General features: G+C 51.2%; 1 protein-coding gene and 1 long non-coding RNA gene across 2 annotated transcripts; both read right to left on the bottom strand.

Annotated features, from left to right (window-relative positions):
* Positions 1 to 59157: 59157 nt before the first annotated feature.
* Positions 59158 to 64593, bottom strand: LOC114815648. Its single transcript, XR_003763446.1, has 3 exons — positions 64157 to 64593; positions 62337 to 62424; positions 59158 to 59202 (listed from the first exon to the last, which is right to left on the bottom strand). It is a non-coding gene; the product is annotated as an uncharacterized LOC114815648 (long non-coding RNA).
* Positions 64594 to 67171: 2578 nt separating this feature from the next.
* Positions 67172 to 127981, bottom strand: DDIT4L (DNA damage inducible transcript 4 like). Its single transcript, XM_029076541.2, has 6 exons — positions 127717 to 127981; positions 127540 to 127600; positions 77113 to 77296; positions 76304 to 76370; positions 74666 to 74974; positions 67172 to 69780 (listed from the first exon to the last, which is right to left on the bottom strand). The coding sequence occupies exons 1-6, from the start codon at positions 127979 to 127981 to the stop codon at positions 69311 to 69313; spliced, it is 1356 nt and encodes a 451-aa protein (XP_028932374.1). The 3' UTR covers positions 67172 to 69310.
* Between the last annotated feature and the right edge of the window lie 774 nt (positions 127982 to 128755).

The raw sequence follows: 128755 nt of genomic DNA, 5'->3' as shown, positions 1-128755 counted from the left end.
CCGTGCCCGCTGGGGAAATCTCTCTGTTGCCGAATTGTCCGTTCCAAGCGCTTAGTCCAGTGCTCTGCACGTAGTAAGCGCTCAATAAATACTATTGAACGAATGAAAATCGACAGCCACCTCTCGCTTGCTTCGCAGGGGCGACGGTGAGGTTATTCGGGGGAAACGTATCCAATTGCACCCGCGGTTAAGTTGCCTGATTTTTCAAAGAGAGTCACTTAAACAATAAACAAAGTTGAAACTGAGTTTTGTGGCGTTTGTGAAAGCGGATGGGGTTGGACACAGTCCCCGCCCCACGTGGGGCTCACAGTCTCCATCCCCATTTTATAGATGAGGTCACCGAGGCCCAGAGAAGCGACGTGACTTGCTCCAGGTCACGCGGCAGACGAGATGAGAACTCACGACGTTGTGACTCCCGGGCCCGGGCTCGATCCGCTACGCCACGCCGCTTCTCTCCCCAAGAAGACGGAAGCCATCGCTTCAGAAGATCTCTTGCCTTTGTGACTACCCATCTCCTGGGTTGGACCGCCTTTCGAAAGTAATCGCAGCGCACTGATAATTGTGCTAGTTGCCGGGTGCTCACTGTGTGTCAAGCACTGTGTTCAATTCCCGGGCCCATACGATGATGATGATGATGATGATGATGGTGTCCGTTAAGCGCTTACTACGTGCCAAGCACCGTTCTTAGCGCTGGGGTAGATGCAAGGCGATCAGGTCCTCCCACCTGGGGCTCGGACTTTTAATGCCCATTTTACAGATGAGGTAACTGAGGCCCGGAGAAGTGAAGTGACCCGTCCGAGGTTACGCGGGAGGGATTCGAAGCCAGGTCCTCTGGCTCCCGGCGCTGGGCTCTTTCCGTCGGCTAAGGACATCCCGAGCCATCCTACGTACAAACCTGCCACCTGTCCTTAGTAGGCCACGTCCTCCCGCGGTCCCGGAACGCCCTCCCTCCTCACCTCCGCCAAACTCATTCTCTTCCCCTCTTCAAAACCCTACTTAAAGGTCACCTCCTCCAGGAGGCCTTCCCAGACTGAGCTCCCCTTTTCCCTCTGCTCCCGCTACCCCCCCCCCTTCGCCTCTCCGCAGCTAAACCCCCTTCTCCCCCCTCTCCCTCCGCTCCTCCCCCTCTCCCGTCCCGTCCCCTCGGCGCGGTACCCGCCCGCTCGACTGTCTGTATCTTCATCACCCTATTTATTCTGTTAATGAGATGTACGTCGCCCTGATTCGATTTATCTGCTACCGTTTTAATGAGACGTCCTTCCCCTCGACTCTATTCACCGCCGTCGTTCTCGTCCGTCCGTCTCCCCCGATTAGACCGTGAGCCCGTCGAAGGGCAGGGACCGTCTCTATCTGTCGCCGATCTGTCCGTTCCGAGCGCTTAGTACGGTGCTCTGCCCCTAGTAAGCGCTCGATAGATACTATCGAATGAATGAAAAAGACCAAGACCAAGCCAAATCCAAACCCAACAAGCCAAGCACGTGTTCCCCCCTTTTTTTATGGCATCTGTTAAGCGCCTACTATGTGCCAGGCACTGTATTAAGTGCCGGGGTAGGTCCGAGCTAATCAGGTTGGACACGGTCCACGTTCCCACATGGGGCTCACGCTCTTAATCCACATTTTATGAAGTAACCGAGTAACAACAATAATTGGCAGACACTGTTCTAAGCGCTGGGGTAGATATAAGCTAATCGGGTCGGACACGGTCCCCGTCCCCCACGGGGCTCGCGGTCTTAATCCCCATTTTCCAGGTGAGGAAAATGAGGCCCAGAGGAAGTGAAGTGACTTACCCAAGGTCACTCAGCAGGCAATAATAATTGTGAGATTCTGTTAAGCGCTTACTATGTGCCGGGCACCGTACTGAGCGCTGGGGTGGATACAAGAGAAGCAGCGTGGTTCAGTGGAAAGAGCCCGGGCTTGGGAGTCAGAGGTCGTGGGTTCTAATCCCGCTCTGCCGCTGGCCTGCTGGGTGGCCTTGGGCCAGTCACTTCACTTCCCTGTGCCTCAGTTGCCTCATCTGGAAAATGGGGCTGAAGACTGTGAGCCCCACGTTGGGACACCCTGCTGACCTTGCATCTACCCCGGCGCTTAGAACAGCGCTTGGCATATAGTAAGCGCTTAACACATACCCTCATTATTACTGCAAGCCGAGGGGATTGGACACACGAGGGGCTCCCGGCCTCCACCCCCACTTTCCAGGTGAGGGAACGGAGGCCCGGAGGAGTGAAGTGACTTGACCGAGGTCACACAGCAGACAAGCGGCGGAGCCGGGATTAGAACCCGTGACCTTCCGCCTCCCAGGCCTGTGGTCTAACCACTAGGCCACGCTGCTTCCCTTTTCCTCGGTCGGGCCACTGCCACTAACTGCCTCCCCTCAGCCCTGTGTTCCTTTGTATATATTTTTTTATTACCTTATTTATTTCGTTAATGAGCTGTCCATCCCCTTGATTCTATTTATCGGGATTATGTCGTCTTGCTTTTCTTTCGTTCTGCTTTGCTCTGCCTTCTGTCTCCCCCGATTGGACTGTGAGCCCGTCCTGGGGCAGGGTTCGTCTCTGCTGTCGAACCGCACGTCCCAAGCGCTTAGCACGGTGCTCTGCACACAGTAAGCGCTCAATAAATACTATTGAATGAATGAACTATTACAGCAAGCCTCTTCCGGTTGGGGCCGGGAGGCCGCGGGAGAAGGGAAGCTAACGTTAAAGCGAATGGCCTTTGTTAGAATTTAATAGGCAAACTTCCTGGAAAACCTTACCCTTGGGAACTCTCAATTTCTGAATCTTTTTTAAAAAATTTTATTTATTTTTTTTTATTAGACCCCCGCAGGCCGACTAGCCCGGGCAGTTTAGCAACTCGATCCATCTCCCCGCAAGATGCCAGATTACGGGTTTGGGGTCCCCTTTCCCTTACGCCTTCCCCGGTCGCTGGGCTGGTTCCCCTCTCCCGAAAAAAGACATCCCCTACCTTTCTCCACCCCGCCGCCAAAGTCAGCCACGCCATCGGGTCTAGGCAAAGAGCACCGGCGATCGTCTCGAAGAATTCTTTCTCCTTCAACGATTCCAATTTGTCTGTCACGATCCAGTGGCGTGGATCCACTTACTTTGCGTTTCGTCACTTTGCCTTTCGCCGCTCACTAAATGAGAAATTCCGCTCTGGCAGCGGCGTCCACGGAATCCAGCCCCCAAAACCAATCGTTAGGATCGAACGCGACCGCGGATCGCCGGCCGCCGGAGGGCCCGGCCCAAGCCGTCACTCCCAAACACTCTGCCGTGAGGCAGCCGTTGACAAGGAGAAACCGTCGGCACGGCGGTTTCGCCACAGCCGAGAGGCAAATATTTTGTTCGTCGGGACAGTCGGGGGCAGATAGAGCACAGCGGAGACAGCGCCGGGGCGCGGTAGAGCTCGGGGGCAAAAGTAACGAGAGACGATCCGTCTTCGGTGATTTCGATTTGTCTTTTAGCATCGGGAGAGGGTGGGGGGAATGATCGTTTAAAGGCGTACGACGGTAGGCGACTTTTTGTCCACCGAACTCTACCCTCAGTCGGCCGGGGTCCAAACCCATGACAAATTACAGTGGCTTGGTTTGGATTCCGAAGGCCCCAGAGCGCATGTTATCGGTCCGAAATCCCAGGATTTGAGTCTTTGAATCCCGGCGGCTGGCCAGAGCACTTCCCCTACCTACCCCGGCCAAGGAGCGTTGCTAATAACGATGGCGTTCGTTCGGCGCTTACCACAGGCCGGGCACGGCTCTAAGCGCCGAGCACCGTCCGACGCGCGGCAGGCAGAGGGGGAGACCCTCTTCGCGAAACGAGGGATGGAACCATCTTCTCCCAGCCTCCTGACTTGGAAGTGACGGGCCCTCACGGCGGCGGCGCGGCCACAGAAAAAATTCAGCCCGCGTTTTTCAAAAATTTCCGTCGGGACCCCGAGCTACGTAGAGTTTCGGCAATTCGTCCACCTTTTTTACATTCTGTACCCATCTGGAGGCCTCCAGATAAAATAGGACAAGGAGAAGTCCCTGACTTCGGAAACTCCATCGTGAAAAAAAAATCACTGGAAGCGCCTTTAAGAGAGGAGACGAGAGATTAAACCTCTAGACAGGTGACGGATATTATTCTTAGATGCAATTCCACTAGGGTGTCTTCCCCACGTTACGAGCTGGAGTTTTGCTCTTTTGAGGAGCACAGAGTACACTTTTCGGCGATACGTTCTTCGAAAAAGAATAACGTACTAGAACGTTTAGTGATTCAGCAGACATTTTAACCCGCGAGCAGTTTTAGATTTCACCAGAAAGTCACTCTTTTGATTGGTTATTCAGAGCCAGGCCCACAGCATTATTATGGACATAGCTGTAATTTTTTTTAATATATTAACGTCTCCCTCTAGACTGAAGCTCATCCTGGGCAGGGAATGTATCTGTTTATTGTTATATTAATATCCTTCTCCCCCTCTAGACTTTATTTCCCTATTTATTTTGTTAATGACACGTACGTCCCCTTGATTCTATTTATCGCTATCGTTTTTGTCCGTCTGTCTCCCCCCATTAGACTGGAAACCCGTCGATGGGCAGGGATCGTCTCTATCTGTTCCCGAATTGTACATTCCAAGCGCTTAGTACAGTGCTCTGCGCATAGTAAGCGCTCAATAAATACTATTGAATGAATGGACTGTGAGCTTCTTGGGGACAGGGAATGTGTCTGTCTGTTGTTACATTGTCCTCTCCCAAGCGCTTAGTACAGTGCTCTGCACACAGTAAGCGCTCAATAAGCACGATCGAATAAAAGCATGAATGAATGAATGTTGTCCTCTCCCAAGCGCTTAGTACAGTGCTCTGCACACACAGTGAGAGCTCTGTAAATGCGATTGAATGAACTGGGGGAAGCAGAAGTCCCAAGCGGAAAAGCACATTCATTCATTCAATCGTATTTATTGAGCGCTTACTATGTGCAGAGCACTGTACTAAGCGCTTAGAATGGACAATTGGGCGACAGTTAGAGACAATCCCTGCCCAGTGGCGGGCTCACGGTCTAAACGTTACTGGGCGTCCGGAGATCTGGACCGGCTCCACCATTTCATAATAATAATGTTGGTATTTGTTAAGTGCTTACTATGTGCCGAGCACTGTTCTAAGCGCTGGGGTAGACACAGGGGAATCAGGTTGTCCCACGTGGGGCTCACAGTCTTCATCCCCATTTTACAGAGGAGGTAACTGAGGCACCGAGAAGTGAAGTGACTTGCCCACAGTCACACAGCTGGCAAGTGGCCGAGCCGGGATTCGAACCCATGACCTCTGACTCCAAAGCCCGTGCTCTTTCCACTGAGCCGCGCTGCTTCTCTCATCATCATCATCATCAATGGTACCGATAGAGCCCTCACCATGCGCAGAGCACTGTACTAAGCGCTTGGGAGACTAATAATAATAATAATAATGTTGGTATTTGTTAAGCGCTTACTAGGTGCCGAGCACCGTTCTAAACGTTGGGGGAGATACAGGGGAATCAGGTTGTCCCACGTGGGGCTCACACACTTTTAATCCCCATTTTACAGATGAGGGAACTGAGGCACAGAGAAGTGAAGTGACTTGCCCACAGTCACACAGCTGACAGCTCACAGTCCAGAGGGTCTTTCGCCTCTATTTTCTCATCTGCAAAATGGGGAGAGGGATTACATCCCTGCCCATCCTCCCTCGTAGACCGGGCACCTGTGGGGGACGGGGGCTGAGTCTGACCCGACTGGCACGTAGTAAGTGCTTAACAAACAGCACCGTTATTATTATTATCATCGGTTGCTTCCGCGTTTATTTACGCGGAAGAACTTGTGCCGAAAAATGCTCTCGGTGGTTCGTTTCAGCCCTGACACTTCCAACCCACATTCGGCGGGCAGATGGGTGTGTGTTTTGGGGGGCAGGGGTGTGGGGTTACCCGGGGTCTGAGAGGGAACGAAAGAGGAAGAGGGAGGAAGGGAGAGGAGGAGAAGGGTGTGACCAGAGACTATTAATAATATTAATCATAATTATTATTATGGCATTTGTTAAGCAGTTACTCTCAGGCACCGTTCTAAGCCCTGGGATGGACGCAAGCAGATCGGGTTGGACACAGTCCCTGTCCCGCATGGAGCTTCCAGTCTCAATCCCCGTTTTACCGATGAGGTAACTGAGGCCCAGAGAAGTGAAGTGACTTGCCCAAGGCCACGCAGCCGACGCGTGGCAGAGCCGGGATTAGAATCCCCGACCTTCTGGCTCCTCGGCCCGGGCTCTACCCACTAGGGTTGGACACAGTCCCCGTCCCACGTGGGGCCCGCCGTCTCAATCCCCGTTTTACAGATGAGGCAACTGAGGCCCAGAGAAGGGAAGCGACTTGCTCAGGGTCACGCAGCGGGCAAGCGGCAAAGCCCGGATTAGAACCCATGACCTTCTGACGCCCAGACCCGGGGTCTAGCCACTACGGCGGCTGCTTAGCTCTAGATTGTAAGGTTTTTGTGGGCGGGGAATGCGTCTGTGGTATTTCCTTCATGCCGTCGTATTTATTGAGCGCTTACTGGGCGCAGAGCGCTGTACTGAGCGCTTGGAAAGTACGATCCGTTCACATTACACTCGCCCAAGTTCTTAGTAAAGTGCTCTGCGTCCAGGAAGTGCTCAATAAATATAGTTGACTGCCTGTCTCCTGGAGGGTAGAGTTCATCTTGACTCCCAGATAGAGAAGCAGGGTGGCCTAACGGAAGGAGCCCGGGCCCGGGAGTCAGGGGCCCTGACTTCTAGTCCCGGCTCCGCCACTCGTCTGTTGTGTGACCTTGGGCGAGTCACTTCACTTCCCGGTGCCTCATTTACCTCGTGATAATGTTGGTATTTGTTAAGCGCTTACTATGTGCAGAGCACTGTTCTAAGCGCTGGGGTAGATACGGGGGAATCAGGTTGTCCCACTTGAGGCTCACAGTTAATCCCCATTTTACAGATGAGGTCACTGAGGCACCGAGAAGTGAAGCGACTCGCCCACGGTCACACAGCTGACAAGTGGCAGAGCCGGGAGTCGAACCCACGACCTCTGACTCCCAAGCCCGGGCTCTTTCCACTGAGCCACGTGCCCGGCACATAGCGAGCACTTAGCAAATACCGTAAAAAAGTTGCACTTGACGGTCTTGTGTAACGGTCTTATTATCTGGAGACGATAATGCTTGCGGGTAGAAAGCTCTGAAGATCTGATCCTGCTACCGCCTCCCAGTCAACAACAACAACAACAACAACAAAAGACCCAGCAGAGTAATGAGGGGAGAAATGGGAGCGTCGAAAGTGCCGGAGCGTCAATTAGGGATAACGCGCGCGCGTTTTAGAAGTCCGCGATTGTCCCATCGCTGGCACATTAGGTGACGCGCCGGTCCTTCATCTGACTGATCGATTTGAGTTTGCGTTTGGCGGAGTAGATAGGAGCGGCAGCAGTGAGCCACGGAAGAGGAGTTCCACACTTGCTCTCCACTTCCTATTTATCCACTACCCTGCAGAAACTCCATTTAGCGGGGCGTCTTTTAAACCGGACTTATCTCTCTTCGACGTGGGGGCTGGGGACAGCGAGGAAAGGGAAGCGGGCAGAAACGACTGCCTCGCGACGATTACTGTCATTCTTTGCTTATCGGCACGTGTTTGTTTCTCCTTCATAACATTCCCCCAGGATAAGGGTGACGTATAATCAATACCTCCGGCGGCCCGGCGAACGAGAGCCGCCCCTCCGTCATCCGGACGGGGATTATCCGTTGTTCGATACCGGCGGGGGACCTCTCCGTGGCAGTTGATGTACTTCCACCCGGGAAAAAGGATTAAGGGCTCAATAATTGCCATTGATTGAGTGGCTGATTAATCGGCTCTCACAGCCGCTTCACTCCATCCGCCGACAACTGGAGCCCACTGGGGAATTCCTCACATAGTTGCGTGAGGAAACGTCTTCACCACTAACGTTTCATTCATTCGATCGTATCTACTGAGCGCTTACAGGGTGGACTAAGCGCCAGGGAGAGGACGACACACATTCCCTGCCCACCACGGCCCTACAGTCTAGCGTGGGGGAGACAGACGTCAATACAAAGATATGAAGGGACGGATATGGACACCAGCGGTGTGGGCTGGGAAGGGGGGAGGGGGGGGGATGAGCAAAGGGAGCGAGTCGGGGTGACGCAGAAGGGAGGGGGAGACGAGGAAAAGTGGGGCTTAGTCTGGGAAGGCCTCTCGGAGGAGGCGGGCCTTCATTTAGGGTTTGAAGCAGGGTGGGGAGAGTCGCCGTCTGTCGGATTTGAGGAGGGAGCTGTCATCTGCCACTTGCCGGTCTGTTTCCGAAAGGCCGGAGAAAACTGTTTTCTCGTTAGCGCCGTCCAGAGCAGCCAGCCTGAAGCAAATGTCTCCCCCCGGCTGGTCTTGAAGACACCATCCGTAAAAGCATCACGGCTTCTCCCTCGGGTGACTTTCACCAGACGCTTATTAATAAATCAAGGATCAGAGTGCGACGTGCTTGGCTGAATATCTGATGCTTGTCTTTGGGATACATACTGAATCAGGTCAGTCTTCGAGGACGAGGTAGGCTTTTCTTTTCAGGGCTCCTCTGAGTGGGCTTGGAGGAACAGAAAATTCCAAACAGAGGGAGCCACGGAAAAGAAGACGCAGAGCAAAAGGAACAAAGATAGATGAGGAGAGCAGTCAGTGGGTGAAAATGAGAGAAAGAGGGGAGGCAGAGGAGCCAAGCAGAAATACTAAGGGCATTTATTCAGCCGTCGTCATGGCTATTATGACGACGATGTTTATTATTATTGTTTTAAATAATAATAATAATAATGACGGCATTTGTTAAACGCTTACTCTGTGCCGGGCACTGTACTGAGCTCCGGGGTGGACGCAAGTAAATCGGGTTGGACACAGCCCCTGTCTCACATGGGGCACACAGTCTCAATCTCCATTTTCCAGAGGAGGGAACTGAGGCCCAGAGAAGTCAAGTGACTCGCCCAAGGTGACACAGCGGACAAGTGGCGGGGCCGGGATTAGAACCCATGGCCTTCTGACTCCCAGGCCCGCGCTCATCCATTCCGCCTTATTTGCCAAGCCCCGGGTTTTATACGAGATGATGGGATCAGACACAGTCCCTTTCCCATCCAGGGCTCAGAGTCCGGAGGGAAGGAGAAGAAGCGTTCTTGAGCACTTACAGTGTGCAGAACACTGTGCCAGGCTCTTGGGAGGGGACAGTACAACAGGGTCGGTAGACATGTTCATTGCCCACAGGGAGCTTAAAGACTGGAAGGGGAAACAGACAAATAAATTACAGATAGGGGAGATGGTAGAGGAGAAGGATGTGGACATAATGGCGTAGAGCTGGCAGAAGGGTGACTATCACAGTGCCTGAGCGCTGCTGGAGCAGTGTGGCCTAGTGGAAAGAGCCCAGGCCTGGAAGTCAGAAGATCTGGGTCCTACACCCGGCTCCGCCGCTTCTTTAACGTGTGACCTTGGTCAAGTCACTTCGCTTCTCTGTGCCTCAGTTACCTCATTTGTAAAATGGGGATTAAATCCCCCTCCCTTTACTTAGACCGTGAGCCCCACGTGAGACAGGGACTGTAGTTGACTTGTATCCATCCCAGCGCTCAGAACAGTGCTTGATGCACCGCGCTTCACAGGTACCAAATCATTATTAGCTATCACGACAATACCACGGAGCTGGTGGACGCGTTCCCGGCCCACAGGGAGTTTACCGTCTAGAGAAGGAGACAGATGCTAAAATAGGGATAGAATTTAATATAAATATAGGTGTCAGAGTCAGGACTAGACTCTGTTGACTCTCTGTCCTGTGCTCTTTCACGTAACCTGTGGCCGAATGTTTCCGTGACAGTTCTGAAGCTGAGGATGAGGAGCTAAAACTTGAGAGATAGTACGGTCGAGGGGAAAGAGCACAGGCCTGGGAATCAGGAGAGCTGGACTTTTATCCCAGCTCTGCCACCGGCTTGCTGGGTGTCCTTGGGCAAGCCGCTTAACTTCTCTGGGTCTCTGTTTCCTCCTCCTTGAAACGGAGATTCGGTATTTCTTAATAACCGTGGTATCTGTTAGCAGTTACTATGTGTCTTGCACTGGCTTAGATTCAAGATGATCAGGTTGGGCACAATCCCTGTCCCGCAGGGGGCTCGCAGGCTAAAAAGGAGGGAGACCAGGTATTTCACTCCCATTTTGCAGATGAGGAAACTCAGGCATGGAGCAGCGAAACGACTTGCCCCAGGCCACCTAGCAGGAGAGTGACAGAGTTAGGATTAGACGCCGGGTCTTCCCACTCCCAGGCCCGGCGTCTTTCCACTGGGTGACATGGCTTCTCTCGTTTTTGTCCTTCCTCTCTCTTAAGCTGTGGGCCCCATGTGGGACAGGGGCTCTGACTAGCATCCTCAGCCCTCCAGCTCTTACGTCTCTGCCCTTCTACGCTTCCGTTTCCTCTACCTGTAATTTATTTTAATGTTCACTTCCCCCTCTGGGCTGCAAACTCTCTGAGGCCAGGGATCATATCTACCTTCTCTGCTCTAGCGTCCTCTCCCAAGCACTTAGAACAGTACTCTGCACACAGAAGCCCTCAATAAATAGCATCTGTCGAGTGGCTATATTGTATCTTAACACGTAGCGAGCACTTAATGAATACCATTTGCCTTGCCTTGTCTTACGCCGTCGATTCGTTTCCGATCCACTGCGACTCCACAGACACGTCTCTCCCGGAACGCCCCACCTCCATCTGCAATCGTTCCGGTAGTGGATCCAGAGAGTTTTCTCGGGAAAAACCCGGCAGGGGTTTGCCATCGCCTCCTTCCGCGCGGTAAACCTGGGTCTCCTCCCTCGATTCTCTCCCGGGCCGCCGCTGCCCAGCGCGGGGGAGATTTGACCCGTAGCGGACGGCCTTCCACTCGCTAGCCACTGACCAAGCTAGGAATGGAACGGACAGGCCTCGCCTTGACTCTCCATTCCCGTAGTCGAGACTGGTAGAGTATTGGAAACTCTCCAGGTGTGACCCCGATAGGGGGATAAATACTACGGTTCTTATTATATTACTATTATTACACGGACTTTTCAGGAACCATCGAAGAACGTTACGGATATGGGAAAAGCAGGCGCTTTACAAGAATCCAGAGTAATTTCTCTTTGGGTGAAAAAAAAGCCTAAATCTTTCAAATACACCGTTTCTGGGATAAGAATGAAAATAATGAGTTTTAATGAATTGACTTGCAGATTGGATTCGTTCATTTCTTTGATTTCCTCCCCATCCCTATTCATACCCACCCCATGAGGCTCGGGGAATAGTTTCTAGGGGAAATTTCACTCTGAAAAACGGTCGTCCTTTGGATCCGATTCAATGCGCCAAGTGCTGCTACCTGACCTAATCCATCTTCCAACCGGTTCTAAAGGACAACGAGAGAGCCGTGTGGGAGGGTGGAGTCGGATGCCATGTACAGATATCAGGATATACCGGACGACGACGAGACCAAAGGGAATCGTTTTTTGCGGCCGGCCTGAGGGAACACAGGTCCGGCGGCCCCGGGCCGATGTGGAGGCCAGGCCAGGGGTTGCTCGGGATGTCACGGGGCCCAGATACGTCCGTTCCAAACTGGTGTGGCTCTGTCCATTCTCACCTAATGCTCACCTTCTCACTGCACCTCGAGCTCGTCTGCCTCGCCGCCAAACTCTCGCCCACATCCTACCTCTGGCCCGGAACGCCCTCCCTCTTCATATCCGCCAGACAATGACTCTCCCCCGCTTCAAAGCCTTATCCAAGGCCCATCTCCTCCAAGAAGCCTTCCCTGACTAAGCCCTCCTCTCCTCTTCTCCCACTCCCTTCTGCCTGGTCCTGACCTGCCCCTTCATTCATCCTCCCTCCCGTCCCCACAGCACATATGTATACATCTGTAATTTGTTTATTTATATAGTGATTAATAATAATCATAGTATCGGTTCGGTGCTTACTATGTGCTAGGCACCGTACTAAGCGCTGGGGTGGATACAGGCGAAACGGGTTGAACCCAGCCCCTGTCCCACGAGGGGCTCACAGTCTCAATCTCCATTTTAGAGATGAGGGAACAGAGGCCCAGAGAAGTGAAGTGACTTGCCCAAGGTCGCACAACAGGCAAAAGGGATCAGACCCCGTGACCTCCCGACTCTCGGGCTTGTGCTCTGTCCACTACGCCGTGCGGCTTCCTGTTAATGCTCCCCCCCTCGACTGTGAGCTCGCTGTGGGCAGGGGATATATCTGTTTGTTCTTATATTGTACTCTCCCAAGCGCTTAGTACGGTGCTTTTTGCACATAGTAAGCACTCAATAAGTATGATTGAATGAATGAATGGATGATTTGGGGTTTGCCGGGTGAAGGGGGTGTTCAACCTTAGGACCCTGGGTCCACTCTGGGGGTCCTCCAGGCGGGCAGCCCTGACCCCTGGGCCCAGCCTGAGCCCAGGGCCCTGAGGTGAGGGGAGTAGCGATAGTAGATGGACGCCCGGTCAGTCAGTCAATCCTATTTATTGAGCGCTCACTGTCCTAAACACTGTACTAAGTGCTTGGGAAGAGGACGAGAGAAGCAGCGTGGCGTAGTGGATCGAGCACGGGCCTGGGAGTCAGAAGGTCGTGGGTTCTAATCCGGGCTCTTGTCACTTGTCTGCTGTGTGATCTTGGGCAAGTCGCTTAACTTCTCTGGGCCTCAGTTTCCTCATCTGTATAATGGGGATTGAGACTGTGAGCCCCTACGTGGGTCAGGGACTGTGTCCAACCCAGTTTGCTTATAACCTCTCCAGCGCTTAGTACAGTGCCTGGCACATGGTAAGCGCTTAACAAAAACCACAGTTATTATTATTATCACCTATGCTTTTGACTTCTTAACCCCTCGGCACTCAGGAACTCACTCCCACCCCCATATGAACTTATGTCCTTACCTTTATATTCAGTCGCAGCCCCTATTCATTCTTTCACTCATTCAGTCGTATTTATTGAGCGCTTACTGTGTGCAAAGTACTGTACTAAGCGCTTGGGAGAGGACAGTATAACAACAAAGAGACACATTTCTGCCCACGGGCGAGCTCACAGACCAGAGGGCGAGACAGACATTAATACAAATAAACGGTCTGTCTCCCAGTGGATTGTCAGCTCCTCGAAAGCAGGGATCGGGTCTACTTAATCTTTTGTAAATTCCCAAGTGCTCTGACCGAGTGAGTGCTCAGTAAATATCACTGATTGATTGATTCTTTACGCGCCGACTGATGTCAATATGTAAATTTACCGATTGAATTGCTCACGCATGTGGCAGTGGAGACAATATTCTAATTAAAGTAGATGGTTCTAGGCAAATCATCGGAATAGCCCTTACTTTGTGCAAGTACTGTGTTAAGCACTAGCCAAAACCACACAGATGAGAATTAGACACGGTCCTTGGGCCTCCAGGGCTCCCAATCTAAGAGGAAAGAGGGAGAGGAAATTGGCTACAGACACCTAAGACAAGATAAAAAGAAAAACACAAAAGCGACACAAGGGACAGCGAAAGGGATGAACACCAAAAAGAATAAGGAAAAGAAAGAGGAGAGAAGGAAAGAAAAGAAAAGAAAGGAAAGCGGAGAGAAGGAAGGAAAAGAAAAAAGGGAAAGGAAAAGGAAAAGAAAAGGAAGGAAAAGAAAAGAAGAGAAAAGGAAAAGAAGGAAAAGAAAAGGAAAAAGAAAACAGTAAGGTACTGCGGCTAGAACAGCAGAGTTTTGGTCTTCTCAAGGATTGGAGCTTAACAGAGCCGCAACCTCGATATCCGCGACGATTAGCCTCAAGAAGACACTCACTCTTGGCATAGAGTGTTGGCCATTTTAAAATACCCCTTAATCTGGGAAAGAACTGTCTATTAATTTACGGCTCCGAATATCTGAAGTCTTTGCGGGCGAGAGTCTGCCCGTAGTTATCACAGGATTCGTTAAGCACATAAACTAAGAGCTGAGGTAGCTACCGGATTATGAGATGGGGCACAGTCCCCGTCCCATGGTCAATCCTAGCCACCATTTTACCAATGAGGAAACTGAGGCCCAGAGAGGTTAAGAAACTTAAGGTCACCCAGCAGGCCTGGGGCAGAACTAAGACTCCAAATCCAGTTCTGTGCTCTTTCCGCCAAAGCAGATTTGCTTGTCATAACAACAAAATAAAACAAATAAGTTCACTGAATTTAGGGCAGAGAAGCAGCGTGGCTCAGTGGAAAGAGCCCGGGCTTGGGAGCCAGATGTCAGGGGTTCGAATCCCAGCTCTGCCACCTGTCAGCTGTGTGACTGTGGGCAAGTCACTTCACTTCTCTGTGCCTCAGTTACCTCATCTGTAAAATGAGGATGAAGACTGTGAGCCTCACGTGGGGCAACCTGATTACCCTGTGTCTACCCCAGAGCTTAGAACAGTGCTCTGCACGTAGTAAGCGCTTAACAAATATCAACATTATTATTATTATTATTATTATTACATGAGAAGCAGCGTGGCGCAGTGGAAAGAGCACGGGCTTTGGAGTCGGGGCTCATGAGTTCGAATCCCAGCTCTGCCACTTGTCAGCTGTGTGACTGTGGGCAAGTCACTTAACTTCTCTGTGCCTCAGTTCCCTCATCTGTAAAATGGGGATGAAGACTTTGAGCCCCACGTGGGACAACCTGATTCCCCTATGTCTACCCCAGCGCTTAGAACAGTGCTCTGCACATAGTAAGCGCTCAACAAATACCAACATTATTATTATTATTATTCTATATGTATTCCTGGACAATTCTATCTTCCACCTCTACTGTAGAGTATCTCAAACGGGTATAAAATAACACCTAAAAGGAACTCTGAAACTTTGTAATTCCGTACCACTGGGTGTGGACTACAGTATCAACCTCCGGTTTCGCTTCGGGATGTTTTTACTCAAACCGGTTCATTCATTCATTCAATCAATCGTATTTATGGAGCACTTACGGTATGCGGAGCACTGTACTAAGCGCTTGGGGGAGTACAGTTCAGCGACAAATAGAGACGATCCCCGCCCACAACCGGCTCACAGTCTAGAAGGAGGGAGACGGACATCAAAACAAGTAAACAGGCATCAGTAGCATCATTATAAATAAATAGAATTATAGATATATACACATCATTCAGAAAAGTAGGATTAGAATCATAAATATGTACATATATACAAATGTGCTGTGGGGAGGGGAGGGGGTAGAGCCAAGTGAGCAGGTCGGGGCGATGGGGAGCGGAGGGACGGTAGAGGAAAAGGGGGGCTTAGTCTGGGAAGGCCTCCTGGAGGAGGTGAGCTTTCCTCACCTTTCGCATTCACCTGTTCATGACAACCAGAGTCTTTGTTTTTTATTTCCATTTTGAACCTGGACTTCTATAGCTCACCCCTTTTGGATGTCAGCATTTTCTCGCTGATTTTTTTCAGTGTTTATTTGATAATCCTTTAACTTTTATAGCCATCGCAGTCCACCTTTCGGTAATTTAGCATTAGTGTAATTTTTGGTCATAATGAGCAGAGCTACTTATTTTGCTCACCTCCAGTTCTGTGGCGCTTTTCCATACCTAGTAAAGCTCTTTCCTGAATAGATCTCAAATCCTTCTTTTTTTTTTTTTTGCAGTCAGAGAGTCAAAGGCAAAGCTTTCTGCTCTCTGCAGTTATTGACAGGGTTTCAGGCAACATACTAGACTAAAAATAGATTGTACTGCTGAAGAGCATCTGTTGTTTCCTTGCCAACTGGAGTGAACCTGGAAGGAAAAAAACTGATAGGTCACTATGCCATTATTAAAATCAAGGTAAGAGTCGTAATAATCAGGTGACTTGCATTTCCCCAATTCACAGCACAAGGAGAAGCTCACGAAGAACACCCCAAACATCATTTGCAATCAGACAAACCGACATTAAACGTTTGACTTCAACCCACCCCCAGTTACACATTGCACCAAATATTTGCAGGGAGAAAAACCATACAACTTCTGCTTATTTGCTGTGCTTTCCGCTTGCTCACTCGTCCAATTAAGCGACAGAGGTTAAGTCAAAATACAAAACCCTTAATCCCTCGGGCCAAGAAAAGGAAAAATAAGGAGGTGTAATGAGCTCAGATTCTAGGAAATGAACGGATAGAGCATGTTTCTATTTAAAGGTAATTTTTACTTGCGGAGACAGTGGAGTTCCGACGATGGGATTCTCGATTTCCGAATACGCCGACTGAATTTCTTCTAGCCACTGTTCCGGTTACTCAGATTAGTCGAGACTCCCGAGTCTGTCTTGATCTCGCTTTCACCCCACTTGCTCTTGCCAGCCTGTGCCAGGTTGGTCTCAACTGTCCCCCGTTGGCACCCGTCGAGAAAAAAAGCAGACAGCTAGGTGTCCTGACAGCGATGAGCTTGCCACGCTGCAACTCACCTCAACTTCCCATTTCAGCCCCACAGCACTTATGTCCATATCTGTAATTTATTTCTTCATTTCTATTAATGTCTGTCTCCCCCCCTAGACTGTCAGCTTGCTGCGGGCAGGGGATGTGTCCATTTATTGCTATATTGGACTCTCCCAAGCCCGTAGTACGGTGCTTTGCACACAGTAAGCACTCAATCAAATGAACGAATAAATGAATGAATGAATGAATGGATCCAGTCAGCCCATGAGGAAGAGGAGAAGCGGTATGGCTTAATGGGTAGAGCCCGGGCCCGGGAGTCAGAAGGAACGGGGTTCTAATCTCCGCTCCGCCACTTGTCTGCCGTGTGTGACTTTGGGTAAGTCACTTCACCTCTCTGTGCCTCAGCTCCCTCATGTATAAATAATAATAATAATGTCGGTATTTGTTAAGGGCTTACTACGTGCAAAGCACTGTTCTAAGAGCTGGGGGGGGGGAGGGATACAAGGTGATCAGATTGTCCCCCGTGGGGCTCACAGTCTTCATCCCCATTTTACAGTTGAGGTAACTGAGGCCCAGAGAAGTTAAGCGACTTGCCCAAAGTCATACTGCTGACAAGTGGCGGAGCCGGGATTAGAACCCGTGATCTCTGACTCCAGTGAACCACGTTGCTTCTGATTGGGGCTTAAGATTGGGAGCTCCATGTGGGACAGGGACTGTGCCCAACCTGATTGGCGTGTATCAACCCCAGAGCTTAGTACAGAGCGTGGCACAGAGTAAGAGCTTAGCAAATACGATAAAAGAAAGAAAAGAGGTAGGCCCCGACAAACTCGAGCCTGGAGTTTCTCCGGTCTGACGTCATCCCTCTGGACTGCGAGCTTGCTGCGGGCAGGGGACGATTCTGTTTATTGTTATACTGCACGCTCCCATTGGCTTGACAGGGTGCCGTGCACACAGTAAGCGCTCGATAAATACGATGGATCGATCGATCCATCGGTCCGGGGGAAGCTCGGGTTGGCTTCGGAGTCGGGTCCCTGGTTCCGATGAGCCCCCGAGACCCGAGTGGGCCCAGAAAGCCGACCGAGCCGGACTGCGTTGGCCCGACCAACGATTCACCTGCTCAGATCCAGAGCCACCTGAGTGCGGAGGTTGGGGGCAGGGAGTGCCGTTCTCCATCCAGATCCCCTGCTAACGGCGTCCCGAAGATGTGGAGGGAGACAGGGATCACCGCCTCCTGCCTCAGATATCTGGCTTGGCCAGGGACCGTGGCAATGCCCTGTGGCATTTACCAGTGGTTTTCCTTCTCAGAAAAGCAGAAGGTGATGGGTATTTGTTATTGTAACCCATTAAATGATACAGTTTACCTACCTCACAGTGGGGGTGAGTGGATAGAACGACTGTAAGCTCGTTGTGGGCAGGGAATATGTCTGGTTATTGTTGTAGTGAGATAATGATAATGTTATTGGTTCACTGGAGTCAGAGATCATGGGTTCTAATCCCGGCTCCGCCGCTTGGCAGCTCTATGACTTTGGGCAAGTCGCTTAACTTCTCTGGGCCTCAGTTACCTCAACTGTAAAATGGGGATGAAGACTGTGAGCCCCACGGGGGACAATCTGATCACCTTGTATCTCCCCGCCAGCGCCTAGAACAGAGGTTTGCACATAGTAAGCGCTTAACAAATGCCAACATTATTATTATTATTTACAGATGAGAGAGCTGAGGCCCAGAGAGGTGAAGTGACTTGCCCCAAGTGACACACAGCAGACAAGGGGCGGAGCGGAGATTAGAACCCCGTTCCTTCTGACTCCCGGGCCCGCGAGTCTGGAATAGGTGCCAGAGTGGATAAGTGCTGAGGTGGATACAAGCAGATCAGGTTGGATGCAGTCCCTGTTCCACTTGGGGCTCACAGTCTCAATCCCCATTTTCCAGATGAGGTAACTGAGGCACAGAGAAGTGAAGTAACTTACCTAAAGTCACACGGCGGACGAGTGGCGGAACCGGCATTAGAACCCACGAACTTCTGATTCCCAGGCCTGGGCTCTTTCCACGACGCCTTGGATTCTCCCAAGCGCTTAATACAGTGCTCCGCACATGGTCAGCGCTCATTAAATGCGACTGAATGAATGAATAAATGAACGAATAACGTTATAACCAGCTCTACTCCCTCAGCGAAGGGCGGAATAGGAGGATAGAAGCAGGCTGCCGTCCGGGGTTTCTCCCGAGAAATTGTGACAACTCGAACCGGAAGAGTGGAAAAGAGCCAGATGTCCCAGAAAAGGAAAGTTAACAATAATAATGTTGGTATTTGTTGAGCGCTTACTACGTGCAGAGCACTGTTCTAGGCGCTGGGGTTGTCCAGCGCTAGGATAGTTTCCTGCAATTTTATTTATTCATTTTCATCTCCGCCTCCCCCTCTAGACTGTAAGCTCGTCGTAGGCAGGAAATGTTCTATTTTTCTTTATTTTTGTCCTATTGCAGTCTCCCGGCGCTCAGTACATCGCTCTGCACACGGTAAGTGCTCAGTGAAGATGACTGGCTGACTGGTTAGGGAAGCAGCGTGGCCTAGGGGAAGAAGCACAGGTCTGAAAGTCAGAGGAGCTGGGTTCTAATCCGCGCTCCGCCACTTACCTACTGTGTGACAGGATCAATAGCTCGCCACGGACCCCTTTTCTACTTCCTCCCCCAGCCCGGAACGAACTCCCTGCCCCTTCATATCCGCCAGACCACCGCTCTTCCCACCTTCAAAGCCTTATTAAGGTCACATCTCCTCGTAGCGGATAGAGCACGGGCCTGGGCGTCAGAAGGTCACGGGTTCTAATCCTAGCTCTGCCACTCGTCTGCCGTGTGACCTCGGCAAGTCGCTTCACTTCTCCGGGCCTCAGTTCCCTCCTCTGTAAAATGGGGATTAAGACTGTGAGCCCCGCGTAGAACATGGACTGTGTCCAACGTGGTTAGTTTGGATCTAAACCAGTGCTTAGTACAGTGCCTGGCACGGAGTAAGAGCTTAGCAAATGCCATCAAAACCAAATCAGAAGAAAACAAAACGAAAAGCTGTATCTCTTTATCTTCCCTCTGCTCTATCCCTTTATCTCCCCCTGCAGATTATACATTCTGTATGGCAGGGGATATGTCTGCTAATTCTGCTGTATTGTACCCTCCCAAGCGCTCAGTACAGTGCTCTGCACGTAGTTGGTGCCCAGGAAATACATCGGTCGACTGATTGATTGATATGTAAATAATCGATGTCATTCCCATTAGTTCAAAAGTTTCCTGAGGGTAGGGATCGGATCTTCTGACTCTCCGGTGACGTTCTTCCCCAAGAACACAACAGACCCCGGAGAAATGGAAAGCGTTATGACCTCGCGGAAAGAGCACGGCCCTGGGAGTCAGAGGACCCGGGTTCGAATTCCGGCTCGGCCACTGTGTGACTGTGGGCGAGTCACTTCACTCCTCCGTGGCTCAGTGACCTCATCTGGAAAATGGGGATTAAAAAACTGTGAGCCCCCCGTGGGACGACCTGATCACCCTGTATCTACCCCAGGGCATAGAACGGTGCTCTGCGCATAGTAAGCGCTTAACGAATACCAACATTATTATTATTATGACTCTGGGTAATTGACCAAACTTCTCCTTGTCTCAGTTCCCTCGTCCGCAAAATGGGGATTCAATACCTGTGCTCCTCCTTACTCTGATACATGAGCCCCCTGTGGAACCAGATTATCTAATATCTACCTCAGCGCTTAGTACAATGCTTACTACAATTTCCCCCAGACTACAGACTGTAAGGTGGCTGTGGGCAGGGAACCCGTCGACCAACTCCGTTATCCCGCGCTTAGTACAGTGTTCTTCACACAGTAAGCCAATACGACTGACTGATTGGTGGGCACATAGTAAGTAATACCGCAATTAGCATTCACGGCTTCAAATCCCGGCCCCATCGCATGTCTGTTGTGTGACCTTGGGCAAGTCACTCTGCTTCTCCGTGCCTCAGTTGCCGCATCTGTCAAATGAGGATCGAGACTGTGAGCCCCACGTTTCCTCAAGGGTCAGTTCTCGGCCCTCTTCTGTTCTCCATTTACACTCACTCCCTCGGTGAACTCATCCGCTCTCACGGCTTCGACTACCATCTCTACGCGGATGACACGCAGATCTCCATCTCCGCCCCTGTCCTCTCCCCCTCCCTTCGGGCTCGCATCTCCTCCCGCCTCCGGGACGTCTCCACCTGGATGTCGGCCCGCCACCTAAAACTCAACATGAGCGAGACTGAGCTCCTCATCTTCCCTCCCGAGCCCGGTCCGCTCCCAGACTTCTCCGTCACCGTGGATGGCACGACCATCCTTCCCGTCCCGCGGGCCCGCGATCTCGGTGTCATCCTTGACTCGTCCCTCTCGTTCACCCCACACATCCTATCCGTTACCGAGACCTGCCGGTCTCACCTCTACGATATCGCCAAGATCCGCCCTTTCCTCTCCACCCAGACGGCTACCTTACTATTACGGGCTCTCGTTCTATCCCGGCTAGACTACCGTGTCGGCCTTCTCTCTGACCTCCCTTCCTCCTCTCTCGCCCCGCTCCGGTCTATTCTTCACTCCGCCGCCCGGCTCATCTTCCCGCAGAAACGATCTGGGCATGTCACTCCCCTTCTTAAACAACTCCAGTGGTTGCCTATCGACCTCCGCTCCAAACAAAAACTCCTCACTCTAGGCTTCGAGGCTCTCCGTCACCTCGCCCCTTCCTACCTCTCCTCCCTTCTCTCTTTCTACCGCCCACCCCGCACGCTCCGCTCCTCCGCCGCCCACCTCCTCGCCGTCCCTCGGTCTCGCCCATCCCGCCGTCGACCCCCGGGTCGCGTCCTCCCGCGGTCCCGGAACGCCCTCCCTCCTCACCTCCGCCAAACCGATTCTCTTTCCCTCTTCAAAACCTTACTTAAAAATCACCTCCTCCAAGAGGCCTTCCCAGACTGAGCTCCTCTTCCCCCTCTACTCCCTCTGCCATCCCCCCTTTACCTCTCCGCAGCTAAAGCCTCATTTTCCCCTTTTCCCTCTGCTCCTCCACCTCTCCCTTCCCATCCCCACGGCACCGTACTCGTCCGCTCGACTGTATATATTTTCGTTACCCTATTTATTTTGTTAATGAATTGTACATCGCCTCGATTCTATTTAGTCGCCATCGGTTTTTACGAGATGTTCTTCCCCTTGACGCTGTTTAGTGCCATCGTTCTCGTCCGTCCGTCTCCCCCGATTAGACCGTAAGCCCGTCAAACGGCAGGGACCGTCTCTATCTGTTGCCGACTTGTTCATCCCAAGCGCTTAGTACAGTGCTCTGCACATAGTAAGCGCTCAATAAATACTATTGAATGAATGAATGAAAGGGACAGGGACTGCGTCCAACCTGATTACCTTGTTTCTTCCCCAGTGCTTAGTACGATGCCTGGCACAGAATAAGCGCCTAGCAAATATCGCCCACAAAAAACATAAACGGAAGCCCACAGAGAGCTTAGGTCATTATGTTCCACCTTGCCCACGAGCCACATTTCTTGGGGCATAAAGACATCGGGCCGTGGGTGTCCCTCCATGGGAACACCCGGTCCTGAAGCTCGTTGAAATAATAATGGCAATAATAATAATAATAATTGTGGTTTTTGTTAAGGGCTTACTATGTGCCAAGCACTATACTGAGCACCGCTTGGGACTTGCCTGCAAAGTGAGGCTCTAATTAGTCCAAAAAAAGGGTGGGATAAATCACGATTCTTTTGCATTTTCAAATATAGCTATAATTGGATGTATCTATATTTATAATTCTATTTATTTATATCTGTAATTCTACTTACTTATATTGATGCCAGTTTACTAGAGAAGCAGCGTGGCTCAGTGGAAGGAGCCCGGGCTTGGGAGTCAGAGGTCATGAGTTCGAATCCCGACTCTGCCACTTGTCAACTGTGTGACTGTGGGCAAGTCACTCCACTTCTCTGGGCCTCAGTTCCCTCATCTGTAAAATGGGGATTAAGACTGTGAGCCCCACGTGGGCCAACCTGATGACCCTGTCTCTACCCAGCGCTTAGAACAGTGCTTGGCACACAGTAAGCGCTTAACGAACACCAACATTATTATTGTTTTGATGTCTGTCTCTCCCCTTCTAGACTGTAAGCCACGTGTGGGCAGGGTTCGTCTCTCTTTATCGCCGGCTTGTACTTTCCAGGCGCTCGGTACGGTTCTCTGCGCACGTTAAGCGCTCATTAAATACGACTGGGTGTCTGAATGAAAAAATGATGAATGGTATTATTTAAAATAATGATCAGGCTATGCAAAATGAGTCGATGGTCACAAACTGGACGGGTTTGGAGCTTTTATAGATTGAAGAGACTTGGCCACATGATGGCAGCAGATTAAAAGATTTCAAAATTGCCCCCCAAAAGTACTTTTGTTTTTAAAAAATAGAAGCCACATGGCCTACAGACCTGGTGGAGGCATTCCCTACGCCCCAAATGGGGATTCAATACCTCTCCTTCCTCCTACTCAGACCGTGAGCCAACCCGGTTAACTTGGGTTTGCCCCGGTGCTTAGTACCGTCCTTGACACATAGTAAGCGCTTAACAAATACCTAAATGATAACACAGAACGGTCACGGTTATAATAATAACAACGTTGGTATTTGTTAAGCGCTTACTACGTGCAGAGCACCGGGGGAGATACAGCGTAATCAGATTGTCCCACATGAGGCTCACAGCTAATCCCCCTTTTACAGATGAGGTCACTGAGGCACAGAGAAGTGAAGTGACTTGCCCACAGTCACACAGCTGACGAGTGGCAGAGCCGGGAATCGGGTTATGATTGTACCATCCCAAGTGCTTAGCAGTGCGTTGGGCACATGCTCAGTAAACCCCGATCGACCGATTGGTAGATCCGGATTTGAAACGGGGCTAAGTATTCCGGTGGGTATCGGCTTAGCTCGGCTAAGAAATGCCATTAAATATTAAATCAGCAGGTGATTCACCCGGTTCCAGATTCGGTCTCCGTATAGTCGCATGAAGGTGCTTGAAATGATAACGATGACGACGACAGTATTATTAATGAAAACGGTAATGATAATGCTATTGTCATCAGCGTTATTATTCCAAGCATCTTCACGCAACCCATCGCTGATAATAATGATACGCCCGAAGCACTTACTATGCGCTAAGCTCTGGGTTAGAGGATACGATACGGTCTGATCAAACACAGTCCCTGTCCCACATGCGGCTCACGGCCGAAACGGGGGTGGGGAGAAAAGGTAGCTGATCCCCATTCATAAATGAGGAGACTGAGGCACAGAGAAATTGAGGTCACGCAGCAGACAAGAGGCAGGACCTGGATGGGAACCCAGTTCTAAACAGCGTGACCGGGGTGTTTTTTGTTTGTTTTTTCTCATTTTGCTCTCCCTAGAAACTAAGTTCATCACCCCTCTTCCCACCATTTAGGTTTTTAAATTTGACATTTAATATTATTTTAAGATTGCTATTTCCCGCACACCTGTGTTTATCCCGTTGGGAGCTTGGCAACGAAGCAGGCTTCTCCCGGCTCCGAAGAGCCACGACCTTCTCAGTGTTCTGGTGGGGGGGTGGGGGGTGGCGGAGGGTCTCTGCCCCTGTAGTTCGGACAATCACCCCAGAGATGTTGGGGGGGGTAAGGGAAGCCCAGTGTCCACCTGGGTATCCACAGCTCAGCTTCTACTTGGTCCCCCTCCTCCTATTTCTTTTTTTACGCCGCTGCATCTCGCTCAACCCCAAGCAGATCCGTTGCCCCTTCAAGGGTCAGGAGTGTGGCCTAATAATAATAATCATGTTGGTATTTGTTTAGAGCTTACTGTGTGCTGAGCACTGTTCTAAGCGCCGGGGGAGATACAGGGTAATCAGGTTGTCCCACGTGAGGCTCACAGTTAATTCCCATTTTACAGATGAGGGAACTGAGGCCCAGAGAAGTGAAGTGACTCGCCCACAGTCACACGGCTGACGAGTGGCGGAGCCGGGAGTCGAACCCATGACCCCTGACTCCCAAGCCCGGACTCTTTCCGCTAGTGGCTACAGCACGAGCCTGGGAGTCGGAAGGGCCTGGGTCCTAATTCCGGCTCCGCCACTTGTCTGCTGTGTGACCTTGGGCGAGTCACTTCACTTCTCTGGGCTTCAGTTACCTCATCAGGAAAATGGGGATGAAGACTGTGATCACCCATGCGGGAGCAGGGACTGTGTCCGACCCGATTGGCTCGCATCTACCCCAGCGCTTAGAACAGTGCCTAGCACATATATCTTCATCACCCTATTTATTTTGTTTAATGAGATGTACATCACCCTGATTCTATTTATTTGCTATTGTTTTAATGAGCCGTTCTTCCCCTAGACTCTATCTATTTATTGCCATCGTTCTTGTCTGTCTGTCTTCCCCGATTAGACCGTAAGCCCGTCAAAGGGCAGAGACCGTCTCTATCTGTTGCCGATTTGTCCATTCCAAGCGCTTAGTACAGTGCTCTGCACGTAGTAAGTGCTCAATAAATACTATTGAATGAATGAATGAACATAGTAGGGGCTTAAAAGATATCGTTTTTTAAAAAAAGATAGTTTTCGAGCACATATTGTATACGAAGCACCTGGGAGAGTATGATAGAGGAAGCAGCCATAATCCCTGCCTTCAAGGAGTTTACAATCTCACAGAGGAGACACAGAAATATAAAGAGATTTATTCCTGGAGGGCAGGGATCATTTATCTGTTGCGTTATTCTCTCCCAGGCCTCTAATGCCACGGTCACACTTTTAATCAATCGGTAGTATTTATTGAGTGCTTACTGGGTGCAGAGCACTCTACTAAGAGCTTGGGAGAGTGCAAAATAACAGAGTTGGTAGGGACGTTCCCTGCCCACAAGAGCTTACTGTCTAGAGGGGAAGACAGACATTAATAGAAATAAATTATGGATTGGTCCAGGAGTGCTATGGGGCCGAGGGAGCGGTGAATAAAGGGTGAATCCATTCATCTTTTATGGAAATGTTGACCTTAGAGCGGAGTAGAGTAGAGTAGGGAATTCAGAGTAGAGTGGAGTAGCTCTTACAGCTGAAATATGGTTTTAAACATGCATTATTAAAACTCATTAAAATCAGCCCCAGTTATATTCAGATTGTGTGTATGCGTGTTTTACTGAGGTCTGTTTCAGTATTCTCATTCCTCCACGTTGAACTTCTTCACCTAAAATGATCTTACCTTCTTTTTACCGTAAAGAAGCTTCATTTGAGGCACACTGTCCCTTTCCACAATTCCCCCAGATGAATACGGCGTGATTTTCCTCACAACACCCCGCTCCTTCAAGGGGCACATCCCTGCAGCTCCATCCAAATGGCCACATGCTAACCCGAGATCTTGTCACATTCCGTCACCACTACTGCACCGGCCTCCTCGCCGACCTCGCTGCCTCCTGTCTCTCCCCTCTCCGGGCCGTACTTCACTCCGCTGGCCGGATCCTTTTTCCGAAAAAATCACCGTGTGCAAATCTCCCCGCTCCTCAAGTACCTCCGATGGCTAGTCGGCCGGTCAGACAATTGTTATCTATTGAGCGTTTACTGTGTGCGGAGCCTGCTAAGCGCTTGGGAGAGTTCGCTATAACCGTATAACAGACACATTCCCTGCCCACAGTGAGCTTACAGTCCAGAGAGGTCTCCCTCTCTACATCAGACATCTGACAGCGGACATCAGTATAAATAAATAAATAAATGTCAGATACGAACATAAATGCTGTGGGCCTGGGACGGGGGGATGGATAAAGGGAGCAAGTCAGGGCGACGCAGAAGGAAGAGGGAGTAGAAGAAAGGAGGGCTCAGTCGGGGAAGGCTTCTTGGAAGAGATGTCCCTTCATTAAGGTTTTGAAGGTGGGGAGAGTCACTGTCTGTTGGATAGGAGGAGGGAGGGCGTTCCAAGAGAGAGGCAGGATGTGGGAGAGAGGTTGGTGCGAGAGAGACGAGGTGGAGATCTAGGTTCGGATGCATATAACCATATATATTTGTAATTTATTTATCTATTTATATTAGTATCTGTCTCCCTCTCTAGACCGTGGGCAGGAATGCGTCAGTTTGTTACGCTGTACTCTCCCAAACGCTCGGTACGGTGCTTGGCACCCAGTAAGCGCTCAGTAAATACGATCGAACGAATGAACAAATGAGAAGGTTAGCATTAGAGGAGCCAAGGTTGGCCATTCCTCCCCACGTCGAGCAGAAACTCCCCGCCGTCGGCAGGGCAGGATCACATCTACGGACTCTCCCTAAGCGGTTTGGCCAGAGCTGGGCACCCAGCAGTTGCTCAGATAACGGTCGATCGACTGACCGATCATCTTTCCGCGGGCAGGAATATCTGGAAAGCCGGACTGGTGACTGATGTTTCCTCCCACACGGTTGACTCTCACTACGCCCCCGGCTCAGCCCCATTCGGGATCTAGCTCTGGTTCCAAGGCTGCCTCTTGGTATCCTAAACTTCGGGGAGTCTTTACTCCAGGGATTGCCGATTCCCAGGCTGGTCCCAGGCTGCTGGAGGGGTCTTCCAGCAGTCTACAGCTTACTGTGCTCCTTGTGGGCAGGAATACCTCTGTTTGTTGTTATATTGAACGCTCCCAAATGCTTAGTTTACTGCTTTGCACACAGTAAGCGCTCATTAAGTAGGATTGAATGAATATGCTGCATTGTCCTAGTCTGGGTTCCTCTTTAAACAGCTTTTACATAACTTATTCCGTCCTCCCAGCTTGTGCATCCGTCCCTTCAGTTCACGTCAGCTCATTCAAGCAATCATATTCATTGAGCGCTTCCTGTGTGCAGGACACACTACTAAGCGTTTGGGAGATCACAGAACAATAATACAACAGGCACATTCCCAGCCCATAATGAGCGGAAAGTCTAGAGGGGAGGTCAGAGGCAGAGAGAGCTGCCACAACGAGCCCAGGCCTAAGAAAGAACTGGGTTTTAATTTCAGTTCCACCATTTGCCAGCTGTCTCACCTTGGGCGAGTCACTTCACTTCTCTAGGCCTCAGTTTCCTCATCAGTAAATTGGGCAGCCAATTCCTGTTCTCCCTTCCCCTTTGACTGTGAGCCCTACATGATCTGATTATCTTGTGTCTAGCACAGTATCTGACACATAGTAAATGCTCAGTACGCCGCCTTCTTCTTCCTCTTTCTCCTCCTTCTTCTTGTTTTTCTCCTTCTCCTCTTCCTCCTTCTTCTACTTCCTCCTCCTCTTCTTTTTCTCCTTCTCCTCTTCCTTTTATTCTCCTCCTTGTCCTCCTCTTCTTCTTTTGCTCCTCTTCTTCCTCTTATTCTTCTCCTCCTCCTTCTTCTCTTCCTTCTTCCTCCTCTTCCCTTTATTCTCCTCCTCCGCCTCCTACTTCCTCCTCTTTTTCTCCTCTTCCTCTCCTCCTCCTCCTCCTCCTTCTCCTCCCCCTTCTTCTTCTTCCTCCTCTTCCTCTTTTATTCTCCTCCTCTTCTCCTCCTTCTATCCGGCAAGGCTGTGGTGTGATAGCATTGGCTCAGTGCTGTGGAGCTGACTGCCTTTCAGGGTCCCCATGTTGGTGATCCTGCCATCTGATGGGTGATCTTACCTTGCTATTTGCTTTGAAGGCGACTCTTGGGCAGTACTGGCAGTGTGGCCTAAATGATAGAGCCCAGGCCTGGGACTCAGAGGCCCCACCACTTGTCTGCTGTGTGATCTTGGGCAAGTCACTTCATTTCTCTGGGCCTCAGTTCTCTTATCTGCAAAATGGGGAATTCAATATTGCCTCTTCCTCCTACTTGGACTGTGAGCTCCACGTGGAACCTGATGAACCTGTATCTACCCCGGCGCTTAGTGCTGTTCTTGGCCCATTGTAAGCGCTTAACAAGAATTCCATCTCTTGGCACTATGGCTCTGAGAACCCATCTAGCTTCGAGCTGAGTTTCCTCCTGCGGAGCTTCCTAGATTTGAAGACAGCTATCAGCTTTCTCACCTCCCAGCAGGCCTTATTTCACACCCCTTGCATCACTTCTACTGCTCCTACCTACATCCTCCTCAGATTCTACAAATGCTGACTTTCCCTCCCTCACCTCTTCCCTCTCCCTGCTCTTCCTTTCCCTGTTCCCTGTCCCCCACCTAAAAAAAAACCACACACATCAATTCTCTTCCTTTTCTTTTTTTTTCCCTGGATGGCTAATGGGCCCGCCAATCCAGATTCTTTATCTGAGAGAGGCAGCTGTTTAATCTCAGTCATAAATCAGAACGGGGCAGGGTACCAGATGGGCAAGAGGGGGCTGAATCTGGGATTTGACAGCGGGTGAGCTTTGAGGGGGTGCCGGAGGGGGTTCGGTGAGAGGGAGGGGGACAGGAGGAGGAGGGAGGCAGCGTTTAAGGGTTATTCCCAGTCTGTTTGGGACCAGAGGGAGGAGGCGGAAGGAAAGAAGGCCATGGAGCGCCTAGTGCTGAGGAAACCCCAAGGAAGAACCCAGCTGGGGAGGGCTGAACGCCAAGGGGCAAACCTGCCCGAAGAGGACGCGGAACGCCGAGAACGCGGCAGCCTCAACTGGAGGAAATGGGAGGTGAGATCGCCAGCCCAGCGCGCCCTGTGGGGAGGGAAGGGTTAGGAGCCAGATGCTGAGGGAAAGGGGAAACAGACTCTTCCCGATTGTGAAATAGGCCGATATTCATAATTACAGGCTGTCCGTGTTTACCGTATCCTCATCTGACCGCACGGCTAATTCCTCCTGCGCAGACTGTTGTTCCCACCCTTCTCCAAAAGGCAGCACCTCGAAGAAGGGATACCGAGGGGTTTTGAGAAAAATCCAGTGGGATCATTTTAGCTTAAGGATTCGGATTCCCAGCAACAGCTCTTCTGAGTCGTGACAAACTTTCCGGGAATGTTTTGGGCTTCCGAGTCCCAGTCATTTTGATCTCTTTCCTTTCTTGAGTTGGATTCGATTTTGGCATTTCTGCAGCCGGGTTTAGTTTTTAAAAAGCAGAGTGGGTGGCTCGGCGTAGTGGATAGAGCCCGGGCCTGGGAATCGGAAGGTCATGGGTCCTAATCCAGGCTCCGCCACTTATATGCTGGGTTACCTTGGTCGAGTCATTTCACTTCTCCGGGCCTCAGTTATCTCATCTGTGAAATGGGGATTGAGACTGTGAGCCCCACCTGGGACAGGGAACTGTGTCCAACCCTATTTGCTTGTATTCACCCCAGTGCTTAGTACAGTGCCTGGGACATGGTAAGCGCTTAACAGCTACCATCACCATCGTTATTATTATTATTAGCATCTCACCAGGGCCTAGGAAAACGTGATTCGTATTTCTGCTAGCTACTCGTATTTTCACTAACTGCTCCTCGATCGATCAATCGATCGTATTTATTGAGCGCTGTGTGCAGAGCACTGTACTAAGCCCTTGGGAGAGTACGACACCGCAACAGAACAGACACGTTCCCTGCCCGGGACAATGACGGTATAGAGACACGCTTACCTGAGAAGCGGCATGGCATAGTGGATAGAGGTCTGGCCTGGCAATCAGAAGGTCATGGGTTCTAATCCCAGCTCTGCCACTTGTCTGCTGCATGACCTTGGGCGAGTCACTTAACTTCTCTATGCCTCTGTTACCGCATCTGTAAAATGGGGATTGAGACTGTGAGCCCTATGCGGGACAGGGACTGTGTCCAACCTGATTTGCTTGTACCCACCTCAGCGCTTAGTATTCATTCAATAGTATTTACTGAGCGCTTACTATGTGCAGAGCACTGTACTAAGCGCTTGGAATGAACAAGTGGGCAACAGATAGAGACGGTCCCTGCCGTTTGACGGGCTTACGGTCTAATCGGGGGAGACGGACAGACGAGAACGATGGCGATAAATAGAGTCAAGGGGAGCCTGCCACATAGTAAGTGCTTAATAAATATCATGATCACTATTATCATTATCACAGACCCCCTCTAGACTGTCAGCTTCTTGTGGGCAGGGATCCGAAGCACTCGGTCCAGTCTTCCGCGCGCAGGAAGCGCTCAATAGGTACCACTGTCAGACTGATCGGCGGATACCGTGTGTCTTCCCGGCGGAGTGGGGAGTGGGCTGGGCCCCGGGGCTGGGTCTTCGGGCCCTGGTGACACGATCGATCCCCGTTGGCAGCTGCTGTCCGTGATGGCGTCCTCTCTCCTGCGGCTCTTCATCTGGCGGTGGCCCCAGACCTTCCATTTCCACGTGGCCCACGTGTACGCGCACCTCGGCTACCCCAGCGCTCAGCACATCGTGGGACAGAGATACCTGAAAGGTGACCCTCTGTGCCGCCCTGGGCTCTGCCCACCCGGGACAAAAATAGCCCATCCCAGAGATGCACCACTCTGGAGGGGCCACCCACGTGAGTCCCCTCGTACCCAGTACCCAGGACCCATGTCGGGGACCCACGCCCACCCAGGACACACCCACTGGGGGGGGTCCAGCCCACCCAGGACACGTCCCAACCAGGACCACCTACCCGAGGCCCGCCCGGCCTACCTTGGTCTGGGCCTCCCCAGAACCCACCCACTCATTCATTCGGGCGTTCAGTCGTGTTCATCGAGCGCTTATTGTGTGCAAAGCGCTGTACTAAGTCTGGGGGGAGGACGGTAGATCGAGAAACAGACTTTCCTTCCCACAGGGACCTCACAGGGTTGGATTCAGATGGGGATCCCGCCTGAGTACAACCCAACAGTAAACAGTGGCATTCCCCGCCCACAGCGAGCTCACAGTCTACAGGGCAAAGAGATAAATAAAATGACAGAAATGCACGTAAGTGCTTTGAGGCGGGTAGAGCAAAGGGAACAAGTCAGGACGATGCAGAGGGGCGTGGGAGAGGAGGAAAAGTGGGGCTTAGTCTGGGAAGGCCTCTTGGAGGAGATGGGCCTTCAATAAACAAGTGCTTAGTGAGACTGTGAGCCCTATGTGGGGCAGGGACCGTGTCTAACCCAGTTTTCTTGTCTCTCCCCCAGCGCTTAGTAGAGTGCCTGGTACAAAATAAGCACTTAAAAAACACCAGAATTATTATTATTACTGCAGTGCTCTGCACACGGTAAGCACTCAGTTAATACGACTGACCAACTCTGTCCAGACCTGGAACAGTTGAGCATGTTGCATTAAGAAGTGTTCAGCCATCACGTAGAGGGCTGGGTGGGGAGCTTGACTTCCAGACGAGGCACGCGCTGGGATGGGCCTTTATCTCTGGGCTGCCTCTGTTTCCCCAGGAGCTGGCGTAGAGAAGAACGAGGAGATGGCAATGCGCTGGTTTGGGTAAGAGAGAAGATTGCTCCGGGAAAGGCAGGAGTAGCAGAGCAGAGATGTCCGGAAGATGAGGCGACGCTCCGGGGAAGTGGGAGGAAGGGCAGGGAATGTGTCTGTTTATTGTTCCACTGCAGTCTCCCAAGCGCTTAGTAAGTGCTCGATACTTGCCCCAGACATTTAACTCCCTCCTCGGGCTCCCGGTTCCCCCCGCTTCCCTCGTTTCTTGCCCACGGTGAGCTGCCCACCTACTTACTTCAGAAAATTGAAACTATAATGTGTGATCTCCCTAAAATCTCCCCTGCCCCTCCTCAGTCTCTCCTCCTTCCGGCCCCCTCTTCAACTCTTCCATCTTTCCCGGCACTATCTCTAGAGGAGATCTCCTGCCTCCTCTCAAACCGCCCCCCCCATCTGCACCTCTGACCCCATTCCGTCCTACCTCATCAAGACTCTCACCCGCTTCCTTCTTCCCTTCTTAACTGCCGTCTTCAACCGTTCGCTCTCCGATGGCTTCTTCCCCGCTGCTTTCAAATACACCCATGTCTCCCCTATGCTGAAAAAACCCTCCCTGGACCCCACGGCTCCCTCCAGTCATCGCCCCTTCTCCCCTTCCCTTCCAAACTCCTTGGGAGAGTTGTCTAGACCTGCTGTCTCAAGTCCCTCTTATCCAATTCTCTCTTTGACCCCCCTCCAATCTGGCTTCCGTCCCCTTAGCTCCACAGAAATTGCCCTCTCAGCGATCTTCTTCTCGCCAGATCCAACGGCCTCTACTCCGTCCTAATCCCATTCTACCTCTCGGCTGCTTTCTACACTGTCGACCACCCCCATCTCCTGGAAACCTTCTCCCACCTCAGCTTCACCGATACTTTCCTCTGCTTGCTTCTCCTATCTCTCTCGCTGTTCGTTCTCGGTCTCCGTCACGGACTCCTCCTCTGCCTTCCACCTCTAACTGTGGGGGTCTCTCAAGGTTCAGTTCAGTTCTGTTCTCCATTTACACTCACTCCCTTGAAGAGCTCATTCGCTCCCGTGGCTTCGAGTGTCCCCTCTATGCGTGTGACAGTCAAATCTCCATCTCCAGCCCTGATCTCTCTCCCTCTCTGCGGTCTCGCAATTTCTCCGGCCTTCAAAACATCTCTACTTGGGGGTCTTCCTGTCACCTCAAGCTTAACATGCCCAAAACGGAAGTCTTTATCTTCCCACCCTCCCCCTAACTTTTCCATCACTGTAGACGGCACCACCATCCGTCCCGGATGATGACTGTGGTATTAGTTAAGCGGCGGCTATCTGTCAAGCACTGGGTTAGATACGAGATAATCGGGTCAGAGTCCCCGGCCCCCCGACCCGGGGATCCCCGTATTAGGGGAAGTTTCTTCAAATCTTCAAATGCCGTCGAGTCGTCACCGACCCACAGGGACCCCGTGGACACCACCTCTTCGGACTTCCCCATCTTCTGCCGTAAAATCATTCCGGTGTGCGTATCCAAGAGAGTTTTCTCGGTAAAGCGAGGGAAGTGGTTTACCACTGCCTGCTTCCACGCAGTAAAAACTCGAGGCCTCTGCCGTTGTCTTTGCTCAACGTTTTGATCACTTGATCATCCGCCTTTGACTCTTTGCCCAGCGCAGGGGAGTCGACTCTGTCCGACCCTTCGGCTTAGACCTTTCCATTCTGAGTAACCCCGATGCGAGAATGTCTCTCAGGGGCACAGCTCTAAGCTTCGTCAGCGTTTGCAGACTCTCTGCCGCCATAAGGCGTCGATCCCTAGCAGAGAGGGAGAGGTCGGACGACGTCATCTGTCACGTCGATGATTGTCCGCTGAGGGTTTCCCTTGACCGCTACTCCTCTCTTCCTCCACCCCCTCTCACCCCGTCCCCTGGCCGCCGATTCCCGCCTCTTTCAGACAAGCCTCTCGGAGGGGTCATCCTCACGCCTCCTTCCACCCGGCCGTCGGGAAGCTGAAGAACGGGACAGTGGCTCTGGAAGAAGGGTAATCCGTTCACGCTTCCTGCCTCCATCCTCCGACCCCTGCCTCACCCCCGCCCTGGCTTCCCGTTCCGGATGCTTCCACCCATCCCGGGGAGGGGCAGCCGGGGAGCCTCTCATTCAGTCATTCATTCAATCCTATTTATGAAGCGCTTATTGTGTGTAGATCACTGTACTAGGCGCTTGGGAAAGCACAATACATCAATAAAGAGTGACGTTCCCCCGCCCGCAATGAGCTCACGGTCTTCTAAGCGCTGGGGTGGATACGAGGTCATCAGTCCCTGTCCCACGTGGGGCTCAGAGTCTCTATCTGGGCAAGTCACTTAACTTCTCTGTGCCTCAGTTACCTCATCTGTAAAATGGGGATTAAGAGTGTGAGCCCCACGTGGGACAACCTGATTCCCTTGTGTCTACCCCAGCGCTTAGAACAGTGCTCGGCACATAGTAAGCGCATAACAAATACCAACATTATTATTTTACAGATGAGGTACCTGAGGCCCGGAGAAGTGAAGTGACTTGCCCAGGGTCCCACAGCAGACAAGGGGTAGATATCAGAGCCCGAAGCCTCAGTGCCAAGGAGGGGCTGAGAGTCGGGACGGAAGCCTGGCTCGGGCGATGCCCTGCCCTCACGTGGGCCACTACAAGTTTTGCCCCTCTTTCCAGGCTGGATGATAATAATAATTATGAGAATCATGGTATTTGTTAAAGCACTTAAAGTGCCAGCCACCGGGTTGGATACAAGCGAATCAGGTTGGACACAGTTCCCGTCCCATGTGAGGCTCAGTATCTCAATCCCCCTTTTACAAGAGAGGGAACTGAGGCCCTGAGAAGTGAAATGACTTGGCCGAGGTCACCCAGCAGACAAATGGCAGAGCTGGGATTAGAACCCACGACCTTCTGACTCCCAGCCCACCCTCTAGCCACTAGGCCACGCCGGACGCCGGTGGACCGCCGAGAGCCCCGCCGGAACCGGCCCCGGTCTCCCGCCACACTCTTCGCCTGAACCCCCCGACTAAGAGTAATAATTGATAATTATGGAATTCACTGAGGGCTTTGTAGGTGCCAAGCACTGTCCTAAGCCCTGGGGTAGATACAAGTTAATCAGGTTGGGCACAGTCCCTGTCCCACCTGGGGCTCACAGTGAGCCCCAGTATACGGATGAGCTCTCATTTTACAGATGAGGAAACTGAGGCACGGAAAAGTGAAATGACTTGCCCAAAGGGGCACAGCAGATGAGTGGTGGAGCCGAGATTAGAACCCACATCCTCTGGCTCCCTAGCCCGGGCTGTTGCCGCCAGCGTTCCCTGTTCGGTCCTGGCCCTCTGACCTTGAGAAGCGGCACGATGGTCCGGACAGAGCCCGGGCCTGAGAGTCAGGAGGTCCTGAGTTCTAATCCCGGCTCTGCCGCTTGCCTGCTGTGTGACCTTGAGCAAATCACTTCACCGGGCCTCAGTTCCCTCAACTGTAAAATGGGGATTGAGAATGTGAGCCCCCCCCCCCCCCCCCCGCCATGGGACAGGGACCGTGTCCAACCCGATTGACTCGAATCCACCCCAGCTCTTAAAACAGGGCCTGGCACATAGAGAAGCAGCGTGGCTCAGTGGAAAAGAGCCCGGGCTTGGGAGTCAGAGGTCATGGGTTCGAATCCCCGCCCTGCCACTTAGCTGGGTGACTGTGGGCAAGTCACTTCACTTCTCTGTGCCTCACTGACCTCATCTGTAAAATGGGGATCAAGACTGTGAGCTTCATGTGGGACAACCTGATTACCCTGTATCAGAACAGTTCTCGGCACACAGTAAGCGCTTAACAGATACCAAAATACCGATATAGTAAGCGCCTAACAAATACCGCAGTAATCATAATTTGGGTCTTCCCGCTTAGGGAGGTGAAGGGGCTCCTTCAACCGGCTGCTGGCGAGGGGCTGTGGGAGGCCCAGGCTCTGCTGGAGAACCTGAGGCGGACCGCAAACCCACCGCCTCAACCTCGGCCCAGCCGGAAGCCTCCAGCCGCTTGACCCGATCCCCCGCGTGCTCCCGCGTCTTACTCCGGGTTTCTCGCGTGCCAGCGTTCTAGCCTATCTCTAGTAGATGCCCTTCCCCCTTCCCACTTTGGCCGCGGGCAGTGACTGCGTGTTTCTTGTTGCGCTGTACTCTCCCAAGCGCTTAGTATAGTGCTCTGCCCACAGTATACGCTCGATAAATACGATTACCGACGGTTTCAGCTGCTGCTGTGTCTTTCCTATCGGGGGGCGGGGGGGTGGGTCGGGGTCGCTCTGAACCTGATGGACAGTGAAGAACTGTATTTACTCGCATCATCACCCCACTTCGGGGCACCATTTGGGCCACCCCCAAACTAAGGGATGGGGCTACTTCAAGGGAAATTAAGCCTAGCAATAAGGGGAGTGGGGGAAAAATGGGGAGAGGAAAAAAGAGGAGAGGATAATGACGGCATTTTTAAGCATTTACTATATGCCAAGTACCGTACTAAGTGCCGGGGTAGATACGAACCAATCAGGTCAGACAGAGACTTTGTCTCGGTGAGGTCTCACCCCTTAAGCGGGAGGGAGAACGAGTCTTTAACTCCCATTTCACAGATGAGGAAACTGAGGCGCGGAGATGTGAAGTGACTTCCCCCAAGTCCCACAGCAGGTAAGTGTCTCACCTGAAGAAGCCGGGGCCGGCTCCGCCACTCGTCTGCTGTGTGACCTTGGGCAAATCGCTTCACTTCTCTGGGCCCCGGTTCCCTCCTATGGGGATTGAGAGCGTGAACCCCACCCAGAATTTGAGAACGTGTCTTCTCTCTACTGTACTCTCCCTAGTGCAGAAGGAGCAGCGTGGGCTAGTAGTTAGAGCCCGGGCCTGGGAGTCAGAAGGACCTGGGTTCTAATTGCGACTCTGCCGCTTGTCTGCTGTGTGACCTCGGGCAAGTCACTTCACCCTCTGTGCCTCAGCTCCCTCAGCTGTAAAATTGGGATTAAGAACGTGGGACACGGACTGTGTCCAATCTTGTGTCGACCCCGGCGCTTAATATGGTGCCTGGCACATAGTAAGTGCTTAACAAATTCCATAAAAAATTAGGCAATCATTGAATCACTGTAACTCCCTCCCCCCTCTCCTCTTAATACTCCAGAGTTCGTAGGTCCCAATGAAGAAACTCCGGGGGTGATCCCGTATCCCTGAATTTTGCAACTTTGGATCTTCTCCCCTTGCTTCCCAAAATACCACTTTATTTCCTCCTCAAAAATCAGGGCGGGGTTGCGGGGAGAGAGGAATTATACGGTGGATAGAATTATAGGGGGAAATACAGTATTTCTCCAGTTGGATGCTTTTAAATCATATTTTCTTAATGGCATTTGTTAGACCCTTACTATGAGCCAGCCACCGCGCTAAGCGCTGGGGTAGATATGAGATATTTGGGTTGGACACGGTCTCTGGCCCACATAGGGCTCAAAGTCTTAAATCCCTATTTTACGGATGGTGTAACTGAGGCCTAGAGAGGTGAAGCGACTTGCCCAAGATCACACAGTTCTCGATCAGACTTTCCAAGTCAAGGGTCTTAGTCCAGGGAGAGAAATGGATGACGACCGGATCATGTATCTTGGCCAGAATAATAATGATAATGATGTTGGTATTTGTTAAGCGCTTACTATGTGCAGAGCACTGCTCTGAGCCCTTCGGGTTGTCCCACGTGAGGCTCAGAGTCTTCATCCCCATTTTACAGATGAGGTCACCGAGGCACAGAGAAGTGAAGTGACTTGCCCACAGTCACAGAGCTGACGACTGGCAGAGCCGGAATTCGAACCCATGACCTCTGACTCCCAAGCCCGGGCTCTTTCCACAGAGACACGCTGTGACATCTCAGAGTACTATCAAGATGTGCAGAAAATGAAGCACGACATACAAACGGTGTGAGAGAGAAATCAGGGGAATTTGGACCCGAGCTTCTCTGCTGGTGATTTTCTCCTTATCTCTACTCGTTTTGTAATAATGTTGGTATTTGTTAAGCGCTTACTACGTGCACAGCACTGTTCTGAGCGCTGGGGTAGATACAGGGTCATCGGGTTGTCCCACATGAGGCTCACAGTTAATCCCCATTTTACAGATGAGGCAACTGAGGCACCGAGAAGTGAAGCGACTCGCCCACCGTCACACAGCTGTCAAGTGGCAGAGCCGGCATTCGAACCCATGACCTCTGACTCCCAAGGCCGGGCTCCTTCCACTGAGCCACGCTGTACTTTGCACACCGTGAGCACTCAGTAAATACAACTGAATGAATGAACGTGACTCCATTCCCACCTGAACCCAAGTCCCCCCCCATCAATCAATCGATCGGGGGTATTTATTGAGAGCTTACTACGTGCAGAGCTCTGTACTGAACTCTCGGGAGAGTACAATACACCAACAGTGGGTGGACACGTTCCCCGCCCATAATGAACCACCCCGGTCCAAGACTTTTTGGAAAAATAATAATAATAGTGGTATTTGTTAAGCATTTGCTATGTGCCAAGCATTGTACTAAGCAGTGGGGTAGAAGGTTCTAATCCCGGCTCTGCCGCTTGTCTGCTGTGTGACCTTGGGCAAATCGCTTCACTTCTCTGGGCCTCAGTTCCCTCATCTGTCGAATGGGGATTAGGACTGTGAGCCTCACGTGGGACGGGGACTGCGTCCAACCTGATTGGCTTATGTCCACCCCAGTGCTTAGTACAGTGCCTGGCACATAGTAAGTGCTTAACAAACACCGTATGAGGGGAAGCAGCGTGGCTCAGTGGAAAGAGGCCGGGCTTCGGAGTCAGAGGTCACGGGTTCGACTCCCGGCTCTGCCACTTGTCAGCTGTGTGACCGTGGGCGAGTCACTTCACTTCTCTGTGCCTCGGTTACCTCATCTGTAAAATGGGGATTATCTGTGAGCCGCTCGTGGGACAACCTGATGACCCCGTATCTGCCCCAGCGCTTAGAACAGTGCTCTGCACATAGTAAGCGCTTAACAAATCCCACCGTTAGTATTATTATTAATCAGGTCCCACATGGGCTTCGCTGTCAAAGTAGTAGGGAGAACAGGTCCTTAATCCCCATTTTCCAGATGAGGCACCCGGGGCCCAGACAAGTGAAGTGACTTGCACAAGGTCACACAGCAGGTAAGTGGAGGAGCCAGGATTAGAACCCAGGTTCTCGGACTCCCGGGCTCTTTCTAGTAGGCCACAGAGCTTCTCAGGAGGCAGGGAACTCCAAGGACGGCGACCCTCCAGCATGTCTTTGGCAGGACGTCTAGTGGCGTGCACACGTGCGCTTGTGTGTGTCTGCGTGTTGTTTGCGTGTATCTGCACATAGAGATGAAGGAGCACTGTCCAGTCCAATCTGTGACCTTCCGCTGCCATCCTGTGGCCAGTGCTCCCTTTTATCTTCCCCAATCACTGATATTTCTGCCCTAATAATAACCTTAATGATAGTCACGGTATTGGTTAAGCGCTTACTATGTTCCAGACACTGCTCTAAGCGCTGGGATGGATAGAAGCAAATCGGCTTGGACACAGTCCCCGTCCCACGAGGGGCTCCCGGCCTCCATCCCCATTTTACAGAAGAGGGAACTGAAGCGCAGAGAAGTAAAGTGACTTTCATTCATTCATTCGCATGTACCGAGCGCTTACTGAGCTCAGAGCACTGTACTGAACGCTTGGAAAATACAATTAATAATAATAATGATAAAGTTGGTATTTTTTAAGTGCTTACTATGTGCCGAGCACTGTTCCGAGCGCTGGGGGAGATACAGGGTAATCAGGTTGTCCCACGTGAGGCTCACGGTCTTCATCCCCATTTTAATAATAGCGTTGGTATTCGTTAAGCGCTTACTACGTGCCGAGCACTGGGGTAGATACAGGGGAATCAGGTCGTCCCACGTGGGGCTCACAGTTAATCCCCATTTTACAGATGAGGTCCCTGAGGCACAGAGAAGTGAAGTGACTTGCCCACGGTCACACAGCTGACACGTGGCAGAGGCGGGATTCGAACTCATGACCTCTGACTCCCAAGCCCGCGCTCTTTCCACTGAGCCACGCTGCTTCTCTGAAGCAATAAAGAGGGACAATCCCCGCCCACGGCGGGTTTACCGTCCAGTCTGGTCATGCAGCAGACAGGTGGCAGAGCCGGGATCAGAACCCACGACCTGCCTCGGACAAGTAGCGGAGCCGGGATTAGAACCCGTGACCGCCTGCCTTCCCGGCCGGGGCTTTATCCATTACTCTGAGTTGCTTCTCCCAGTGCAACGAGCTACGTGCACTGGACATCTTAAAAAATCAGGGACTGGATTCCCACCCCCTCTTAAATCCCCCCCCCCCGCCCCGTCCTCTCCCAACCCCCCTCTCGATCCCCCTCGGCCGCCTTGGACCATTCGAGCTTCTCGGGCATTAAAAGGCAGGATCAGAAGCTTCTTCGTCACTTAAACGCCCCACAGAGAAACGCTTCCTCCTTCCTCGAGGTTAGCCTCCTGAACGTCAACAGTGACAACTGCGGAATCCGTTCAGGACCCTGTGTGTGCCAAACATTAGACTGAGCACTGGGAAGAGAGGCCGCACCTGGAGAGGAGATCTCCTGACCTCTTCATCCATTCCTTCGATTCTCTCCCGATTAGACTGGGAGCCCGTCAGTGGGCAGGGACGGCCTCTATCTGTGGCCGATTTGTCCACTGCAAGCGCTTAGTACGGTGCTCCGCACGCAGTAAGCGCTCAGTAAATACTGTTGAATGAATGAACGGAGCACTTACGGGGCGCGGGGCCGTACCTTCGGAGACTATGACGTGACAGTAAACTGGCTCACTCCCGGACCCGTACGAGCTTACGGTCTAGAGGGGGAGGCAGACAATATAAATAGGTAAATTACAGACAGGTACATAAGTGCCGTGGGGCTGGGAGGGGGCCGTCTCTCAAATTTTCTACTCCCTACACCCGGGCTTTTGACCCCAACCCATCTCAACTCATCAAAGCAATCGGTCCCTTCCTTGCTTCCTCCCTGGCCGCCATCTTTAGCCCCTCACCTTCCAGTGGCTCCATCTTGACAGCTTTCAGGCCTGTCCTTGTATCCCCTCTCCTTAAAAAAACCACCCCGGAATCCTTTTCACCCCCTCAGCTCCCTCCAATTATCGCCCCTTCTTCCTCCTATCATTGCTCTTCAGATTCCTGGAGTTGGTTGTCTACGCTCACTGCTTCCATTGCCCTCCTTCCAGTTCTCTCCTCGACCCCCTGGAATCTGACTTCGGCCCTCTCCGCTCCGTGGAAATGGGCCTCTCTGTACCTCAGTTTCCTCACTCGCAAAATGAGGATTCGACGTCTGCTCTCCCTCCTATCACTCCATGGAAATGGGCCTCTCTGCACCTCAGTTTCCTCACCTGCAAAATGAGGATTCGACGTCTACTCTCCCTCCTACTCGGACCGTGAGCCCTCCGCGGGACGGGGACGGGGTCCGAACTGATTAACTTGTATTTATCCCGGCGCTTAGAACAGTTTTAATCGTAGACTAAGTGCTTAACAAGCATGTTATTATTAATAATAATAATGACGATAACTCTAATGTGCTTCTTCCCAAGTGCTGTATACCGAATAGGTGCTTGATAAATACTAGTGAATAGTTGATTGATTGATTGACCAATGAGACTTTGAAAGTACGTGACAATAAAGTCAATCCAACCCTTGGAATCATGGAGTGGTGAAGATGAAGAAGCAGCGTGGCTCAGTGGAAAGAGCCCGGGCTTGGGGGTCTGAGGTCGTGGGTTCTAATCCCGGCTCCACCACGTATCAGCTGTGTGACTTTGGGCAAGTCACTTCACTTCTCTGTGCCTCAGTTCCCTCGTCTGTAAAATGGGGATGAAGCCTGTGTGATGAAACCTTGTATCTACCCCAGGGCTTGAAACAGTGCTTCGCCCATAGTAAGCGCTTAACAAATGCCGTCGTTATTATTACTATAGAGGGACATTTAGCATCGGAGAAGCAGTGTGACCTAATGGAAAGAGCACAGACCTGGGAGTCAGAGGACCCGGGTTCGAATCCCGGCTCCACCACTTGTCTGCTAGGTGACCTCGGGCAAGGCGTTTCACTTCTCTGGGCCTCAGTTACTTCATCTGTAAAATGAGGATTAAATCATCTTCCCTTTGACTTAAACTGTGAGTCCTCTGTGGGACGGGGACCGTGTCCAACCTGATTATCTTGTATCTACCCCAGCACCTAGTACGTAGTATGCAGTGGAGACCGAATAAATACCATTAAAAAACAAAAACAAAAAACCCTCAGAGCTCACTTTGAATTGGGCCATTTCTCGGCAGGCTGGTGAGCTTACGTGCTGAATTTTAAAAATGATGCTCTGTGCATAGACTATTAGCGGAAGCATTTCTGGGCTTGTCAAAGTGCCTGAATCGAGTTCAGTGGAAATAGGGAGCCTGCTATCATCTCGGCAATTGCTTTTCAGGAATATCGAAAAAAAAATTTTCGATGATAAGTGTGTGCGTTTTTGCAAACATCCGCTCCTGAAAGAAAAAGTACAGGGATTCGATTTGGGCAAATGGATACCTAAGGAGGGACTTGGGATTCGGGATCTGAATATCGACGCTGCGCTGAGAAGGCTCATAAACTCACCACTGTTAGAACGCTCCCTTTCACCCCTCTACAGGCTTCCGAATTATTTCCCATCGGAGACGTCGGAAGACAGTTCCAATTCCGGCCGTTCTTTCCGTCGAATCGACGTTATCGCCATCCATCTCGTGGGGCAACGTCATCTGTTTCTCGATGAGGGGAACGCGAGGGGTTGGGCTTTGTCTCTTTCAAAGTTCATTACTATAATAAAGTGCTTATGATATTTTTATGATAACAGCTTTATGAATTGAGACATCAAGGGAAGAGGCAAGGTCTAGCGGATTGAGCACGGAGTGGGAGTTAGGAGGCCTGGGTTCTGATCCTGGCTCCACCATTTGCCCCCCGCGTGACCTATTGCAGGTCACTTCGCTTCCCTGTGCCTCAGTTTTCTTGGCTGTAAAATGGGGATATGGGGATATTATAATGACGGTCTCTGTGAAGCGCTTACTATGTGCCAAGCACTGTTCTAAGCGCTGGGGCAGATATAAGGTAACCAGGTTGTCCCGCGTGGAGGTCACCGTCTCAATCTCCATTTTCCAGATGAGGGAACTGAGGCACAGAGAAGCCAAGTGGCTTGCCCGAGGTCAAACAGCAGACGAGTGGCGGAACAGGATTCGAACCCACGTCCCCCCGGCTCCCCAGCCTGTGCTCCTGCCACTGAGCCTCACTCTTTCTCTATTTTTATTATTAGAAAACCTATAATCAATCAACCAAACGATCCCTTGCTCCTGTAATGGATCGGTGGATGGGAGAACGAGGTGAATACACGGTGAACGTGAAAACGAGAAGTGTGAAATGTGAAAACCCGGGAGGAGAGGGAATTATTTTAGATTTATCCAGGATGCCCTGGGTTGAGCCAAAACACTGAAGTCAGTTTTCTGGCTTTTGTGGCAGCCAAAGTGCTCTCTCTCCGCTGAGCTGTTTAGGCACTTCTCTGGGCCTCAGTGACCTCATCTGTAAAACGGGGAGACTGGGAAGCCCCACGTGGGACAGGGACTGCGTCCAACCCTCTTTACTTGTATCCATCCCAACGCTGAGTACGGCGCCTGGCACAAAGTAAGCGCTTAATCAATACCATAATTATTGTATTGTGTCCGACCTGGTTATCTTGACTCTGCCCCAGCGCTTAGTCAGTGCTTGGCACATAGTAAGAGCTTAACCAACTCCCCAGTTATACCGTGGCCCTCCCCAGGACTTCAAGAGCGAAACAGCTAGCTCGTTACGGACAGGTAAAGTGTCTGCTAATTCTGCTGTATCGTACTCTCCTAAGCACTTAGCATGGTGCTCGGCACATAGTAAACGCTCAATGAATTCCATTGATTGACTGATTGGATGTTTTTTCCCCAAAGAACACAGAAGGTCATTTCCTCCCCCGTTCCCCAGTCTATTAAAACCCCCCTCAAGCTGATCTCCCTTTGGATTTCAGTATTGTCTGTAGCACAAATGATTACAGGGGATAATAATAGTAGTAATTGTGGTATTTTTAGCCATTTACCATGTGCCAGGCACTGTACTAAGCGCTAGAGTGGATATAAGCAAATGGGGTTGGACACTGCCCCTGTCCCATGTGGGACTCACAGTCTCAATCCTCATTTTACGGATGAGGGAACTGAGAAGTGAAGTGATTTGCCCAAGGTCACACAGCAGCCAAATGGCAGAGGCGGAATTAGAACCCAGGTCCTTCTGACTCCTAGGCCCGTGCTCTATCCACTAGGCCTGGCTCAGTGGAAAGAGCCCGGGCTTTGGAGTCGGAGGTCATGGGTTCGAATCCCGACGCTGCCATTTGTCAGCTGTGTGACTGTGGGCAAGTCACTTCACTTTTCTGTGCCTCATCTGTAAAATGGGAGTTGAGACCGTGAGCCTCACGTGGGACGACCCGATTCCCCCGTGTCTACCCCGGCGCTTAGAGCAGTGCTCTGCACATAGTAAGCGCTTAACAGATACCAACATTATTATTATTATTCGGCCATGCTGCTTGTCGGAAGCTACCCATTTCCCAAATCCAACAAAGGAGAGAAGCAATGTGACCTACCGACCCGGGAGGCTTTGCATATTTTATTCACCCCTTCTTCGGCCCCACGGCACTTATTTAGATACCTGTAATCTATTGATTTGTATTAATATCTGTCTCACCTCCTCTAGACTGTAAACTCTATCCGTTGCCGAATTGTACATTCCAAGCGCTTAGTACAGTGCTCTGCAAATAGTAAGCTTTCAATTAATACTACAGAATGAATGAACTCACTGTATCCGGGAATATATCTACCAACTCTGCTATATTGTACTCTCCCAAGTGCTTAGTACAGTGCTCAGCACACGGTAAGCACTCAATAAATACCACTGCTTAGTCGACTGAGTCAGAGGACTTGGGTTTTAATTCCTGCTCGGCCACTCGCCTGCTGTGTGACCTTGAGCCAGTCACTTTAGTTCTCTGTGCCCCAGTTCCCTCATCAGCAAGAGGGGAATTCCATACTTGTTCTCCCTCTTATTTAATAATGCTGGTATCTGTGAAGCGCTTACTATGTGCAGAGCACTGTTCTAAGCGCTGAGGTAGATACAGGGTATCAACTCGTCTCTCTCGTTCACCCCACGCATCCTATCCGTTACCGAGACCTGCCGGTCTCACCTCTACAATATCGCCAAGATCCGCCCTTTCCTCTCCACCCAAACGGCTACCTTACCGCTACGGGCCCTCGTTCTATCCCGGCTAGACTACCGTGTCGGCCTTCTCTCCGACCTCCCTTCCTCCTCTCTCGCCCCGCTCCGGTCTATTCTTCGCTCCGCCGCCCGGCTCATCTTCCCGCAGAAACGCTCTGGGCCTGGCACTCCCCTTCTTAAACACCTCCAGTGGTCGCCTATCGACCTCCGCTCCAAACAAAAACTCCTCGCTCTAGGCTTCGAGGCTCCCCGTCACCTCGCCCCTTCCCACCTCTCCTCCCTTCTCTCTTTCCACCGGCCACCCCGCACGCTCCGCTCCTCCGCCGCCCACCTCCTCGCCGTCCCCCGGTCTCGCCCGTCCCGCCGTCGACCGCCGGGCCGCGTCCTCCCGCGGTCCCGGAACGCCCTCCCTCCTCGCCTCCGACAGTCTAATTCTCTTCCCCTCTTCAAATCCCTACTTAAAGCTCACCTCCTCCAAGAGGCCTTCCCAGACTGAGCTCCCCCCTTGGTCCCTCTGCTCCCTCTACCCCCCCTTCACCTCTCCGCAGCTATACCCTCTTCTCCCCCTTTTCCCTCTCCCGTCCCACCCCCTCGGCGCTGTACTCCTCCGTTCGACTGTATGTATCTTCATCACCCTATTTATTTTGTTCATTTTGTTTAATGAGATGTACATCACCCTGATTCTATTCAGTTGCCATCGGTTTTTACGAGACGTTCTTCCCCTCGACTCTATTTATCGCCATCGTTCTCGTCCGCCCGTCTCCCCCGATTAGACCGAGAGCCCCTCAAACGGCAGGGACCGTCTCTATCTGTTGCCGACTTGTACATTCCAAGCGCTTAGTACAGTGCTCTGCACATAGTAAGCCCTCAATAAATACTATTGAATGAATGAATGAAAGTTGTCCCACGTGAGGCTCACAGTCTTAATCCCCATTTTCCAGATGAGGGAATTTAGGCCCAGAGAAGTTGTGACTTGTCCACAGTCACCCAGCTGACAAGTGGCGGAGCTGGGATTCGAACCCATGGCCTCTGACTCCCAAGCTCGGGCTCTTTCCACTGAGCCACGCTGCTGTGGGTTAGGGACCGCGTCCAACTTGATGATCTTTTTTCAACCCCAGCATTTAGAACGGCGTTTGACACACAGTATGGGTTTAACAAATACCATAAAAAAAGTACACCAGTAATTAGTCGGGCTTCCTTTTCCAGGGAACCCGTGTCATTATACTCCAACTCGGTCCGTTTCAAGCTTACTTTGGTGATAGCGCCATTATGCAAAGCTAATTTATTAAGCAAACATTATATTTTGACTACACCCCTTCTGCAAATTGGAAGCAATTGAAATGTTTTTAATGTTTTCCTGAGAAGTGCACTCGTGTAAACTTGTAACGTGTGCAGTGTGCACCTGAAGAATATCGTTGAAAGCGCTCTAATTATCATCCTCATTTGGATCGTGTTAATTGGGTTTGATTCCCCCAAAAACCTGTTAGTAAAGATTTTATTCCAACTCATTCCTGCTTCAAACATGAATACCATTTCTACAGGCAGAAGGAGTCACAATTCGGTCCCAAATCCTAGGAAAATAAGGTCTTTGGATTGTATCTTTTGACCCCATCCAGTTTTCTCCAGACATTTCGCCCCATTTAATCTCCATCCCCAAACTACCTTCCTCTGGTGACCAAATCGACGCTCTCAACACCACCCTCTCTACTCGGCTCAATTCCCTCGCTCCCCTATCCTCTCGTCTATCTCGTACCACTAACCCACAGCCCCGCATCACCTCCACGCTCCGCTCTCTTCGCCCTCGTTCTCAGGCTGCAGAGCGCCGCTGGTGAAAATCTACATTTCAGGCCGACCTCGTCACTTCGAGTTTATCCTCGTGTGCTTTAACTCCGCTCTCCGGTCTGCCCAACAACATTATTTCTCCATCCTTACTGACAGGCATGCCTACTGCCCTTGCCAGCTGTTTCAGATGACTCCCTGTCCCCTGACCCTCTGCCTCCCCTGTCTCTTGCCCCCAGTCACCCGGCCACCTACTTTATAGAGAAAATTGAAATTATCAGATGTGAGCTCCCTAAAATCTTCCCTGGTCCTCCCTAGTCTCTCCCTCCTCCTGCCCCTTCTTCAACTCTCCCATCTTTCCCCAGAGTATCTCGAGAGGGAAGCTCCTGCCTCTCCTCAAAAGCCACCCCCTCCACCTGCGCACCCGACCCCATTCCTTCACACCTCATCAAACCACTCGCCCCCTCTCTTCTTCCCTCCCTAACAGGCATCTTCTACTGTTCACTTTCCAATGGCTTCTTTCCCACTGCTTTCAAATATATCCATGTCTCCCTTATCCTAAAAAATCCCACCCTGGTCCCTAGAGCTACCGCCAGTTATCGCCCCATCTCCCCCCTTCCATTCCTCTCCAAACTCCTTGAGCCACCCCCTGCCTCCTCCGATTCCTCTCCTCCAATTCTCTGGCTTCCGTCCCTTTCGCTCCACAGAAATTGCCCTCTCAGTGATCTGCTCGCCCAGTCCAACGGCCTCTACTCCATCCTAATCCTCCTCGACCTTTCAGCTGCCTTCAGCCCTGTCGATCACCTCCTTCTCCTGGAAGCATTATCCAATCTTGGCTTCACTGACTCTGTCTTCTCCCGGTTCTCCTCCTATCTCTCTGGTCACTCATTCTCAGTCTCCGCAGTCTCCTCCTCTGCCTCCCGTCCCCTAACTGTGGGCGTCCTTCAAGGTTCAGGTCTGAGTCTCCTATTCTCCATCTAAACCCACTCCCTTGGGGAACTCATTTGCTCCCATGCCTTCAACTAACTACCCCTATGCGGGTGACCCCCAAAACTACATCTCCAGCCCTGATCTCTCTCCCTCTCTCCAGTCTCGCACTTCTTCCTGCCTTTTTGGATGTCCCGCCAACACCTTAAACTTAACATGTCTAAAACATTACTCCTTCTCTCCCCACTACTACTTCCACGGTATTTGTTAAACTACGATGTGCAAAGCACTGTTCTAAGAGCTGGGAAGCCCGGGGGGATCTAGGAAAGCAGGGTTCTCAGTGCTGGCTCACCGGGGGTCAAGAAGCAGGTTTCGGGGGAGAGCTTGGGGTCTTGTTTTGGGGATTCAGGGTTCGGTTTTTTTGTTCCTTTTCTTGGCAGTAATGTAAGCGCCGGCTAGAGTCCTTAGGGGGCCTCGGTGGACCGTCTGGCAAGCTGATACTAATAAAATAATAATAATTGCGCTATCTGTGAAGCACTTACTATGTGCCAGGCGCTGTACTAAGTGCTGGGGTAGATACAGGGCAGTTGGGTTGGACACGGTCCCCGTCAAACACAGGGCTCGCCGTCTTAATCCCCATTTCACTAATGAGGTAACTGAGGCCCGGGGAAGTGAAGTGACTCTCCCAAGGTCATGCAGCAGACAAGAGGGAGTTAATAATAATAATGATGTTGGTATTTGTTAAGCGCTCACTATGTGCCGAGCACTGTTCCAAGCGCTGGGGTAGACACAGGGGAATCAGGTTGTCCCACGTGGGGCTCGCAGTCTTAATCCCCATTTTACAGATGAGGGAACTGAGGCACAGAGAAGTTAAGTGACTTGTTCAGATCCTTCTGAGTGCCAGGCCCGTGGTCTAGCCACCAGGCCCGTGATTCTCAGGGTGGTACCGCGGAACGGAGGTCAAGCCTGGCCTGCCGATGGAGTGGCTTCTCCCAGCCTAGGGGACAGACGGGGTGGCCAAGCAGACGGAGGGGTTTCAAGCCCTGAATATGCTCAACGTGAAGAGATGCTGAGGAAAGGGACGGCGCATTCCGGATGCTCCCTTGAAGAATCAGAGAAGCAGTGGGGCCCAACAGGAAGAGCATCATAACCTCCAGCGGTTGCCCATCCACCTCCACATCAAGCAGAAACTCCTCACCATTAGCTGTAAAACTCTCCCTCATCTTGCCCCTTCCTTCCTCGCCTCGCTTCTCTCCTACTACGACCCAGTCCTCTGGTAAGGAGCAGCGTGGCTCAGTGGAAAGAGCACGGGCTCTGGAGTCAGAGGTCACGGGTTCGAACCCCGGCTCGGCCACTTGTCGGCTGTGTGACTTGGGGCGAGTCGCTTAGCTTCTGGGTGCCTCAGTGACCTCATCTGTAAAATGAGGATTAAGACCGTGAGCCCCACGTGGGACAACCCGATTCCCCCGTGTCCACCCCAGCGCTTAGAACGGTGCTCGGCACGTAGTGAGCGCTTAACAAATACCAACATTATTATTATTTATTATTATTAACCTTCTCGCTGGGCCTCCTGCTCGCCTATCTCACCTCGCCCGCGTCCCGCCTCCGGCCTGGAACGCCCTCCCGCCTCAGATCCGACGGACGATTACTCTCCCCCGCTGCAAAGCCTTCACTGAAGGCTCACCTCTTCCAAGAGGCCCTCCCTGACTAAATCTTTCTTCTCCCACGCCCTTCTGCGTCACCCTGACTCGCTCCCTTTATTCACCTCCCCGTCCCAGCCACACGGCGCTTATGATCAGATCCGTCATTTATCTATTTTTTTATTAATGTCTGTCTCCCCCGCTTTAGACTGCAAGCTCTTTGTGGGTAGGGAATGTGTCTGTTTATTGTTGTACTTTAGTGCAGTGCTCTGCACACAGTAAGTGCTCATTTTATACAATTGAATGAATGTGGGCAGGGAATGGGTTTCTTTACGGTTAGATTGTACTCTCCCAAGGGCTTAGTACAGTGCTCTGCGCACGGTGAGCGCTCAATAAATACGATCGACTGATATCGCGACAAACAGACCACAGAGAGACATCTCAGCCCAGACGGACGGACTCTGCTCACCGAATCTGTCCTCCAGAGGGAAAGAATGACTGAAGATATTCCGCCCCCATCTAACGTCTTTCCTCAGCAGCCACAAAGAAATCAGCGGAACAGTCGCTAAAAATAGGTTTACCCCCCCAAATGCACAGCTTGCAGTTCTTAGAGGAGCTGTTCTATTTCTTCCTGAATCGAGTACAGAGAGCTCTCAACTGTTAGGAAGAAACCGGGGAAGCCGCATGGCCCAGTGCAAAGAGCCACTTGGAATCCGAGGACCTGGGTTCTAATCCCAGCTCCACTAACTGCCCGCTGCGTGACCTTGGGAAAGTTTCTCAACCTCTCTGGGCCTCAGTTCCCTCATCTGAAAAACGGGAATTCAATTTCTGTTCTCCCCCCGCTTGGAACGGGAGCGCCACGGGGGACTTTATGATCTTATATCTACTCCAGTGCCGGGTACAAAGTAAGTGCTTAACAAGTACCACGGTTATTGTTGTTGTTAAAGAAATCTGAACAATTTTGCTACAGTAAGTGGATCCCGACGGCCCGTCCCCGCGAATTCCTTTCAACCAACCCTCTGCCGCATGGCGTAGTGGATAGAGCCCGGGCCTGGGAGTCAGAAGGTCATGGGTTCTAATCCCGGCTCTGCCACTCGTCTGCTCCGTGACCTTGGGCAAGTCACTTCACTTCTCTGGGCTTCAGTGATCTCATTCCCATGCAATCCCAGCGTTTAGGACAGTGCCTGGCACACAGTAAGTGCTTAACAAATACCACCATTATTGTGATTATCACAGCTGAGTTTATTGCCTGGGTCCCCGCAGATCCCCGTCTGCCGGCCGAGAGCCCCTCTGAGCTCAAAGACCCCGCATCGAAGAGACCCAGGCGTCCAGACTCCGGCCCGCAAGAGCCCCTTTCCCGCTTTCAGATGCACGTTTTCTGTTGCCGACTCGTCCGTTCCAAGCGCTCAGTACAGTGCTGTGCACATAGTAAGCGCTCAATAAATACTACTGAATGACTGAACGTACACTGTATCCCTCGCGATTCACGTGAGCACCACAATGAGGTCACCATCTTTGAGGGACCGTAAGGTTCTTGACAGCAGGGATCGTGTCCACTGACTCTAATTTACTCTCCCAAGCGTTTGGCACAGTGCTCCGCACATATTAGATCTTCAACTCCTTCAGGGCAGCGATGATGATTTTTAACTGTTGTACTCTCCCAAGCGCCTCCATGCAGCGCTCTGCAGGTAGCGGATCAGAAACCCTGTGAGGGCAGGGATTACATCGACTCTCAGTGGAAAGAGCCCGGGCTCGGGAGTCAGAGGTCATGAGTTCGACTCCCGCTCTGCCACTTCTCAGCTGGGTGACCGTGGGCAAGTCACTTCACTTCTCTGTGCCTCAGTTACCTCACCTGTAAAATGGGGATTGACTGTGAGCCGCACGTGGGACAACCTGATGACCCTGTGTGTCCCCCAGCGCTTAGAACAGTGCTCTGCACATAGTAAGCGCTTAACAAATACCCACATTATTATTATTATTATTGTCCCAAGCGCTTCGTACTGTGTGCTGCAAAGAGTAAGCAGCCAATCGATCAAAGAGAGGCAGCAGTAACTCCTTGGGATAGGGTTTTCCATCCGGTCTGCTGTGTGACTTTGGGCAAGTCATTTCATGTCTCTGGGCCTCAGTTCCCTCATCTGTAAAATGGGGATCGAGACTGTGAGCCCCACGTGGGGCAGGGTCTGTGTCTAACTCGATCTGCTTCGATCCACCCCAGTGCTTAGTAACCACTTAAATATCATTACTATTATTGTTCTCAAGGTGATTAAACTCCAGTGAAATGCAGGGCAGGGGGGCCAGATCAGATCAAGGGAGTAGCTTTATCTTATTCTCAGGTACTCCTTTCTGAAGACCTGAGAACAAAGGGAAGATATGTTGTCGATGATGATGACGGCATTTGTTAAGCACTTACTAAGTGCCAGGCACTGTACTAAGCGGCTGGGGTCGTGGCTCAGTGGAAAGAGCCCGGGCTTGGGAGTCGGAGCTCATGGGTTCGACTCCTGGGCTCTGCCACTTGTCAGCTGTGGGACTGTGGGCGAGTCACTTCACTTCTCTGCGCCTCAGTTCCCTCCTCTGTAAAATGGGGATAAGACTGTGAGCCTCACGTGGGACAACCTGATGACCCTGTATCTACCCCAGCGCTTAGAACAGTGCTCTGCACGTCGTAAGCCGTTCAAAAATAACAACATTATTATTATATTGTACTCTCCCAAGCAGCGTGGCTCAGCGGAAAGAGCCCGGGCTTGGGAGTCAGAGGTCGTGGGTTCGACTCCTGGGCTCTGCCACTTGTCAGCTGTGTGACTGTGGGCGAGTCACTTCACTTCTCTGGGCCTCAGTGACCTCATCTGGAAAATGGGGATTAACTGTGAGCCTCACGTGGGACAACCTGATTCCCCTGTGTCTACCCCGGCGCTTAGAACAATGCTCTGCACATCGTAAGCGCTTAACAAATACCAACATTATTACAAGGTAATCAGGTTGTCCTCCATGGGGCTCACAGTCTTCGTCCCCATTTTACAGATGAGGTCACTGAAGCATAGAGAAGTGCAGTCGATTCTATTTATTTGCTATCGTTTTAATGAGATGTTCATCCCCTCGATTCTATTTATCGCTATCGTTCTTGTCCGTCCGTCTCCCCCGATTAGACCGTGAGCCCGTCGAAGGGCAGGGACCGTCTCTATCTGTTATCGATTTGTACATTCCAAGTGCTCAGTACAGTGCTCTGCACATAGTAAGCGCTCCATAGATACTACTGAATGAATGAAAGTGACTTGCCCAAGGTCACACGGCTGATAAGTGGCGGAGCCGGGATTGGAACCCATGACCTCTGGCTCCCAAGCCGGGGCTCTTCCTACTAAGCCACGCTGCTTCTCAGAAGCGCTTGCCTCGGCAAGCGCATCCAGGGGCCATCAAGCAGGCCTTGAGCTGAAAAGCTAGGAGAGAAGGAGGGAAAAAGCAGAACCCTGACCCTAGTTCTTCCAAAGTAGCCACCTGCTCTCCCTCTCTGTCTACGTCCACTCGATCGTACTTACTGAGCGCTTACGGCGTGCAGAACCCTGTACTGAGCACTTGGGAGGGGACAATCGACAATAAAGAGAGACATTCCCTGCCCACAGAGAGTTGACAGTCTCGAGCGGGGAAGACAGACATTAGGAGGAGCAGCGTGGCTCGGTGGAAAGAGCACGGGCTCGGGAGTCAGAGGTCATGGGTTCTAATCCCGACCCTGCCACCTGTCAGCTGTGTGACTTTGGGCAAGTCTCAACTTCTCTGTGCCTCACTTCCCTCATCTGTAAAAGGGGGATGAAGAAGGTGAGCCCCACGGGGGACAACCTGATCACCTTGTATCCCCCCCCAGCGCTTAGAACAGTGCTCTGCACGTAGTAAGCGCTTAACAAAGACCATCATTATTATTGAGAAAGAAAGAAATTAGTCTGGGTGTCTTATTTATTGCTATTGTTCTTGCCTGTCGTTAGACCGTAAGCCCGTCAAAGGGCAGGGACCGCCTCTATCTGTTACCGATTTGTCCATTCCAAGCGCTCAGTACAGTGCTCTGCACATAGTAAGCGCTCAATAAATATTATTGAATGAATGAATGGGCCTACCTACCTTTCAGTAGGTGGGCCAGCTCAAGACATCTCGAAGTTGAGGGGTCAAAAGAGGGGCGATCAGCCAGTAGAGGAGGGTTTGACCTTATGTTCCCTGTTCCATCCCATTCGGGCTGCGGGTCTTCAGACAAGTGGCCGAGAGCCTCGATGCTGCAGTTTCTGCCTTCGGAAACTGGGGAAAACGTTCGCTAACCACAGCCTCGGGCTGTTTCGGGGCAGTGTGTCTCTTCCAGGTATTGCCAGGGCACTCTGCCAATATCAAGCCTGTTTTCGATGCATTTATTTTGTTAATGAATTGTACATCGCCTTGATTCTATTTAGTTGCCATTGTTTTTACGAGATGTTCTTCCCCTTGACGCTGTTTAGTGCCATTGTTCTCGTCTGTCCGTCTCCCCCGATTAGACCGTAAGCCCGTCAAACGGCAGGGACCGTCTCTATCTGTTGCCGACTTGTTCATCCCAAGCGCTTAGTACAGTGCTCTGCACATAGTAAGCGCTCAATAAATACTATTGAATGAATGAATGAAATAGTAAATAACGGCTTTGTTCCTGAGCCGAGTAGGGCTAACGTGCAAGGGAGCGCGTTTCATTCATTCGATCGTATTTATTGAGCGCTTACTAAGCACTTGGGAGAGGACGATACAACGACAAACGGACACATTCCCAGGTCGTAAAGAGCTTACAGTCTAGATGGGGAGATGGATATTAATAGAAATAAATAAATGACAGATATGTACATAAATGCTACGGGGCTGGGAGGGGGGGATGAACAGAGGGAGCAAGTCGGGGTGACGAAGAAGGGAGTGGGAGAAGAGGAAAGGGGAGAGGGGTTTAGTCAGGGAAGGCCTTTTGGAGGAGATGTGCCTTCAATAAGGGTAGGAAGTCGGGAGAGTAACGGTCGGATTTGAGGATTTTGTGTGTGTGGTCTTTGAGCGCTTGCCGTACGTCCCCCTTTCCCTCTGCTCCTCCCCCTCTCCCTTCCCCTCCCCTCCCAACTGTGCTCGTCCGCTCATTGGTATATATTTTTATTACCCTATTTATTTTGTTAATGAGATGTCCATCCCCTTGATTCTATTTATCGCTATTGTTTTCGTCGGTCCGTCTCCCCCGATTCGACCGTAAGCCCGTCAAAGGGCAGGGACCGTCTCTATCCGTTGCCGAACTGCACATTCCAAGTGCTTGGCACACTGCTCTGCACTTAGTAAGTGCTCAATAAATACTGTTGAATGAATGAATGTCAGGCACCATACTAAGCCCTGGGGCAGAGACAAGGTTGGACCCAGTCCAGGTTCCACAAGGGGCTTACGGCCTTACTGGCCATTTTACAGATGAGGGCACTGAGGCTCGGAGACGTGAAGTGACTTGCCCAAGGTCATGCCGCACACAAGGGGTTGAGCTGGGGTTAGAAGCCGGATCCTCTGACTCCTAGGTCCGGGCTCTTGCCACTGGGCCACCCTACTTCTTGTTGCAATATTGGGGTGCCTGGGGAGTAACCCACACTGCAGCCTCAACTGCGCCAAATCTGGAGAGAGGAAGGTTATTCCGTGTGAGGAGCATTTCTGTTTTCCAAATATGCCCTGCTGTAGATCTGGTGGAGAGAAGCAGCGTGGCCTGGTGGACACAGCCCGGGCCTGGGAGTCTGAGGACCTGGGTTCTAGTCCCAACTCTGCCATTTGTCTGCTGTGTGACCTTGGGCAAGTCGCTTCACTTCTCTGGGCCTCGGTTACCTCCATCTGTAAAATGGCTGTGACCCTCAGGTGGGACAGGGACCGTTATCAAGCCTGATTAGCTTGTATCTACTCCGGTACTTGGGTGCCTGGAACATAGTCAGTGCTTAACAATACCATAAAATATAGAAAAGCTCTGGGAATTAGGAGACCTGGATTCTAATAATAATAATGTTGGTATTTGTTAAGCGCTCACTATGTGCCGAGCACTCTTGTAAGCGCTGGGGTAGACACAGGGGAATCAGGATGTCCCCCGTGGGGCTCACAGTCTTAATCCCCATTTTACAGATGAGGTTAACTGAGGCACAGAGAAGTGAAGTGACTTGCCCACAGTCACACAGCTGACAAGTGGCAGAGCTGGGATTCGAACTCATGACCTCTGACTCCAAAGCCCGTGCTCTTTCCACTGAGCCACACTGCTTCTCAGCTCTAGCTGATTCTAGTCTCAGCTCTGGAAGGAGGGGGAATATCTACTGGGGCTATATCAATATAAATATTTATCGAGTGCTTGCTGCGTGCAGAGCTCTGGGCTAAGCGCTTAGGAGAGGACGTTACAGTTAGGATTGCCCTCAAGGAGAGATTGTTTAATCAGTGATATTTCTTGAGTACTTACTGAGTGTCAGAGCTCCGTACTAATCGCTTGGTGAAGTACGGTACAAGAGAATTGGCCGACGGGTTCCCCGCCCACAACGAGCTCTCAGTCCGGAGGTGAAGGTTTCCTACCTAAGAAACAGCTAAAAGAGAAGCAGCGTGGCTCAGTGGAAAGAGCACGGGCTTTGGAGTCAGAGATCATGGGTTCGAATCCCGGCTCGGCCACTTGTCAGCTGTGTGACTTTGGGCAAGTCACAACTTCTCGGCGCCTCAGTTCCCTCATCTGTAAAATGAGGATTAAGACTGTGAGCCCCACGTGGGACAACCTGATTCCCCTGTGTCTACCCCAGCGCTTAAAGAACGGTGCTCGGCACATAGTGAGCGCTTAACAAATACCAACATTATTATTATTATTACACAGACCCAGAGAGAAAGAAATCCCTGGCTACCGTGGCCAGTGAAATCCCCGGTTACCAGGCAACCGCCCCCTGTGTTCATTCATTCATTCAACCCGTATTTATTAAACGCAAGATACGGGCAGAACACTGTACTAAGCGTTTGGGAGAGTACAATTAGTGTTTAGCGTAGTGCTTTGTACACAGTAAGTGCTCGATAAATACAATTAAACGAATATAACAATAAACAGACACAGCTCTGAGGTGCATTTTAACCACGAACAACCCTCTAGACTGTAATCCCGTTATGGGCAGGGAACGTGTCTGCTAATTATGCTGTGTTGTACTCTCCCAAGCGTTCAGTACGGTGCTCTACACATGGTAAGTGCTCAATAAATAGCAACTATTGATTGATAAACATGTGCTGCAAATAAAGCACTGCGATCGTACTTATTGAGCACTTACCTCGTGCAGAGCCCTGTACGAAGCGGTTGGGAGAGTCCACTACGTCCCCGCCTGTCTTGCTGGCACCGCGGGTGCCAGCGGGAACACGTCCGGCAAAAGGCGGCAGTCCTCTCACCTCAAGACGGGGACTTTTCCGTCGTTCTTGACGGGACGCTCTAGATCTACGCGATCTGTCTCCCCCACTGGACTGTAAACTCCTAGAAAGCAGCGATCACGTCTATCTACTCTCCTCTCCTCTCCCAAGTGCTTGGTACAGTGTTCTGCACGAAATAAACCACGAATAAAATACTAATGATGGATGGGCCGACTGATTAAGGGAAAGCTGTGGTCACTTGAGCCCCAGACCTTGTTCTGCCAATCCCGTATTTTCCCGCTGTGCTCATTATTAACGGAAACAGCCGCCAGACGAACCGGAGCCCAAACCACTTCTATGTTTTTCTCATTTGAGATATTTTGGCGGTTTCCAAAATCCAACCGATCGGCCGTCTGACGCAGATACGCCACCCCGGCCAAGAGCTCCGCGTTAGCTCGCGCGAAGTTGACGAGGCGGGCCTAGAAGCGGACGAGGAACGGGCCGGGGCAGCTGTGTTAGCCCGGAGATTCCACCAGTCCACCGGCCACCGGTAAAATCACCGTTCCAGTAGCCCGGGGGCCGTTAATCCAGCCGGCCCGGCGCCAGCCCACGGAAGACTTACTTGACCGGAGCAGCTGCGGGAGTCTTCCAAGGTTCCTTCCTCCTAGTGGGTGGGAGAGAGGCTTCCCTCATCCCCATCCCAGGCCCCCATCAGCCTCCTCTCCGGCCCAGGAAGGGCTCAATCAGAGGCAGCTGGTCGAGCCACCCGCCTCCCCTTACAGCTGAGCTTCAGGGTCCAATCACACGGGAGAGAGTCTGCCCCATCCCCAAGCCACCCGGACTCTTGTCGGCCCCTGATCCAGCCCAGGAAGGACTCAATCGTGGCAGCCACGGGAGCCATCCACCTCCCCTTACAGCTGATCTCCGGGGTCCAGTGACATGAGACATTTGTTCTATCCCGGCTAGACTACCGTGTCGGCCTTCTCTCCGACCTCCCTTCCTCCTCTCTCGTCCCGCTCCGGTCTATTCTTCGCTCCGCCGCCCGGCTCATCTTCCCGCAGAAACGCTCTGGGCCTGGCACTCCCCTTCTTAAACACCTCCAGTGGTCGCCTATCGACCTCCGCTCCAAACAAAAACTCCTCGCTCTAGGCTTCGAGGCTCCCCGTCACCTCGCCCCTTCCCACCTCTCCTCCCTTCTCTCTTTCCACCGGCCACCCCGCACGCTCCGCTCCTCCGCCGCCCACCTCCTCGCCGTCCCCCGGTCTCGCCCGTCCCGCCGTCGACCCCCGGGCCGCGTCCTCCCGCGGTCCCGGAACGCCCTCCCTCCTCGCCTCCGACAGTCTAATTCTCTTCCCCTCTTCAAATCCCTACTTAAAGCTCACCTCCTCCAAGAGGCCTTCCCAGACTGAGCTCCCCCCTTTGTCCCTCTGCTCCCTCTACCCCCCCTTCACCTCTCCGCAGCTATACCCTCTTCTCCCCCTTTTCCCTCTCCCGTCCCACCCCCTCGGCGCTGTACTCCTCCGTTCGACTGTATGTATCTTCATCACCCTATTTATTTTGTTCATTTTGTTTAATGAGATGTACATCACCCTGATTCTATTCAGTTGCCATCGGTTTTTACGAGACGTTCTTCCCCTCGACTCTATTTATCGCCATCGTTCTCGTCCGCCCGTCTCCCCCGATTAGACCGAGAGCCCGTCAAACGGCAGGGACCGTCTCTATCTGTTGCCGACTTGTACATTCCAAGCGCTTAGTACAGTGCTCTGCACATAGTAAGCGCTCAATAAATACTATCGAATGAATGAGACATGGGAGAGAGGTTACGCCATCTCCATGCCATCCAGACTCCCACAACCTGGAGCAGCCACGCGAGCCATCCACCTCCCCTTACGGCTGATTTCGGGGTCCCGTCACACGGGAGAGGGTCCGCCCCGTCCCCGTGCCACCCGGCCGCCCGTCAGTCGCTGCTTCCAGCCCGGGAGGGATTCGAACAGCAGCGGAGGCGGGAGCAGGAGGCCTGCTCAACCTCCGGCCGGCCGCACGGATTCCCTCCGTAACTCAGCTAGGAATCCCGGGGCCGTAGGGCTGAGCTGCGGGGGGCTGTTCATCGTCGTTCTTGTCTTCTTCGTCTTGGTTCACCTTTCCTGTCGTTTCTGTCCCCAACCCTTTCCTCGCTTCTCCTTAGACTGTCAACCCCTAACTATATCTCATCCATCAACTTCTTTTCTAGGCCTCGGTACATGCTTTGCACATTGGAAGTGCTTAATAAATGCTACTCCTATGCAGTCGATCGTATTTATCGAGCGCTTACTGTGTGCAGAGCACTCTACTGAGCGCTTGGGAAAGCACGGTACAACGATAAACAGTGACATTCCCTGCCCATAGTGAGCTCACAGTGCAGAGGGGGAGACGGACGTTGGTTCGATCGTATTTATTGAGCCCTTACGGTTTGCAAAGCGCTGTACTAAGTGCTTGACATCAATATCTGTTCTTCCTTCTACTTAAACTGGGAGCCCTCCGTGGGACCCGATGATCTGGGAGTCAGAGGTCGTGGGTTCTAATCCCGGCTCCGCCATTTGTCAGCTGTGTGGCTTCGGGCAAGTCGCTTCATTTCTCTGTGCCTCAGTTACCTCATCTGTAAAATGGAGATGAAGACTGTGAGCCCTATGTGGGACAGCCCGATGACCTTGTATCCCCCCAGCGCCTAGAATATTGCTTTGCACATAGTAAGCACTTAAAATACCATCATCATCATCATCATCATCATCATCATCATGATGTATCTACCCCAGGAATTGGTGCAGTGCTTAGCACATAGTAAGCGCTTAAATTCCACAATTACTATTGCTAACACTATTCTACTATTACTTGTTTTTCTATTACTACTAGTATTGTTAATTATAATAATGATAATGATTACGGTATTTGGTAAGGGCTTACTATTTGTCAGACACTGTTCTAAGCTCTGGGGTAGATGCGAGTTAATCAGATTGGACACAGTCCCTGACCCACATGGGGTTCACACTCTTAATCCCCATTTTACAGATGAGGTAACCGAGGCCCAGCGAAGGTAAGCGCTTTGCCCAAGGTCACACAGCCGACACGTGGCAGAGTCAAGATTAGAACCCCTTCTGACTCCCAGGCCCGTGCTCGATCCACTAAGCTACGTTAGTACTACTATTACACACCCCAGAATCTACAGGGGATGTTGTGAGGAAATTATAACGATAATAATAATAATCGTGTTATTTGTTAAGCGCTTACTCTGTGCCAGGCATTGTACTAAGCGCTGGGATGGACACAAGTAAATCGGGTTGGACACAGTCTCTGTCCCACATGGGGTTCACAGTCTCAATCCTCACTTTCCAGATGAGGTAACTGAGGCCCAGAGGAAGTGAAACGACTTGCCCAAGGTCACACAGCAGACAAGTGGCAGAGCCGGGATTCGAACCCAGGGCCTCTGACTCCCAGGCCCAGGCTCTATCTACTAGGCCACAGACACACCCCACCCGTGACTCCCCGGGTACTCCAGCGGGCGATGAGAAGCGGCATGGCCTAGTGGACAGAGCACGGGCCTGGGAGTCAGAAGGTCAGGCAGCTTCCCTAAGGCAACTTGTTTTTTTATTTTCATTATTATTATTAAGCACTTACTCTGTGTTAAGCGCTGTTCTAGGCGCTGGGATAGACTCAGGTCAATCAGGACAGACCCAGTCCCCGTCCCACGTGGGACTCACAGTCTAAGAAGGAGGGAGAGCTGGTACCGAATCCCCGTTTCACGGCCAAGAAAACCGAGATACCGACAATTTCAGTGGCTTGCCCAAGATCACGCAGAGGCAGGTGGCGGAGGGAATTAGAACTCGGCTCCTCTGACTCTCAGGCCTTTGCTCTTTCCACGCTCATTCACTCACTACAGTTAAATCGCTGCTCTCCTTCCCTCTCGGACTCTGAGGTCCGTGAGAGACAGGGAGTTTATCCGATTATCTTGTGTCTACCCTGCGCTTAGTACGTAGCAGGTGCTTAACAAACATTACAGCATTTATTAATATTAAGGTCCTGCTGGCAGACCGTGAAAGAGAGGGCAAATTTAAAAAATGTGGGTGGAGGAGAGCAGGAGGGCAACAGAGGGCCTTAAGTGGGTTGCAGAAGGAAAGCAGGTGAGAATTCTGATTCACGCACACTTGGCTATGGGCTGGTTGCTATAGAGAGCATTTTATTGCCATTGTTCTCGTCCGCCCGTCTCCCCCGATTAGACCGTAAGCCCGTCAAAGGGCAGGGACTGTATCTGTTGCCGATTTGTACATTCCAAGCGTTCAGTACAGTGCTCTGCACATAGTAAGCGCTCAATAAATGCTATTGAATGAATGAATGAGAGAAAAAAAACAAACCACGTTTTCAATAGAGGTAGAGTATTATCACCGGGCAAGCCTTTCTAATTTGAGATCCTTCGGCAGACATCTTTAGCTCAGAACCGGACTGGCCATTTCCCAAGACCGAGTACTTGGGCGACGAATATCGCCCCTTCCTATCCGCCCCCGGCAATGACCGGGAGGTGCCACAAACCGTCTAGGACCCGGTCCATTTTAAAGACCTCTCATCCGTGCCGGTGCTAGGAAATGGCGCCCGACCCCACACGAAGTTTAGCGGATCTGTCCGTTTCGGGCCCAGCTGGGAGGAGAGGAGGGAGAATTGCCATTCAGCTGATCTCCTTCGGATGGAGAGTCGGGAACCATCTTCAGAGCGGAGGAAAGCTGGAAGGGAGGGGTCGGGGGGAAGGGAGGGCCTTCAGCATCCCCAGAGGTCATGAGCACTCTCGGCCAGTCAGGCCAAAATCCTACGGAAGCTCAGTCCATAGACCATTCACTTCCCCGCCCCGACAGATCCAACTGGCCTCACCTCAACAGTCAATCAATTGCATTTATTAAGTGCTACGTGGAGAGAACTGTAGTAAGCGCTTGGGAGAGTTCAGTACAACACAGTTAGCAGGCACGTTCCCCGCCCACAGGCTTACGGTCTAGAGACAGTCTGCCTTTCGCTTAGGGTAAAGACGACACTGTTCCAACCACTGACTAGCCCGCAGCAGTCCCCGCTCGATGCTTTCTATTTTGCTTTTCCCACCGCTATGCTGTGGTCACACGTGACGGACCACGATCTCCTCAGTCCTTTTCCTGGGTGAAATAGTCCCGGAAGCCACAGTGGGAGAGCGAGGATGTCTGATCGTATCCGCAGGCCTCACAGCCATCTTGTTTCTCCCCTCCAGCAAGAAGCAAGAATAGGGGCCTCCCCTGAACGAACTCCAATCCCTCCACCTTTTAGGGCACTGTCCCACCCCTTTGTTCATTCAGGAGTATTTATTGAGCGCTTACTGTGTGCAGAGCACTGTACTGAGCGTTTGGGAAGGTCCTCCGTCTCTCGGAGAAGCATCCCGAGCAGCAAGGGGAGCATTCGCGCCATGGTCAACCGCCACCCTCCTTCTCAAGACTGACTGCGGGAAGCTCGGAGTCTTATCTGAGCAGCATCGCCTAGTGGATAGAGCACTGGGACTCAGAAGGACTCAGCTCTACCGCTCGTCTCCTCGTGACTTTGGGCAAGTCACTTCATTTCTCTGGGCCTTAGTTACCTCATCTGTAAAATGGGGATGAAGACCGTGAGCCCCACACGGGACAGGGACGGTGTCCGACCCAATCAGCGAGTAACTACCCCAGCTCTCGGAACAACGCATGACACATAGTAAGCACTTAAGAAATATTTCTCTTCTTATTATCATCTCACCTCCCCTCCTGCAGGCGAACTCATCCTTCTGGTCCCCAGAGGTCACGTGAGCTCCTTCCGGAAGCAGACACAGAAGCAAGACCGCAACCTGAGGTTTTAAACACGTGAATTGAATTTTTTAATGAGTCATTTAGGGAACAGTTACAAAAGAATTCCCATCCCAAAACGCCTTTCCTTTTTCTCTAACATGTTCTCCTCCCCAGGCTCCTTTCTAGAGGAGAGGCGAAAGGCGAGGGCGGAGGCTCAAGTTGACCGCGTGGAAGGAGGGAATGGTAAACCATTTCGGCATTTTCTTTAGAAAACTCTAAGGATCCACCACCAGAGCGATTGCAGATGGAGGTGGGGCGTTCTGGGAGAGATGCGTCCATGGAGTCGCTGAGGGTCGGAGGCGACTCGACAGCATAAGACAAGACAAGGAGCGAATTTCTACCTGTTCTGTAAGCTCACTGTGGGCAAGGAACTTGTCTACCAACTCTCTTGTACTGTAATAATAATAATAATAATGTTGGTATTTGTTAAGCGCTTACTATGTGCAGAGCACTGTTCTAAGTGCTGGGGTAGATTCAGGGTAATCAGGTTGTCCCACGTGAGGCTCCCAGTTAATCTGTACACTCGCAGGCGCTGAGTACCCTGTTCTTGCACATAATAAGATCTCACTAAAAACCATTGATCGATACCTCAAGCTTGAGTAACCGACAGAGCCGGCTACAGCCTTCACTTCAGCATGCACCTCGAAACGAAGCTAGAGATGAAGAAACCACAGAAACGGGACGGGGGCTCTGAATGCGTTTTGGAGTCGGAAGACCATAAGCTGGGACACTGTCGCTGCCGACCTGTCGTCCACATCCTGCCTCTGATCTGGAACGCCCTCCCTCCTCAAATCTGACAGACGATGACTCTCCCCGTCTTTAAAGCCTTTACTGAAGGCCCATCTCCTCCAAGAGGCCTTCCCTGCCTAAGCCCTCCCGTCCTTCTGCGCCGACCGGACTTGCTCCCTTGGTTCATCCCGCTCCTCCCGGCCCCACGGCACTTACGGCCATAGCTGTTATTTATTTATTTCTATTACTTTTTATCTCCCCCTCTAGACTGTAAGCTCTTTCTGGGTAGAGAACGTGTCTGTTACATTGTTCGGTTGTCTTCTCCCGAGTCCTTAGTACAGTGCTCTGCATAAAGTAAGCGCACAATAAATATGAATGTGACTGACAGATGGTGCCTGCTCTAACCTAATGGAATTGAAGTTTGGCCAACATTTCCACGGACCCTCCCACCCGCCTTCTTCATGACTTTATGAATTTCGGTCCTGTTTTTTTCGGTTTCAGCTCTGTTTCTTCAGTTTGCTTGCAACTATATTTCTGAATTTTAACCGCTTAGTGCACTGCTCTGCACACAGGAAGTGCTCGATGCCACTGATTTCACCTAATCTCGGCTTCTCCTCATCCTTCAGGCAGAGTCGATCGCTGAATTGGTTTGGAGAGATGGTAGAGGGGAAAAGAAAAGAAGTTTAAAAGAGAAGCAGCACGTCCTAGTGGATCAAGCCCGGGCCTGGGAGTCAGAAGGACCTGGGTTCTAATCCCGGCTCTGCCACTCGTCTGTTGCATGACCTTGGGTAAGTCGCTTCACTTCTCTGGGCCTCAGTTCCCTCATCTGTAAAATGGGGATGAAGATTGTGAGCCCCCCTCCGTAGGTCAGGGACTGTGTTCAACCTGATTAACTGTACCTACCCCAACACTTAGAACAGTGCCTGGTACCCAGTAAGCGCTTAACATGTACCGTAATTATCATCATCACAACATTCAAGGGAGACCAAAGGAGAATTTTACCTTAAACTGGCCTGAAACCAGCCCGTCTCTGAATGACCGTGTGCGTAAGGCCAACCACTCTCCACATCTGGAAGTGAACTTCAGACCAAGACAAAAACACCTGGGCTTTTTTCTCTTGAAGGGGAGTTGCTCTGTCAATGCTCGTTTATAAGATCGCCCTGTTTGATTTCCCCAACAATCTCCCAGGCATCAACCCCTCTCGCCTTATCCATCCATTCAATCTAGGGAGTAAATCAGAGTCAGTCAATCTAGAAGACTATTTTGACATGTGTCTTCCCCCAACACCATGGAAACGGAGAGACATTTTACTGAGTGATTAGTGCTCTCGATAGGCACCAGAGTAATAAAACGCCATCAGACATTGAAAATGGAAAATACATACGTTTTGTCCAAAGTAGACAAACTCTAGTTTCCCTTAATGGGACTAAAACAATGAATGATAGTAACGATAATAACAATAACTGTGGCATTTGTAAAGGGCTTACTCTGTACCAAGCACTGTACTGATCGCTCGTATAGATATTATTAGGTCGGACCCAGTCCTCATCCCACATGGGACTCGCAGTTCAAGTAGGAGGGAGAAGAGGTATTAACCCCCCATTTTATTTATTTTTATTTTATTGAGGCACAGAGAAGCGATCTGTCCAAGGTCACATGGCAGACAAGTGGTGGAGCTGGCATCAGTTAGAACCCAGGTGCTCTGACTCCCAGGTCCGTGCGCTCTCACTGGGCCACACTGCTTCTCTGCTTCTCATAAGCCGTCGCTGTCTAAAATAGTGAGCGCTTACAAAGAGAGTTCCCTCAACGCCCCCGGCCCTCCCCAGACCAATGGGATTCCAGTGGTTGAACCAGTTTCAGTACAGATTGGGTTCCCTAATAACAATAATAATGATTGTGGGATATTTTTAAGCACTCACTACGGGCTAAACAGTGCAATCAGATCAGACCCGGTTTCTGTCCCACCCGGGGGTCACCTGACACGGGTGTGATGGTTAAGTACTTAGTTCAGCGCTCTGTACACGGAAAGTGTTTAGTAAATGCCATTGACCGATTGATTGATTGACCGGTTGTTAAGGGCCCCTGTTGGATCGATAGGATCAGTCCCTCCTTTTTTCCAGATATCCCCGGTCCTCTGACCTAGCAGGGCACGGAACGGGCATCGCGGCTGGGACCGAGCCAGGAAAAACCTGCGCTGAACCGGATTTGGCCAGAGCCCCGTCCCTCTCTCCGTGGACGCTGGGCAGTGCGATGATAATAATCCCACGTCCTACCTCCGGCCTGGAATGCCCTCCCTCCTCACATCCGCCAAACTAGCTCTCTTCCCCCTTCAGAGCCCTACTGAGAGCTCGCCTCCTCCAGGAGGCCTTCCCAGACTAAGCTCCCCTTTTCCTCTGCTCCTCCTCCCCTCCCTCTGCTCTACTCCTCCCGGCCCCAAAGCACTTGTGCATATATGTATATATTTATTCTTCCATTTTTTTAAAATGATGCCTATATCTATAATTCTATTTATTTATTTCGATGCTATTGATGCCTGTCTACTCGTTTTGTTTTGTTGTCTATCTCCCCACTGTAAGCCCGGTGTAGGGTAGGGATTGTCTCTATCTGTTGCCGAATTGTACTATCCAAGTGCTTAATACAGCGCTCTGCACACAGTAAGCGTTCAGTTAATACGATTGCATGACGAATGAACAAATGAATGAACCCAGGAGGTGTTTGCCTCAAATAAGATAATAGTCATCTTGGGAATCTGTTCAATACTCGTGTTTATTGTTATTTTGTACTCTCCCGAGTGCTTAATACAGTGCTCCGCACAGAGTAAGCTCACAATAAATACGATCGAAGGAATGAACGCAAGCGTTGGGGTAGGTACGAGGTCATCAGGTCGGGCTCATTCTCCGACCCGGCTTCACGGTCTCGGTTCTCCGCTTCGTCGGTCCGGATTCCCTAGCTCGGGAGTGACCGTCTTCTTGGGGCTAGTGGCTGGGATTGGGGGCCGGGATGGGTTTCCGGGAAAGATGAAGTAAGTGCACTCGTAAGTACTGCCCCTGTCGCTAGAACAAACCTTCCAGATGGTTCTCCGGTCCAGCGTCTTAGCCTCCGTCTTAAAGGGAACGGCTCCGAAGCCCAGATAATTAAAGTGCCTGCACCAATGGTATTTCTGAGTGCTTACTGTGTGCAGGGCACTGTAATAAACGCTGGTGAGAATATGATATGGCAGAGTCGCCCCCGAGCTTACTTTTACCATCTGAGGATGTGGAAGAGAGAGACAGAGACAGACAGAGAGAAGTGTCAGACACAGACAGGCGTTCTCTTGCAAGGAAGGTGGAGGTTCGGGACAGGAAGAGGTCAAGAAGAGACTTTGCTACTGGTAATAGTCATATTCATTGCAGCATCTAAGTGTTTACTACGTGTTAAGCACTGGGGCAGAAACATTTACCTGCTTGGGCAAGTCACCAAACTTCTCTGTGCCTCGGTTTCCTCTTCTGTAAAATGGAGGCGAAATGCCCGTTTTCCCTCCTCCTTACATTGGGAGCCCCATGAAGGACATGGAACATGTCTGACCTGATTATCTTGGCACACAGTAAGCATGTAACAAATACCACAATTATTATTACTACTATATGAGGTTCTAAAATCTGAGACAGTCTCTGTCCTACGGGACATTTTACAGATGAGGAAACCGAAGGCAGAGCTAAGACTCAAATCTAGGTCTCTCGATTTCCGGGCCCACGCTCTTTCCATTAGGAAGTAGCGTGGTCTAGTGGGAAAAGGACGGGCCTGGGAATCCGAGGGCCTGGGTTCTAATCCTGCCTCCGCCGCTCGCTTGCTATGGGGCCTTGGGCAAATCACTTGAATTCTGTACCTCAGTTCCCTCAGCTGTATGATGGGCTTTCGATACCCGTTGTCCCTCCTACTCAGACTGTGAACCCCATGTGGGAAACTCTGTCTTACCTAACTCACATCTACCCCAGCAGTTGAAACAGAGCTTGACCTATAGTAAGCGATGAACAAAAACCATTTTTACATTTTTAAGTGCTTCACAAATACCTTAAAAAAAAAAGAAACGGGTCACTGCTTCCCGCTAAAAACTCAGATGGAAAGTGTACACGTGAGAAGTTCCATGGCCAAGCCACGGCCCAATCCCTCTCCTACCTCCCGGTCAAGGAGACCCGGCTATCCTTGTGGAAGAGGTCACTGTCAGGGTCGGACCCACAGCTTGGCCATCGAGAGGGTTTAGGTGGGACCAGAGGGCAAAACCTCCTCCCCGCCCACAAAAGGCAAACGGGAACGGGTTACCTCGGTTCCTCAAACAAGCGAGGAGCGAGCGGGCTTTAATCCTCACCTTTCCAGCCCGGGCGCGTAATTCCTCACTTTGACGGCCAGGATTCCATCGAGGATCGGGATAAGCTCCTCCAAGGCAGGGATCGTGTTTACCGACGGCATCGCGCTCTCCCAAGCGCTTGGCACGGTGCCCTGCACCGTGTGAGCGCTCAATAAATACCACTGATTGATCGGGATTCCCTTCCCGAAGCCGTGAGCCCCACGTGGGACAGCGACTGTGTCTGGTCTGATTTTACCGGACGTACCCCTTCGCACAATGCTGGGACCCCAGTAAGCGCTTAAATGCCACATCTATTATCGAGGACGGAACAGGTCGCTTTCTTCCTGTTCGAAAGCCAGTATGAAAGCTCCCGGGCTGCTTCTCGTATGGTATTCGTTGAGCGCTTGCAGTGCGTCCAACACCGTTCTAAGCGCTGGGATGAGTACAGGTCTATTAGGGCAGACTCTGACTCACAATCTAAGATCGGAGCTCACAATCAAAGTAGGAGAGAGAATGGGTCTTGAGTCCCCATTTTACAGTTGAGGCAACTGAGGCCCGGAGAAGACAAGCGACTGGCTCAAGGCCACACGCCGAGCAACTGGCAGAGCCGGGATCAGGCCCCAAAGTTGAGCTGAACCCTGGCACCCAAAGGTCACTACGAATGATGCCGTATTCACCGATTTTGCGGGGCAGCTGGCGGGCAGGGATGGTCCAGGGCGAGAGAGTGGCTGATTTCACTGAGTCCCCTCTCCCTGACCCCATTTCACGAAGAGCCCGTCTCCGCACTGGCCTTGTAATAAACTCCGGATTGTAAACTCCTTGTGGGCAGGGAACGTGTCGACCAACTCAGGTCTACTGTACTCTCCCCAAGCGCTTAGTCCAGCGCTCGGCACACGGTAAATGTTCAATAAATTCAATCGACCGACCGATCCTCCCTCGTGGTGGTAGGGACATCGGCGCTCGGCATTCTCTGAGCTCTTCTGCTTGGCCGAAAGCGCTTTCGTGCTGCTTTTAAAAAATATACTCGAGGCGGTTATAAAGCTGCCACGTGAAGCTCCTAAAAGCGGCCGCTTTTGCCTTAAGTCACCTGTCTCGCCCATGAGCAGTCAAGCCTCAAGGCCGGGAACCGGGTTCAACTATCAGAATGAAGGCTGGCGTTGGGCTCAGCGTCGTCTTTGTCCTATCCTGCAGCAGACTGACCTTAAGACCCCAGGGTCTTCCCCTTTGAGAGCCCCTTGCCCACCCCTCCCAACCAGGGGAAGGGGACCCTGTCTATTTCCCACCTGGGCATCATTTCCCAGTGGTCTGTACAGTGCTCTGCACATGGGAAACGCTTAATAACATTTCTACTGCATCATGGCGGCTTGGGGCGGGAGGAGGGGAGGAGGGGGAGGATCGCAGGGGTAAAGAGGGTTAAACTACATCGGACGCTTCTTGAGAAAGCCGGTCAAGTTACCAGGGCCCTGTTTATCTTTACATTTCTCTCCCCCGTTAGGGTGTGCGTCATTCTGGAATTCCCAGCGACCAGTACAGCGCATCGCATCAAGTGAGCGTTCGATAAATGCTACTGCCGTTTCTCCTCCTCGACGACTACTGCTGCCAGGGTTCGGTTCGGAGTCGTCTTCGTCCTATCCCGCGGCAGATGACGCCGGATTTGAGACGGTTATAAAGCTATCAGAATGGGCCACTTCTGCCCCAAGTCACCTGTCTCGCCGAAGAGCGCTCAAGCCTTAAGGCTGGGAACGGGGACCAACTACAAAAATGAAGGCTGGCGTTCAGTTCGGTGTCGTCCTCTGTCCTACGGATGTAAAGCGAGGGGCCAGAGCGTCTCCCTAGCACTCTTCGACGACCGTTCCGATCACGGAGTAGAGTTTCCTCTTCACCAGCCGGAAGCCGGGGCCGAGGACGAGGGTCCGCCGGGCCCCGGGCCGGAAGAAGTCCCCGAGGCTCGACCCCGAGCGGCCCTCCTGCTTGAACACCAGGGTCAGCTCGAAGGTGGGCACGATGTCCGCGTCCCAGACGATGCTGTCCAGCCGCTTCCAGGCCCTGTCCGCCTCCAGGTGGACGTGGAGGAGGCAGCCCCTCAGGCCGCAGGGCTCGGCGGCCGAGAGGCGCAGGACGTCTCGGGCCACCCTGTGGGTCAGCTTCTCGGGCAGGAGCAGTCGGGAGCAGCCCAGCTTGGTTCGCTTGGAGCCGGACAGGCAGCTCTCCAGCACCCGCACCAGACTCTGGTGGGGGGTCTCTTCGACAGCCGCCTCGTGGAGGGCGGGATCCGGCGGGCCGTGATCCCCGGAGTCCGCGTCTGGGGAGGGGGAGGAGAGAGAGGGTGGTCGAGCGAACCGTCAATCCGGGGGATTTACTGAGCGCTCCCTGGGGGGGCGGAGCACTGTGCTGAGCACTTGCGACAGAGGTGGACATTCGATTCTATCGTATTTATTGGGCGCTTACTGCGTGCACAGCTTGGTGGTCGTGATACCTGCCCTCAAGGAATTTACAGTCTACTGGGGGAGAGAGAGAGACATTAAAATCTATTACAGAGGAGGGAAATAGTAGTGTACGAAGATATTTACGTAACTGCTGTGGGGCTGGGGTATCATATTATCAGTATTATTATAAAAATTACACAGTACTATATAGTATAGTATATATATATATAGAGCATACTATATATATTCCACAGTATACTATAGTAGTAGAATTATTATGATAATTATATAGTAATACCAATCATTCACAGCGACACATTATCATCAATAATAACGGAATTTGGTAAACGCTCACTATGTGCCAGGCGCCGGGGCAGATACAAGCCAATCGGGTTGAACACAGTCCCCGTCCCACGTGGGGCTCACAGTCTCCGCCCCCATTTTCCAGCTGAGGGAACCGAGGCATCGAGAAGTGAAGCGACTTGCCCAAGGTCACGCAGCTGACAAGCGGTGGAGGCGGCATCAGAACCCGTGACCTTCTGACTTCCAGGCCCGGGCTCTATCCGCCGGGCCGTGCTGCGTAAAGTCGACTCAGAGGGAAGGACGGATAGATAGGTAGGGGAAATGAGGGCTCGATCAGGGAAGGCCTCTTGGAGGAAATGTGGTCAAAGGGGGATCTGGAAGGCGAGGAGAGCGGGGCGCCGTCAGATACGATGGGGGAGGGACACCAGGCCAGAGGCAGGATGTGGGTGAGGGCTCGGTGGCGAGGAAGACGAGATTGAGGTGCAGTGGATGGGTTGGCATCAGAGGAGCAGAGTCTGTAGCTGGGGTGATAGCAGGAGATCAGCGGGGTAAATTAGGAAGGGGAGAGCCGACTGAGTGGCTGAAAGCCGACGGTAAGGACTTCCTGTTTGATGCCGAGGCGGACGGGCAACTACTGGGAGGTTCTTGAGGAGGAGCGGTGGCGTAAACTCGTTTTTAGAAAACCAACCCGGGCAGCAGAGCGAAATACGGTCTGGAGTGGGGAGAGACAGGAGGCAGGGAGGTCAGCGAGGAGGCAGATGCCATACTCGAGGTGGGAGAGGATAAGCGCTAGGATCAAGGCGGTGGCATTTTGGATGGAGAGGAAAGCGTGGAATTTAGCGATGGCGCGAAGATGGAGACGGCAGGATTTGGTGACGGACCGAAAGCGTGGCTTGGATGAGAGAGACGAGAGATGCCAAGGTTAAGAGGTTGTGAGGCGGGGAGGACGGCGGCGTTGTCTGCGGTGAAGGGAAAGTCTCGAAGGGGAAAGGGGAGAAGGTCTTTTTCGGACCTGCGAGACCGCAGAGGAGAGAGGTCAGGGCTGGAGCGGTTTGGGAAAACATCGTTCGGCGACGGTAGGTGAAGCTGGGGGAGCAGACACGTCAAACCCCAACGGTAGGATGGCCTAACGGAAAGAGTCCCAGGGTTGAGAATTAGGAGACTTGGGTCCTAATCCCAACCCCGCCACTCGCCCGCCTCGGGGCATCGGACTAGTCGCCTAACTTCCCTGTGCCTCAGTTTTCCTCATCTGTAAAACAGGGCCTAAATACCAGTTCTCCCTTCCCCTTTGAAATTCTCCCCCTTCGAGAGTGAGCCCCATGTTGGATAGCGCTCAGCATCTGATCTGACTGTGTTGATCCCGGGGCTTGGCACAGAATAACAAATATATTATTATGATTACCCTTTAGGGCAAGAGAATCACGTAAAATATAAAAACCGTAGTAATTTCCCTCTTAAGAGGGCTGGTTAGAGAGACAAAGCCTCAGGGAATTTAAAAAGAGGGATGGGAAGCTAGATGACTCTGAAGTTCCCAGCTTAGAATTCGGCCTTCGATTCCTTTGTTTAAAAAAACGCTTCTAGGTGCGAGATGAGGCACCCGGTGAGGAAGATGACATTGGTCTTTCTCGGTGCCAGATAAATCCAGAAAAACCCAAGGAGCCACTGAAATCTCCCATCTCCGCGCTGTCAGCCGCCTGCGGATCCACGGGCTGAGAGCCACCTGCCAGTCAACAGCCTGCCTACCTAGCACACGCCCCGACTCCTTCCTAATTGAAGTCCTCGGCTCCCTCAGTTGGTTGCTTCTCTTGGCGAAGGGTGATTTGGGGATGGGGAGGACTGTACGGGCCGAACCCTGAACTCCCAGAAAGGGGCCCGGGAGCCAGAAGGTCCCGGGTCCTAACCCCGGCTCCGCCGCTCGTCTGCCGCGTGACCTCGGGCGAGTCGCTTGACTTCCCCGGGGCCTCAGCGACCTCATCTGCAAAATGGGGAGTGAGACTGGGAGCCCACAGGGACCGTGACCAACCCGGTTGGCTCGTATCGACTCCAGCGCTCGATGCGGTGCCTGGCACGTAGTGAGCGCCTAACAGAGACCATCATCAACAAGTCTAGTCAGCAGTGAGTAACTGGGAACGAAGGGGAAGAGGATCACCCAGTCCTGCCCTGGATTGGCATCGCCCGACACCACTAGACGCCGTCCGGCTGGGGATGGCCACTGGCTGGGTCGAACCCCGGACTTTGGCTCCGTTTTTTTTTAACCCCTGCAACCCAGTTAGGGGGAGTTTGGGTTTGGAGCATCGAGTCCCTCTGCCCCGGACCAGCTAATAACAGTCGTCGCGGTACTCGTCAGATGGGCGAAGCGTCGCGCCGGATGCAGTATAATCAGATCGGACAGAGTCCTTGCCAAGAGGGAAGTGAGAAGAGGCATTTCATCCCCCTTTCACAGTCTGAGGAAACTAAAACTCGGAGACGTTAGGCCATCTGCCCAAGTTCACACAGCGGGCAAGTGGCGGAGCCGGAATTCAAACCCAGGACTCCAGATTCCCGGTTCTGGAGGTTTTCATTCTCCCCTTCCCCCGACCAGCACTCACGTACGTACCTAGGGCCCAGGCCTGGGAGTCGGAGGATGTGGCTTCTAATCCCAGCCCCGCTGCGTGTCTGCCGCGCGACCTCGGGCAAGTCGCTTCGCTTCCCTGCGCCTCGGCTCCCTCATCTGCAAAATGGGGATCGAGACCGTGAACGCCTCGAGGGACGGGGACCGTGTCCAACCCGATCACCTCGTATCTAGCGGGCGCTCAGAACAGTGCGCGGCACAGGGTAAGCGCTTCAAAAATACCGCAATCGTCATTCATTTATATTAGTGTCCGTCTCCCCCTCTAGACCGTAAGCTCCTTGAGGGTGGGGATCCCGTCTGCCGATCCTGTTGCGTCGTAACAGTAACCGCGGCGATGGTTAAGCGCCCGCTACGTGCCAAGCACTGTTCTAAGCGCTGGGGTGGATCAAGCAGACGGGGTTGGACCCAGTCCCTGTCCCACGTGGGGTTCGCAGTCTCCATCCCCCTCTGACAGGTGAGGAGACCGAGTCACGGGGAAGCGAAGCGACTCGCCCATTCGAAGCAGACAACCGGCGGAGCCGGGATAAGAACCCACGACCCCTCGGCTCCCGGGCCCGTGCGCTCTTCAGTCATCCATTCGATGGTATTTATTGAGCGCTTCCTGCGTGCGGAGCACCGTGCCGAACGCCCGGAAGGTATAATCCGGCAACGAAGGGAGACCATCGCTGCCCACAGCGGGCTCCCGGTCTAGAAGGGGTGAGGGGGAGACAGACATCGATGGGGGAAAGGGGCATCGCTCTAGGCTGCTTCCCGGGCACCGGGCCCAGCGGCCGGTACGGCGGTCCGGGGGCCGGGAAGCGCTCGGTACGCGGCACGGACGGATCGGCCGAGGCCTCCCGCCGGAGGCCCCCGGGCCCGTGCCACCCCCGGCTTGCGCCCCCCCCCGGGGTCTGCGCTCCTCCCGGCCCGTGCCCTCCGGGTCTGCGATTCCCCCGGCCCGTGGCCCCCGGACTGTGCCCCCCGGGCTGTGCCCCCCGGGCCTGTGCCCCCCGGCCTACGGCTCCCGCCAGCCTGTGCCCCCCGGACCCTGGCCCCCGGGCCTGTGCTTCCCCTGGCTTGTGCCTCCCGGGTCTGTGTTTCCCTTAGCCTGAGCCCCTCGGGTCTGTGCTTCCCTCGCGTCTGAGCTTCCCTCGCGTCTGTGCTTGCCCGCGTCCCCCGGGTATGCGCTTCCCAAAGCCCGGGCCCCCCGTGTCCGTGCTTCTTTCGCCCGTGCCCACCGGCTCTGTGCTTCCCATAGCCCGTGCCCCTTGGGTCTGTGCTTCCCTTAGCCCTTGCCCCCCGGGTCTGTGCTTCTCTTACCTGTGCCCACCGGGTCTGTGCTTCTCTTACCTGTGCCCACCGGGTCTTGTGCTTCCCCAAACCCGTGCCCCCCCGGTCTGTGCTTCCCCTAGCCCGTGCCCCCCGGGTCTGTGCTTCTCTTACCTGTGCCCACCGGGTCTTGTGCTTCCCAATACCCGTGCCCACCGGGTCTTGTGCTTCCCAATAGCCGTGCCCACCGGGTCTTGTGCTTCCCCAAACCCGTGCCCCCCCGGTCTGTGCTTCCCCTAGCCCGTGCCCCCCGGGTCTGTCCTTCCCTGGCCTATGCTTCCCCTAGCCCGTGCCCCCCGGGTCTGTGCTTCCCCTAGCCTGCGCCCCCCGGACTGCGGCCCCCGGGCGTGTGCTTCCCCTAGCCTGTGCCCCCCGGGGCTGTGCTTCCCCTGGTCTGTGCCCCCCGGGGCTGTGCCTCCCTTAAGCCCGTGCCCCTCGGGTCTTTCTCTGCTTCCCCTTGAGCCCGTGCCCCCCCGGCCCCGTGCCCCTCCGTCCCTCCGTCCCTCCCCGCCCCCGGGCCCGCGGCGCCCATCACTCACCGGCGCCGGCGCGGGCCCCGTCCCGCACGGCCCGGGCGGGGGGCTGACAACCCCCCGGCCCCTTCTGCCCGAGGACCCCGCCGGGGGCCACCGTGGGACCCTCCCCCCCCCGCGCACCCCCACGGCCCCACACGGGACAGCGGCCGGGGAGGCCGGCGGAAGGGCGGAGCGTTGGGCGCAGGGTGTCTGCGGCACAGCGGCGTCCGGCCGGGAGGCGGGGGACAAGCCGCAGGCCCAAGGGAGGCAGGGAGGGAGGGAAGGAGGGAGGCCGCCGCGGGGTCCCACACCGCGCCCCTCCTGCCCATATAACTGCCCCCCCCCCCACGTGACAGTCCCCGCCCACCGACACGCCCCGCTCACATCACGAGAAGCAGCGGGGCTCGGGGGCAAGAGCCCGGGCTGGGGAGGCAGAGGTCGTGGGTTCGAATCCCGGCCCTCCCCCCCCCCCGGTCAGCGGGGTGACCGCGGGCCAGTCACTTCGCCTCTCCGGGCCTCGGGTTCCTCACCTGGAAAAGGGGGATGAAGACCGGGAGCCCCACGTGGGACGATCCGATGACCCCCCCCCCCCCGTATCTCCCCCAGCGCTTAGGACAGTGCTCTGCACGTAGTAGGCGCTTAACGGATCCCGACGTCATTACTACAGGACATGCCTCGCCCCCAACCCCCCCCCCCCCCAGCTACGACAGACCGCGCCCCCGCTTCATTCCTTCATTCGATAGCCTTCATTGAGCGCTTACTATGTGCAGAGCGCTGTACTGAGCGCTAGGAACGAACAGGTCGGCAACAGATGGAGACGGTCCCCGCCCTTCGACGGGCTTACGGTCTGATCGGGGGAGACGGGCGGACGAGAACGATGGCCATAAATAGGGTCGGGTATAATATATACTTTAGAAGGATAATATACAAGTATAATACAAGTATAATATATATTTTATAGTACTACTACTAGTAGTGATGATAACGATGGCATCTGTTAAGCGCTTACTATGTGCGAAGCGCCGCTCTGAGCGCCGGGGAGGACACGGGGGGGGGGGATCCGGTTGTCCCACGTGGGGCTCCCGGGCTCAACGCCCATTTTACAGACGGGGTAACCGAAGCCCAGAGAAGCGAAGCGACTTGCCCGAGGTCACACAGCTGACGAGCGGCGGTGCTGGGATCTGAACCCGTGACGGCCGACTCCCCGGCCCGGGCTCTTTCCACCGAGCCACGCTGCTATTACCGCTGTTATCGTTGGTATGATTACGGTCGATAGAGCACAGGCCCGGGAGTGGGAAGGACCCGGGTTCTAATCCCGGCCCCACCACCTGTCCGTCGTGGGACCTTGGCAAGGCGCTTCACTTCTCCGAGCCTCAGTTTTTCTCATCTGTAAAACGGGGATCGGGGCCGGGAGCCCCACTTGGGACACGGATTGTGTCCGACCCGGGGATAGCGTATTCGCCCCGGCGCTGAAAACGTAGCGCGCGCCGAACGGATACCACAGATACCGCGGTTGTTCCTTGGAAGCGAGACCTGAGCAAGCAAAGGAGGAGGAGAGCCACTTTTCCCCAGTGGCTGCCCGAATCGGTTCCCCCTTACGCTTCCAGTGTGGCCGTTTAACGAGAAATCCCTTACGCCACCCTGGATTCTCACCGCCCTCACCCGTGTGGCGGGAAGCCTGAACTCTGGAGCCCGGGCCGGGGGGCACGGGGTTGCCCAGGACCCGGAACTGAGAGAAGCAGCATGGCCCGGCGGAAGGCTCCAGGCTCGGGCGTCAGGGGACCCGGGGTCTAATCCCGACTCTGCCCCTTGTCTGTTGTGGGAGTTTGGGCAAGTCGCTTAGCTCTGGGCCTCGGTTACCTCGTCTGTATCAGGAGGACCTGGTTCTGAACCCCTACTCTGCCGCTTGCCTGCCGTGTGACCTTGGGCAACTTCCTCGACTTCTCTGTGCCTCGGTTACCTCGGCCGTAAAATGGGGGTTAAGACTGCGAACCCCGTGTGGGACGGGGACTTTCTGTCCGACCCGATCTCCTCGTATCCACCCCGGCACTTGATACGGTGTGCGGCGTACAAAAGACGCTTGAGAAATACCTCGGTCGTTCTTACCGTCAAGTCCTCCAACCTGCACTTTAGACTGCGAGTTCTATGCGGGACAGGGACTGTCCGACCCGCTAAGTCTGTATCTACCCCAGTGCTTAGGATGGTGCTTGACGTATAGTAAGCGCTTAAAAATCTTTAAAAAGAAAAGGAGTTGTAGCCCTTGGCCCCCAAGGGGCTGGTAGAGTGAGACTTCGGGCCGGGGGGGTCCGCCGGGGTTGGGCCGGCAAGGCAGCGGTTTAAGGCCGCCCGTCAGATCCGTTTCGGACTCTTCAGGCTGAGTGGGGGGGCCGAAGTTCAGGGCGGGCAAGGAAGGGCGCCCGGCCTGGCTAGGCTGGAAGGCTGCTCTCGCCGGGCAGGGAGCGAGGCCTCACGGGGCCACCAGAGGCCGCCGGGCCCCGGGACTCCGGGTCGGGGTCCGAGAAGCCGCCAGGGGCCGGGGCCGAGACAGCCGGCGAGCCGGCCGGCCCGTCGGCCCGCCGCCGGCTCTCCGCCCTCTCATTTCCGACGCCTGCCACCTTGCCAGGTGGCCCGAACTCCCTGGGCCTCGTTCCCCGCCTGGAGCAGCGGGGACACCCTCGTGGAGCGGGCTCGGGGTCTCGAGACCTGGGTTCTCATCCCAGAGCCGCCACTTGCCTGCCGTGCGACCTTAGGCAAGTCATTTCGCTTTTTGGTCGCCTCGGTCGCCTCCTCCTTAAAATGGGGATTAAATATCCTCCCAGCCTCCCTCCATCTAGACTGTGAGCCCCAGGGACTGCATTTGGTCTGACTGTATTGTACATACTCCAATCGATCCATCAGTCGATGGCATTTATTGAGCACTTACTACGTGCAGAGCACTATACTGGGCTCCCGGAAGAGTACGACACGACATAATTAGCAGGCAGATTCCCCTGGGAAGAGTCCCCTAAAATGCCATCGCCTGCCTTTTCTGAGGACCCAGGAGTCCCCAGGGAAGGGTGGGATGTTTGAAGGGAGAGTTGGGACCGAGCTCTGTTGCATTTCCCAGGCTCTCCCCGCTACCCATAAGTTGGGTTTTCGGGATTTTTCGGGTAGAATATTCAAATCTAGAATCAATCGTTGACATGATGCCCTTCTATACTATTGATGCCCGTCTACTTCTTTTGTTGTCCGTCTCCCCCTTCTAAACCGTGAGCCCTTTGCTGGGTAGGGATTGTCTCTATGTGCTGCCGAATCGTACTCTCCAAGCGCTTAGTCCGGTGCCCTGCACACGGTCGGCGCTCGATAAATACGATTGAATGAATGGATGAATGAACAGGAGGCACAGAGACTGCTTCGTTGGCTGGTTCACCAAGGTGTCCGGAACAAATTCAGCATCTTTCCAAGTGAGAGAGAGAGAGAGAGAGGGAGAAAGAACCATTCTGATGAGCAAGAGGTTTTGAGAGGGTATTTTAGTAGAATAAAATTGGACTTTGAACGGGTCTCTGCAGCCAGAGGTGGGGCTGTCCTGAAGTCACCCCAGCTGGCCTGGGAGAAGCTAAGGACAGGGATTCATGACTGGGCCGACCACGGCTGTCCCCCTCTTTCCTCCGGGGAAGGAGCACCACTGGCTGACCGGATCTCGTTGTCGACGTGGTTTGGGGAATATAGCGAAGCTATAGGAATATAGAGAAGCGGCGTGGCTTAGTGGAAAGAGCACGGGCTTGGGGGTTAGAGGACAAGGGTTCTAATCCTGGCTCTGCCACTTGTCTGCTGTGGGACCTTGGGCAAGCCACTTATTTGAGGCGATTTGTGCCTCAGTTGCCTCACCTGTAAAAATGGGGATTAAGACCGTGAGGCCCACGTGGGACAACCCGATTACCTTGTATCTACCCCAGCGCTAAGAAGTGTTTGTTGAATAATAAGCACTTAATAAATACCATTGTTATTATTATTATTATTATACCACCTAGGTCTATCTGGGTTAATGCTTTGGATGCCCACGACTGTGGTCTGACTTGGCTGGTTGAAAATATTTCCTGGGTCAGAATGGCCCTGGGTCACCACCAGTAATTGGGAAAGTGGGAACACACAATGGGAACACAGTCGGCTGTCTGTCCTCAAGAAGTTTTTCTGAGGGCAGGGACACTGCCTTTTCGACCTCTTCCGTAAGGTCACCGCGATCTTCTTGGATTTTTTTTCCTCAAGTGGTATTTGTTAAGCACTTACTATGTGCCAGGCACCATGCTAAGCGCTGGGGTAGATACAAGCCAATCAGCCCTTGTCCTGCTAAGGGCTCACGGTCTTTTAACCCACATTTTACAGATGAGGTAACAGGAACAGAGAAGTTAAGTGTCTTCCCCCAAGGTCACACAGCAGACGAGCGGCAGAGCCGAGAGAAGAACCCAGGTCCCCCTGGCTCCCGGGTCCGTGCTCTGTACACTTCGCCACACTGCTTCTAATGGACAGACAATAAGTTGTGAGTCGAGAGACCTGGATATGAATCCCGGCTCTGCTGCTGGCGCTGTCAGGCCTCGGGAAAGTCACCTCACTTCTCTGTATGACTCTCTCGCTAGACTGTAAGTTCGCTGTGGCTCTGCTCCCAGTAAGCGCTCAATAAATATAATCGAACGAATGAGTGAATGCTTATTGAGCACTTACTGTGTGCAGAAGACTGTACTAAGCACTTGGGAGACTGCATAAAGGGACATATTCCCTGCCCAAAATGTGCTTACAGTCTAGCGGGACAAACTGACACCATCAATCGACTGATGATGAGAAACAAAGGGTGGGAGGGTACGTCCCTGAGGAAGGGACAGTTCAGCGGGGAAAGAGAAGGTCTAAATTCAAATATGTGTGTACTTGTTAAACACTTCCTATGTGCCGAGCACCGTATGAAGATAGAAGATCATCGGGTTCGACACGGTCCCTGTCTGCATGGGGCTCCGAGTCACAGCAGGAGGGAGCAGGATTTAACCCCAATTATACAGATAAGGGAACTGAGGCGCAAATTGAGCCATTTTCTTTCATTCATTCATTCATTCATTCGATCATATTTATTGAGCACCTTATGGTATGCATAGCACTGAATTAACTGCTTGGGAGCATACAACTATAAACAGTGACATTCCCTGCCAACAACAAGCTTATAGTCTAGAAGGGGGAGACAGACAGCGATACAAATAAATAAAATGACAAATATGGGCATAAGTTGTGTGGGGCTGGGAGGGGGAAGAGCAAAGGGAGCAAGTCAGGCTGAGGCAGAAGAGGAAAAGTGGGGCTTTTCCTCTTAGTCTGGGAAGGCCTCGTGGCCTTCGATAAGGCTTTGAAGAGGCGGGAGGAGAATAATTGACCTCGCCCCCCTCCGTCTCAAGAAATACTAGTCCCAGACCCCGGGACCACTGGGCCTGAGGAGCACCAGACCAGCGGCTCCCCCCAAGCCCCTTGTCTCCGGCCGGCTCGGCCCCGGGAGTCAACGGTTCGAGCCTTATTTCCGGAGGGGCCCAGGCCTGGAGAGAGGTTCATTTTTACAGTTTTGTTTGGACTCTCACCTCTCAGAGCCATTCTTCACTCGCACAGCCTTCAACAGGAGACTTGGGTTTTTATCCCGGCTCTACCAACTACCTGCTCTGTATCTCTGGGGAAGTCACTTCTCTGTGCCTCAGTTTCCTCATCTGTAAAATGAGGATTCGATATCTGTTCTCCATCCCCTTAGTCTGGGAGTCCCATAAGGGGCAGGAATGGGGCCCGTCTTGATTATCTCGTATCTACTCCAGGGCTTAGTGCTTGATACCATTACCTCAGCGCTTGACACATAGTAAGTGCTCATGACATCAGTGATGGTATTTGTTAAGTGCCAGGCACTATTCTAAGCATTGGGGTAGATACAAGATAATTGGGTCGGACACAGTCCCTGTTTCACATGGGACTCACAGTCTTAATTCCCATTTTACAAGGTAAGAGAACTGAGGCCTGGAGAAGTGAAGTGACTTACCCAGGGACACATAGCAGACACGTGGCAGAGCCGGGTTTAGAACCCAAAACCTTCTGACTCTCAGGCCCATGCTCTATCCACTATGCCATACTGCTAATAACTATTATTATTATTGCGGTCAGTCAAAGGGAAAACATCTTTCATTTTCCTTTTCCTCATACCAGCCCCGTCCACCCAGTAGGGTTTCTGACAGGCTCTGTAAAGCGCTGATAGAAAGAGAAAAAACTGCAAATTCCTTCTCTTGGGCCGCTGTGAGGCTCTGTCCCAGAACGGCTGAGGAGCAGCGTGGCCTAGTGGATAGAGCCCGGGCTTGGGAGTCAAGAAGGACCAGGGTCCTGATCCCCGCTCTGCCACCTGACTGCTGTGTGACCATAGACAAGCCGCTTCACTTCTCTGGGCCTCAGTTACCTCATCTGTAAAATGGGGATTAAGACTGTGAGCCCCACGTGGGACACTGACGGTGTCCAACCTGGTTATCTTGTATCTACCCCAGTGCTTAGTAGAGTACCTGGCCCAGAGTAAGTGCTTAACAAATATCATTTTTTTAAAAAAACATAAAAACACCTTCTAAAGACGCGTCTGAAGGGTCGCTTTTCTGGTCCCGCTCCTAATCTTATCCGAAGCCGCCGGCCTTCCTCCCCCATCGCTACCCGGCTGAGCTAAAATGGACTCTCTCCTTCAGCGAAAGGAACCATTTCCCTCCGCTCCGGGAGCGTCATGCCCAAGCCGAGCCCTCCGCTGCCGCCTGGCTGCCTTTAGAAGCTCCGGGAGGTGGGACACATGCCCTTTGTGCCCCCTTAGCCGCCCCTTCGGCCCGCCGAGGGAAGTTCTCTCCCTGCCTGTTGGAGTGGAGTTGAATCCGGGCCTTGGCCAGAGGAGACGGAGGGGGTGGCAGGAGCGGGTTGAGGGCAGACGGGGTAATTCGCCCTCACGCTGCCCTCGGCGAAGCCCCCTCTGAGAGAAACCTCCGCGGAAGTCCCAGACTCAGCGTTTTATCCGTCTCCCTGAGGCACCGAGCCGCTCACCGCTCCACTGGTCTGAATCTCAAAAAGGTGGGTCACCCAGAAGGAGCCGGCGGCTCGTATTCTTCTGGTTTACCCGACTCTTTGGGGCCGTCTCCAAGGAGCTTAAATAATAATAATAGTTTTGGCACTCGTTGAGCGCTTACTATGGGCCGAGCACTGTTCTATGAGGCCGGGCTCAATACAAGCCAATCCAGTTGGACACAATCCGTGTCCTACACGGGGCTCACGTTCTTTGTCCCCGTTTTACAGATGAGGCAACTGAGTCACAGAGAAGTGAAGCGGCTTGCACAAGGCCACACAGCGGACGTGGTGGAGGTATCAGGGCTTGATACCGTGCTCTGCACACCGTTGAATGCTAGCTTCTTGAGGGCAGGGTGTAGATGGAGAACAGAACGGGATCCAGATCCAAACGTGGAGGGACTCCGGAGGGAAGGGAGAGAGAAGCGGGGAAAGAGCCGGTAAAAGAGACCGAGAAGGACCGGCCAGAGAGGAAAAAGGAGAGGACGGCGGCAGAGGAACCAAAGTGAGAGAGTTTCCAGGAGAAGATCCACAGTGTCAGAGGCAGCCAAGAGGTCACGGAGGATTAGGATGGAGTAGAGGCTTTGGGTCTGGAGAGAAGGAAGACTTGGAGGAGGAAGTTGAAGCGCCGCGTATGTACGCAAGGAAACCGATGGTAAAAAGGAGGCAGCGGGGTCGGTGGAGGTTGTCGATTACTATCATTATGGTATTTGTTATAAACAATAACGATGTGACTTATTAAGTGCTTACTATGTGACAAGCACTGTACTAAGCCCTGGAGTAGGGGCAAGATAATCAGGTTGGACATAGTCCCTGTCCAATATTCTTGATTCTATTTATTGCTATTGTCCTTGTCTTTCCGTCTCCCCCGATTAGACCGGGCGCCCGTCAGAGGGCAGGGACTGTCTCTATCTGTTACCCATTTGTACATTCCAAGCGCTTAGCACAGTGCTCTGCACACAGTAAGCGCTCAATGAATACTATTGAAGGAATGAATATGGGGTTCACATTCTAAGTCTAAAGGAGAAGAGCCATTTAATCCCCATCTTACAGACGAGGAAATTGAGGCACAGAGAAGTTAAGTGACTTGCCTAAGGTCACAAAGAAAACTACTGGCAGAGCTGGGATTAGAACACAGGTCCTCCGACTCCCAGACCCATGCTCTTTCCACTAAGCCACGCTGCTTCTCTAAACCTTGCTAAGCTGCTGCTTCTATTAAGTGCTAACTATGCGGCAAGCACTGTTCTAAGCGTTGTGGTAGATACAAGATAATTGAGTTGGACATAGTCCCCGTCCCACAAGGGGCTCACGGTCTTAATCCTTGTTTTACAGATGAGGGAACTGAGGCACAGAGAAGTTAAGTGACTTATCCAACGTCCCACAGCAGACGGGTGGCGGAGCCGGAGTTAGAACTTCTACCTCACAGGCGGGTGCTCTATCCACGAGGCCGTGCTAACTGTGATATTCATTAAGTGCTTACTATGTGCCAAGCGCTGTTTTAAGCACTGGAGCAGATACGAGATAGGTCCCACCTGGGGCTCACAGTCTTAGTAGGAGCCTCATTTTGTAGATGAGGGAACTGAGGCCTAGAGAAGTTAAGTGACTTGTCCAAGGTCACACAGCAGGCAAGGGCCAGAGCATGAATTAGAACGCCGATCCTCTGACTTCCACCAACTAGCCCACACTGCTTCGTGAGATACTGTTAATGGGATTAAGAGTTAGGCCACTTGTGTTGGAAGTTCAGGCAGATGACTGGAGCTTTAACTACTGGGAGAAAAGAGCAGGGGGAAGAGGTGAGGAGAGAGAGAAGCAGGGAGAAGGGGCTGAGGTGAGAGAGGAACAGAGACAAGGGGAGAGGAGAGGAGCAGGGAGAAGGGGGGGAGGAATGAGAGGAGCGGGAAGAAGGGGGAGAGGAGGGAGAGGAGAAGAGAGAAGGAGCTAAGGAGCCAGAAGAGCAGGGAACGGGGGAGAGGAACAGGGAGGAGGGGGTCAGGAAAGAGAGGAGCAGGGTGGAAGGGTGAGGAGCGAGAGAAGCAGGGAAAAGAGGTGAGAAGCGAGAAGAGAAGGGAGAAGAGGAGAGGAGAGAGAGGAGCAGGGAGAAGGAGGTGAGTAGGTCGCCGTTTATTTTTGTATCGTACTTTTCTAAGCGCTCAGTACAGTGCTCTGCGCACAGTAACCACTCAATAAATACGATTGAGTGAGTGAATGAATGAGGAGCGAGAAGGGTGAAGGGGGCGAGGAGTGAAACGAGCAGGAAGAAGGGGAGAGGAAGGCACTCCCTCTGACCCAGAGGTCTGCCCACTGGTTAAATCCTCATTTTCTGCTTGCCACAGAGGATCCCGTCCCACTTCAGGGCTAGCAGAAAAGAGGGAGAGTACAGAACAGTGGCTTTTATTCATTCAGTCAGTCGTATTTATCGAGCGCTTACTGTGTGCAGAGCACCACGCTAAGGGCTTGGAAAATACAATTTCGACTCGGACATTTTAGACTGAAACCTGAGGCTTTCAATTTCCCTTCAAAATCCAGGCTTTCAGACTCTCCAGGTTATTTAATCTCAGTTCTTTGGCGGCAAGGTTTAGTGAACTCTGCTATTCTTTGGGCCTGTGCAATTAGGTAGTTATTCATTACTTCGCAGGCTCCCGCTTTGCCTCCATGAACCTTTTTTTTTTGAGTTCTTTCCGGGAGGTTTGATTAATGGGGAGAGGAACTGCACAGTAAACTCATTTTTTCCTGTGGGTTCTTTGTTCATAATTACTGTCTTTACTCCAGCCTTTTCCTTCTCCTAATCCATCCGGAAGGAAGGGATGGAGATTCATTCTCTGTGTGTCATTAATCATTCTCAACCGGGGTAAGACTGTTTCGCAAAGTGCGATCTCGGGCCAAAATCTGATTTACTTTATTTCTCGTCCTAGATGACGGCTCGCGTGCCTGACCGACTGAGCCCCATATCGTTGGATTCTTGAGAAATGTCACCGGATGAGGACAGTTCTAGATCTCAGCCCAGTGGCTAAGATTTTGAAGAGGCCTGCTGATTTTGCATGATCCTAGAGAATTTCCCTAGTCAGGTCCTCCTGAGCCCTGGAGCCACGTTAGAACCGCAAAACCTGGCAGCGGGAAGAAGAAGCGTGAGAGGCAGGGTGGCCTAATAGAAAGAGCACAGGCCTGGGAGTCACAGGACCTGGGTTCTAGTCCCACCTCTGCCACGTGTCTTCTGTGTGACCCTTGACAAGTCACTTCACTTCTCTGTGCCTCAGTTATCTCATCTGTAAAATGGAGATGAAGACAGTGAGTGCCATGTGGGACATGGACTGTGAACAACCTGATAGCCTCTATCTATCTAGCCCACCATCTAGTACAGTGCCTGGCACATAGTAAGTGCCTTCCATCAAGTGGCGGTCTCTACTGAGCATGGGTTGCTTGCAGAGCACGGTACTAAATGCCAAGGAGAGGATGCGCATGATCCCTAACCTTACAATGGGAATATCTTGTTTCAGTGGAAAGAGCCCGGGCTTGGGAGTTAGAGGTCATGGGTTCGAATCCCGGCTCTGCCACTTGTCAGCTGTGTGACTGTGGACAAGTCACTTCACTTCTCTGGGCCTCAGTGACCTCATCTGTAAAAGGGGCATTAAGACGGTGAGCCTCACGTGGGACAACCTGATTACCCTGTATCTCCCTCAGCGCTTAGAACAGTGCTCTGCCCATAGTAAGCGCTTAACAAATACCAACATTATTATTATTATTATCTTGTTTATTGTAGACTGCATTCATTCATTCATTCATTCATTCATTCATTCACACTGTAGATTGTAAGCTTGTCTTGGGCAGGGAAGATGCCTACCAACTCTTGTCATATTGTCATATTGTACACTCTCAAGCGCTTAGTACGGTCTTCCGCACACAATAAACACTTAATTGATTGTGTCCAGCCAAAAAGCCAGTTCTGGCTTTGGCTAATTTGGTGGCCCGAATGTTTCTGAATTCAAGATGAAGCTGGGTCATTTAAGAATAATAATGGTATTTGTTATGCGCTTACTACGCGCCAAGCACCGATTAAGTCCCAGGATAGATACAAGATAATCGGGTTGGACACAGTCCCCGTCCCACATGGGGTTCACGGTCTTAATCCCTATTTTAGAGATGAAGGAACCGAAGCACAGAGAAGTGAAATGACTCATCCCAGGTCACACAGCAGACGAGTAGCCGAGCCGGGATTAGAACCCGGATCCTTCTGACTCCCAGGCCCGTGTTCTATCCACTAGCCCATGCTGCTTCAACTGGTTCTGCCCCTGTCCTTGAGTTTTGGGTCCAAGGACTTGGAGGCAAGAAGCATGCTTTTCTGTCACACTGGACAGAGCAGGCTGGTTAAGCAAGGTCTGGGCGATTATCCCCCCCGGATCGACTTTACACCATCTATTTCAGGCCGGTGTTCATAGCAGCCTAAGCCCGAAATAATCTGGCAAGGTAATAAGAGGGTAGGAAGACCGCCAGGATTTATTCAATCGCCGGGGCACTAGAAGAACCGTGAATTCTAAAGCAGTGGAAACGATTTTACTAAACCACAGGGCTAAGGATTCCAGGCTTCCCTTCTTAGATCAGATCAGTTCCTTGTCAGTAATTCGAACAATAATCGTTAAGCACGTAGTACGAACCAAATGCTCTGCTAAGCAGTGGGGTAGATACAAGATAATCAGGTCGGACACAATCCGTGTCCCACCTGAGGCTCACAGTCTAAGTGGGAGGGAGAACAGGTACTGAACCAGCATTTTACAGATGAAGAAACTGAGGCTCAGAGAAGGTAAATGACTTGCCCAAGGTCACACAGCAGCCGTGTGGCAGAGCTGGGATGAGAACCCAGGTCTCCCGCCTACCAGTTCTACTTCTCAGCATGGATCTTTTCATATGTATCAGAATTCACCAAGGGGAGATTTTTTCATGAACCTGGTCTGTGATCTTTTTTGAAGAAAGACTAATAGAAGCCCCCTTTCCCCTCCCTCTTAATCTTCACCGCAATCCCACCATGTGCATGGCACTGTGCTAGCCCAAGGGGAGAGGCATAGGACACTTGGTCAGAAAGAAGCCCTGCCTGCAGGGAATTATACTAATGATGGTACTTGTCAAACGATTACTATGAACCAAGCACTGTTCTAAGCACAGGGTAGATACAAGTTAAGCAGGTTGGGGATCTAGTAAGTGCTTAATAAACCCCATAATTATTATTACTGTACTCAGCTCTTGGGAGAGTACAATACACCAGAGTTGGCAGACCTGTTCCCTGACCACAACAAGCTTACTATCTAGAGGATCCTGGATGTCCCGCTGGCACCTCAATATTAAAACGACCAGAACCGAACCCCTCACCTTCCCTCTGAAATCCTCTTCTCTCATCTGTCTTTCTAATTGAGCTGACGACACCACTATTTCCCCTCATCTCTAAAGCTCTTATCCTTGGTATTATCCTTTGTTCTACCGTCTTAAACCTCCAAGTTCAGTTTGCAGTCAAATCTTTTCTGTTTTCTCTTCAGAATTCACTTTTCCATACAGACACTTGCCATAACCCGGCTTGACTATTGTATCAGTCCCCTCATTGACCTCCCCTATCCAGTCCATACTTTTTCTGCTGCCTGGGTCATTTTTTTTTTTTAAGTTGTTCTTTTCACCTCTTTCCACTCCTCTGAGAAACTTGAGGTTTCCTAACCTGGTCTGCATCAAGCTGAAACTCTCAACCAGGGAATTTAAAGTACTTACTCAACTCTCTTCTTCCGACTTTTCCACCCTCTTCTTTCACTCACACTCTTCATTCGTCTCGAAGGAAACCTACTCACCGTGTCTCGTTTTGATCTCTCTGCTTCCGTTCTCTTCCTCCTGCCTAGAACTCCCCCTCTAGACTGTAAGCTTGTTGTGGGCAGGGCGTGTGTCTGTTATACTATTCTGCTGTGCTCTCCCAAACGCTTAGTACACTGCTCTGCACACGGTAAGCGCTCAATAAATACGATCGATTGACTGACTCCTTCCCCTTCACCGGCGGACCGCTGCTCGCTTCATCTTCAAAGGCCTTCTAAAATCGCGTCTTCTTCAGGAGACCTTACCTGAAATATCCCCAGCAATTGACACCTCAGCTCGTCCGCACCACTTGAGCACATGTGAACTAACAACTTTCTGCACCCATTACGTTCAGAGTTGACAAAAATCTTCCTTATTGGTAATCTTAACCCAAATCCTAATCCTCGTCTTATACACTAACTCATCTATCTATCCCCTAGATCTCTAGCCTTCCTCCTATCTATAAATCAGTTCATTGACTGACTCCCCTGCTAGACCGTAAACTTCTTGAGGGCAGCGACCATGTCTACTAACGGGCTCTACGAAGCATTTCGTACAATCAGTGGTATTAATTGAGCACTTACTGCGGACAGAGCATGGTGTTGGGTGTTGGGGAAAGGGCGATCAAATAAGTAGACAGTGGCTGCTCTCGTGGAGCTTGTAATGCTCTCCACTCAGAGGGTACTTAAGGGCACAGGGCTGGGAGTCAGAAGACCTGGGGTCATTCATTGATTCAATTGCATTTATTGGGCGCTTACGTTAGGCAGAGCACTGTCCTAATCGCTTGGGAAAGTATAATACAGCAATAAAGAGCGGCAATCCCTGCCCATAACAAGCTCACCGTCTAGAGGCCGAGAGACAGACATCGATACGAACAGACATCAAAACAAATAAAAGGACAGATCTATGCATGAGTGCTGTGGGGCAGGGAAAGGGGGGAAAGAGCAAAGGGAGCGAGTCGGGGAGAAGCAGAAGGGAGTGGGAGATGAGGAAAAGTGGGGCTTAGTCTGGGAAGGCCTCTTGGAAGAGATGTGCCTTCAGTTAGGATTTGAAAGTGGGGGAGAGTCATTGTCTGTCAGATTTGAGGAGGGAGGGCGTTCCAGGCCAGAGGTAGGATGAGGGCCAGGGGTCGGCGGTGAGACGGGCGAGAAGGAGGCACAGTGAGAAAGTTAGAAGCAGAGGATCTAAGTGTGTGGGCTGGGTTGTAGAAGGAGAGAAGTGAGGTGAGGAAGGAGGGGACGAGGTGATAGAGAGCTTTCAATCCAAAGGTGAGGAGTTTTTGTTTGATACGGAGGTGGATAGGCAACCCTTGGAGATTTTTGAGGGGGGGGGGTGACATGTTCTGATTGTTTCTGTGGAAAGATGATCCATGCAGAGGAGTGATGTATGGACTGGAGTGGGGAGAGGCAGGAGGTTGGGAGGTCAGCAAGGAGGCTGACGCAGTAATTTAAGCGGGATAGGATGAGTGATTGAGTTCTAATCCCAACTCTGCTATTTGTCTGCTGTTTGACCTTGAGAGAGGCACTTAATTTCTCTGTGCCTCAGTTCCCGCTCTGTAAAATGGGGATTAGGACTGTGAGCCCCACGTGGGACAGGGACGACATCCAACGTGATTATCTTTCGTCTACCCCAGGGGTCTGCTGGGCTTAGACTCCTTTCCATTGCTCATCACCTTAGGGGCACTGCCCAATCGTCTGACTCCCCCCAATATGCCAGCTTTGTGGAGGCTTGTGAAGGGGAATGTGTGTATTAACATTTCAGCAAATGCTGAAAGTGGCATACATTACTTTGGTCACACAAGGGAATATTGGCAACTCCTTTCCTCCACTGTCATTCCAGGGTTTTTCTGAATGAGAACGTATCTGGACTAAAATAAACTTTAATGGAAATACGGGTTTGACCGTTGAAATGTGCTTTTCAGTGAATTGGCAGGTGTTTTGTAAACGCTCCTAGATGGGGACATAACACGTCTTCAAGTTTCCGGGGCCCTTTCCAACTCTTGCGGTAACTTCAGGGCGTACCAAAAAACCACACGCCCCCGTTCTCCAATTGCCCACAAGTGGGGTTCTTGCAAGACCCCTCATTAAGGAGAATTTGCAATGCAGAACACTCAGATCTGGCATGGAGCTTGTTCTTACGATTCATTTCAGCTAGACGCGGTTAGGGAATTGGCAAGCCTTTATCCAGAAATGGGAGCCTGTTTGGATTCAGCCTATGGCTTTGCCCACATGGTGCCAAACCCATGGAGACAGTTGCTTCCTCCATCACCGTGGCAACAACCATCCCCTTTGTCTCCATGGAGACAATCACTCCCTTCATCCCAGTGGAGACAATCACCTCCTTGGTCCCCATGGAGACAATCACTCCCTTCATCACCATGGAGACAGTGCTAAGCACGATGATCATAATCATAATAATCATAATAATAAGTGGTATTAGTTAAATACTCCCTTTGAGCTAGTAAGCACAAGGTAGATGCAAACTAATCAGGTTGAACGCAGTCTCCAACCCACAGATGGGTTCACAGTTTAAGTAGGAGGGAAAACAAATGCTGATCTCCAAGTACCATATGACAATATAACAGACACGTTCCCTGCCCACATGAGGAAACTGAGGCACAGAGAGGTTAAGGGACTTGTCCGTAACTATGGCATTGTCCTTGACTCTTCTCTCTCATTCAACCCACATATTCGATCCATCACTAAATCCTGTCTCACCTTCACAACACCGCTAAATTCCACCCTCTCCTCTCCGTCTAAACTGCCGCCGTGTTAATCCAATCACTCATACCATCCCACCTGAATCAGAGCATCAACCTCCTTGCTGATCTCCCAGACTCTTGTCTCTCCCCAATCTAGTCCATACTTGACTCTGCTGCCCGGATCATTTTTCTATAAAAAACATCAGGATATGTTTATCCACTCCTCAAAAAATTCCACTGGTTGCCCATCAACTCCGCTTCAAACAAAAGCACCTCACCACTGACTTCAAAGCATTCGGTCATTTTGTTCCCTCTACCTCCTGCTGTCCTACTACAACCCAGCCCGCACGTTTTGCTCCTCTAATGCTAACCTTCTCACTGCATCTCGATCTCATCTATCTCCCCACCGATCCCTGACCCACATCCTGCCTCTGGCCTGGATCGCCCTCCCTCCTCAAATCTAATAATAATAATAATGTTGGTATTTGTTAAGCGCTTACTATGTGCCGAGCACTGTTCTAAGCACTGGGGTAGACATAGGGGAATCAGGTTGTCCCACGTGGGGCTCACAGTTTTCATCCCCATTTTACAGATGAGGGAACTGAGGCACAGAGAAGTTAAGTGACTCGCCCACAGTCACACAGCCGACAAGTGGCAGAGCTGGGATTCGAACTCATGAGCCCTGACTCCAAAGCCCGTGCTCTTTCCACTGAGCCACGCTGCTTCTCGTGACAGACGACAGACGATGACTCTCCCTTCAAAGTCTTATTGAAGACACTTCTCCTCCAAGAGGCCTTCCCTAAGCCACCCATCCTCTCCTTCCACTCCCGTTTGCATTGCCCTGACTTGCTCCCTTTCTTCTTCCCCCCTCCTAGTCCCACAGCACTTATATAAATATTTCTGTAATTATTTATATTGACGTCTGTCTCCCCTCTCTAGATTGTAAGCTCACTGTGGGCAGGGAATGTGACTGTTTATTGTTATAATGTCCTCTCCCAAGAGCTTAGTACAGTCCTCCGCACACAGTCAGCACTCAATAAATACGATTGAATGATTGAAGAAAAACCAGCCATCGACGAATCCCAGCCAACCCTGCCGGTGTTGATGCGGCGTCATCTTTCTTTGGGCCAGGGATGGGGTGGAAGGACGGCAGATAGAGCGGCAGTGGGGACGAGGAGGTGGAGCAGGAGGCCGGTGGCTCCCAGGATGAGCTAAGGTGGGCTTCAACTCCCACAAGCCCGAAGTGCCAGGGCTACGGTGGGGTGGTAAAGTGGAGAGCTGACCTCTGATGCCACTGAGTGGGCAGGGGGCAACAGTCTGCTTAGGGGTTAGAGCACGGTCCTGGGAGTCAGAAGGACCTGGGTTCTAATCCCGCTCTGCCATCTGTCTGCTGGGTGGCCTTGGGTGAGTCACTTCACTTCTCTGGGCCTCTTTCACCTCATCTTTCAAATTAAGACTGTGAGCCCCATGTGGATCAGGGACTGTGTCCAACCTGATTACTCTGTAGCTACCCCAGTGCTTAGAACAGCGCCTGGCATATAGTAAAAGTTTAACAAATACTATTGAAAAAGAGCTTCTTAGTCCTGAAGAACCCAGGAGCCAATAAATAATAGTAATAATTGTGGTATTTGTTAAGCATTAGGTGCTAGGTGCTGTACTAAGCACTGGTCTGCTGTGCGATGCAGGGCAAGTCACTTTACTTCTCCGGACCTCATCTGTAAAATGGGGATTGAGACTGTGAACCCCGCACGGGGCAGGGACTATGTCCGACCTGATTTGCTTGCATCTCCCCCAGTGCTTAGTACAGTGCCCGGCACAGAGTAAACACTTAACGAAATCACCATCGATTAATTAATTGATAAAGCCCTACGGATGCCCAGATACTCCGAACCCACTCCCCCTTCATCCTACTACTCACCAACCTCCTGCTGGGTCTCCTGAAGCTCCCTAAGAGGGTTACCCCATAGTGGTGCCGACCTCCTAAACTCCAGCCGATGATTACAAATGAATCCTGTTGCTCCTGTCTGACCTTTCTCCACTCACAGCACAGTCGGGAGCCGTGTCCTCCGGCCTAGTGGATAGAACAACGACCTGGGACTCAGAAGGAGCTGGATTGTATTCCACTTGTCCGCTGTGTGACCTTGGACAAGCACTGGATTAGAACCGAGATCCTTCTGACTTCCAGACCCGGCGCTCTAACCATGCCCCTCATCAGCTGGACTTTCGGTCATCCAGATATAGAGAAGCCATAAGCACGGAGAAAAGAACAAGTACTTTACAAGGCCGCAGGGAGGCTGAGTTTACATGAAGCAGAACAATCAGTCAGTGGTATTTACTGAGCGCTTAGTCTGTGCAGAGCACTGAACTGAACTCTCGGGATAGTGCAATATAACACGGTTGACGGACACGTTCCCTGCCACTAAGATGCTCAGTCTAGAGGCGTTATCTTTTTGCCAAAGAACTCCCTCATGTTTCTGGAAGGGGAACTAATCTCACCGTAATTTTTTGCCCAAAGAATGGGAGATATGCTACGGTGTTTTCGGTTGCAATTTATGAAGGTCAAGTTGAACTGCATTTTTCTTTTGAAGCCATAAGAAATAGTTTTTTCTCCCTGGAGAAAGTTTCTTCAAGATTAGCAATTGGCTAGTTCAGACGTTCTTCTGTTAATCCCTCTATATCTGCTTTTATTTCTGATCTGCTAATAGACTAATTCTTCCTCTCAGTAAATACAACTGAATGAATAATGAACTGTGTGCAGAACACTCTACTGAGCGTACAGTACAAGAGTTGGTAGACACATTCCCTGTCCACAGTGAGCTTCCAGTCTAGAGAAGCAGTGTGGCATAATGGATAGAGCCCGGGCCTGAGAGTTAATAGATCATGGGTTCTGATGCTGGGTCTACCCCTTGTCTGTTGTGTGACCTTGTGCAAGTCGATTCACTTCTCTGGGTCCAAGTTACCTCATCTGTTAAACAAGGATCGAGACTGTGAGCCCCATGTGGGACAGGGACTGTGTCCGACACAGTTTCCTTGAGAGCTTAGTACAGATACCTGGGCTGAGCAGTAAGTGCTTAACAAGTACCATCGAGAGAGCTCTGAGGGACTGTGGTATATGTGAAGTGCTTACTATATAATAACGTTGGTATTTGTTAAGCGCTCACTACGTACAGAGCACTGTTCTAAGTACTGGGGAAGCTACAGGGTAATCAGGTTGTCTCTCGTGAAGCTCACAGTCTTAATCCCCATTTTACAGATGAGAAGTGAAGTGACTTGCCCACAGTCACACAGCTGACAAGGGGCAGAGCAGGGATTCGAACCCATGACCTCTGACTCCCAAGCCCGGACTCTTTCCACTGAGCCACGCTGCTTCAGGGTGGAACTATATGCTATGCACTGTTCTAGGTGCCGAGGTAGATACAAGATAATCAGTTCGGACCCACTCCCTGCCCCCTTTGGGGCTCATAGATTAACTAGGTGAGAGAACAGGTTTTGAATCTCCATTTTACAGTTGAGGAAACTGAGGCACAGACAAGCGGCATGATTTGCCCAAGGTCATACAGCAGACATGTGGTGGAGCCGGGATTAGAACCCAGGTTCTCTAACTCCCAATTACTCTGTGCTGGGGACCATTGGAGAGCCAGTAAATTGTTATTCAGAGGAGGGAATTCCAATTCCTTCCCTCAGCAACAGATCCTAGGAAACTCAGGTGGCCACTGGTAGCAGTGACAAATTTGGAAACTCCTACACCACTCCTTTCATGTAACAAGAATAATAATAATAATGACTATAATAATAAATGATGATAATGGTAATTGTTAAATCCTTACTATATGCCGAGCACAGTTCTAAGCACTGGGGTAGATACAAGACAATCAGGTTGGACACAGTCTAAGTAGAAGAACTTCTCTGTGCCTCAGTTCCCTCATCTGTAAAATGGGGGTTAAGCCTCACGTGGGACAACCTGATTACCCTGTATCTACCCCAGCGCTTAGAACAGCGCTCTGCACATAGGAAGCGCTTAACAAATACCAACATTATTATTATTAGAAGGGAGGAGGATTGAATCCCCATTTTATGGATGAGGAAACCGAGTCACAGAGAAGTGAAATGACTTGCCCAAGATCACACGGCGGACAGGTGGCGGAGCTGGCATTAGAACCCCGGCCAGGAATGGACTTTCAGGCTTTTTAGCGGGAGACTAAATCACGCTAAAGGCTAATGTTTCATTAGGCAAGTAAGGGTGTCACATGAAAATTAATCTTGGGGGAAATTCCTGGGAGCCTGGGGGGGTTTCCTTGGCCCCTTCTCTCCTACAGAGCAGAGTTCAGTTCCCCTCGCACCCCCCTAGAGATCAGAGCTTTTCTTCCGAGTGTGAGCCTCACAGCAATAATAATGGTGTGCACAAAGCTCTTTACTATGAACCGAGCACTGTGTTTGATACAACATAAGCAGATCCAGCATAATCCCCACCGCACATGGGGCTCGTGGTCTAAAGTGGAGGGAGAACAGGTATTTTATCCTCACTTTACCAAGGAGGAAAATTGAGATTTGGAGAAATGAACTGACTTACCCCAGCTCACACAGCGGGCAAGTGGCAGAGCCATTCCTTCATTTATTCATTCATTCATTCATTCATGCAATCATATTTTCTGATAAGAAGAATTAGTCTTTTAGCAGATCAGAAATAAAAGCAGATAGAGAGGGAGTAGCAGAAGAACTTCTGAACTAGCTCGGGGCTAGTCTTGAAGAAGCTTTCTCCAGGAAGAAGAAACTATTTTTTATGGCTTAAAAAAATGTATTTCAACTTGATCCTCATAAATTGCAATTGAAAACACCACAGCATATCTCCCATCCTTTGGGCTAAAAATTAAGGTGAGATTATTTTTCCTCTGACAAAGCGCAAGTTTAGGCTCTTTCTACTAGGCCACCCTGCTTCTTGAGGAGCCACGGTGGACATAAAGCACCCAGTTTTATATCAGCTTTGACAGGGCACAGACCAGCTGAAAACTCGACTCTCTGATATAAAACTGTAGGCTTGCTGTAGGCAGGGAATGTGACCGTTAACCCACTTGTACTGTGCTCTCCCAAATGTTCAGTACGGTGCTCTGCGCAGAGTAAGCACTCAATAAATGCCACTGATGATGATGGAACTGAACAAATCCCCTCCCCCCACCATACGGAGCTGGGATCACTGACCAAATTCATTCAATAGTATTTATTGAGCGCTTACTCTGTGCAGAGCACTGTACTAAGCGCTTGGAATGTACAATTCGGCAGCCATCCCTGCCCATCGATGGGCTCATAGTTTAATCGGGGGAGACGGACAAAAACAAGACAACCTAATCGCAATAAATAGAATCCAGGGGATGCACACCTCATTAACAAAATAAATAGAGTAATAAAACTATAATGTGGGGTGTCATAGACAAGAGAGTGGGAGAGGCTTCCCCTGATCCACCATCATCCTTCCCGGCTTACAGGCCTGTAACCTTGGTGTCATCCTTGACTCCTTTCTCTCATTCAACCCACATATTCAATCCTTCACTATATTCTGTCCATGCCAACTTCACAACGTCACTAAAATCTGCCCTTTCCCCTCCATCCAAACCGCCACCATGAGAATACAATCACTCATCCTCTCCCGCCTGGATGACTGCATCAGTTTCCTTGTTGACCTCCCAGCCTGCTGTCTCTCCCCACTCCAGTCCAGACTTCGCTCTGCTGCCCGGGGCATTTTTCTACAAAAGCGTTCAGGACACGTCTCCCCACGCTTCAAGAAACTCCAGTGCTTGCCCATCCCCTTCTGCATCAAACAGAAACTCCTCACGATTGGCTTGTCATCTTGCCCCCTCCTACCTCACCTCGCTTCTCTCCTACTACAACCCAGCCCGCACATTTCTATCCTCTAATGCTAACCTTCTCACTGTGCCTTGATTCATTCATTCAATAGTATTTATTGAGCGCTTACTATGTGCAGAGCACCGTACTCAGCGCTCGGAAGGTACAAATCGGTAACAGATAGAGACGGTCCCTGCCCTTCGACGGGCGCACGGTCTAATCGGGGGAGACGGACGGACGAGAACGATGGCGATGAATAGAGTCGAGGGGAAGGACGTCTCATTAAAACAATAGCAGATAAGTAGAATCAAGGCGACGTACATCTCATTAACAAAATAAATAGGGTGATGAAGATACATACAGTCGAGCGGACGGGTACAGTGCTGAGGGGGTGGGACGGGAGAGGGGGAGGAGCAGAGGGAAAGGGGGGAAAAGAGGGTTTAGCTGCAGAGAGGTGAAGGGGGGGGTAGAGGGAGCAGAGTGAAAAGGGGAGCTCACTCTGGGAAGGCCTCTTGGAGGAGGTGAGCTCTAAATAGGGTTTTGAAGAGGGGAAGAGAATTAGTTTGGCGGAGGTGAGGAGGGAGGGCGTTCCGGGAGGACGTGGCCCGGGGGTCGGCGGCGGGATAGGCGAGGACGGGGGACGGCGAGGAGGTGGGCGGCGGAGGAGCGGAGCGTGCGGGGCGGGCGGTGGAAAGAGAGAAGGGAGGAGAGGTAGGAAGGGGCGAGGTGATGGAGAGCCTTGAAGCCTAGAGTGACCGCCGAACCCTCACCCTACATCCTACCTCTGGCCTGCAACACCCTCCCTCCTCAAATCCTCCAGACAATGACTCTCGCCCCCTTCAAAGCCTTACTGAAGACGCCTCTCCTCCAAGAGGCCTTCCCAGATTAGGTCCCCCCATTTTCTCTTCTCCCATTCCCTTCTGCATTGCCCTGACTTGCTCCCTTTTTTCTTCCCCACCCCCAGCCCCGCAGCACTTACGTACCTGTCATTTGTTTATTCATATTAACGTCTCCTCCTCCACCACTCTAGACTGTAAGCTCATTGTGGGCAGGGAATGTATCTGTTCACTGTTGAATTACACTCTCCCAAGTGCTCAGTGTAGTGTTCTGCACACAGTAAGCGTTCAATAAATACAACTGAATGAATGAATGATCTCCTTCTAAGCTTCCCACCTCCCCACAGCTCCAGTGAACTCTGGCAGGGAGAGAACACATCCCTCAAAGTCTATCGCTGGAAGGCTTTTCATTTTTAAATTTGAAAGAAAGTCATCCCCCCAACTTGGTTTCTTATTACCCAGCTTGATTTCCCTTAGGCTAGTGAACGCTTTTTTTTTTTTGGCATGGCTAGATCAACACAGAAAGGAGCTGTTTAAATCTTTCGATACCACATGCCCAAATCCCCGTGGATCAAACATTTGCCAACAGGTCTTAGTTGAAGCTCTCAGTTTTCAAGGAAATCCATCCCGGGGTGACACTCTGGAGACCGAGCTAGGGTTCGTGACCCTGAGGGTCTCATGATGTGGGGACTGATTCCTGGCTGGCTGTTTACCCCGTTGCTTGCTGAGGAGGTCTATAATAATCACTGTGGTATTGGTTAAGCACTTACTTTGTGCTAAGCGCCAATACCAAGTGTTGGGGTAGATCCAACGTAATCAGGTGGGACACAGTCCTTGTCCCCCAAGGGGCTCACAGTCTAAGCAAGTGGGAAAACAGGTATCGAACCCCCAGTTTACAGATTCTTTCATTCGTTCAATCCAGAGCACTTTCCTAAGCGCACTTGGGAGGGTATACAATATAACAATAAACAGAAATATTCCTTGCCCACAACGAGCTTACAGTCTAGAGCGGGGAAGACAGAGATCAATGCAAATAAATAAATTACAGATGTGTACATAAGTGCTGGAAGCGGGGAAGAACAAAGGGAGCAAGTCAGGGCGATGCAGAAGGGAGTGCGAGAAGAGGAAAGGGGGGGTTTAGTCTGGGAAGGCCTCTTGGAGGAGATGTGACCCCAATAAGGCTTTGAAATGGGGGAGGGTCGTCGTCGGATTTGAGGAGGGAGGGCGTTCCGGGCCGGAAGCAGGATGTGGGCTAGGGATCGGTGGTGAGATAGGCAAGATAGAGGCACAGTGAGAAGGTGAACATTAGAGGAGCGAAGTGTGCGGGACGAGAGAACTGAGGCGCAGAGAAGTTAAGGGTCTGGCCCTAGGTCACACAGTAGGCAAGTGGAGGAGCCAGAATTAGAACCCAGGTCTCCGGACTTCCAGGCCTGTGCCCCTTCCATTAGGCTACACTGCTTCTCTAGTAGGTAAGCGATGGGCAGAGGTATTTGCTGACCAGCTGAACTGTGAGTTCAGCCCCTGTAAAGAAGGTGGATCAATCAATGATATTTATTGAGCACTTGCTGTGTGCAGGGCACTGTACTGAGGGGTGGGGAAACTACAGTACAATAGGGTTGGTGGATGCAATCTCTGCCCACGGGGACTCGCAGTATGGCCTAGTGGAAAGAGCACAGGCCTGGAGTCACAGGACCTGAGGTCTGATCCCGACTCCACCATTTACCCCCTGGGTGACCTTGGACAAGTCACTTCTCTCTGCCTCAGTTTCCTCATCTGTAAAATGACGATTCAAAACCTGTTCTCCCCACTTAGATTGTGAGCCCTGGTTGGGACAGGGACTGTGTCCAACCTGATGCTTCTGAATCTTCCCCAGCGTTTAGGACAGTGCTTGACAATAGTAAGCACTTACCAAATACCATAGTTATTATTATCATTGCGGGAAAGGGCAGTTTGATAGCCTGCATGTTCCACAAAGTGCTGTCCTATGTGATCCCGAACTGGGTCTAATGATTCCCTCTCTTTTTAGCCTCCATAACAGACAATGTGAAGCAGTATGGCTTAGAGGAAAGAATACGGGCCTGGGAGTCACAGGTTTTGGGTTCTAATCCCAGCTCGGCTCCTTGTCTGCTGCGTGACCTTGGACAAATCACTTAACTTCTCTGGGCCTCAATTTCCTGCTCTGTAAAACGGGGGATTAAATCTTACTGCCTTCTACTTAGACTGTGAGCCCCATGGGAAACAGGGTCATGATTCTAACCTGATTATTTTGTATCTACCCAATAGCACATAGAAAGCGCTTAACAAATACCGTAATTATTAATAAGCCGGCCCTTCTCCTGCAGGATCCTGAATTTTGAGGCTGGGCAGGTTTTCTTCTACCCTCTCTGCATTTCTAAAATTTGTGTGGGTACGTGCGTGTGAGTGTTTAGTGGACTGGGGCCATCAGTTGTGTTTGACACACTTGATTGAGACGATCCTTTCTTCCCCTTGTCCTTTAAATAGAGCCACGGAGGTGGGAGAATTTAAAGACGTAAATCCATTCAGATCCTCTGGCCTCCTGGCCGGGAAGAGAGAATTAGGTCAGAAACTGCATGGCCTCCTTTTAGTCCTGTAATCCTATACCTCCGTGAAAAGGTCCCTGCCAGTTTTCTTCATGTAACCCAATAAAGAAAATCCCCAGTCCATGTTAATTTATTTCACCTTCTGTTAGTTACACAAATAGTAACTAGAGATAGTGTTAGTGTAAGTTTAGGGATAGTAATAATAAGTAATTTATTAGTTACGCAAATCCAGGGACTCTTTCAGGGATAGAAGTTGAGTGACAACTGTTTTATTGGTAAAAGGCTCACAATAGGCCAAGCACCGTAGTGGATACAAGATGATCCGATTGGACCCAATCACTGTCTCACGGGGGTTCACGGTCTAATTATGAAGGTACTTGTTAAGAGCTTACTATGTGTCAGACACTGTACTAAGCGCTGGTGTGGATCCAAGCAAATCGGTTTGGACACAGTCCCTGTCCCACATGGGGCTCACATGAACCCCATTTCACAGATGAGGTAACTGAGGCACAGAGAAGTGAAGTGACTTGCTCAAGGACACACGGAAGAGGCAGAGCCGGGATTAGAACCCGTGACCTCCTGACTCCCAGGCCCGCGATCTATCCACTCCGCCATGCTAAGAAGAGGTAGTGAGTGCCCATTTTACGGATGCAGAAACTGAAGCACAGAGAAGTGAGGTGACAGGCCCAAGTCAACACAGAAGGCAAATGGCAGAGTCGAGATTAGAATTCAGGTCTTCCCTACTCCTAGGCCTGTGATTTTTCAGCTAGGTCACTCTCTTTTCCATGTTGAATAATGTCATAAAATATTAACTGTTTCAAAGAGAATTTTTTTTAATTAAAGGATGGCTGGAGCATAAAGGGCCACTGGAGAGAGAGTTAGGGATGTTGGATGGCCCGTTTCTCCCCAGCGGGGCAACCATTACATGGTTCCTCTAAGCGGCCTGGTGCCCCGTCGGAGTCCTGGACTGACAGGAAACGGGTTCACAAATACCATTATTGGTATTATAATGATTAAAGTACTTAAATGTACTATAAATAGGTATATAAATGTAACAAATAAAATAAAAATACTCAATAAATACAATACATTAAAGACAAACATTAAACATACTAAATACTAGAATGACTATATTAGTATATTAGAATAAATGCATGAAAATCTGCTGAACCTGAGAAGTTGGTTAAGAGAAGAAGGAAGGTGGGCATGAGGAATTTCGATGGCCAGATCCCTGGGGGGAGACTTTGCTCACGAGAGAAATGTTATTCTGGGAAAGCTGAACGGCCGGTCAACTGGTTGGGTGGATTCGGCTCACGTGGGGGAGAGGAAGCGGCAGTCTAATCCCAGAAAATCACTTCCACCCTCCCAGAGAACTCGGGCACCATTTCCCCGATTCTTTTTTTTTTTTCCATGATGCTCAGGAGAGCTGAGGTCCCCAAGGCCCCCTCAGTTAAGGCCACTTGACTAAAGGACTCTTGGGTCGAGGGCTCTTGAGTCGAGAACGAGGAGTGGCTCAACGGCTCTTCAGTCAGAGCCAAGTTAGAGCCCAGAGATTCTCCTTTCTCCCGGAGGATGGGCGTGACTCGAGTTTCTCCCTCAGCGTGGGCACAGAGATCTCCCGGCAACACCCACCGCCTCCGCAGGGCTCTGGGCCTAGTTTTCTAAGCGGCCTCAGGAGTCCCTCTCCCCCTTCGCTCTTGGCCTTTCCCCAGACTTCTGGGGGCACGGTCGGAGTCGGGTAAGGGGGTTCTCTCCTCCAGTTTCCCGGAATCATTAACCGAATCGTTTGGGTCCCAGCCCACCTCGGCCCCGGCTTTCGATCACACTTTCTTCCCCACCTGGCGAAATGCCCCATTTCCCCATCGCCATTCTAGTAAGACTTTTTTTTTCTTTTGGAATTGTAAATTTTCCTGGCTGTTCCTCAGTTCAGAAGAATTCTGGCTGGAATCCTGCCCACAGCATTAAGCAGGGAGATTCCTTTGGAGTTTCCAGTCAACTATCGCCTTTCCTGCTGATTATGGTGGTGGCAGCAGCATTCATTCATTCACTCAATAGTATTTATTGAGCGCTTACTATGTGCAGAGCACTGTACTAAGCGCTCGGAGTGTACAATTCGGCAACAGAGAGAGACCATCCCCGCCCAATAACGGGCTCACGGTCTAAACGGGGGAGACAGCAAAGCAAAACAGAACAAAACAAGTAGTCCAGCGCAGACATCATCAAGATAAATAGAATCATAGAGATATACACCTCATTAACAAATTAAATAGGGTAATAAATAATATATACAAATATATTTGAAGGGGGGAAGAGCAGAGCAGTAATAGTAATAGTAGAAAATGTAATTCTAATAATAGTATTTGTTAAGGGTTCATTATATACCAAGCACTGAACTAAGCACTAGGGTAGAAACGCGTAAGAGAAGTAGCGTGGCCCAGTGGAAAAATATGGTCCTGGGAGACTAAAGGAGCTCAGTTCTAATCCGAGCTCTGCTACTTGTCTGTTCTGTGCCATTGGGCAAATCCTTTAACTTCGTTGTACCTCAGTTACCTCATCTCTAAAATGGGGAGTAAAACTGTGGCACATAACTGTGACCTAACTGATTAGCCTGTACCTCCCCCAAGGCTTAGTATAGGCCGACCTTGACCACCTCAGAGTGACCTTTGCCTGCTTTAACTCTGCCCTCTCCTTTGCCCGTTGAAATTATTTCTCCGTTTTTACTGACACGCATGCCCACTGCCCTCCCCAGTTGTTCCAGACATTTAACTCCCTCCGAAATCCCGTGTTCCTCCGCAAACACTGGGGTTTTATGAGGAGGGGGCTGACGTACTCTGAACGTTTCTGTAGAAAAATGATCCGGCAGCAGAGCGAAGCATGGACTGGAGTGCGGAGAGACAAGGAGCAGGGAGGTCAGCAAGCAGACTGATGTAGTAACCATGTCAGGATAGGATAAGTGCTTGGATAACTTGGTAACTTGGGATAACTTGGTAGTAGTTGGGATGGAGAGGAAAGGGTGGATTTTAGCAATGTTGTGAGGGGAGAAACAACAGGATTTGGTGACAGACTGATTATGTGGGTTGAGCGAACCTCTCTTCGGTAACGTCCCAAAAACCCAAGGGAATGCCAAGGTGAGGAAATCGCCCTCAAGGGAGGGGCGTGGGATACTGTGAGGAGGAAAACGGGGATTGGGGCTATAGAGCGATGAGCTGGGGCTCTCTTTTGATGCCAAGGGGGTCGTCTGACCCGGTCGGGTGGAGGGGAGCCCTTGGCTGGGGGGCTAGTGTGGGATGGTGACACTACAATGCCTCTGACTCCGGTAAAGGCAATTGCTTCGGAACCTCTCTTCCCCTTTTCTAATCAACTCCGCTGGGATGGCAGGGCAGAGTGGGTGTTTTGGCGGTTTCTCTTCCGGGGACCCCGAGATGCTGTGAACGGAGGGCGGTTGCCAGCAACAATGTTCCCTGACCATATGGAGCGTATGTTCTAACGGGCGATTCAGACATAAAAGGCATTTGCGGATAAACAGAATAAATAATTGAATATTCACCAGGCTAGATAAAAAATAAGCATCAATAACATGTCAAATATGATGGAGGACAGAATGCAAGCAGATCCTTACTCTCATCGGGCTCACAGTCGAAAGGGGAGGGAGAACAGGAATCTTAGCTCTGTTTTACAAATGAAGAAACTGAGGCACAGAAAAGTGGGTGTCTTGGCCAACATCTCACACAGCAGGTAAGGGGTAGAGGTGGAATTAGAATACAGGACTCCCTACACCTATACCTATGCTCTTTTCATTCATTCATTCATTCATTCATTCAATCGTATTTATTGAGTGCCTACTATGTTCTAAGCGCCTAGGAGAGTACGATTCAGCGACGGAGACAATCCCTGCTCACAATGGGCTCGCAGTCTAGAAGGGGGGAGACGGGCATCAAAACAAGTAAACAGGCATCAGTAGCATCATTATAAATAAATAGAATTATAGATATTTAATCTCGTTAATAAAAATGAATAGAATTATAATTATAAATATGTACTTATATACGCAAGTGCTGTGGGGCGGGGAGGGGGTAGAGCAACCGGAGTGAGTCGGAGCGATGCGGAAGGGAGGGGAAACAGAGGTTTTCACTAGCCATGCTGATTCTCATTACTAGGAAATGCCAAGGATGGATGTAATCGATCAATCAATTGATCGATTGTATTTAATGAGCCTTTACTATGCTCAGAACACTGTACTAAACGCTTGGAAGAGTACAATAAAACAGAGCTCGTGGAGATGTTCCCTGTGTACAATCTTACAATCTAGCTGTAAATATACAAATTCTGGAGGAAGCTTAATGGAAAGAGCATGGGCCTAGCTCCGCCACTTGCCTTAATAATCTTGGTATTTGTTAAGCGCTTACTATGTGCAGAGCACTGTTCTAAGGGCTGGGGTAGATACAGGGGAATCAGGTTGTCCCACGTGAGGCTCACAGTTAATCCCCATTTTACAGATGAGGTAACTGAGGCACAGAGAAGTTAAGTGACTCGCCCACAGTCACACAACTGACAAGTGGCAGAGCCGGGAGTCGAACCCATGACCTCTGACTCCGAAGCCCGGGCTCTTTCCACTGAGCCACGCTGCTTCTCTGTGTGACCTTAGACAAATCACTGAAATTCTTTGTGTCTCGGTCACCCCATTGGAAAATGGGGATCAAGACTGGAAGCCCTTTGTGGGACGGGGGTGTGTCTAATCCGATTCCCTTGTATCGATCTCCCTTGCTTGGTTCAGTGCCTGGCACATAGCAAGCTCATTTATTCAATCATATTTTCATTCATTCAAGTGCTTAACAAATATCTTAAAAAATCTAGGACGTGTTAGGAATTAATTGTGGTTATTAATTCAGCTGGTTCGTGTCTGTTGGACTAGCGGAGGGAGGAAGGAATTCCAGGCCAGAGAGGGGATGGTGTGAGCGAGGGGACGGAGTAGGAAGAGCCGAGAGAACCAGGTTCAGGTAGAATGTTGTCTTGGGAAGACCGAAAGGCGGCCTGGCCTAGTGGAAAGAGCCTGGCCTGAAAGTCAGAGGGCCTGGGTTCTAATCCCAGTTTTGCCCCTTGTCTGCTGTGTGACCTTGGACGAGTCTCTTAAATTCTCAGGGCCTCAGTTTCCTCATCTGTAAAATGCAGATTAAAATATCTGTTTTCTCTTCCCCTTAGACTGTGAATCCCATAGGAAGTGGGACTATTTCTGACCTGATTATCTTGTAGTCTTCAGTACAATGTTTAGCACATAATAAGCACCTAAACAAATTACATGGTTCTTAACCGGGGAGTGGAGGGTGAAAAAAGCTGACGTGGGAATTGGGGCAGAGTCGTGGGCGGCCGTGAAGCTGATCTGGAGGAGTTTTTGGGGTTTCTTTTCCCCCGTCGGAGAGGGGAGTGGCAAATCAGATGATGCAGATATTATCGAATAATTTAGAAACGGTTTTCTGGTGGGTTTTAAAATCATTTCAAGGCAGCTGCCGGCGCTAATCCCTCCTCTGAAGAGTCCTGCTTACAGGAGCTCTGTCATATCACTCAGACCACCATTCTCCCTATCTTCAGAGTCCTAATAAAATCACATCTCCTCCAGGAAGCCTTCCCTGAATAACCTCTCATTTCTCCACCCTATTCTCCCTCCATTCTACATCAACTACGCAGATGGGGGTGTAGTTTATAAACCCTCTGATATTCACCTCTCAGCACTGCTTGTACACATCCTAATACTCTGCCATTTCCTCTATCTGTAATTTATTTTAATGTCTGTCTCCCACTTGAGACTGAAAGGTCCTTGTGGGCAGGGTCACGTCACCAACTCCCTTTAGGCCGAAAGCTCGTCCTCTACAGTCTTACAGTCTGTAAGCTTGTTATGGACAGGAAATGTCCATCAGAAGACCTAGGTTCTAATCCCCCCTCCGCCCCTTGCCCGCAGTGCGACCTCGGGCAGTTCATCGAACTTCTCAGTGCCTCCGTTTCCTCATCTGTAAAACTGGGATTCAGTACCTATTCTCCCTCCCATTGAGACTGTGAGCTCCATGTAATAATAATAATAATTCCGGTATTCATTAAGCGTTTACTGTGTGCCAGGTACTGTACTAAGCGTTGGAGTGGATATAAGCCCATCAGAGTTGGACACAGTCCTTGTCCAACATGGGACTCACAGTCTTAATCACCATTTTACAGATGAGGGAACTGAAACCTAGAGAAGTGAAGCCACTTGCCCACAGTCACACAGCAGGCAAGTGGCGGAGCAGGGATTAGAACCCATGACCTATCTGGCTTGATTGATCTGTATCCACCCCAGCTCTTAACACAGTGCTCGACTCAGAGTGAGTGCTTAAAAAATAACATTAAAAGAACAGAGCTCGTACACTGGCCTTTGGCTGCTGCTTTTTCCATTACGTGGATAAAACGGGATGGGGCATCTTTTAATAGAAAGACCAACCTTTAGCTGGTGGTACGATGTCTAGGCCATCAGTCAGCTGTCCTCAGCAGTCCGGGAAACAGGTTGACAGGCAAACTTGATACGTTTGGGTCCCAGCAGCTCCAGCGGATCACGGAAGGACACAGAAAGGCTACCGAGGCCAGGCCAGCCAAGTTCGGGCCTGTTCCCCCTCTCCTAGGCTTAGCCTAGGAGCCCCATGTGGAACAAGGACTGCGGCTGATCTCTCGCATACAGAGCTTGGCACCTAGCACTCAAAAAAAACCTGTTATCTTCGTTACTCGAGCAAATGAGGCTTGAAGAATGTCGAAGTGGGAATCCCAGCATCTGTGAGGTGTTCTTTCCTAGCGGATAGAGCACGGGCCTGGGAGCCAGAAGCCTGTGGCTTCCAATCCAGGCTCTGCCACTGGTCCGCTGTGTGACCTTGGGCAACTCATTTCACTTTTCTGTGCCTCAGTTTCCTCACCTGTAAAAGGGGATGAAGACTGTGAGCCCCAAATGAGGCAGGGACTGTGTCCAACCCAATTTGCTTCTATCCATTCCAGCGCTTAGTTCAGTGCCTGGCACACAATAAGCACTTAACAAATACCACAATTATTATTGCTTCAGACCACGATTCTCCACTACCACCTGGATTCAGTCTGAAGAAGTATCCTTTTGCCTCTCCCAGAGAGGGATTGAATCCTCAAGGTGAATTTAGGGGATTGAAAGGGCCTTATATGTTTGAAGATGGAGGGGGAAATTCCCGACCGAATCAACCTCCTCAAAACCCGCAATATGGTGTCCCGATATCTGTAATCAGCCAGGATGGGCAGTCTTGGAGCTGAGAGCTTCCTTTTAATGTGGAACATACGCTAGTTTTCAGCATAAATATTCTTCATAGAATATGCTCAGCTCCATTCACTTCTCATGTTACACTTTATTTCCCAGAGAAATCATTAATATGGAAAATCTGTTGCCTGCACGAGCCAAGTGGCTTTGCTCTTTCAGGTTTTTGCTGTGGTTTCAGCTGCTGCTGAACATCATAGGGAGAAACGTACGTTCAATTTTGCTCCATTCAAAGTTGGTAGAAACGTTTTAGAATGGCTTCAGGAATCTTGGAGAGAGAGAGCAATTTTTAATTAAATTAAGGAGAAATTTTACAGATGAGGGAACTGAGGCACAGAGAAGCGAAGTGATTTTCCCGAGGTCACACTAGCAGACAAGTGGAGGAGCTGGAATTAGAACCCAGGTCCTCTGACTCCCAGGCCCTTACTCTATCCACTAAACCTCATCGCTTCTTTACTTTTCAGTGGTATTAGGCCAGAAGATTACGCTGAGGTCAATCAGCTAGTCAATAGTTGTATTTATTGAGCAATTACTGCGTGCAGTGTACCGTACTACTACTACTAATAATGTTGGTATTTGTTAAGTGCTTACTATGTGCAGAGCACTATTCTAAGCACTGCCCATCAAAGGGCAGGGACTGTCTCTATCTGTTACCGATTTGTACATTCCAAATGCTTAGTACAGTGCTCTGCACATAGTAAGCGCTCAATAAATACTAATGAATGAATGAATGAATACAGGGTAATCAGGTTGTCCCACGTGAGGCTCACAGTCTGAATCCCCATTCTACAGATGAGGAAACTGAAGCACAGAGAAGTTAAGTGACTTGCCTACAGTTACACAGCTGACAAGTGGCAGAGCCGGGAATCGAACCCATGACCTCTGACTCCCAAGCCCGTGCTCTTCCCACTAAGCCACGCTGCTTCTCTAAACATTTGGGAGAGTAAAATACAACAATATAGCGGACACATTCTCTGCCCACAACCAGCTTATAGACTAGGAGGGGGAGACAGACATTAATACGAAAAAATAAAACGACAGGTGTGTACTTGAGTATTGTGGTTCTAGGAAAGGTAATAGAGGGAGTAAATCAAGGTGACGCAGAAGGGAGTGGGAGAAAAAGAAAGGAGGGCTTAGTTTTGGAGGAGATGTACCTTCAATAAGGTTTTGAAGAAGGGGACAGTAATTGTCAATCGGATATGAAGACGGTGGGTGTTCCAGGCCAGAGGTTGGTGGTGAGATAGACGAGATTGAGGTACCGTGAGAAGGTTAGCATTAAAAGAGGGAAGTGTGCGGGCTGGGTTGTATTAGGAGAGTAGCGACGTGAAGTAGGAAGGGGCCAAGGTGATTGAGGGCTTTGAAGCTGATGGTAAGGAGTTTCTGTTTGATGCCGAGGTGGACGGGCAACCGCCGGAGGTTCTTGAGGAGTGGGGAAATGTGGTCTGAAAGTTTTTCTAGAAAAATGATCCGGGCAGCGGAGTGAAGTATGGACTGGAATGGGGAGAGACAGGAGGCAGGGAGGTCAGCAAGGAGGCTGATACAGTAATCAAGGAGGGATAGGATAAGCGCTTGGATTAACGTGGTAGCATTTGGAAGGCGACGAAAAGGAGGATTTTAGCAGTGTTGTGAAGGTCGACCCGACAGGATTTAGTGATGGATTGCATGTTTGGGTTGAATGAGAGAGAGGAGTTTGTTCATTCATTCATTCGATCTTTTTTTTACTGAGCACTTACTCTGTGCAGAGTCCGGTACAAAGTGCTTGGGAGGGTACAATATAACAATAAACAGACACAATCCCTATCCACAGCAAGCTTACAGTCTAGAGGGGGAGAGTCAATGATAATACAAAGGCTTGTGACCCAAGAAGGATGGTGGTGCCTTCTCCAGTGATGGGAAAGGTCAGGGGAAGGCCAGCGTTTGGGTGGGAAGACGAGGAGTTCTGTTTCAGACATGTTACGTTTCAGGTGATGGCGGGACCTCCGTGAAAGGGATGTCTTGGAGGCGGGAGGAAATGCAAGACTGCAGAGAGAGAGATCAGGGCTGGAGATGTAGATTCGGGAACCATCCGCATAGAGGTGGTAGTTGAAACCGTGGGAGTGAATGAGTTCTCCAAGGGAGTGGGTATAGATGGAGAATAGAAGGGGACCCAGAACTGAGCCCCTAAATGTGGGGGTGCAGGAGGCAGAGAGAAGGTGAGAATCTGTGGCCAGAGAGATAGGAGGAGAGCCAGAAAAGGACCATTACCTCATTTATTAAATAGGTATTCAATACTTGTTCCCCTCATCCTTAAACTGAGAGTCCCATGTGGGCAGGAAATTTATTGTTAATATGAATCGTATTTATCGAGAACTTACTGTTCGCAAAACACTGTACTAAATGCTGGCTCAGTGGAAAGAGCCCCGGCTTGGGAGTCGGAGGTCACAGATTCGAATTCCGCCTCTGCCACTTAGCTGTGTGACTCTGGGCAAGTCACTCTGTGCCTCAATTACCTCATCTGTAAAATGGGGATTAACTGGGAGCCCCACGTGGGACAACCTGATTACCCCGTATCTCCCCCAGCGCTTAGAACAGTGCTCTGCACATAGTAAGCGCTTAACAAATACCAACATTATTAGTAAGCATTATTAGTAAGCATTGGGAAGCAGCGTGGCGCAGTGGAAAGAGCACGGGCTTTGGAGTCAGAGCTCATGAGTTCAAATCCCAGCTCTGCCACTTGTCAGCTGTGTGACTGTGGGCAAGTCACTTCACTTCTCTGTGCCTCAGTTCCCTCATCTGTAAAATGGGGATGAAGACTGTGAGCCCCACGTGGGACAACCTGATCCCCCTGTGTCTACCCCAGCGCTTAGAACAGTGCTCTGCACATAGTAAGCGCTTAACAAATACCAACATTATTATTATTATTAGTAGTATTATTATTAACATCAGACACATTCTCTGCCCACCACGAGCTCACATTCTAGAGGGGGAAATGTGTCTATCAACCGAATGGTACCCTCTTCTCCCAAGTGCTTAATACAGTGCTTGGCACACGGAGCTCGGGAAATACCACTGGTTGATTCACTGAGCCACAGGGTATATCTAATTGCCGTGTATTTACTCTACCTCTTGACACATAGTAAGCACTCAACAAATATCACAGTTATGAGATGTTGAAAAGCTGCAGCAGATGTCATTGAGACTGTACCCATTTGGGAAGCCTTTTATAGCTACGTTACCCCAAGTAAGCATGTAGAGGATTGGCGGTGGTTTTTCCACTTTTCTTTCCTGTTTCTTGCAAATGCCAGTTGAAAAGCAAATGAGGGAAATCCTCTGGACTGGAAGCTCATTTTGGGCAGGGAATGCGCCCGTTTATTGTTGTATTGTACTCTCCCAAGCAGCACTTAGTACAGTGCTCTGCACCGAGTAAGCTCTCAACAAATACGAATGAGTGAGTGAATTAATGAATAAATGGAGAACAGAGAGATCCATGGCATGTCGAATTGCCTGTTTGGAGAAAGGCATAGTCACCCAAGAAGACGTGGAGGAAAGCTGGCTAACCCCCTATCACCACTCATTTCCAAAGAGAAGCTCAAGGACCCTTAGGCCTTTCATAATCCTTTTTGGAGATTGTGAACACTGAGTTTTTCTGGTTTTGTGCTCTTAATAATAATAATGATAATAATTATGGTATTTGTTAAGAGCTTATTATGTGCCACGCACCATTCTATGCACTGGGGTAGGTACAAGGTAATCAGGTTGGACACAGTCCCTGTCTCACATGGAGCTCACAGTCTTAATCCCCATTTTACAGTTGAGGTAACTGAGGCACAGAGAATTGAGGTGACTTGCCCACGGTCACCCAGCAGACAAGCAGCAGAGCCGAGTTTAGACCCCACATCCTCCGACACCCAAGCCCATGCTCTGGCCACTAGGCCATGCTGCTTCCCAGTGTGGCTTCTTGCACTGAATAGAATGTGAAGAAAATCGGTTAAAATCGATCTGGATTTCTTTTTTCTGGGGAAAACCCCACATCCCATGGTTTCACCAAGGTCAGGCGGGTACGCGGGAGGCCAGAAGCAAACCAGAAGCATGGCTTTTTTCACCCGGGCTGGACAACAGGGGTGATGTAAGACTCTCTTAATACTCTTCTCTTACCTACTAACTGTCTTTTGTGTCTATTAACTCTCTTGTCCTCTTCCCAGCACTTAATTCTGTGCTCTGAGCCCAACAGGTACTCAATAAATATCAGTTCTTGATTGATGATTGATTGATCGAGACAGGGTGGCTCTCCCTGCTTTTGGGCGAACCGGAAACAAGAAGAGTGGCCTAGTGGATAGAACATGGGACAGGGAGGCCTAAGGAGCTGGGTTCTAATCCCGGCTCTACCATTTATCCGCTGCTGTGACCTTGGGCGAGTCACTTCACTTCTCTGTGCCTCAGTTACCTCATCTGTAAAATGCGGATTGAGACTGTGAGCCCGACGTGGGACATGGACTGTGTTCAACCTGATTAGCTTGTCTCTGCCCCCGAGGTTAGTACAGTGCCTGGTACATAGTAAGCACTTAATAAGTACCATTAAAAAAAATCAACTTAATGAAGATTTGACTCTCCTTCCCAGTGGTAGAGAGCTTAGAGACGTGGCATGTGGGTCAAAGAAAACTTGGAAAGTCTGTCGGGGACAAGACCTCTCCTGTCTCCAAGGAAAGGTCACAGGGTCAGATTTCAGCTGGGGAAATGGCCAGCACGGTGCAGCTGTCTGGATGGACAACTTTTCTGGCTGGCAGGGACGGACCGGCTAAGTCTGCATAGTCCACTTACAACTCTAGAGAAAAATCCTGCCATTGGGATCACCGCTTAGCTGCAAGTTAAAACAGTTCATCAATCAATCAATCGTATTTATTGAGCGCTCACCGTGGGCAGAGCACTGGATTAAGCGCCCAGGAGGGTACAATATAAGAGAGTTGGTAGACAACGTTCCTTGTCCATGATGGGCTTGTAGTCTAGAGGAAGGGGAGACATATGTTAATATAAGTAATTATAATGTATAATGAAATATATATATGTGTATATATATATTTATATATATATATATAGAGAGAGAGAGAGAGAGAGAGAAAGCAACATGGCAGAATGGATAGAGCCCAGACCTGGGATTCAGAAAGCCAAGGGTTTTAATCCCGGCTCCTCCATTTGTCTGCTGTGTGGCCTTGGGCAAGTCATTTCACTTCTCTGGGCCTCAGTGAACTCATCTGTAAAATGGGGCTTGAGATTGTGAGCCCCAGGTGGGACAGGGACTGTGTCCGACCCGATTTGCTTGGATCCACTCCAGCACTTAGTACAGTGCCTGGCACACAGTAAGCACTTAACAAATACCATAATAATAATAATAACAATAAGAAGAAGTGCTGTGAGGTAGAGGGTGGGGTTAATATTAAATGCCCAAAGGCCACGGAGCCAAGTACAGGATGAGGTTCGTTCATGTTGCTTCCTTTTGATCCACTGCACATGGAATCCTCTTCCGGGCCACTTCCCTCCCACCCTTCAAAACTGTCCTCCAAAGCCCCCTCCCCCAGGGAGCCCTCCCAGGTTGACCTCCCCGCTCCAGACCTTCCCAAGCCTGCCCTTTTAGGACTCTTCAGGACACTGATGTCCTTAATTGTCTATTGAAATTTTACTGATTACTTTATCTCCCCTTTCATTATTCTCCCTGTTTATGAGAAGGAACATGGCCTAAGGGCAAGGACTTGGGCCTGGGATTCAGAAGATTTAGATCTAATCCCAGGTCTGCTACATTTCAGCTGAGTGATCTGGGGTAAGTCACTGAACTTCAGTGTTTAGTACAGAGCCTGGAACATAGTAAGTGCTGTAATTATTATTAATTATTATTATACTCTGTGCCTCAGTCACCTCCTCTGTAAAATGGAGATTTTACTCCTACTCCCTTCTATTTAGTCTGTGAGTCTCATGTGGGACAGGGACTGTGTCCAATCTGATTAACTTGTATCCTTCCCTCTCACCCTCTCTTAACTCTTGCTTTATCCATCAACCAATTATATTTATTTACTAAGTGCTTACTGTGCGCAGCACACTGTATTAAGCGTCTGGGAGAGTCCAATACGTCAGAGTCAGTATATACGTTCCCTGCCCACACTGGCATCACTCTGTCCATTTTCCCAAACGCCTCACAAGAAAGCATCACAATTTACCCTTCCGCGTGAGAAGCAGCATGACCTAGTGACAAGAGCACTGCCTTGGGAGTCAGAAGGTCGTGGGTTCTAATCCTGTCTCTGCCACTTGTCTGCTCTGTGACGTAGGGCAAGTCACTTCACTTCTCTGAGCCTCAGTTACTTCATCTGGAAAATGGAGATGGAGACTGTGAGCCCCACGTGGGACAGGGACTGTGTCTGACCCGATTTGCTGGTATCCACCCCAGTGCTTAGTACAGTGCCTGGCACGTAGTAAAAGCTTAAAAATTACCACAAATAAGAGGTGTATGTTTTGGCACGTTTTTCCATTTTTTAAAGACTCTTTTTGGGCACTTCCTTTGACAGGATTCTACTCCGCTGGGAAGGGGCTAGGGCCAGGAAGAGGTGTAACGTCCAATAGGTGCTTTCTCTCAACACCCTCTCCTTTTCACTTGGATTCCACATCACTTTGATCCTTCTTCTTTTTCCACTCCAAAACGGTTGCCGCCTGCCTCCTGCCAATTGGCAGTCTACCCTCCGAGGAAGGCTTTGCTAATAGTATCGCGGCTGCTGTGAATCCTGGCTCCCAGACCCCAGACCTATCTTGGGCACATTGCGTTAGTTCTCCTCTCACTGCTTTGTTTCCGTCTCCCCTTAAACCAAGCTCGGCTTCCCCTCCACTAGTTCATTGTTGTATTTATTCATCTATAGATTCCTAGGGGCCTTTGATCACGGGAAACTCAAACTGATTTGATGACTGTGCTTGGAAACAAAGTTAATTCTCCCCTCCAAAAAAAGGTCACTTTTTTTTTTTGTGGTATTTGTTAAATACAAGCTAATCAGGATGGACACAGTCCATGGCCCACGTGGGTCTCACAGCCTTAATACCCGTTTTACGCGCCAGGGAACCGAGGCACAGAGAAGTGAAGCGACCTGTCCAAGGTCACACGGCAGATGTCATTCAGGCACAATTAGAACTCAGGTCCTTCTGACACTCAGACCTATGCTCTATCCACCGGGAAACACACTAATTGTTCAAGAATGTCTACCTCTCATTAAGCGTGTACTCATACTAAGCCCCATTAATAATTGTGACATTTGTGAAGCACTTACTCTGTGCCAGTCAGTGTACTAAGTGCTGGGGTGGATACAAAGGAATCGGGTCGGACCCAATCCCCGTCCCACCTGGGGCTCACAGTCTCGATCCCCATTTAACAGCTGCCGACACTGAGGCCCAGAGAAGTGAAGTCACCTGCCCAAGGTCACACAGAGCTAGGATTAGAACCCATGACCTTCTGACTCCCAGGCCCGTGCTCCGTCCACTAAGTCATCCTGCTTCTCATTACGCCATGAGAATGTCAGGTCAGATCTCCCAACCTGAAGAAAGAGACTGGAAAGAAGCAAGCAGCTTTGACAATTGGGAGAGATTTCAGTTTCTTGCAGAAGCGGCTTGGGCCAAGAGGCAGAGTATTCACTGAGCACTAACTGCGTGCAGGACACTGTACTAAGCGCTAGGGAGAATACAACACATCATTATATCCGACACATTCTTTGCCCACAACAAGCTTACTTGTGTTCAGAGCCCGGCTCTTTCACATCCTGCTCTGTGTTCAACTCAACTTCTCGGGGCCTCAGTTCCCTCATCTGTAAAATGGGGATTAAGACCGTGAACCCCACGTGGGACATGGACTGTGTCCAACCTGATTAGCTTTTAGTTACCTCAGCACTTAGTAGAATGTCTGGCACATAGTAAGCGGTTAATAGATATCACAAAAAAAAGGAAAAGAAAAGGAAGCAGCGTGGCCTAGTGGAAAGCTTGAGTCAGAGTCTCGTCCTGACTCCGCCCCTCGCCTGTTGTGTGGCCCGTGGGCGAGCCACTTCACTTCTCCGAGCCTCAGTTTCCTCATCTTAAAATGGGTATTTGATACCTGCCCTCTCTCAATAAATCAATGGTACTCACCGAATGCCCCTCTCAGGGTCACACCTGGAGAGTTTCCAGTCCTCTAACGGTCTCGCCGACAGGAGGGAGAGTCAAGCGGAGGGCCTACCCATTCCATTCCTAGCTTGGCCAGTGGCTAGCGAGTGGCAGGCCACCTACTACAAGTCAAAACTCACCCATGCTGGGCAGCAGCGACACGGGAGAGAGTCGAGGGTGAAGACTCAAGTCTGCTGTGCGCGAGGAGGCAGTGGTAAATCACTTTCAGATTTTTCCCAAGAAACCTCAATGGCTCCGCTACCAGAACGTTTGCAGATGGAGGTGGGGCGTTCTGGGAGAGGCTACGGGTCGGAGACGACTCGACGGCATAAGACAACTACATTCACTGGGTGCTGACTTTGTGCAGACCACTGTACTGAACTCTCCGGAGAGTACAGATGTTCAGGTCATGTCTCTCCTCTCCTCAAGCAACTCCAGTTACTGACCATCCACCTCCAAAAACCATGCAAAAGCTCCTTAGTGTTGGTTTTAACGCACTCAATCACTCTCTCCAGCCTACCTCGCCTCTCTGATCTCTTCTTCCGGCCCAGTCCACACACTCCGTTCCTCTAGTGCCGGCTTACTCACCGTTCCCCCATCTCATCTATCTCGCTGCCGACCGCTTCCCCACATCCTCCCCCTAACCTGGAACTCCCTCCCCCTCCTTATACACCAGACCACCACTCTCTCCGTCTTCAAAGCGTTACTAAGATCACATCTCCTCCAAGAGGCCTTCCCTGATTAAACCCTCTTTTCCCCGGCTCACTCTCCCTTCTGCGTCGTCTGCATAGTTGGATCTGTGACCTTAGGACATTTGATATTCGCCTCACCCCCAACTCCAAGCCACTTGCGTACACGTCTTTATATATTACAAGTTATACATTCATAATAATGGCTGTTGACTTGCTCTGGCCGGGGAATGTATCGGCTAATTCTGTTGTACTGCATTCTCGCAGGAGCTTAGTAAAGTTCTCTGCACATAGTAAGCACTCAAAACATCCCATTGATCGACTGATTACAATATGAGAAAGCTGGTGGATGCGATCCCTGCCCTCAAATAACCTACAGTCCGGTGAAGGAGAAAGACACTAAAACAAATCATCCCCTAAAACTGAGAACTCACCTCACAGAGTTAATAATAATAATAACTGTGGTGTTCAATAAGCATTTACTGTGTGCCAGGCGCTCTACTAAGCCCTGGGATGGATACAAACAAATCAGGTCGGGCACAGTCCTTGTCCCACATGGGGCTCACAGTCTCAATCCCCATTTTACAGACGAGATGACGGAGGCCCAAAGGAGTGAAACGAGTTGCCCAAGGTCACACAGCAGACAGGTAGCAGAGCTGGGATTAAAACCCACAACCTTCTGACTCCCAGCCCCGTGCTCTATCCACCACTCCATGCTGCTTCTTATTGTACACTCCCAAGCGCTTCGTACAGTGTTCTGCACTCTCAACGAGCACTGAATAAATACCATTCATTGATCGATGATTGATTAATGGATTGATCTTGTCCGACCGGCTTGTATCGTATCTCCCTTAAAGCTCAGTGGAGTGCTTGGCACTTAGTAAGCGCTGAAGAAATACTGTTATTAATTCCCAAATTCACACACACAAACCTGCCACTGTGTGCTGAATTTGGGAGCGGGGTGAGAAGAGCAAAGAGGGGAAGAGCAGGAGGCCGAGGAACGGAACAAGAAACGCAGCTAGAAAACTTACAAGATGGCTAATGCGTCATGTGGATTTGTGTAATAATAATAATGACATTTGTTAAGCGCTTACTAGAGAAGCAGCGTGGCTAAGTGGAAAGAGCCTCGGAGTCAGAGGTCATGGGTTCGAATCCCGGATCTGCCACTTGTCGGCTGTGTGACTGTCGGCAAATCACTTAACTTCTCCGTGCCTCAGTTACCTCATCTGTAAAATGGGGATTAAGACTGTGAGCTTCATGGGGGACAACGTGATTACCCTGTATACCCCAGCGCTTAGAACAGTGCTCTGCACATAGTAAGCGCTTAACAAATACCAACATTATTATTATTATTGTTAAAAACTGTGAGCCCCCATGTGGGACAACTTGATTGCCTTGTGTCCCCCGCAGCGCTTAGAACAGTGCTTTGCACATAGTAAGCGCTTAATAAATGCCACCATTTTTTTTTTACTCAGCACAGTGTTAAGCATTTAGTAGATGCTTAATAAATATCATCATGGCTATTATCAAAACTCAAGCTCTAAGGTAGTTTTTTGAGCCCGCCGAAAGCCTTAGAGAGCCCCGTGAGGGTGTTTTGATTTCGTTAGATTGCAGGAGCCCATCTGGATGGAAATTCCTTTCATTCTGACATTCTCTTATCTGTTATAATTACTGGCTATTTTGATGCTGGCTCAGAGGGGAAAATGGATTTTAGCTTCTAAAGAATTCAGTCTCTTAACACCAGTTATTATCTTTCGCTCGTTTCACCGCCTCGGAGCTGCGGTTTGTATTTATTTCAGAATAATTCGGGATGCTTTGAAACTTGGGAGAAAAATGGCCATTTTTATAAAGCAGCTCAGGCTGGGCAAAGAAGGAAGAAATTAGCATAATGACTGCTGTTGAACCACACTTCAAGTGTTTCCTTCGCATAAACAACGCCGGGACAATTATCAGGCCACTGAGAGTGTGGCAGACTACCAAACTGGCTAAGCATCTTGATTTAATGGCCTGGAGAACAGCTTTTCTCCCTCCCCCCCCGAACCTGCTTAATGAAGCTTCTGTTTATGCGGCTATTTGTCCTGAATGTATTCCGTATAGGATATCTCAAATGGCGTGTGTGAGCGTGTGTGTTACTTGGAATCAAGAAATACATCCGCCCCAAATCTCTGAGCTGGCTCCTAATACAAGCGGTGGAACTTGGCAGTTATTCCTTTGATCCTCCAACGGATGGGTCTGTTCTAAACAGGCCTAGGGTGAATGTAAATGCAGCCTAGAGCGGGAATTAGCACCCGGAGCTGCTTGGGTTCTGAGATTAGACCTCCGGTATCTCCACTCTTCTCGCTTACTCACAGATCTGAAGTTCAAAACGAGATCGCCTTGATTTAGGATAATAAGCGGTGGGCCCCATTTCGCGGGGCTTACGACCCTGGTTTTCCTAGAGCCGGGGAGAGAGATGGAGCAGGCCGGTCCCTCAGCGTGCACAGCTTAGTGGCCAGAGCACGGACCTGGATTCAGCGGGACCAGGGTTCTGCCACTTGTCTGCTGGGTGACCTTGGGCAAGTCACTTCACGTCTCTGGGCCTCAGTCACCTCATCTGTAAAAGGGGGATTGAGACTGTGAGCCCCATGTGGGCTGTAAGCCCGTCAGAGGGCAGGGGCTGTCTCTACCTGTTGCCGATTTGTACATTCCAAGCGCTTAGTACAGGGCTCTGCACAAGGTAAGCGCTCAATAAATACTACTGAATGAATGAATGTGGGACAGGGACTGTATCCAACCCGATTAGCTTGTATCTACCCCAGTGCTTAGAACAGTGCTTGACACAAAGTAAGTGCTTAACACACACTACCATAATTATTAGTTATTATTATCTAGGACCTTCATTCTAGCTACGATCTCCTTCTCCCTCTCCCATTCTGAACGTCCACTTCCAACAGGCCGCGTCCATGGATGTGAGGATGCTAATGGGGGAGAGCTGAGGTATAGAGCCATCCCTCTCCCCCTCCCACCTTCCTCTTGTGTATCATCTTCTCAGCTGGCCAGCCCTGGGCTCTTCCTGTCCATGGACTCCGCATCCTCATTCCAGCCTCTTTTTGACGTTTCCACCGAGATTCTTAGATCCAGTTTGGGCCCTGCTTCTTTCTGGGGACTGATACATTCAGCTAGGCTTCAAGGCTCTCCATCACCTCGGCCCTTCCTACCTCTCCTCCCTTCTCTCTTTCCACCGCCCACCCCGCACGCTCCGCTCCTCCGCCGCCCACCTCCTCGCCGTCCCCCGTCCTCGCCCGTCCCGCCGTCGACCCCCGGGCCGCGTGCTCCCGCGGTCCCGGAACGCCCTCCCCCCTCGCCTCCGCCAAACTGATTCTCTTCCCCTCTTCAAAACCCTACTTGGAGCTCACCTCCTCCAAGAGGCCTTCCCAGACTGAGCTCCCCTTTTCCCTCTGCTCCCTCTACCTCACCTTCGCCTCTCCGCAGCTAAAACCTCTTCTCCCCCCTCTCCCTCCGCTCCTCCCCCTCTCCCGTCCCATCCCCTCGGCGCCGTACCCGTCCGCTCGACTGTCTATATCTTCATCACCCCGATTATTTTGTTAATGAGATGTACATCGCCTTGATTCTATTTATCTGCTATTGTTTTAATGAGATGTCCTTCCCCTCGATTCTATTCACCGCCATCGTTCTCGTCCGTCCGTCTCCCCCGATTAGACCGTGAGCCCGTCGAAGGGCAGGGACTGTCTCTATCTGTTACCCATTTGTCCGTTCCGAGCGCTTAGTCCAGTGCTCTGCACATAGTAAGCGCTCGATAAATACTACTGAATGAATGAATAAAAATGGAAAGAACAGATGACGTATATAAGTGACTCGGTTCCAACGGTAAGATGAGGGGCAGGAGTGGCGTCCTAATCTGAGCAACGTCCCGTAGAGAAGGTCTTTAGACACGCTCCCTTGTCAGCCCGAAGAGTTCTTCTTGCCACATTACTTAATAGAATCACCTATCCTATCCCGCCTTGGATAATAATAATAATGATGGTATTTGTTAAGCGCTTTCTATGTGTTAAGCGCTGGGATAGATACAAGGTAATCAGGTTGTTCCACGTGGGGCTCACAGTCTTCATCCCCATTTTCCAGATGAGGTCACTGAGGCACAGAGAAATTAAGTGACTTGCCCAAGGTCACATAGCTGATGAGTGGCGGGCTCGGAATTAAAACCCAAGACCTCTGATTCCCAAGCCGGGGCCCTTTCCACTAAGCCACGCTGCTTCTCTCACTTCTCAATTACTGTAAGCTCACGACGGGCAGGGAATGAGTCTGTTTACCGTTCTACCGTACTCGCCCAGGCGCTTAGTACAGTTCTCTGCACACAGTGAGGCCCGAATAAATATAACTGAAAGAATGAATGAAAGAATGAATTTCTGCAATTGCCTGGCTCCCTAAGGCCAGGGACTGCCCAAGTGGAAAGAACACGGGACTCGGTGCCAGGACACTTGGGTTCCGATCCTGACTCCATCACGCGGTGCTGTGTGACCTTGGGTAAGTCACTTGCCTTCTCTTTTTCCTCCGTTTCCTCTTCCGTAAAATAGAGGCCACGGTGCTCGTGATGGATGGTTAGAGCGTCACTTCAGAGCCTGCTGATCTCATTCCGGGTCAGGAGCAAAAGACCTTCAAGCTTTCTCCTTCTGTTCTTCCTCCTCCTCACCCCCTTATCTGTCAGCACTTTTTGTCTGTCTCCCCTTTAGATTGTAAGCTCCTTGGCGGGCAGGGATCATAACACTTGTTCCGTGCTACCCGCCCAAGTGTTTAGTATAGTACGTAACAGCAAATAGCTATTCAATAAATACCACGCATTGATTGCTATTTTGGTATTTGTTATTATTCTTACGGTATTCGTTAAGCAACTACTATGTGCCAAGCACCGTACCAAACACCGGAACAGGCATCGGATCCCCATTTAGCAGATGAGGGAACTGAGGCCCCGAGAAGTTGAAGTGACTTACCCAAGGTCACACGGCAGGCAACTGTCAGGGCAAGGTCCTCTGACTCTGGGGCCCGTGTCCTTTCCCTCTAGACCGTGAGCTCGTTGTGGGCTGGAAGGTGTCTGTTGTTACACTGTATTCTCCCAAGGGGTTAGTACAGTGCTTTGCACACAGTAAGCGCTCAATAAATACGATCGATCGATCGATCTCCCCCGGGCCTCGCTGCTCCTAATTGATGGAGCAGCTCTAGATCAGGATCCAGCGAACTTTTTACTGTTGGACAGAGCTCGTTTCCATCTGGCAAATCCAGCACTTCAAAATGGTAGCCCGGCCTCCGGCCCGTTGAAGCGGCAAATTTTAGAACGGAGCAAATCCTGTTCGAGCGGATCCAGTCCGCCGCACGTCTTCACTCATTCCAGATGTGTCCGATGCCGGCAGCGTCCCGCGTTCGGCTTGGAAACAATTACGCGCGTCAGTTTCGATCTTCCTCCGGACCAGCTACTGGCAAGAGACGCTCGTGGAGCTCGACGCCAGCAGGCCGGAGGGAAAATCTTCTGAACTCTCTGCCAGCTCGGAAAACCGAGAATTCAGACCTCCCCCCGGATCCTCCACCTCCCCTCGGAGCTCCTGTTTCTCAGTTGGATGGGCGGGAAAATCTTCTGAACTTCTGGCCAGCTCAAAAAATGGAAAACTAAGATCCCTCCCCTTGGGGCTCCCGTTTCGGATCCGATGTTCACGTGGAGGGTCTTGGTGACAGCAGGGGATCAGATCCAGGTGAAATGGTTGGCCAGATTGTCAAAGGCTCAAGTGCTGGATAAAAAAGATCATGCTCTTGGAAAACCTGAAAAGTGGGGAAAATAATTCCATTCGAGTACCCGTCGGGTGTACTTACTGAATGTTTTCTGGGTGGAGATCACTGTACTAAGTGCTTGGGAGAGTACAGTGGAACAGAGTTGGTAGGCAATAATACCATCATCATTATTATTATTCTATATTGTCCGGTGCCCAATACAGGGCACTTCACTAAGTGGGTGTTCAATAAATGCTATAACTACTTCCACTGGTACAACCACTAATAATAACTGTGGTATTTGTTATGCGTTTACTATGAGCCAAGCACTGGGCTGCAGGTGGATTCAAGCAAATCCAGTTGGCCGTCGTCCCCGTCCCTCGTGGGGCTCACAGTCTCCATCCCCATTTAACAGAGGAGGTAACCGAGGCCCGGAGAAATGAAGCCACTTACCCGAGGTCACACAGCAGACAGGCGGTGGAGTCGGAATTAGAACTCAAGACCTTCTCACTCCCAGGCCTGGGCTCTAACCACTAGGCCGTGCTGCTTCTTAATCCTGCTATTCTTACTGTTACTATTGGGCTCGAGACTGTAAGCTCCTTTCGGGCAGAGAATGTGTCTACCATCTCTCTTGTACTCTCCCAAGTGCTCAGTACAGTGCTCTACACACGATAAGCACTCCATAAATACCACTGATCGACTGAGAATCAGCGTGATTTAGTGGATGTGCAAGGCCTGGGAGTCAGAGGTCCTGAGTTCTAATCCCCACTCTGCCACGTGCCCGCTGGGGGATCTTGGACAAGTCACTTAACTTCTCGGGGCTCCGGGTACCTCCTCTGTAGAATGGAGATTAAATCCCATTTCACTTAGACTGAATAATGTTAATGATAATGTTGGGATCTGTTAAGCGCTTACTATGTGCGGAGCACTGTTCTAAGCGCTGGGGTAGACACAGGGGAGTCGGGTTGTCCCACGTGGGGCTCACGGTCTTCATCCCCATTTCACAGAGGAGGGAACTGAGGCCCAGAGAAGTGAAGTGACTTGCCCACAGTCACACAGCTGACAAGTGGCAGAGCTGGGATTCGAACCCAGGATCGCGGACTCCAAAGCCCGGGCTCTTTCCACTGAGCCACGCTGCTTCTGATCGAGACCGTATCCAACCTGATTATCACGTATCTTCCCCAGTGCTTGGCACATAGTAAGCACTTAACTAGCATTATTGACTTGAAAAATGGGAATAATGCTCCCTGCTTCTCCCTACCTCATAGGGATGGAGTAAGGAGAAAGCGAGAATGAGCAGTGCTAGAAAACCTTCGGAAAATGACGAGTCGGGAAAAGATGCTAGTGATATGGTTTTTTCTTTGCTCCACGAGAACAATCACGGTATTTGGAGATCTAATATAATACACTTGCTGCTTGAGGCAAAATAATTCAACTTTTCCCCTCTGGTGGTAAGCGCACCGTGATGCAGAAACCCACTGATTTTCTTTCCTTCTCTAAATAGTATGTGTTAAGCGCTTACTATGTGCCAAACACTGGTCTGAGCGCAGAGGTAGACACAAGGTAATCAGGCCGGACACAGTCCCTGCTCCGCAACGGGCTCACAGGTTGAGTAGGAGGGAGAACAGGCACCGAATCGGCGTGGCTCAGCGGAAAGAGCCCGGGCTTGGGCGCCAGAGGTCATGGGTTCGAATCCCGGCTCCTGCCACTTGTCAGCTGTGTGACTGTGGGCGAGTCACTTCACTTCTCGGTGCCTTAATGACCTCGTCTGTAAAATGGGGATTAACCGTGAGCCTCACGTGGGACAACCTGATGACCCTGTCTCTCCCCCAGCGCTTAGAACGGTGCTCTGCACGCAGCAAGCGCTTAACCCAGACCAGCATTATTATTTTGCAGCTGAGGAGACCGAGGCCCAGAGAAACGAAGCGACTTGTCCGAGGTCACCCAGCAGGCGGGTGGGGGGGGGGGGCGGGGATTAGAACCCAGGTCCTCTGGTTCTCAGGCCAGTGTTCTGTCCACTAGGCCTCGCTGCTTTCTGCTGGCGAAGTCCGGGCTGCGGATGTGGAGATGGTCTCTTGAAGACCAGACCCCTCTGAGAGAATGAGGGCGACTCTTCTGGGCTTCTAGGGTGGTTTAGCTTTCGAACCCGCTGCCAGGGGAAAGGAATCTGGGAAGCATGCAGCGAGGTTAGGGGAAAACCTCCTAGAAAGTGCGCTATTTGACCTGCTAAGTAGGAAAGGCGATAATCCCGGGAAGCAGCGAGAGGGAAAGGGACGGTGCGACTGGCAGAACGTGGGGGAACTGCTCGGCGATAATATTAATGGCGTTTGTTAAGCGCTTACGCTGTGCCAAGGACTATTCTAAGTGCTGGATCTGTTAAGCAGTTATTAGGTACCAAGCACCGTTCTAAGCACTGGGGTAGGTACGAGGTAATCGGGTTGTCCCACGTGGGGCTCACAGTCTCTATCCCCGTTTTAAAGATAACTGAAACACAGAGAAGTCAAGCGGCTTGCCCAAGGTCACACAGCAGACGAGTGGCTAAGCGCTGGGGTGGACACCGGCAAATCTGGTTGGACACAATCCCTTATCCAACGTGATACCGGGACTTTTGGAACAACATATCTCGGACGGAGAGGTCTGACCCGTCTCATGCGTTGTTTAAAGCAGGAAAAAAAAGAAAGACCCTTAAAAAATTACTTTAGTGTCTGTCTCACCTACTAGACTGTTAGCTCGTTGAAGGCAGGAATCGCGCCTACCAACTCTGCTGTATCGTCCTCTCCCAAGTGTGTAGTACGGTGCTCTGCACCCAGTAAATATTTTGACCGATGGACTGGTTGGTCACGTGTGAAAGAAGTCACCACCGTCCTGGCTCTACGTTAAAACGGACCAGGCCACTGGTCAGAGTTCGGGAATTCCCGTCCAGTCTCGGCATCTCCCCGGACCTTAACTTTACCATCCACCAGCTGGGTCGACTGCCCAGATCTTGGGGCAGACGGGGATTTTACAGAGACTTACGGAGTACCTTCATTCAGCCGTATTTGAGCGCTTACTCTGTGCGGAGCACTGTGCTGAGCGCTTGGGAGAGTACAATATAGCCACAAACAGATACAATCCCTGCCTACCTGGAATACGCTTCTCTGTTCCGAGTGCTTTCGTTACGCTCCGTCTTATCGGATGAGGAAGACAAACTCGGATCACCGAGACTCGCCCGAGCGCTCAGTACAGTGCTTTGCACACGGTAAGCGCTCAGTAAATATGACCGGATGAATGGATGAGACACTGCCATTTAATCCAGGTGGCGAGAGGTCAGTCCCTTACCTGGCTTTGGGAAGACCCCGGGCTTGGGAGGTCATGGGTTCGAATCCCAGCTCTGCCACTCGGCAGCTGTGTGACTGTGGGCAAGTCGCTTCACTTCTCTGTGCCTCAGTTCCCTCATCTGTAAAATGGGGATGAAGACTGTGAGCCTCATGTGGGACAACTGATTACCCTGTCTCTACCCCAGCGCTCAGAACAGTGCTCGGCACACAGTAAGCGCTTAACAAATACTAACGTTATAGTTCAGTTTCCATTCATTCACTTTCATTCGTTCAATCGCATTTACTGAACGCTTACTATGTGCAGAGTTCTGTACTAAGCGCTCGGGAGAGTAAAATATAGCAAGAAACAGTCACATTCCCTGCCCACAACCAGCTGACAGTCTAGAGGGAGAGACAGACATTAATGGAAATAAACTGGGGGATGGGTATTCATTCAATCTTTCAATCGTATTGATTGAGCGCTTACTGCGTGCAGAGCACTGCGCTAAGCGCTGCTACCCGTGATGTCAGTCGGCTGGGACGGCTGCCACACTAAATAAACCAACAGGGCTCGGCCTTCTCCTTTCAAATCAGAGTCCTGGTGTCAGAAAATAGGGAATTGGAGCTTTTCGGGCTGACGACAACTTATTTCGGTCTGGTTTAACCGCCGTCCGGGAAGCTCCAGTGAGTCATTCCCCGGGCAACGTTTCTTATCTCTAGTCAATTTTTCAGCATTTGTTACTGCCAAAGAGTGAAATTTCTGAGAGAAAGCCTTTTGGACTGTCACATTACCAACAGCCAAGCGGAAGGGGCTTATCCAACCTTGGCTTCACGGGCTCCGTCCTCTCCTGGGTTCTCCTCATCTCTCTGGCCGTTCATTCTCGGTCTCCTTCGCGGGCTCCTCCTCCCCCTCCCCTCCCCTAACTGTAGGGGTTCCTCAAGGGCCAGTTCTCGGTCCCCTTCTGTTCTCCATCTCTACTCTCTCCTTTGGTGAACTCATTCGCTCCCACGGCTTCAACTATCGTCTCTACGCAGATGACACCCAAATCTACCTCTCCTCCCCCGTTGTCTCTCCGTCCCTCCTGGCTCGTAGCCTCTCCTGCCTCCAGGACGTCTCCCCCCCCGGATGGCCGCCCGCCACCTAAAACTCTACATGTCCAAGACCGAGCTTCCCTCCCAAACTCTGTCCTCTCCCTGACTTTCCCGTCACTGTGGAAGGCACGACCATCCTTCCCGTCTCACAGGCCCGCAACCTCCATCCTTGACTCCGTCCTCTCATTCGTCCCACACATCCAATCCGTCACCCAAACCTGCCGGTCTCACCTTCACAACATCGCCAAGATCCGCCCTTCCCTCTCCACCCAAATTGCTACCTTGCCGGTACAGTCTCTCATCATAACCCGACTGGATTATGGCATCAGCCTCTTTTCTCATCTCCCATCCTCCTGTCTCTCTCCTCTTCAGTCTACACTTCAGTCTGCTGCCCGGATTATCTTTCCCTAGAAACGCACTGGGCACGTCGCTCCCCTCCTCAAAACCTCCAGTGGCTGCCTATCGACCTTCTCATGAAGCAAAGACTCCTCCGTCTTGGCTTCGAGGTCGTCCGTCACCTCGCCCCCTCCTACCTCACCTCCCTTCCCTCCTTCTCCAGCCCACCGCGCACGCTCCGCTCCCCCGCCTCCGCTAACCTCCTCACTGGGCCTCGTTCTCACCTGCCCCATCGTCGACCTCTGGCCCACGTCCTACCTCTGGCCTGGAATGCCCTCCCTCCTCACATCCGCCAAGGTAGCTCTCTTCCCCTCTTCAAAGCCCTGGCACGTAGTAAGCAGTAAACTCCGGTCTCCGCCCTCGACTCTCCCGTGCCGCTGCCGCCCAGCCCAGCTGCGTTTTGACTTGTAGCCGATGGCCTTCCACTCGCTGGCCACTGCCCAAGCTAGGAATGGAATGGACAGGCCTCTGCTTGAGTCTATCTCCCATAGTCAAGATTGGTAGAGTACGGGAAACTCTCCAGATGCGACTCTGAGAGGGGAAGTACTGGGTTAGATACAAGATAATCAGCCCCACAAGAGGCTCACGTTCGAAGTAGGAGGGAGCACAGGTATTGGCTCCCCATTTTACAGTCTCCAGATGCGACTCTGAGAGGGGAAGTACTGGATTAGATACAAGATAATCAGCCCCACAAGAGGCTCACGTTCTAAGTAGGAGGGAGCACAGGTATCGGCTCCCCATTTTACAGATGAGGGAATTGAGGCCAGAGGATTTGAAAGATCTGTGCAAGGTCACGTGGCAGACAAGTGGTGAAGCCAGGATTAGAACCCAAGTCCTCTGACTCCCTGGCCCATGCTCTTTCCTTTTGGCCACGCTATTTCCCCCCAACAACAGAAAGGGGTAGACACATTCCCTGCCTTCAAGGAGCTTACACAGTTAAGGAGCTCCTGTGTGACCTCCAGCAAATAGATCGTCAACTCCCCCGGTAGACTGAAAACTTCTTGAGTGCAGGAATTCTGTGCACCAAATCTAATAGGCTATAGTCACCGAAGGGCTTAGCACAGTGTTCCGAACACAGTTAATAATGACCGTGGACCAAGCACTGCATTAAGCCCTGGGGTAGATACAGCATAATCAGATCAGACACAGTCCCCGCCCTGGGGTAGATACAAGTTACTCAGGTCGGACCCACTCCCTGTCCCACGAGGGACTCGCCATTTACACCCCATTTTCAGATGAGGGAATTGAGGCACAGAGGAAGTGAAATGACTCGCCCAGGGTCACGCAGCCGAGCCAGGATTAGAACCCGGGACCTTCTGACTCCCAGGCCCGTGCCCTACCCACTAGGCCGCGCTGCTTCAATCTCCCCGAGTCAACCGGCCCTAGAGCCATCCAGTAAAAGAAGTACCGTGACCCTCTAAGAGTGAGATCAAAAGCGGGGATCTCGGCCGCGTTCGTTCCGCCTGGAACTAGCAGAATTTTAATTTCTCAGCCCCGGAAACAAAAAACAAGCGCTAAATGATCCCCTCCATTGTCATCGGAGAATGAGCGGATGTTGTTAGATTAGCAAACCGGCTCTGATTACTGCTGGAGGCGGCTTCCTCCATTCCCGCCGCTGTGCTGAAATAGCCCGTGGCATAAGCCTTACCACTCTCCTTCCCCGCTGTTCCTAGCTCGGCTGCCATATTGAAGCGCGTGGGGTTGGCAGAGGACGCGGTGGGAAACCTTGACTCGAAGTTTCCCGGGCCTTGACCGTCGGTGGGAAGGTGGAGTGGCGGGTCTCCAGTCTTTTGCGACCTTCCAGACGCCGTGATCCAAATAGGGCGCGTGACCGCGAAGTTCTCCGCCATTACGGAGATTAAGCATCACAACTCATAAGGCCCTGGGCATCAGCAGGGAACATAGCTACCTTCTCCGCTGTACCGTACTCTCCCAAGCGCTCAGTATGCTTAGCACACAGTAAGCGCTCAATAAATCCCACTGATTGATTCATTCACTCTGCTGTTCTCAAATTCCCCCCGGCTTGCAGGGCCCAGGTTATAAAGCAGACGTTGCCCTCCTCCTCCTCCGTTGTACTATACTCTCCCAAGCGCTTACAACAGTGCTTTGCACATAGTAAGCTCTCAGTTAATATCACCGATCAACTGATCACAACAGAGTCAGCAGACAAGATCCCTGCCCTTGCCGAGCTTATACTCCAGGCAGTCGATCCATGGTATTTATTGAGCGCTCGGCGTGCGCAGAGCACTGTGCTACGTGATTGGGAGAGTGCATTACAATAGGGTTGGTAGACAAGTCCCCTGCCCATTAGGAGCTTACATTCTACACCCTAGTGCCTATCAATCAGAGTGGCTTCGTGGAAAGAGCCCCGGCTTGGGAGTCAGAGGACGTGGGTTCTAATCCCGGCTCCGCCACTTGTCTGCTCTGTGACTTTGGGCGAGCTACTTCACTTCTCTGTGCCTGTTACCTCATCTGTAAAAATGGGGATTAAGACTGTCGGCCGCCCGTGGGACAACCTGATTACCTTTGTATCTACCCCGATGCTCTGAACAGTGCTTGGCGCAGAGTAAGTGCTGAACAAATACCATTATTATTACCCCGATTATTCTCCTAGACCGTGAGCC

Source organism: Ornithorhynchus anatinus, chromosome 12, assembly GCF_004115215.2.
Source record: "Ornithorhynchus anatinus isolate Pmale09 chromosome 12, mOrnAna1.pri.v4, whole genome shotgun sequence".
Classification (NCBI taxonomy): Eukaryota; Metazoa; Chordata; class Mammalia; order Monotremata; family Ornithorhynchidae; genus Ornithorhynchus; species Ornithorhynchus anatinus.
Note: the sequence above shows the minus strand (reverse complement) of the source record. Positions and strands in the feature narration are given on the sequence as shown.

Coding starts and splice junctions, on each gene's coding strand:
- DDIT4L (XM_029076541.2), bottom strand. CDS start 127,981: ATGGCGGAGAACTTCGCGGTCACGCGCCCTATTTGGATCACGGCGTCT. Junction 127,601..127,716: donor GGAGGAAGCCGCCTCCAGCA/GTAATCAGAGCC, acceptor AAATTCTGCTAG/TTCCAGGCGGAACGAACGCG. Junction 69,781..74,665: donor CGGGGCCCGCGCCGGCGCCG/GTGAGTGATGGG, acceptor CCCCCTCCCCAG/ACGCGGACTCCGGGGATCAC.